Source organism: Bubalus kerabau, chromosome 7 (assembly GCF_029407905.1).
Source record: "Bubalus kerabau isolate K-KA32 ecotype Philippines breed swamp buffalo chromosome 7, PCC_UOA_SB_1v2, whole genome shotgun sequence".
Lineage (NCBI taxonomy): Eukaryota > Metazoa > Chordata > Mammalia > Artiodactyla > Bovidae > Bubalus > Bubalus kerabau.
Genome location: NC_073630.1, coordinates 100,215,090 through 100,359,268, shown reverse-complemented (window position 1 = coordinate 100,359,268; position 144,179 = coordinate 100,215,090). Strand labels below are relative to the sequence as shown.

At 41.2% G+C, this 144,179-nt stretch overlaps 2 long non-coding RNA genes across 3 annotated transcripts; one reads left to right on the top strand and one right to left on the bottom strand.

The window, feature by feature from the left end:
* Positions 1–34,232: 34,232 nt before the first annotated feature.
* LOC129657292 (uncharacterized) lies at positions 34,233–143,889 on the bottom strand. Its single transcript, XR_008716656.1, has 4 exons — positions 143,654–143,889; positions 47,457–47,564; positions 34,513–34,590; positions 34,233–34,421 (listed from the first exon to the last, which is right to left on the bottom strand). It is a non-coding gene; the product is annotated as an uncharacterized LOC129657292 (long non-coding RNA).
* Positions 39,302–70,102, top strand: LOC129657291 (uncharacterized). Of its 2 annotated transcripts, none has more exons than XR_008716655.1 (4): positions 39,302–39,381; positions 40,028–40,127; positions 56,729–57,064; positions 69,593–70,102. It is a non-coding gene; the product is annotated as an uncharacterized LOC129657291 (long non-coding RNA). The 2 variants fall into 2 exon arrangements; XR_008716654.1 differs by lacking the exon at positions 69,593–70,102 and adding an exon at positions 57,144–57,607.
* Positions 143,890–144,179: the final 290 nt, after the last annotated feature.

Genomic DNA, 144,179 nt, shown 5'->3' with positions numbered 1-144,179 from the left:
CAGAAGGCATCTTAGATTTTGTTCTAATTTAAGGCATTTACAGTTCAATTGTGGTTTTTTTTTTTTTTTGAGAAGATATACATTTGTTTATTATGTGTGTGTGTGCGTGCGCGTGCTCAGTTCCTTTAGTCTTGTCTGACTCTGTTCAACCCTATGAACTGTATCCCGCCAGGCTCCTCTGTCCGTGGGATCTCTAGGCAAGAATACTGGAGTGGGTTGCCATGCCCTCCTCCAGGGGATCTTTCCAACCCAAGGATCGAACTTGTGTCTCCTATGTGTCCTCCACTGGCAGGTGGGAGGCCCACATTTATTTATAACAAAGTCTATTTATGCAGTTTCATAAACATTGTTAGACAAACATTTCACCAAAATACATCTTCATAGATTACTACCTCAGTAACAGCGTGATATACATACCACTCTTGACCTACAAAGTTAATTCACCCTATACCCCAGTGCCAGTAATTTGTGGCACTCTGTAGATTTTTAACACTTGATATTCTGCTTTTTGATCAATATTTAAATTCCCATTAGGCAAACAACATTTAGGTGATTTCAAAATTGAGAAAGAAAGAGAAAAAAGAACCCTAGACACTTCTGGAGATCACTCGATATTATAAAATTTAATTCCCAAAGGATCAGTACAGAGAAGGTTGAGTGACTGAAAACTGTGGGGATCACATATGCTTCATAAGGAGATGTTTTTATTCACTGAAAACTTAATACTAAGAGAAACTCTGGGGCTTCCCTGATGGCTCAGTGGTAAAGAATTCACCTGCAAATACAGGAGACATGGATTTAATCCCGGATCCAGGACGGTCCCACAGGCCTTGGAGCAACTAACTCCATGCACCACAGCTATTGAGCCTGTGCTCTAGAGCCCGGGAGGTCAACTAGTCTGTGCTCTGCAACGGAGAAGCCACCGCAGTGAGAAGCCTGCACCACAACCAGAGAGTAGCTCCCGCTGGCCAGAACCAGAGAAAAGCCCAGGTGGCACCGAGGATCTGGCACAGCCGAAAATAAATAAAAAGTAAAAAATTGAGAAACTGACTTTGAAATGATTATCTGAATTGTTGTTCCAATTTTTCAGTGTGCTTTGTTAGAAAAAGAGGCTCATTTATAGAATAAGTGCATTTTAGAACTGAAAAGGACCTAAGATATTATTGCACTCAACTTTTTAAGAGTGAGTGAGAGCAAGTGACACATTATCTATAACACTTTCCCAATTCTCCAGTGAGAATTAATCTTAAAAATATCCCTTATTTATGATTATCAAAAGCCATGCCTGAAAGAAAATCTGATGAATACAAAGTCTTATTTAAATCTAATCCATTTCCTTCCAGAATCTTTTCGGTTTCTATTATACAATCTCTTGTCACAATATCCCTTAAAATATTTTTAAAATTGTTGGGTGATATGCCATCCTGTCGATTGCACGCATCTCACACGCTAGCAAAGTAATGCTCAATATTCTCCAAGCCAGGCTTCAACAGTACATGAACCATGAACTTCCAGATGTTCAAACTGGATTTAGAAAAGGCAGAGGAACCAGAGATCAGATTGCCAACATCTGCTGGATCATTGAAAAAGCAAGAGAGTTACAGAAAAACATCTACTTCTGCTTTATTGACTATATCAAAGCCTTTGGATGTGTGGATCACAACAAACTGTGGAAAATTCTTAAAGAGACGGGAATACCAGACCACCTGACCTGTCTCCTGAGAAATCTGTATACAGGTCAAGAAGCAACAGTTAGAACTGGACATGGAACAACAGACTGGTTCCAAATTGGAAAAGGAGTATGTCAAGGCTGTATATTGTCACCATGCTTATTTAACTTATAAGAAGAGTACATCATGAGAAACACTGGGCTGGGAGAAGTTGGAATCAAGATTCCCGGGAGAAATATCAATAACCTCAGATATGCAGATAACACCACCCTTATGGCATAAAGTGAAGAAGAACTAAAGAGCCTCTTGATGAAAGTGAAAGAAGAGATGGAAGAAGTTGGCTTAAAACTCAACATTCAAAAAGCTAAGATCATGGCATCTGGTCTCATCACTTTATGGCAAATAGATGGGGAAACAGTGAGAGACTTTATTTTGGGGGGCTCCCAAATCACTGCAGATGATTATTGCAGCCATGAGATTAAAAGACGCTTGCTCCTTTGAAGAAAAGCTATGACCAACCTAAACAGCATATTAAAAAGCAGAGACATTACTTTGCCGACAAAGGTCTGTCTAGTCAAAGCTATGGTTTTTCCTGTGGTCATGTATGGATGTGAGAGTTGGACCATAAAGAAAACTGAGCACTGAAGAACTTATGTTTTTGAACTGTAGTGTTGGAGAAGACTCTTGAGAGTCCTTGAACTGCAAGGAGATCAAGCCAGTCCATCCTAAAGGAAATCAGTCCTGAATAATCATTGGAAGGACTGATGCTGAAGGTGAAACTCAAAATACTTTGGCCACCTGATGCAAAGAACTGACTCATTGGAAAAGACCCTGACGCTGGGAAAGATTGAAGGCAGGAGAAGAAGGGGACGACAGAGGATGAGATGGTTGTATGGCTTCACCGACTCGACGGACATGAGTTTGAGTATGCTCTGGGAATTGGTGATGGACAGGGAAGCCTGGAGTGATGCAGTCTATGGGGTTGCAAAGAGTGAGACACAACTGAGCGACTGAACTAAACTGAACTGAACTGATGATTATATTTCAGGACTAATTTCTAGAGGTGGAGTTCTTGTTTAAAAATAGGGATTGTTAATCTGCTTTTCAGAAAATACACACAATAGCGGCATAGGAAGATACCTATTTATCTTTCTTGACTGCAGCACTTCATACTTACATAAATGCACAAATCATGTTATCTCTGGTGGTAAAATTAGTTGAATACGTGCCCACATCATTATAAAGATAAGAAAACCAAAATCCAGATTGTGTGGTTGCATTGCCCAAATTCTCATAATTAGTGGCAGAGCTAAAGGTAGAATGAGGCTTTTCTGCTATAATTCTTTACACAGTTCTTAACCAAATATATGTATTATCATTATGTGTGTTATGTGTGTTAGTCACTCAGTCTTGTCCAACTCTTTGCAACCCCACAGACTGTAGCTCGCCAGATTTCTCTGTCTGTGGAATTCTCCAGGAAAGAATACTGGAGTGGATTGCCATTCCCTTCTCCAGAGAACTTCCCAACCTAGAGATTGAAGCCTGGTCTCCTGCATTGCCGGCAGATTCTTTACCATTTAAGCTACAGGGAAGTCCTATTGTCATGGCTGTAACTATTTATTTTTCAAGATTTTTATAGATGGACACTAGGATGTCAAGGTGGTCAGTGTTTTATGCTGCGCCTTTTCCTTCATTTAGGAACTTTCCTTTTCTCCTCCTCGTCCATGTACCAGAGATTCTTAACTTGCAGTATTAGCATCATCTTGTCAGCTTGTTAGAAATGTAGACTCTCAGGCTCTATCCAAGTCAATGAGTCAGAATCTGCATTTTAAGAAGATCCCTGGGTAGTTTAGAGGCACATTAAAATATTTCCTGCAACTCAAGTAGCCAGTTTCTGATTTTTTTTAATTGTCATAATAGAAGAGAATAAAAGCACGTATTAACACTTTGACTTGAATTAATGGATTTTATCTTACCCCAAAATATGACTAAATAGTTCCTGGACAGTCATAAGGTGGACCATAATAAGAAAACCTTTATTTTCTATGCTATTGTTGTTTAGTCACTAAGCTGTGTCTGACTTTTTTGTGGCCCACTGGACTGTAGCCCATTGGGCTCCACTGTCCATGGGATTTCCCAGGCAAGAATATTGGAGTGGGTTGCCATTCCCTTCTCCAGGGGATCTTCCCGACCCGGGGATCGAACTTGCATCTCTTGCATTGGCAGGTGGATTCTTAACCACTGAACCACCAGGGAAGCCCTAGTACAATAATATATTTAAGGATTTTGTCTCTGGAAATAAATTTCTACCAAAAAAGCAGAAAACCTGATCACAGAATTTTAAAAAAAAATTATAAAACAGAAATAAAAAAGTTCAGACTATTAAAATATTTAGTTGGTAAAACCAAGTATCTTTTTCTTTCTGTTGAGGATGTTTCTAGAGGCTGGATTGATGATATATCTTAAAGCCACATCTAGTGAAGTTAGGAACATAATATAGATTCTTATCCCTGGCAAACTTTAGTATTACAAATAGAAGTATTCTTCATTACTCAGCCTGCTAAACTGTATTCAATTTATGGCAATCACCTTTAAAATGCTACTGCTGCTGCTGCTGCTAAGTCGCTTCAGTCGTGTCCAACTCTGTGCGACCCCATAGACGGCAGCCCACCAGGCTCCCGTGTCCCTGGGATTCTCCAGGCAAGAACACTGGAGTGGGTTGCCATTTCCTTCTCCAATTCATGAAAGTGAAAAGTGAAAAGTGAAGTTGTTCAGTCGTGTCCGACTCTTAGCGACCCCATGGACTGCAGCCTACCAGGCTTCTCTGTCCATAGGATTTTCCAGGCAAGAGTACTGGAGTGGGGTGCCATCGCCTTCTCCGACCCTTAAATTAGTTCTTGCTAATTTGATGCATATGAAAGGTGGAGAAAATCTTTGAATGAGAACAGTCAGGGAAAAGCTGGATCCTCTGTTTACTTGTGGTGGCCTTCTATGTTCTACCTTGGTTGCTCATTAAAATGAGTTTCATTTTTTCCTTAGATGGCTTGTGTGTGATAGGGAAACTTAAATGGTTCATAGAGTTCCTTTTTTGTTTGTTTGTTTAAGATTGAGATCTTTATTTTGATGCACCTCTAGGAAGGGTCCAGTGTTTTCTGGGAAGACTGATATGCTGGCTATAATGAAGGTAAAGGAGGCCACTGTAGAGGGTATACGCCCATTAACTAAAGTCTTCTCAGAACTTAAGGAGTCAGAAGAAAATGCTGAATTCAAAGCTTCTGACTTCCAAAGAGTTAGTGTGAAAGGAGCCTTGAAATTTCAATAATTAAAAATAAACCCTTGTAAAACAGAAATTATAAGAACTCCCAATATTTAAGACACTTTTTAAAAGTCACTTTGTAGAATTTAGTGCCAATTTGCTGTAGGATACAAAAAAGTTGAGAAAAGTTTTGCTTTCCAACTATGAGATCCGTTAATTTGGACTTTATGAAACCAAATAACTCTTTTTGATTATCATCCACTTATCTCCCTCCCATCCTCTGACCCTGACCCCATAAAAGATGTACCACTGGATATTGATTCAATATTCCTTTCCCTTGTAGAGAAAAACCAGTTAAACTGCTTACTCACAGAACTGTTTATTTTCCATTTCACTCCAAACTTCTTTAACTTATGGAATAACAGTTCCACTTTCAAAATGCTCTCAGAGAAAAAAAGACTAATTCTGGCTTAACTTCTTTTTTAAAAAAAAATAATAGCCAAAGGGGATTTTCTCCCTCAATTCCGCTCTTGGTAAAAATTGATTTCTTCTTTACAATGTTGATAATCAATAAAAGTCTTTACTCAAACTCCCCAAAGCACCCGTGGTAACCTAGTCCTTCGATAAATCTAGGGCCTCTCCCACGGGGTTTCCAGGCCAAGCCACCCCACCACGTTTATGGTGATATATGAGCATCAGATCCAGGGACTTACCCAACATCCTCTAAATTAAAAGTCATTGGAGCAGGTAGTTTAAGGAACAGATTTATAACAACTTTCAAATGAAACAAAGGTATTCCTCACAGCTGTGAGCCATCTGCAACCAATTTTCTCATACTCGGGGTATATTGAAGATAAATATTTTCCCCATACCCACCCCACCCCCTCAGCACACACAGAGACTCGTATAACATGCCACCCAGAGGAACCTTAACATTTCCGAAGTGAACAGCTGCTCAGCCTCTCTTTGGCCTTTCTCTTGTAGTTCATATCAATTTCAAATCATTGCTCCACTTTTTATGCAGACCCTTGCCTTATTGTTGAGCTTGAACACGCTGGTTGGAAAAGTAAGGATCATTTAATTGCCACAAGGTTCACAGCTATGACTGATTATTCGATGTGGTAGTGAGTAATCCTAGAATCACAGTTTGGAGAATGTCCCAAAAGAGTGCAGAGATAGAAAGGGATACAGAGCAATATATCCCAGTGGTCCAGAGCAGGACTGGGCTCTCACAGACCTAGGTTAAGGCTTTTTCCTAGCTGTGTAAACTTGGCTTCCATTTTTCTCAATTATAACTTGTGGTGGTGGTTTAGTTGCTAAGTTGTGTCCGACTCTTTCGACCCCATGGACTATAGCCTGCCAGGCTTCTCTGTCCATGGGATTCTCCAGGCAAGAATACTGGAGTGGGTTGCCATTTCCTTCTCCAGGGAATCTTCCAGACCCAGAGATCGAACCCAGGTCTCCTGCATTGCAGGCAGATTCTTTACCAACTGAGCTACAAGGGAAGCTTTTTAACTATAATCTGAAAATATGAATAGTACTTACCTCAGGGTTCTTGGGAAGATTAAATATGATAATGTACAGAAAATCTCCATAAGATATTTCATCTTCAATAAGGATTAGTTAGTATTATTATCTTCATGAATGATAGTATGTCCAATGCTACTTTTAATAATCATGATGTCATATAATAATCTCTTTGATCTATCATCTCATAGCACTACATCCTACGCTACACAACACAAATTTTGTTTATCCCAGCATTTACTTCTCAAAGTGTCCTTCATAGTACATCAGCACCCCTTAAGATGTAATATCTCCTTCTTTCTCTTTCTATTGAGAACAAGCGAAATGCTGGGTTGAAAACAATCTAATAGTCTTTTCTGCAGAAGTTCACAGAGCCTTGAATATACTGATTGTCACTGTCAATTTCAGCGTGGTGGTGGCAGCTGTGGGTAATTTTATGGTGGGGATTATAGTTTACATTGCTTCACAGTCTTATTTTACCAAAGAACACATTTTCATTTGTTCATTTTTCACATAATATCCATTCAGGTGGTTTACCAAATGGTTTGAAGTTGCTGTGAGTCTTAGTCCACTTGGGCTCCTATAACAAAAATACGGTGAACTGGAAAGCTTAAACACAGAAATTTATTTTCCAGAGTCTGGAGACTTGGGGGGTCCAAGACCAAGGGGCCTGCAGACCCTTGGTGAGATGAGAGCATATTTCATGTGTCGTCATCAGTTGTCTTCTTGCTGTGTCCTTACCTAGAAGAAGGGGCAAGAGAGCTCTCTATGGTGTCTTTTATTAGGGCACTAATCCCATTCAGAAATGGTATGGACCTAACAGAAGCAGAAGATATTAAGAAGAGATGGCAAGAATACACAGAAGAACTCTACAAAAAGATCTTCATGACCCAGATAATCACGATGATGTGATCACTGACCTAGAGCCAGACATCCTGGAATGTGAAGTCAAGTGGGCCTTAGAAAGCATCACTACGAATAAAGCTAGTGGAGGTGATGGAATTCCAGTTGAGCTCTTTCAAATCCTGAAAGATGATGCTGTCAAAGTGCTGCACTCAATATGCCAGCAAATATGGAAAACTCAGCAGTGGCCACAGGACTGGAAAAGGTCAGTTTTCATTCCAATCCCAAAGAAAGGCAATGCCAGAGAATGCTCAAACTACCACACAATTGCACTCTCTCACATGCTAGTAAAGTAATGCTCAAAATTCTCCAAGCCAGGCTTCAGCAATACGTGAACCGTGAACTTCCAGATGTTCAAGCTGGTTCTAGAAAAGGCAGAGGAACCAGAGATCAAATTGCCAACATCTGCTGGATCATGGAAAAAGCAAGAGAGTTCCAGAAAAACATCTATTTCTGCTTTATTGACTATGCCAAAGCCTTTGACTGGGTGGATCACAATAAACTGTGGAAAATTCTTCAAGAGATGGGAATACCAGACCACCTGATCTGCCTCTTGAGAAACCTGTATGCAGGTCAGGAAGCAACAGTTAGAACTGGACATGGAACAACAGGCTGGTTCCAAATAGGAAAAGGAGTATGTCAAGGCTGTATATTATCACCCTGCTTATTTAACTTCTATGCAGAGTACATCATGAGAAACGCTGGACAGGAAGAAACACAAGCTGGAATCAAGATTGCCAGGAGAAATATCAATAACCTCAGATATGCAGATGACACCACCCTTATGGCAGAAAGTGAAGAGGAACTAAAAAGCCTCTTGATGCAAGTGAAAGAGGAGAGTGAAAAACTTGGCTTAAAGCTCAACATTCAGAAAACAAAGATCATGGCATCCGGTCCCATCACTTCATGGGAAATAGATGAGGAAACAGTGGAAACAGTGTCAGACTTTATTTTTTGGGGCTCCAAAATCACTGCAGATGGTGACTGCAGCCATGAAATTAAAAGACAATTACTCCTTGGGAGGAAAGTTATGACCAACCTAGATAGCATATTCAAAAGCAGACATTACTTTGCCAACAAAGGTACATCTAGTCAAGGCTATGGTTTTTCCTGTCGTCATGTATGGATGTGAGAGTTGGACTGTGAAGAAGGCTGAGCGCTGAAGAATTGATGCTTTTGAACTGTGGTGTTGGAGAAGACTCTTGAGAGTCCCTTGGACTGCAAGGAGATCCAACCAGTCCATTCTGAAGGAGATCAGCCCTGGGATTTCTTTGGAGGGAATGATGCTGAAGCTGAAACTCCAGTACTTTGGCCACCTCATGTGAAGAGTTGACTCATTGAAAAAGACTCTGATGCTGGGAGGGATTGGAGGCATGAGGAGAAGGGGACGACAGAGGATGAGATGGCTGGATGGCATCACTGACTCGATGGACGTGGGTTTGGGTGAACTCTGGGAGTTGGTGATGGACAGGGAGGCCTGGCCTGCTGCGATTCATAGGGTCGCAAAGAGTCGGACATGACTGAGCGACTAAATTGAACTGAACTGAACTGAATCCCATTCATGAGGGATCCGTCCTCAAGAACTGATCATCTCCCCACCTCCACATGTCATTGCACTGGGGATTAAGTTTCAACACATGAATTTGGTGGGAGGTCCACAAAAATTCAGTCTACAATAGTGTTGGGGTGCATGTGTGCTTGTGGGTGCTGTCGCTAAGTCATGTCTGACTCTTTGCAACCCCATGGGCTATAGCCCTCCAGATTCATCTGTCCATGGGCTTTTCTAAGCAAGGATACTGGAGTGGGTTGCTGTTTCCTTCTCCAGGGGATCTTCCCAATCCTGGGATTGAACCCACGTCTCCTGGGTCTCTTGCATTAGCAGACAGATTCTTTACCACTGAGCCATGTGGAAAGCACATAACATTATGATATAAACATGAAAAAGTTAATTTTTTTCAGTTACCTCCTTCAGTTACACCCCTTATGCCATAATAATATGGCCAGATCCCATAGCTTTCTAATCATTCTATTCCAATCTAATTCAATTAAAAACTCAATCTCCTGTCCAGAGTGGTACTGTACATCATTCTGTTCCCCCTGCACAGGCATTCAAAATGGGGGCCGGGGATGTTGGTTTGTCCTATTGTTGAAGTGGAAAGGGAAAAAGAATGAGTTTTTCTCTTTCCCTTTCCTAAGAACAAAGAAGATAAAGAGAACAGTAAGTAGGCCTGAAATTCCTTGTTTTTTTTTTTGTTTGTTTGTTTGTTTGTTGTTTTTTTTTAACTTTAACTGGTTCTAACTCTGTAACTAAGTTTGGTTTTCTGACTCCTAACTCTGAAGGATGAGATGGTTGGATGGCATCAAAGACTCAATGGACATGAGTTTGAGGAAATTCTGGGAGACAGTGAAAGTCAGGTCAGCCTGCTGTGCTGCAGTTCATGGGGTTGCAAAGAGTTGGACATGATGTAGCGACTGAACAACAACTCTGTAGGAGCTACAATTCATATTTTCTCCTTTGACTGTATGCTAAATACATCCCCTATCTGTTATTTACCCTTAAAACACCCTTCCCCTTGTAGTTACACATCAGAAAAAAGGCCATAGGGCCCCCAAACTGCCGGACTCAATTACTGGGTCACTGATGCCAGTTTATTTGTCATTTAAACAATGTCATTGAAACACTGTCTTTGAAACAATGCAAGAGGAAGAAATCAAGATCCTATCACCTTTGTTCCTCATCACTGGCTCCTGACAACAAGTCCTTGTCTTATGTAAGCTCCTGGACTCCTCATGGCAGGGATGTGTGTGTGCACAGTTCTTGAGGCATGAGGGTACTGTGTTCCCCTTGCCACTGGCTGAGAATTAAAACCACCTTTCTATTTCCTCCAAAAGCTTTGATGGGCAGAGAAGGCCAAGATTTTCGTCAGCAACACCATCTCCTCTCCTTTCAAACTTCTTCTGGGTTCTATATTATCTGTGTTGGAATAGAAGAGAAAAACTAAAGGTTACAAAGAGCAAATGTTCTTTTTTTTTTTCTGTGAAAGTGGAAATGTAATTTAATACACTATTGTGAGTCACTTTACAGGAGACCTAGTTAACTGAAACCCTATGTGTGATCTGGCATGACAGACATTTAAATGCTGACTCTCTTATAGGGCCCTTGTTTACATTCTCTGAAATATGGATCTTCACTGCATAATGCATGGATGAACTCCTGGATCGATCTCTTCCAACATTTTTCAGTTCCCACCTGCATGGTGGACCTTACAGCCTCTTACTTCTAGGGATCCCTCATCAACTGACTGCCCTCCTAGGTGGGGAGTTGACTCAAATCCAGTGATCTTCATGAGCATACAGGTTGGTCCACCGCCACTCCTCTCAACACTGCCTCCTCTCTCAAGTTCTCTGCAACCTAGCTGAGACAGCTACAGATGGTAGACCAGCAAGCCCACTGCATAAGTAGACGTTTGACAAGGGAGTTATATGTCTAGCTCTCCTCCTGAAAGGAAGAGATGTCTATTCTCTCCTTCTGCCAATTTCTAAAGGAGTCTCAGGTAGCACCTTCTTTACTTGGTTTTTGGCATGAGGAGGCAATCTGTCTTTTCACAGTGGGGAGAGGGAAGTGCTGTGATACTGAAATGGATCAGGACCCTCTGGTCCTTGTCCTCCATGCCCTCTGCCTGCCTTTTGTCTGTGGAAAAAATTTTGTTGTTACTTTTCAGTCACTAAGACATGTCCAACTCTTTGTGATCCTGTGGAAAAACTTTAGCTAAAGAATAAGTTTAATCAGAGAAGTGAGAGGATACAAAAGCAAAGAAAAACAGTAGACAGGACAAAACAATAATAATTTAGTCAGTAAGCAAGTTCAATGACCTGAGTCAAGGACATTAGTCCTATATGGCTAATATTGAGCCATATATCCTGTGAACTATCTTCAGTTCAGTTCAGTTGCTCAGTCATATCTGACACTTTGCCACTCCATGGACTATAGCATGCCAGGCTTCCCTGTCTATCACCAACTCCTGGAGTTTGCTCAAACTCTTGTCCATCGAGTAGGTGATGCCATCCAACCATCTCATCCTCTGTCATCCCCTTCTCTTCCTGCCTTCAATCTTTCCCAGAATCAGGGTCTTTTCCAATGAGTCAGTTCTTCACAGCAGGTGGCCAAAGTATTGGAGTTTCAGCTTCAACATCAGTCCTTCCAATGAACATTCAGGACTGATTTCCTTTACCACCGACTGGTTTGATATCCTTCCAGGCCAAGGGATTCTAAAGAGTCTTGTCCACCACCACCGTTCAAAAGCATCAATTCTTTGGTACTCGGCCTTCTTTGTGGTCCAACTCTCACATCCATACATGACTACTGGAAAAACCATAGCTTTGACTGGACAAACCATAGCTTTGTCAGTAGTGAACTATCTTATAGATACTGAAACTCCCACCAGGTGGAAGACATTTAGTACATGATGACCAGATTATAGCCATGACATAAGCTGCCACAATTCCGAGAATTGGCCTCAAGGGAATGGGAACAAACAGACCCATGGAACTGATTAATTGTGCCTAAAACAATCAAGATGACGCTGGCTAGACCACTGATGACCAATTGCAAGATGACTGTCAAAACTGACTGTGCTGTTTCTGCATGTAGTCCCCTCTCTCTGTCTACAAAAGCTCTTGCTCCCTGACTGTCAAGGGTGGGTAGTCAGCCTTTGGACAGGTGTCTGCCCCCACCCTTATACCCTGCCCCAGTTGCTGGCATCCAAAATAAACAACTTTCCTTTCTACCAATCTGGCCTCTTTATTGACTTCTGAGTGTCGAGCTGCCAGACCTCACTTTTGGTTACAATACTATGGTGAGAGCTTTGGAACTTTATGCCCTTGAACTGATGCCTCCTCTTCCCCTCTTCTTTTTCTATGCATTCTTCATCCATAGAAAATGGGGTTTGTGGGACTTCCCTGGTGGTCCAGTGATTAAGACTCCACCTTGCAATGCAGAGGATGAGAGTTCAATCCCTGGTTGGAGAACTAAGATCCCACATGTCACAGGGCAACTAAGCCTGCACATTCTGGAGCCTGTGAGCCACAGCTAGAGAGTCTGTGTACCTCAGCCAAAAAAAAAAAAGATCCTGCATGATCCAACAAAGATCCTGCATGGCACAACTAAGACCCAGTGTAGCCAAATAAGTTAATTAAAAAAGAAAATTGGTTTGTGCTTGGGTGATGATGACAATTAGAGGTAGTTCAGCTGCCACTTACTAAGCCCTAAAGGTAGTAAGAATCTGGTTTCCGATTACTTACAATACTCTTTATTCTTTAGAACATGGGCTATTCTTGACTTGGGTCCTGTTCAGCAGAAAAGTTTGCAACAATTATTAAGTTCTTGTAGGATGCTGGGAGCCTATGAGATGCAGTTTAGCAGATGCCAGATTCTAGGTTTCCTGGAGATAGGGACTGTGATTGTCGTATTCATTTGCATCCTCCAGTACTTAATAGGAGCTCAGTAAATGTTTGTTAAATGAACACATGAATGAATAAATGATCCAGCCTAGACATTCTTTAAATTTTAGAAAAGATAAGAATCACTTGTGATTTCCCTGGTGGTCCAGTGGCTGAGACTCTGCGCTCCTCATGCAGGGGGCCCGGGTTTGAGCCCAAGTCAGGGAAACAGATCTCACATGCTACAACCTAAACCTGGTGCAGCTAAATAGATCAATAAGTATTTTGAAAAAGAATCACTTGGGGAGATTTTTTTTTTTTTTTTTTAGTACGGATGCTTTGGCCTCACTGGCAGAGGATCTCATTTAGTAGTTCTAGAGAGATGGGACACACTTTGAGATATACTGGCTAGTCCATAGGCAGATTAACCTTGTGTGGTTCTACACTTATTGGGTAATGATTGCTTAAACACATGTTTTTAATGCTGATTTCAGCAACTTTCTCCTGATTGCATGTGAAAAAAAATATATATGCAGACATGCAGGCACAAATGCATAAACATCACATATAGGTAAGGAGAGGAGAAGGAATAGGATTGATGTCTGAATCATTACTTTGGGCCTCATGAAAACGTCACCTCAAGGAAAGTATCCTTGGAAAACCCTCTAACCATTTTTGACTTTTACATATGGGTAAAAGCTCCATTCCTAATGATGATTAAGTCACTTGTCTATATGCTGCAAATCAAAATTCCTTAATTCCCAGGGTTCATGTCTGTGATGAAACCCAGGAAGGAGCCATGGGTGGGGCTGTGATGCTTCCACTTTGCAGGTGGTACCAGTTATAAGAATAAATTATGATTTTGACTTTCTGGAGTTTTCAGTACAATGTATTTTATAACCACAGAATAAAAATTGTAACCCCAATACTTTGAAAGAGTATAGATGTAGAAAATCAACTTATACACCGGGGATATGTGAATCCCAATGAATCTGATATAACTGAGAAAGATTTGAATAGGCAAAGCCAGTATTTTTAATAGAAATGAACTCAAACACCTACAACTTGTCTATTACAAGTATTTCTTGTAGAGACTTTTTTAATTGAAATAAATATACCTGTAGTAAAATGTACTTCATACGTTTGCTCTCATTTTAAAGCTGCATAACTGAAAGTCTGTTAGAAACAGTATAACTATTCTAAAATATATTTATTATTTGAAATAAAGTTTTAATCACAATCATGTAATACATAGTCATAGAAGTTAATTTCACCAGATTAGATTATTATTTTTCAAGTCATGTTATTTTTAGATGTTTTCTAGGAAGTTAGAGGACATTATATAACATTTTACAATCAGATAAAGCTGACATCTCAGAGACAATTAAGCAAGATAGAAATGAAGGTGGTCACAATTTCATGGGCTTAAAGTGATGAACTTGTCAAAGCAAAAGTCAGGAGGAACCTCCAGTCTTCGGATGCATGAGTTATGAAATAGACCCAAAAGCCCCTTTGCCTCAAAGATGCAGCTTAGCATGAGAGCTGTGATAATAAGAAGGAAACTCCAAGGGCTTGATACCAAAGATTTCTTAGCTACAAGCAGAGAGTCAAAGATTCATGAGATAATGTAAATCACGGAATTAAAAAATATGTCTTATCAAGAAATAAATCATCAAAATTCAAATCTTCCATCACGAAAAGCAAAATGTCACTTGCATATCTTGCTGTGCCCATCTCCTCTCCTCCCCTCCCCTTTTTCTCCCTCCTCTCCCTCCCTTTCTTCCTTCCTTCTTCCAATTTTGTGTTGTAACTTCAGGTTGTTAATGTCTATTTGGACAGGTAAGCCTGTCCAAATAGACATTAACGATCTAAAGTTAACCACTTACAGGGAAGCTCTGATTTTCTTAACAGTGAAGAATCCACCTGCAATGCAGGAGATGTGGGTTCAATCCCTGGTCTGGAAAGATCCCTTGGAAAAGAAAATGGCAATCCACTCCAGTATTCTTGACTGGGAAATCCCATGGACAGAGGAGACTGGCAGGCTACGGTCCATGAGGTTGCAAAAGAGTGACTAAACAAGAACAGCAGCAACAGTAACAACAAAACCACTTATAAAGGAGAGACTAGAGTCTGCATAATAAAAATGAACCACTACCCTGACACTAAGTTCTAGAAGAGAGGTCTTTCTTGAGTCCATGTTAATACTCTGGCCCTTTGGGGACATGTGTGGGAGGGGAGAGAAAGAACCTGGGGAAAGAAATGGGATCAGGCATTTGTAATCACTTACAATGTCTATTCAGGGTAGACTCACTTACTTGTGCAAAGCAGTCGTGAAGTTTTCATTCCTTTCAACACAGAGCTCTAAGTTCTTCTAGGATGGTCATGGAAGACCTAATTTGATCTAGACTCCAAGGACAGCCTTCAGACATCAACAGAAAATCTGGATCATCTTTGTAGTGTCTCAGAGAAGCTGGGACAAAGCAAAGCCTAGGAGTCCCTGGAGGGCAAGACATGGCTTGTGAGGTCACTTCAGTCTGACTGTAACCCTCAACAGTCCAGGTATTGCCCAAAGCTCAGCACTATTTATTGGCCGAAGACAGTGGCATTTGTACAACCTAAGTGGTACATTTTGATCTAAGTGAAGAGGAACTGAAAAGCCTCGTGATGAAAGAGAAAGTGGAGAGTGAAAAAGTTGGCTTAAAGCTCAACATTCAGAAAATGAAGATCATGGCATCCGGTCCCATCACTTCATGGGAAATAGATGGGGAAACAGTCTCAGACTTTATTTTTCTGGGCTCCAAAATCACTGCAGATGGTGACTGCAGCCATGAAATTAAAAGACACTTACTCTTTGGAAGGAAAGTTATGACCAACCTAGATAGCATATTCAAAAGCAGAGACATTACTTTGCCAACAAATGTTTGTCTAGTCAAGGCTATGGTTTTCCCTGTGGTCATGTATGGATGTGAGAGTTGGACTGTGAAGAAAGCTGAGCACCGAAGAATTAATGCTTTTGAACTGTGGTATTGGAGAAGACTCTTGAGAGTCCCTTGGACTGCAAGGAGATCCAACCAGTCCATTCTGAAGGAGATCAGTCCTGGGATTTCTTTGGAAGGAATGATGCTGAAGCTGAAACTCCAGTCCTTTGGCCACCTCATGCGAAGAGTTGACTCATTGGAAAAGACTCTGATGCTGGGAGGGATTGGGGGCAGGAGGAGAAGGGGACGACAGAGGATGAGATGGCTGGATAGCATCACTGACTCCATGGACGTGAGTCTGAGTGAACTCCGGGAGTTGGTGATGGACAGGGAGGCCTGGCGTGCTGCGATTCATGGGGTCGCAAAGAGTTGGACTGATCTGATCTGATAACCACATCCCAAATATGTTATGATTAAAATTGATCTTTTATCTTTTTTGAAAAAAGCAATGCATCTAAATGTGTTGTCAACCTCTCCCCTCAAACCTAAAAACCGATAAATAAATAAAAATAAACCCCAAACGAAAAAAACAAAACTCTCTGCCTGGGCGTAATTTCTAACACTGAAAGTGACATATTTGCCACTTCATTTCCTGACATTGTGTTTAAAGCCCTGCCAGGACCCTGGCTGGTACTACTGCAGGAAGCTGCTAGCTTACTGAGCAAGGGAAAGACAACAACAACCTCTTATGGGATATAAACCCATAGTTTGCAAATCTAGAAGATGCTTGTATCATGCTGACTGATTAATGGTTGTGAAAGGGAAATTTTAAAACATACTCTATCTTTAGGATTCTTTGCAACTGCTAGGAATGAAAAAAATTCAAGTCCAGTGAAATGTTTTAAAATTTTCTCATTGCTGTTTTTCTTTTATTTATTTTTTTGCTTTGATTCTTTAGTAGAGTACTCAACAGAAAACAAAACATAAAAATGCACAGCATGATTATGACCTAAAATTACAGTTGTGAATCACTATTAAGCATATGTTTATGCATCCCCCATGAGGCTAACAATGATACCCAGACACTTTGCTGCTGAACAAACACAGAGTCACCTTGTACTTTACTGTCAAATTTCTTTTTCAAGTGTACAACTCCAATCCATTTCTTTAGTCATGTTTATTAACTCACGGTTGTAGTGCAGTTCCTAGTGATCCACTGTGGATTGATGATTTTACAATTATTCATAGGCTGTGTTATTCTTCCTCATGATCTCTCAGAGGAGTCTCTCTCAATTAAAAGTAAAAAGAGAGATGCTAGAAACAGGCTTGGTACTGAAATGAGGATCCAAATTATATGTATGTCTACGTGTGTCTTTTTAAAATTGATAATGTGTCTCTAAAACTGATAGCCAAATGGAAATTATTTCTTTTGTTTGTTCACAATCTGAATCCAACAAATAAAGTGAAAATTTATGACTCAAGTAATTAAATGGGTATTTTTATTAAACTATTTTATATTTCTTAAGTGACTCCTCTGCCTTTTCTAAATCCAGCTTGTTCATCTGAAAGTTACTTGTTCACATACTGCTGAAGCTTAGCCTGAAGGACTTTGAGCACAGCCTTACTAACATGTGAAGTGAGCACAACTGTTTGGTAGTTTGAGCATCCTTGGGCATTGCCTTTCTTTGGGATTGGAGTGAAAACTGACCTTTTCCAGTCCTGTGGTCACTGCTGAGTTTTCCAAATTTGCTGGCATATTGAATGCAACACTTTAACAGCATCATCTTTTAGGATTTGAAATAGCTCAACTGGAATGCCATCACCTCCACTAGCTTTGTTCATAGTGATGCTTCCTAAGGCCCACTTGACTTCACATTCCAGGATGTCTGGCTCTAGGTGAGAGATCACACCATCGTGATTATCTGGGTTGTGAATATCTTTTTTGTACGGTTCTTCTGTGTATTCTTGCCACCTCTTCTTAATCTCTTTTGCTTCTGTTGGGGCCTTTATTGTGCCCATCTTTGCATGAAATGTTCCCCTTTGGTATCTCTGATTTTCTTGAAGAGATCTCTTGCCTTTCCCATTTTACTGTTTTCCTCTAGTTCATTGCTTTGTTCATGTTGCTTTCTCATCTCTCCTTGCTATTCTCTGGAGCTCTGTATTCAGTTGGGTATAGCTTTCCTTTTCTCCTTTGCCTTTTGCTTCTCTTTTCTAAGCTATTAATACGGCCTCCTCAGACAACCACTTTGCTTTCATGCATTTCTTTTTCTTGGCTGGCATAGGTTGAGGGCAGGAGGAGCAGAGGGCAATAGAGGATAAATGGACATGAGTTTGAGCAAACTCTGGGAGATATAGAAGGACAGGGGAGACTGGTAATGCTGCCACATATTGGGTCGCAAAGGGCATGACTTAGCGGCTGAACAGTAACAAAATAGAGACTAAGAGAAATCTCATTCTTTCTCCACTAGCAGGTACTGCGGAAAAGCCTGGTGAGGACACAAGAAAGTGGCTGTCTACAAGTCAGGAGAGGGCTCTTACCAGCTATCCGATCCTTGACACCTTGATCTTGGACTTCCAGCTTCCAGAACCATGAGAAATAAATTTCTTTTGTTTAAGCCACTCAGCCTATGGTATGTTGCTCTGGTGGCCTGAGGAGGCTGAGACAATCTGTTAGGAATGTACTATTTGGTTATAACCAACACAAAACTCTATGAGAATGGGGTAGTGTAGGTGCCTGACATTAAGCCTTTGATTGTGGAGAAATCCATTTCAAAAGACATCTATTTTGATTAGGCATGACCCTGGCTGTATGAACCTGCTCCTTAGCAGACCAACCAGGTAAGGAACTAGGCCACCCACACTCCTGAAGTTCCCCAGGCCACCTGGATAACTGACCCCTGTAGTGACCCTTCCTCCACTCCCCTGAGCCCTAAATCCCCCCATGTTTCAAATTACCCCATAATGAGTGACCCCACAAAACCCCAGACACCTCACCCTCAGACCCTAATAAAAGCAGAGTCCCAGGTCCATTCTCTCTGTCTCTCTCTGTCTCTGTCTCTGACTGTCACCTCGAGATCTTGCTCTGTGGCCCTCAGGCGTGTAGCATATTTTCCAGGCTCTCTGAGTAACAAATCTTGTCCCTTATAGTTTGCTGACTTTTTTTCCTGAAGTGTATCCTGTGATCATGATAAAAACCATAAGGATGGGCATTGGCACAAAGCCGGGCCCGGTGTGGGGTTGGGAACATCTGTGTGCCTTGTTAGGAGGGATGGGGCCTCCTATTTTCCTAGTCCAGAGCATGACCATCAGTAGGATGGGACCCACAGGACAGAACAAGGGACTTAAACTTTAGGAATTTTTTGGCATACAAAGAAATTCAGGGAAGGGAATCCAGTTCAAGGCATATGTGGTAGCTCACTCAGGACCATCAGTGACGCATTCCACCATCTTTAACATTTAAGCCCTCATTTTGATGCTCATCGCTTCATAGTTACAAAAGGGCTGCTGTACCTCCTAACCTCCCATTTGTGTTCCAGGTATGAACAAAAGGGTGAAAGAAATCTGAAAGTTGTCTTGTCCTCCCAAGGAGGCAGGTGGCACTAGTGGCAAAGAACCTGCCTGCCAATGCAGGAGACATAAGAGATGTGGGTTCGATCCCTGGGTCAGGAAGATCTCCTGGAAGAGAAAATGGCAACCCACTCCAGTGTTCTTGCCTGGAGAATCCCATGGACAGAGGAGCCTAGCGAGCTAAAGTCCGTGGGTCACAAAGATTCGGAAATGACTGAAGTTGACTTAGCACGTCTTCCCTGACGTGGAACTTCTATCTTTCCTTGGCTATGTCACATTGTTACCAACCAGGGTTCTTCTTGGCCTCCTTAATCAATAGAAATTGATCAGAGGCCAGACAAAAAGTTCAGACAAGGCTTTACTGGCGCCCCTACTGCAGCAGCGAAGGCGTCCCTGGTGGCTCAGATGGTAAAGAATCTGCCTGCAATGCAGGAGACCTGTGTTTGATCCCTGGATTGGGAAGATCCTCTGGAGAAGGAAACGGCAACCCACTCTAGTAGTCTTGCCTGGGAAATCCCATGGACAGACGAGCCTGGTGGGTTACAGTCCATGGGGTCATGAAGAGTCAGACACGACTAAGTGATTAAACATGCATGCATGCACTGCAGCGGGGGGAAGCAAGAACAAACAACAGGTTCCCTTGCTTACTTACTCTTGAGGTGGGGTAAGCGTGTTCTTTACATGGGGTGAGGGTAGGGGTGTGAAAAGCAGAGACATTACTCTGCCAACAAAGGTTCGCATAGTGAGAGCTGGACTGTAAAGGAGGCAGAATGCCAAAGAATTGATGCCTTTGAACCACGGAGCTGGAGAAGACTCCTGAAAGTCCCTTGGACAGCATGGAGATCAAACCAGTCAATCTTAAGGGAGATCAACCCTGAATATTCGTTGGAAGGACTAGCTGAAGCTCAAGTATTTTGGTCATCTGATGTGAACAGATGACTCACTGGAAAAGTCCCTAATGCTGGGAAAGATCAAGGGCAGCAGAAGAAGGCATCAGAGGATGAGATGGCTGGACTGCAGAGAGTCAGACACAACTGGGGGACTGGACAACAACAGGGTGTGTCCAGGGGTTGTGGCGGAGGGGTGGCTTAGGTGGTTTGCCCGCCTCTTAGGTGGTGTTGTGTGCAGGGGGGCATGTGCAGTACCCTGCTTTTGCTCCAGGCTCTTCAAAAGTGCCAGTTAGGTTTTTTGGTCTCTTTGTATCTTTTGTCCAGAATTTGCCCCACCTGCACATGTACATGGTTAGTTTTAGTCCCATATAGTTTCTTGGTATTTTTTTGCTTCAGGTGAGGTGTGTGTCCAGATGCAAGCATCGCAGCACTGCAGCAAAGGTCGCAGGTTCCAGGCCTGACTCAACTTTGACCCGCAGAGAATGCTGTATCTGTCTATAGATTCAGGGATTCTTCACTGGGGAAAAATATGTTACCACGTGTACTCCTTGGACAATCTGCCATCCATACATACCCTCCTTCACGTGAACACACTTCATATTGACACCTTCTCTAGGAGAATACGCCCAATTCTCCCCCTGCCACCGTATTCCTCTTTGAGCTCAGGATGTCTAGCCAATCCATAGGTCTCTCTGGCACATCTGCCTGGGACTCCCTTGTCCTGAGGGGCTCATCACCCCACCTGGGCTGCACTGGCCACTCTTGACCTTGGATGTGCCAACGGGACGAACATGGGCGGCATCAGTGAATCTTCCATTTGTATCTTTGATGTCATCTGTAACGTTTGCATATTTTTGCCGCTTGGGTAATGAGACCTAAATGAAAGCAACCTTGAACTGAATCCAAGTCAGAATTCTTGCAAACTGAGATCAGTCTTTGTGGTCTGGCCTAGCTCATTGGGCTGGTTTTGCTGGTTTATGAATCATCAAAAGGACTGGTGGGTTCAAGGAAGAAAATAATCAGTTAAACCCATCTGACTGAATCATGGGTTAATCCAGTCAGCCTGGTCAGTCTTGTATACTTGGAAACAGCTGCAGAGTCTTTGTTTTTTTGATCCACAGACTCTAAGAGGCCACAACAAACAAACTTGCAAATAATGTCTTGAGTATACTCACTGCTTTCACCTGTTCTTCCTTCTAACACGAGGCTTTTTAGAGAATTATTACTAGCCTTCTCTATTCTTCCTGCGAAGCCCCTGCTTCTTCCCTCAGAGTCAGAAGAAAATGCCAGAATTCCTAAGAAGTGGGCTGCATCCACATTTGTATTTCATTGTAAAACTGACGGTGCCATCTGACTTATGCGCCCTCCAGGACATGTACGAGAAAGGCTCTGCTTGTAGAGCACAGGTTAATTACCACCACTCTCTTCTCTGTGTACTTTATGGCTTTTACTTAGTTTCTGATCAACGGAGAGAGGAAGACTGAGAAAGTGCTTCTGCACTCGAAACTGATGAAATGACGCGTATTTTATTTGGAAGTGTCTCTCAATACTTCTGAACCGCTCTTCCAATTCTGGGTTACTGAGCAGAGAGAGCATATAGACGCCCATGTACCATTCAGCACTTGCTGCTGCTGCTGCTAAGTCGCTTCAGTCGTGTCCAACTCTGTGCGACCCCATAGTCGGAAGCTCACCAGGCTCCCCCGTCCTTGGGCACCTGCAGATGTTTGTTAATCTCTGGACGCCTTAAGAAGACATACAACTTATTCACTTTGCTGGACAGAAGAAAATAACACAACATTGTAAAGCAACTATACTCCAATTAAACAACCACAACTCAGTAATGTTTTAAAAAAAAAAAAAAAAACAACAACCCCCAAACCACGGCTTCTGAGCCCCAGTGAAAAGTTACTGCTTGAACAGAAGCTGCATTTACTTTAGCCACTAGAGGGCAGAACCAAACAGAAATTGAGGCGCAGGCAGAAGATACTTGTCTGATTTTAAAGGATGTGAAGGAGATTTCTAGGGCGCAGGGCAAGCCAGGAGGGAGTCCTCAGAAGGCAAACAATCAAAAAATGACTCCTACAATACCTCGTGTAAAAATTAAACAGATGCGCAAAGCTTGCCACATAGTTTTGGAATTCACGGTGGCAACCCACTCCAGTACTCTTGCCTGGAAAATCCCATGGACGGAGGAACCTGGTAGGCTGCAGTCCATGGGGTAGCACAGAGTCCGACACGACTGAAGCGACTTAGCAGCAGCTTAGCAGCAACTTGAGAAAAATAGACAAATATATTTAGATATTTATCCCTTCATACCGGTCATGGAAGAAGGAATGAGCTACTCATTTAAACTGAGGGCAGGGTACCAAAGTCAGAAAGAGAGTTTATAGTATACTTTTACTCATTTTGGGGACATGACCCTAAAAAGCATTTAGACCTAGGTTTATATGCCATTTCCATCATTACTGAGCTTTGGAATGCTGTAAATTTGTTTAATTCTCTAAGCTTCAGTTTGCTTATCTGGGAAGTGGGGATAATAATAATAATAACAACTCCCTCATTGTGGGATTGTGAGCTTAAACAGAATAATGCTTTTGAAGAGACTGACTCAGCTAGGTAGCCCTCAGAAATGTAGATTCTGGCTAGGATTAAAGTCATCCCCTAGTTCATTGTTTAGAATTAAGCTTTGCCCTTCCGAAGTCTTTTAAACCCTGAATCCAGGCTCCTAAGGAAGATACAGGAGCCAGGAATAATTGAAGCCAGTAGGAGAAGGAGGTAGAGATGACAAGGCCAGCACCACGGTCAACACCCTGGTCCTCCCAGGGGCCTGAGCAGGCTCTCTGGCTGCAGGCAGGATGTTGAGGCCACCAGTTGGCTGGCTGTGTCTTCCAGGCTCCTGGAAGGGGATGAGCAGGCTGGGAGCTCAGCACAAGTGTGGGCTCAAGGAAACAATAGCTGCTGATGCCTACTCCTCACACTTTTACCTTTAAAATGTTCTGTGAAGCTTAAAGTCACAATGACGGGAAAGGCAATAGAGTTGATAGTCAAACAGCTTTCCCAGCCCAGGGGAAAGCCCCTGCCTCCTGTTGCTATTCTTAGTTGTCATGAGACTGTTTTCCTAGCTTCTTCCTCTCTTGCTTCTTTCAGTCCTGCTTATAAGCTCATCAAACCCTCTATTCTGCCCACAATATCTCTTTTATTTATTTATTCATCAACCTAACATGTAGTTATTGAGGACTGACTGTGTGCCAGATATTGGGAATACAGTGCAGAATGGAGGTCGGAGACCTGTTCTAATGAAATCCAACCAGTCCCTCCTAAAGGAAATAAGTCCTGAATATTCATTGGAAGGACTGATGCTGAAGCTGAAACTCCAATCCTTTGGCCACTTGATGCGAAGAACTGATTCACTGGAAAAGACGCTGATACTGGGAAAGATTGAAGGCAGGAGGAGAAGGGGATGACAGAAGATGAGATGGTTGGATGGCATCACTGACTCGATGGACATGAGTTTGAGCAAGCTCCGGAAGTTGGTGATGGGCAGGAAGGCCTGGGTGCTGCAGACCATGGGGTCGCAAAGAGTCAGACATGACTGAACAACTGAACTGAGTGGGGAAAACAGACAATAAGCAAACAAATGAACAAATCAGATAATCTTGGAGAATGGTTAAGTTGCAGGTTAGGTAAAAGTTTATATGCGTAAGATGGTGTGGTCAGAGAGGGTTTCTCTGAAGAGATGACATTAAAGCCGAGGCCTAAATGATAAACACAAGCCACCTAGGCATGGGTCACAGGATTCCAAGCAAGGGCAAAGACCCCAGAGTGGGTTTGCTGTGTTGGAGGACAGAAGCAAGGCCCATGGGAGGAGAAGGGGAGTGGGGAGAGATGATGTTAGAGGTCAGGTCAGGTTAGAGTTTGAATTTTCCTCTAAAGCGAAAGAGAAGTGATTTTGAAGCCTTAAGAAAATGGTCTGGGGACTTCTCTGGTGGCCCAGTGGTCAGGAATTTGCCTGCCAATGCAGGGGCACATGCTCGATCACTGGTCTAGGAAGATCTCACATACCTCAGAGCAACTAAGCCTGTGGGTCACAACTATTGAGCTCAAGTGCTGTGTGCCCTAGAGTCTCTGCTCCCCAACAAGTGAAGCCATTGCCATGAGAAGCCCATTCACCCCAGTGGAGAGTAGCCCCTGACTCGCCACAACTAGAGAAAGCAGCAAGGAACATCTAGCGCAACCAAAAGTAAATAATTAATTAATTAAAACAAAATGGTTCTTCCTTCAATGTCATACATAATGTCTTACATTTTCTTTTATCTGTTTTTCAGCTTTGGTTTCTACTCAGTAGAAATGGCCAGGGAAGAAGATTGTCTCTTGTCGGGGAGAAAAATAATAGGCAAATAGAGTCACAAATCAAATAAACACAATCAAATTGGAATAATGGGAATCTCTTCTCAAGCACCCACCTCTTCTCTGCGGATGGTGACTTCAGCCATGAAATTAAAAGATGCTTGCTCCTTGGAAGAAAAGCTATGACAAACTTAGACAGCATATTAAAAAACAGAGATATCACTTTGCCAACCCTATAAAGGTCTGTCTAGTCAAGGCTATGGTTTTTTCAGTGTGTGCCAAGTTGCTTCAATTGTGTCTGACTCTGTGCGACACTATGGACTGTAGCCTGCCAGGCTCATCTGTCCATGGGATTCTCCAGGCAAGAATACTGGAGTGGATTACTGTGCCTTCTTCCAGGGGATCTTCCTGACCCAGGGATTGAACCCACACCTCTTAAGTCTACCTGCATTGGCAGGCGGGTTCTTGACCACTGGAACCACCTAGGAAGTCCATGGTTTTTCCAGTAGTCATGTACAGATGTGAGAGCTGGACTGTGAAGATGGCTGAGCACCAAAGAATTGATGTTTCTGAACTGTGGTGTTTGGGAAGACTCTTGAGAGTCCCTTGGACAGCAAGGAGATCAAACCAGTCCATCCTAAAGGAAATCAATTCTGACTATTCACTGGAAGGACTGATGCTAAAGCTGAAGCTCAAATACTTGAGCTACCTGATGCAAAGAGCCAACAAATTGGAAAAGACCCTGATGCAGGGAAAGATTGAGGGTGGGATGAGAAGTAGGTGACAGAGGATGAGATGGTTGGATGGCATCATTGACTCAGTGGACATGAGTTTGAGCAAACTCTGGGAGATAGCGAAGGACAGGGAAACCTGACATGCTGCAGTCCATGGGGTCACAAAGAGTCAGACACGACTGAGAGAATGAACAGTAACTCAAGCACCCTCCTGAGTGAGTAATTAGATCATTGTTTTCACTCTAGTCCAGAATGTTGTCATCAGAACTCACTCATTAGCTACCTTGCAATTTCTTTGCATTCTAAAGGGAATGCATGTGGAGACTAACATCTAAAGGGTTTTCTGGGCAGCTCTTATGGCTCAGATGTGAGGTGGAGCAACGTGAGAGAATGTTGGGAAGAACAAAGCCAGCACATATGTTATCACTGGCAATTTCCAGCATAGCCCTTTCCAAACAACGATCTCAAACACTACCCAAAAAAAGTGAAGCCAGTTGAAATAGCCCAGATGCTCCCCCTGCTTGTAAAGTAACATACACCACAATGAACCATGAAAGATGACATCAAAGTGGTCCACAAAGCCAGGATCTTCATGGAATCAGGGATATCCCTCAAACTTTCAGGCATCTGCTCCTGCACCATGGCCTGGGCTCTTCTATATCTGGCCAGTGTATATCTGGAAATCACACATCTGGAAACAATGTCATGAGCGTTCCAAAAGCTATTTCTTTCTTTGATAACAGGTTGCTTTAATCAGAAAAAGATGAAATAGTGCAGGTTTCTCAGTGGGGCAAATTCTTTACCTCCAAGAAAAGTAAGGTTTTTCCAGGAATAAGCTAAAACAACAGAACAGACAGAATAACCATACACTGCCCCAGTCTGACTTGTTTTGATTAAGCCTTGGTGAAGATGTGAGATCTTCTGACAGGCTCCTTATTTCTTCTTGGATCCTTTGCCATTTTCATGCACAATGTCAAATACCTACCCTTGGACTGCTAGAACCTGCTTTGCCTTTTGAAATGCCTGGAAATTAATGACTCTCTAGGGGTATCCTTACAAATTACTTGAGGGTGGGAATATAAATATCCCAGCCAAATTCCCTGTATTTAGCAGGATAACTGGGATGTGTGAGTGCTGTCTTTTCCCAGAACCTCTAAGTTGGATTAAAGTCTGGTTGCCCGCCTTGTGTCTCCTCCTCCAAGGTAGCTCTCTTTATTCTGGGCCCCTATTGGCTGCCTTACTTGCTCTGTCTCATTTGTCATGAACCTCCCAAATAAACCGTGTATTCAGTCTGCTTCTTGGGGCCTGCTTTTCAGAGGAATCCAACTAATCCACACACTTGATGAAATAATTTCCCTCTCCTTAACATTTATATAGAAAAGAAGCACATCTCCTACAAAACAAGGGGTGCTGCAATGTAAGTCAGCTGACGTTTCCTATCATCTGTGCAGTGAAAGCTGGCTGAGATCCATGAAGACCTATATATCAATGGAAGATTACCAGGCCTGCCCTTCACCTTCTCTTGTGCTCTGCTCTGCCTGTAATATGGGAGGAATTCAGGTTTAGAATAGACTCCTTAATGTGTCCCTTCCCATCACATGAAGCAAGGTGGTTGTAGATACCATGAAATATGCCTTGATCAAGAACCAGGGGACTTACTTCACCCTGTGTGACAGACTCTAGGTCCATCCACATCTCTACAAATGACCCAACTTCATTTCTTTTTAAGGTTGAGCAATATTCCAAAATCACTGCAGATGGTGATTGTAGCCATGAAATTAAAAGACTCCTTGGAATGAAAGTTATGACCAACCTAGATAGCATATTAAAAAGCAGAGACATTACTTTGCCGACAAAGGTCTGTCTAGTCAAGTCTATGATTTATGCAGTGGTGATGTATGGATGTGAGAGTTGGACTGTGAAGAAGGCTGAGCACCGAAGAATTGATGCTTTTGAACTGTGGTGTTGGAGAAGACTCTTGAGAGTCCCTTGGACTGCAAGGAGATCCAACCAGTCCATCCTAAAGGAGATCAGTCCTGGGTGTTTGTTGGAAGGAATGATGCTGAAGCTGAAACTCCAATACTCTGGCCACCTCCTGCGAAGAGTTGATTCATTGGAAAAGACTCTGATGCTGGGAGGGATTGGGGGCAGGAGGAGAAGGGGATGACAGAGGATGAGATGGCTGGATAGCATCACTGACTCGATGGACATGAGTCTGAGTGAATTCCAGGAGTTGGTGATGGACAGGGAGGCCTGGCATGCTGTGATTCATGGGGTCACAAAGAGTCGGACATGACTGAGTGACTGAACTGAACTGAACTGAATATTCCAATACTTTGGCCACCTGATGCAAAGAACTAACTCGTTGAAAAATATCCTGATGCTGGGAAAGATTGAAGGCAGGAGGAGAAGGGGACGACAGAAGATGAGATGGTTGGCTGGCATCATTGAGTCGATGGACATGAGTTTGAGCAAGCTCTGGTAGTTGGTGATGGACAGGGAGGCCTGGCGTTCTTGGGGTCACAAAGAGTCAAACACGACTGAGGGACTGAACTGAACTGAATATTCCATTGTATATATGTACCACATCTTCTTTATCCATTCATCTGTTGATGGACATTTAGGTTGCTTCCATGTCCTCGCTATTGTAAATGGTGCTGCAGTGAACATTGGGGTGCATGTGTCTTTTTGAATAATGGTTTTCTAAGCGTATATACCCATAGTGGGATTCACTTTATTGTACGGCAGAAACTAACACAACATTGTAAAGCAACCACACCCCAATTAAAAAAAAAAAGAGAGACAGGGGAGGCGCAACATTTATGTTAAAATAGAAAGTTCCAAGATGATTAGAAGTTGTATTTTTGTCTGCTTAAGGAAAGTTTGGGGTGTCTATTAAAACCATGTTTCCAATCTCAAGCCTCAGAAATACTGATTCAATGGGTCTAGGGTAAAATCCAATGATCCAATGATTTGCTTTTTAAATAAGTGTAGCAGCTGTTTCTTTGACTCTCCTAGTATTGAGAACTGAGTTCCATGTCCCCTCTCCTTGACTCTGGGCATGGTCATCACTTGACCAATACAGCACAGTAGATGGGATGCTGTGCATGTTTCTGGGCCCAAGACTTAAGAAGTAGGTAGCTTTCACTTCTGCCTCTTGGGGTGCTTATTGTTGGAACCTAGCCACCGTGCTGTAAGGAAGCCAAGCGGCTGTACACATGTGTGTGTGCTAAGTCACTTCAGTCATGTCTGACTTTGCAATCCTATGGGTTGTAGCCAGTCAGGCTCCTCTGTCCATGGGATCCTCGGCAAGAATACTGGAGTGGGTTACCATGCCCTCCTCCAGGGGATTTTCCCGACCCAAGGATCAAACCCGATTCTCTTCAGTCTCCTGCATTGGCAGGTGGGTTCTTTACCGCTAGCACCACCTGGGAAGCCCAAGCAGCTGTATAGCAAGGCCCTTTATGAATGTTCCAGATGATCCCCCAGCTGAGAACTGACACCCAACAACAACCCAAGTCATGTGACTGAGCCCTTGTTCTGAAGATGTGGGTCACCTTCAAGTAGCACCTATTGACATTTTATGGAGTAGGGACAAACCCGCCATGCTCTGCCAGAATCGAGGAACAACCATTGTTTGCTAAACAGGAATCCTAACCAGAGCGATAAATTCTCCAGGTGATGCTTAAGTGCATGGCTCATGCTCTTTGAAAAATGAACTTTCTGATTATCAAGTACATCAAGAGATTATGCTAAAGTGAATGGTGTTAAAAAAGCTATTAAAAAATGCAGAGGTCAGTAGGGAGATGCAGAGGAAAACTATTTTAATATGAAGTCTCCATCTATAATGTGAAGAGCATGAATCTTAGTCTGTAATTCAGATATAGAGGATAATTAACTTTGAACATTTAAAAAATATTTATTTATTTGTTTATTTATTCAGTTGTACCAGGTTTTAGTTGTGGCTTGTGGGACCTAGTTCCCTGACCAGAGATCAAGCTCGGGCCCCCTGCATTGGGGGCACGGACAAGCCTGGACCACCAGGGAAGTCCCAACTTTGACCATTTTTTAATGTATTTGTGGGGAGGCTGGTGATCTCCCCATCTTACTCTTCTGCCATCTTCTTCTGCCTTCTGAACATTAAAAAAAATTGTTTATTTATTAGCACTTTTGGCTGCACTGGGTCTTGGTTACTTTGTGAAGGCTTTCTCTAGTTGCAGAGAGCAGGGCCCACTCTCCAGTTGTGGTGCGTGGGCTTCTCACTGCAGTGGCTTTTCTTGTTGTGGACACCAGCTGTAGGCTCCCAGGCTTCAATAGTTGCAGCTCAGCAGTTGTTGTGTCCCGGCCCTAGAGTGCCAGTCGTTGTGGAACACAGGTTTAGTTGCTCTGAGGCATGTGGGATCCTCCCAGACCAGGGGTCAAACACGTCCCGTGCATTGGTAGGCAAATTCCCACCCACTGCTCCACCAAGGAAGCTCTAAATGTTTTTGATAGCCAACTTAATTCGTCACCTGATGCGAAGAGCTGATTCATTGGAAAAGACCCTGATGCTGGGAAAGATTGAGGGCAGGAGGAGAAGGGAGCAGCAGAGGATGAGATGGTTGGATGGCAGCATCAATTTAATGGACCTGAGTTTGAGCAAAATCTGGGAAATGGTGAAGGACAGGGAAGCCTGGTGTGCTGCAGTCCATGGGGTTGCAAAGAGTTGGACGCAACCGAGTGACAGAACAACGACAAAAATTGATGCCTTTCTTCATCCCATTCCTGGCAATGCTGAGACACTGGGTGCTGCTGATCTTGGCCACTATGTGGTCACTCTTCAGCTTCCACAGATGCCTACTTGGTCCTGTGTCCACCAACGGCATCCAGATTCCACACTGCATCTGTCTCTCCTTAGGACAGCACAGCAGCACAGTGCCTGAAGCCGTCAGGTCATTACTCTGCATCATGTTGCTGCCCTGGGGCTTCAAGGAGAGAATCAATCAGTGAAGTGGGCCAGTTGTTTGCTCTAGGTAATTGACGCCATGAGGGAAAATGGGAGCTAGACATCCTGATATGTTGAAAGAATCCTCAAGTGAGAATTTTTATGTAGAATCTCCTGATATTCTGTGTATATCAATAACAAAGACACAATTTTAAAATATATTGTAGGGATTTCCCTGGTGGCTCTGCACTCCCAATGCAGGGGGCTCAGGTTCCATCCCTGGTCAGGAAACTAGACCCTATGTGCCACAACTAACACCTAGTGTAGCCAAATAAGTAAATCAATTATATATATATATATATATATATATATATATATATGTAAACATATACTATATGTATACACACTCATATATAAGTAAATATATATAATATATAATGTTATATATATATATATAGAGAGAGAGAGAGAGAGAGAGATAGAGAGAGAGAGAGAGGGAGAGAGTAAAGGTTGAACAAAAGATATCTGTGGGCCAGCCTTGTAGCCTGACAGTTTGCATGTTCTGACATAGTGAATTTTACGTGTGTGGGGTTGGCAGGTACACTAACTACAAAGCAAAGAATAAAAAGAAGTACTTGAACCAAGGGCCTATCTGTGAGTTAAAACATTATTATACCAATAAAGAAGAGGAAATAAGGTACAATATAAAACGTGAAGAAAAAGAGATTTCAACTTAGTTTCAAATGGGGGCATTTCTTTTTTGTTGTTGTTGTTCAGTCACTAAGTTATGTCCGACTCTTTGCAACCCATGAACTGCAGCATGCCAGGCTTCCCCGTCCTTCACTATCTCCCAGAGTCTGCTCAAACTTGTGTCCATTGAGTCAGTAAAACCATCCAACCCTATTATCCTCTACCGTCCCCTTCTCCTTTTGCCTTCATTCTTTCCCAGCACCAGGGTCTTTTCCAATAACTCAGATCTTTACATCAAGTATTGGATCAAAGTATTGATCTTTGCATCAAAGTGTTTGAGCTTCAGCTCCAGCATCAGTCCTTCCAATGAATATTAAGGGTTGATTTCCTTTAGGACTGACTTCTTACTATGTGTGAAATAATCAGCCATGCAATGACCAATGCCCTGCCCAGACTTCAGAGCCCAGAGCCCAGGGTCTTGAGTATTCTATCTGAAAAGGAGAGGGGTGAGGGAAGAGAAGTCAGTAGATGGGAGCTGTGAAGCTCAGAAAAGTCATTTTGCAGAGATTTAAGCAAACAGGCTTTCTGATGACCATTTTCAGCTTTACGTTCATTCTCATATTCAAAAGCAGAAACAACTGAAATTTATGATCAGTTCTTCCTTTTGAATATGATCCCAATCCAAGAGTTATCATGCACCCTTCCACTCAGACATAATCCTAGCTAAGAGTTTAGTTCCTAAAATGTTAATTAAAACAATATATTAAACTTAGAGGTGCAAAAATGAACAAGGGGCAGAGGAATGCAAAGGTTTGCTGGATGAATATAGGTCACCTGAGATCCAAGGAGGAAGAAGAACTTAGTGTGAATGTCCTGTGGGCAACCAGGTTCCAAGAACAATGCTGTTGCTTTACTGGGAAAGGCCCAGAAGGAAGATTACATATTAGTTGGGGGATAGAAAATTGGTCTACAGATCTCCATAATAGGATATTTCCCCTTCCTTGTGGAAGGCATGGATGAGGGCATTTGGAGACTGCATAAGAGTGAAAGAGTATTTATAGTCAGAACTCTCATTGAAGGTGACAGAACAAAATTCTCACTAGTCTAAAGCAAGAAGGGAAATATTTGCTCATAGAACTGACTAGTCCAGTGATAGGACTGGTATAGCTTTCTCTCTAGGGCCTTAAGTGATGTTACCAGGACTCAGTTATTCTCCTCTCTTGACCCTGACTGTACACCAGCACAGAAGTTCCAAACTAACATCTAAGACCCAGGTTCAATTCTAGTGAAAAGGAGAATATTTCATTCTGGAGGCTCAAGCCCAAGCTCCAACATTAGATCTGATTGTACCAAGCTGAACCACATGGTGACTCTTGAGTCAGTCATGTGGTCAAGGGAATAGAACCCTATGACTAGTTGGGACAACTGCAGGTCACACCATCTAACATCAGAGCTTTTCTGATTTATCTTTTTCCTCCAGTCCTTTTTCTCTCTGTATTTCAGTTGGGATCCTTTGCTTTGATCTTTCAGTTAATGAATTTTATCTTCTGTATGTCCGGTCAGCTACTAAACCAATCTGTTTTCAGTTCTTACTTTCATATATTACATTTTTCAATTTTAGACTGTCCATTGGGTTTTTTTTTTAAATGGGTTCACCCAAAGACATGTACAAGTATGCTCTAAAAAGCATTATTTGTAACAACCAAAACTGAAACTAATTTCTATCAAAAGTGAACAGATAAATAAATGGCATTGTATTCTTAGAATGGGATAGCATTAACTAGTTAAATGAATGAATACAACTATATCCAACATCATATATGACAGTTGAAAACATAAAATTAAGATAAAGACATCAGATACAAAATATTGTGTAATCACATTTATATAAAGTAGTTGGGATTGATATTTAGGTAGTAAAAGTATAAAGGCAAGGAAATAATTACAAACAAAGCCGGTACATGTATTTTGGGTAGATGTGTTATGTTTTACAATAAGGAAAGACTTAAAGGAAAGGGGTGCCTGTAGGTTTTGAAAAGCCCATGAGAACATAAGCCTCTTACCTCTGTGGTCTTCTCTAGTTGCCTCCTTTAGATACCATCACAAACTTTCCAGAATTATGATGGCATTTTGTCCTAGAAAAGTGGTAAATAGCATCATCTCCAGAAGTCTTCTTTTAAAATTTAAGTTATCTAGTGAGGTAGAAAATAAGGCAGTGTGTACTCAAAAACAGTTATATCATCATCAAGTAATATTATCATGTGAGATCTTAAACCTGATGTGGATTTAGCTTTTAAAACTAAACTTCTATAAGCACACCAGCTCACTTTACCTGGTGAGTAATTTCCACACTGTAAGGCAGAATTAACCATGAAACCATTAAATTTCAGTGATGTGAAACAGTAGAGAGGCTTCCCAGATGGTGAAATGGTAAAGAATCCGCCTGCCAATGCAGGAGACATGGGTTCGATCCCTGGCTTGGGAAGATCCTCTGGAGTAGAAAATAGCAACCCACTCCAGTATTCTTATCTGGAAAATTCCATGGACAGAGGAGCCTGGCGGGCTATAGTTACTGGGGTCTCAAAGAGTCGGACAAGACTGAACACACACCAGCACAGATATGGTAGAAGGAGGTTTAGAAGGGTGCTCTGGACTAAATTATTCACCCTCCAAATTTGTGTATTGAGGTCCTAACAACCAATGATGGTATTTGGAGATGGGACTTTGGGGAAGTCGTTAGGTTTATTTGAGGTCATGAAGATAAGGCTTTCATGAGGAGATTAATGCCTTTATAAGAGACACTAGCAGCTTGCTTCCTCCTTCTCTCTCTCCTTTGCTCCACCCCACGCCCTCCCCACGCAAAAAGAATCATGTGAGCATATAGCAAAATGATAGCCATCTACAAGCCAGGAAGAGAGCTCTAACTTGGATCAGAACATCCTGGCAGCCTGATCATGAACTTCTAGACACCAGAACGTGAGAAAATGCATTTCCATTGTTTAAGCCACTCAGCCTATGGTATTCTGTTATGACACCCTGAGCAGACCAATACCCCTTTCCCAAAGATTCGCAGCTCTTCTTTGAGTGATGGAGAGATACAATGGTAGAGATAGCAAAGGCTCAAGAAATCTGAAGGACCATCCCAAGAAAATGAACAACCCAGACAGCATCATCTTAAAGAAATCAGAAAACCTACCTTGGGGCTTCCCTGGCGGTTCAGTTGTTAAGACTCTGTGCTCCCATTGCAGAGGGCACTGGTTTGATCCCTGGTTGGGGAACTAAGATTCTAAGTGACACATGGTGTGGCACTTCCTGCACCCACCACTCCCCCCCCTCCTTCCCGCCCCACCTAAAGACCTACCTTTGTTTTCTTTAGAGCTGTGTTACACCTGGCATTCTGTACCAGGCCTTTGTCTGAGGTATTTCTTTGTCTTATTCAACAGAAGCGTTGCCCTAGAGTCATCAATACTTAGAACATTTTTAGTGAAGCAAAACATTTGCTTCACTAAAAATGTTTCATTACATCGTATTCCTACTGCAGGTCATTTTTTCCTTTCTGGAAAAGAATCGGGTTATAAAACTTGGGTATGCAGTTAGCAGGACCTTTAAATGATGTTTGATTTTTTAAAAAAGCTTAGGAATCTGACCATAGTTTTTCCAACTCAAACTGGGAGGCTTTGAAGTCAGAGGCCTGTAATGCTGTGGGCTACTTCTCTGTCTCTCTCCTGAAATAGTAGGTGAGATCAGATGAGAAAATTAGTACAGATACTGTTTGTGTTTCTCTACATAGAAGACCATTTCTTAAGAGTTTGACCTGTAAACCTTACTTTGGTTCTATAATACACTGAGTCACTTTTTGGAAATATATAAGAAAAAAAATTCGGTATGCTGAAGAAACCTTATTTAACTACATTGCTATTACTTTTAAATATAAAAAGTGTCATTTGTTTCTTTACTTTTCATATAATGAACAGAAAGTCCCAGAGTTTCAGAAGACCACAAAGCAAGCCATGACTAACCCTGATTTTAAACTCATGATAATAGAGGCCTTTTTTATTTTGCTTTTTTAATTGAAGTATAGTTGATTTACAATGTTGTGTTAATTTTTGCTGTACAACAGAGTGATCCAGGTATATGTGTATTATTTTTTAATATTTTTTTCTGTTATGGTTTATCACAGAATATTGACTATAATTTCCTGTGTTATATAGTAAGACTTTGTTGTTTATCCATTCTATATACAAGAGTTTGCATCTGCTAACCCTAAACTTCTACTCCATCTTTCTCTCACCCCCTCCCCTTGGCAAATACAAGTCTGTTCCATAGAGGCCTTTTTAAAGATGCAAAGATCTGAAAAATGATAGTTAAATGTGGCGCTGGAGAAGACTCTTGAGAGTCCCTTGGACAGCAAAGAGATCAAATCAGTCAATCCTAAAGGAAGTCATCCTTGAATATTTTTTAGAAGGACTGATACCAAAGCTGAAGCTCCAATACTTCAGCCACCTGATGGGAAGAGCCAACTCATTGGAAAAGATCCTGATTCTGAGGAGAGTGGGGGAGGAGGAGAATGGGGTTACAAAGGATAAGATGGTTGGATGGCATCATCGACTCAATGGATATGAGTTTGAGCAAACTCCAGGAGATAGTGAAGGACAGGGAAGCCTGGGGTGCTTCAGTCCAGGGGGGTCTCAAAGAGTTGGGCACAACTGAGCAACTGAACAACCCTTTACATTGTACTTACAACATCCCAGTCACAATTCTTGTCATCTTGGATTATTTTTCATTGTTTTAGGACATCAGCAATGAAAATACTTATAATGGATTAATAAATTGAAATTCAGAGTGATTAAGTAATTTGTCTAAGATACATTATTGATAAGAAGCTGGATCACAACTTTCCAACTCTCTGCCTCCAAAGTCCATACTCTTTCTACTACTATGCCATGAGCATCCATAATGTTCTGCATTTCTGGAAAGGCCAGATCATCTATTAATAATTAATTTCTCATCCTGGAATAGTAGAAAGCTCTCAGTGAGAGAAACGTGAATATTGGTTGTCTGGTGACTTGAATGTTATTACACTTCTCTACTGTTGAAATTCTTCTAAAGCAAAGTTGTTTAAAAAAAAATAGTGGTAAGAGTGTGCATGGTGTACTGCAGCCCATGGTGTTGCAAACAGTTGGACATGACTTAGCGACTGAACAAGAACAATAAGAGTGTGCTGGGAAAATACTGTTGGTAGCTTGATAGGGATTGCATTGAATCTATAGACTGCTTTGAGTACTATACTCATTTTCACTATATTGATTCTTCTGATCCATGAACATGGTACATTTCTCCAACTATTTGTGTCATCTTTGATTTCTTTCATCAGTGTTTTCTAGTTTTCTATGTATAGGTCTTTTGTTTCTTTAGGTAAATTTGTTCCTAAGTATTTTATTCTTTTCATTGCAATGGTGAATGGAATTGTTCCTTATTTTCTCTTTCTGTTTTCTTATTGTTAGTGTATAGGAATTCAAGGGACTTCTGTGTATTAATTTTACATCCTGCAACTTCGCTATATTCATTGATTAGCTCTAGTAATTTTCTGGTGGTGTCATTAGGGTTTTCTATGTAGAGAATCATGTCATCTACAAACAGTGAGACTTTTACTTCTTCTTTTCCAGTCTGGATTTCTTTTATATCTTTTTCTTCTCTGATTGCTGTGGATAAAACTTCCAAAACTATATTGAATAGTAGTGGTGAGAGTGGGCACCCTTGTCTTGTTCTTGACTTTAGAGGAAATGCTTTCAGTTTTTCTCCATTGAGGATAAGGTTTGCTGTGGGCTTATCATATATAGCTTTTATTATGTTGAGGTATGTTCCTTCTATGTCTGCTTTCTGGAGAGTTTTTATCATAAATGGGTGTTGAATTTTGTCAAAGGCTGCATCTATTGAGATAATCATATGGTTTTTATCTTTCAATTTGTTAATGTGGTGTATCACATTGATTGATTTGTGAATACTTAATTCTTTCATCCCTGTGATAAAGCCCACTTGATCACAATGTATGATCTGTTTAATATGTTGTTGAATTTTGTTTGCTAGAATTTTGTTGAAGATTTTTGCATTTGTGTTCATCAGTGATATTGGCCTGCAGTTTTCTTTTTTTGTGTGTGGCATATTTGTCCGATTTTGGTATTAGGGTGATTGTGGCCTCATAGAGTGAGTTTGGGAGTTTACCTTCCTCTGCAATTTTCTGGAAGACTTTGAGTAGGATAGGTGTTAGCTCTTCTCTAAATTTTTGGTACAATTCACGTGTGAAGCCATCTGGTCCTGGGCTTTAGTTTGTTGGAATATTTTTGATTACAATTTTGATTTCCATGCTTGGGATGGGTCTGTTAAGATTTTCTATTTCTTCCTGGTTCAGTATGGAAACACAAAAAACCTCAAATAGCCAAAACAATCTTGAGAAAGGAGAATGAAACTGGAGGAATCAACCTGCCTGACTCCAGACTATACTACAAAGCTACTGTCAACAGTATGGTACTGGCACAAAGACAGAAATATAGATCAATGGAACAAAATAGAAAGCCCAGAGATAAATCCACGCACCTATGGACACCTTATCATTGTCAAAGGAGGCAAAAATATACAATGGAGAAAAAACAATCTCTAACAAGTGGTGCTGGGAAAATTGGTCAACCACCTGTAAAAGAATGAAACTAGAACACTTTCTAACACCATACACAAAAATAAATTCAAAATGGATTAAAGATCTAAATGTAAGATCAGAAACTATGAAACTCCTAGAGGAAAACATAGGCAGAACACTCTCTGACATAAATCACAGCAGGATCCTCTATGACCCACCTCCCAGCATATTGGAAATAAAAGCAAAAATAAACAAATGGGACCTAATTAAACTTAAAAGCTTTTGCACAATGAAGGAAACTATAAGCAAGGTGAAAAGACAGCATTCAAAATGGGAGAAAATAATAGCAAATGGAACAACTGACAAAAAATTAATCTCCAAAATATACAAGCAGCTCATGCAGCTCAATTCCAGAAAAATAAATGACTCAATCAAAAAATGGGCCAAAGAACTAAACAGACATTTCTCCAAAGAAGACATATAGATGGCTAACAAACACATGAAAAGATGCTCAACATCACTCATTATCAGAGAAATGCAAATCAAAACCACAATCAGGAACCCTCTTACACCAGTCAGAATGGCTGCCATCAAAGTCTACAAGCAATAAATGCTGGAGAGGGTGTGGAGAAATGGGAACCCTCTTACACTGTTGGTGGGAATGCAAACTAGTACAGCCACTATGGAGAACAGTGTGGAGATTCCTTAAAAAACTGGAAATAGAACTGCCATACTACCCAGCAATCCCACTGCTGGGCATACACACCGAGGAAACCAGAATTGAAAGAGACACATGTACCCCAATGTTCATTGCAGCGCTGTTTACGATAGCTAGGATATGGAAGCAACCTAGATGTCCATCGGCTAAAAAATGTATAAGAAAGTTGTGGTGCATATACACAATAGAATATTACTCAACTATAAATATTGGAGAAGGAAATGGCAACCCACTCCAGTGTTCTTGCCTGGAGAATCCCAGGGATGGCGGGCCCTGGTGGGCTTCCGTCTATGGGGTCGCATAGAGTTGGACACGACTTAGCAGCAGTAGCAGCAACTATAAATAAGAACACATTTGAGTCAGTGCTAATGAGGTAGATGAAACTGGAGACTATTATACAGAGTGAAGTAAGTCAGAAAGAAAACACCAATACCATATATTAACACATATATATGGAATTTAGAAAGGTGGTAATGATGACCCTATATGCAAGACAGCCAAAGAGACACACATGTAAAGAACAGACTTTTGGACTCTGTGGGAGAAGGAGAGGGTGGGATGATTTGAGGGAATAGCATTGAAACATGTATATTACCATACATGAAATAGATGGCCAGTCCAAGTTTGATGCATGAAATAGGGCACTCAAAGTCAGTGCACTGGGACAAGCCAGAGGGATGGGAAGGGGAGGGAGGTGGGAGGAGGGTTCAGGATGGGGGGACACATGTACACCCATGGCTGATTCACATCAGTGTATGGCAAAAACCACCACAATATTATAAAGTAATTAGCCTCCAATTAAAATGAATTAATTGAAAAAAAAAAAAAGAATGTGCTGGGAAGAAGGGCAAGATAGACTGAGGACTGAACTTTACCAGCAGGTTCTAATCATGCCGTGATGATAGACCATCAAGGTATTGATCTGCAGAGCTTACAGTGATCATAATAGCTCACATTTGTAGAGATTTTTAGAGCTGAAATACATCGTCTGGAAGAAGACAAGACAACTAACTGGATCAAAGAAGAAGCTGTGCCATGTAGATTAGATTAGCTTTCCAAGTGTGTTGGGGAGGGATCCTTGATTGGATCCCTGTTTCTGTGGGGAAAATGGAGAATTGGAAGTCAGAAAGAGTCACCAGGGAAGCTGTCTACCTGCAAAGTACAGTAAGTACAAAAGTTTGAAATTGGGAATTGGTTCATTATAATAAAGGGTTATAAAGAAGGGTGATGAAGTTGAGGTAGTTACAAATACCCTGAGTAGAAGGAGGGTTGCCTGAAAAATAGGGGTGACAGGGCATCTTTGTGAGCAGTTTCCTGCACTAAAGAAGGAAGGCTGTCTAGTCTGCCCGACAGATCTATTTCTGTAGAGAAGAATAGGAACTCATTAGCTTGCCTTATCTTCATGATAATGTTTCCAGGATCATCTAACTCCCCTGGCTCTGATTCTGTATTCTCCAAGAAACCTTCTGATGGTAATTGAGCTTCCCAAATAGATTTCTCTTCTGGGAAGGAAATGAGTGGACAGACTGACGTGACTGTCCAATCTTCTTAGCAGTGATTTCTCACCATAGAATTAAGCCCCTGGCTCCTGCCTGTGATGCAGTTGGGTGTTGTGAGTCAGGTCTGACTTCTGTGGCAAGCTAAAAATCAAGGCCCTAGGTACTGCTGTTAGAACTGCTAATAGCAGTTACTTACATTCGTATGGTAAATTGCAGTTAATAAAGACTTTGACTCATGTCATCTCATTTAGCTTTCATAATGTGCTTGTGAGGTAGTTACTATGATCTCTATTTTATTAAAATTTGAAAAGGTCGAGTGAATGTCTCAAGGTTACACAGCTAGAGGCAGACAGGATGCAAAACCCAGGAATTCTGATGATAAATACAGAAAACCTCCAATACCAGGAACAGGTGAGTACACAAGTGTGTGGAGACTCAGGAGATGGTGTTTCCAACAACTTGCAGCCTTACCAATCTTTTGTGACAGCAGAACCTAGTTGGTAGAGGATGAACCTTATTTTTATTAAGCTTATTTTAACCATCATCCCTGATCTCCCCAACACCTTTAGGCTTAGGAAACCACTATTTTCTGCCTCTTCAGATTTGCCTATTCTTGACATTCTGCATATATAGAATCACACAATTGTGTGGTACTTTGTGACTAGTTTCTTTCACTGAGCATAATGTTTTCAAAGTTCATCTGTATTGTGCCAATACTTCATTCTTTCATTTATTTATTTTTGGCTCTGCTGGGTCTTTGTTGTTGCTCACAGGCTTTCTCTAGCTGTGGTGAGTGGGGGCTGCTACTTTCTAGCTGTGGTGTGCAGGCTCCAGGTGCATGAGCTCAGAAGTTGCAGCACGTGGGCCTACTTGCCCCCGAGGCAGGTGGAATTTTCCCGGACCAGGGATCCAATCTCTGTACCCTGCATTGGCAGGTGAATTCCCAGCCACTAGACCACAAGGGAAGTACAGCACTTCATTCTTTTTTATTGACAAATAGCATTCCATTGTAAAGATGTACTGCTTCATCTTGGCTATCTATTTATCAGTGGATGGACATTTGGGTTGTTTCTACTTTGTGACTATCATGAATAGGGCTATGAATATCTGTGCAGAAGTTTTAGTGTTAACATAGGTTTCCATTTCTCTTGGGTATTTAACTAGAAGTAGAATTTCTGGATCATACGTTAACTGCATGTCTTTATAGTTGAAAAACTGCCAGATTCTTTTCAAAGCAGTTAGACCTGTTTATAGTCTTGCTAGCAGTTTATGAAGCTTCCAATTTTTCCCCATTCTCATAGACTCTTGTTACTATCTGACTTTTTGATTAGAGTTAACCTAGTCAGAGAAGGAAATGGCAACCCACTCCAGTATTCTTGCCTGGAGAATCCCAGGGATGGAGGAGCCTAGTGGGCTGCTGTCTATGGGGTCACACAGAGTCGGACATGACTGAAGAGACTTAGCAGCAGCAGCAGCAGTGGGTGGGGACTACCCTGGTAGCTCAGTGGAAAAGAATCCACCTGCCAATGCAGGAGATGCAGGTTCAATCCCTGGGTCAGAAAGATCCCCTGCAGAAGGAAATGACAATCCACTTCAGTGTTTTTTCCTGAGAACCCCATGGACAGAGGAGCTTGATGGGCAGGCTATAGTCCATGGGGTCTCAAAAGAGTAGGACACAGCTAAACAACGACAACAATGACCTAGTGGGTATGCAGTGGTTTTCACTGTGGTTTTGGTTTCCCCGGTTAATGGTTTTCTAACGGGTAATGATGCTAGACATCATATCATATGCTTATTGACCACTGTATATTTTATTTGGAGAAATGTCTTTTAAAATCCTTTGTCCATTTAAAAATTCTGCAATCATTTTAATCATTGACTTTTAGTAGTTCTTTAAATATTCTAGACACAATATCCTTAAGAGATATATGATTTTAAAAAACAATCTCTCATTTTGTGGGTTGCCTTTTCACTCTCTTGATGTTGTCTCCTGCAACACACAAGTTTTAAATTTTGATGATGTCGAGTTTATTTTTTTCTTTCATTTCTTATACTTTTGATGTCTAGATAAATCTTTTTGAATAATGAGAAAGCCTGATTCGACATTTAAATAATGTTAACTGTTATTGTGAGGTTAAAGGAAAAAGAACAATTTCAGAGGAGAGGTATCTGCTTTCATGGAGTCGACATAGTGATGAAAAGAAAAACTAAAGAAAGAAAGAAGGTAGAGAACAGTAAAAGAAGGATAGGAAAAATGTTGGTAAGGAATAAATATTGAAACTGAAATTTCAACAATAGCTTATTCTAGCAATGTTTATTTATTTATTTGGTACAAATACATTATATCAGCAAAGTACAACCCTTAAAATACATATTTTCCCTTAACTTTTTGGATGTTTTTCTAGAGATGGAAACAACTGTAGCTATATTGTGTATTTGCCTTCAAAACTAGTACAAGTCAAGCAGTTGCCCCTATAGATTTGTCCATGAATTTCATGGACATGAAAATTTCGGGAGATAGTGGAGGACAGAGGAGCCTGGCGTGCTGCAGTCCATGAAGCCACAAAGAGAAGGAAACACTTAGTGATTAAACAGCAACTACAATGTATCTATTAAGATTTAACAATTTAGTTTAGACTTATTTTCTTCTGTGTCTGTATCATTACTAAAACATCACCTTGGTTTATACAAAAGTCTTAAATTTCCTCTGAAACTGCCTTTTAACATAGTACTGTCTCTTTAAACAAACCAAGATATATGTAGCTTCTACCTATGACACAATTAGATTTCCTTCCTGGTCTGTTGACAGGTATTTTATGAGTAACATCTGTAATATCCAGTAATCTGCTGCAAGAAATAGTGCTGATTTCATTAGAAAATAATTTGCCTTTCAAAATACTTTTTTCATATACTCTAAGCACTCTCCTAATAATAGATCATCAAGGAAAATTCTGGGAAGAGTAAAGAAAAAATAAGTATATTCAGTTCAGTGTTGAAAGGAAAATGAGTGGAGAAACTTTCTTAATCTATTCTCTTACATGTGTGTCTCATTATGATGGTTATGGTTGCTCTGTACCTACATTTATTTCTAGGTTTAGGTTTATGGCTCAGACTGTAAAGAATCTGCCTGCAATGCTGGAGATCCAGATTTGATCCCTGGGTCGTGAAGATCCCCTGGAGAAGGCAATGGTTACCCACTCCAGTATTCTTGCCTGGAGAGTTCTGTGGACAGAGGTTACAGTCCATGGGGTCCCAAAGAGTCAGACAAAACTGAGCAACTAACAATTTAGGCTTATTTACTCATCAAAATTAAATTTTGAAGTGCTGATGAGCTGCAAACTCCAGGAATATTACTGTGGTCCTTGAATTCAAACAACAAGGTTTAAATGCTTAATCAAAGTTTTAACTAAACTGTTACTTTGGAAAGAACTATCTTCATTAAGCCATCTAAACCTCACCAAGAGTGAGCAAGCATTAAGAATGAAGTTTGAGGATAACTTTGAAAGAAACCAAGTGGAGGGTATGGCTTCTTAACTTCTTCCATTTATTTTCAGTTTTTCTCTTTGAATGAATTCTAACTGCATTATTATGCACAAATGTTTACCAAAAAGTTATTCTATGGTTGACTGTGTTTGTCCAATATGAAATTCAACTCTTCCCAGGTTTTGGGCCAGTTTCCCAGATTTGGGGATATTTTTGTAACAGAGTGACTTTAGGATTTTTTTTCCCTCTCTCACATCTCACTGATTGTTTTTTCAAATTTAACTCTCTGCTGCCAGAAACACACATGCACACTTATATAAAATATTATTTTCATTGTATTACATAATTTAATACTAATATTATATAATAATATATATGTACTCTACATAAGTATGCCTTTTAAAAATAAGTTTTAAAAACATACTAGTGACAACATATGTGTTCAGCAGTGAAGTTTCTTTATGATGCATTAAACATCTATTGCTCAGTCGCTCAGTTTTGTCTGACTCTTTGTGACCCTATGGACTGTAGCCCACCAGGCTCCTCTGCCCATGGAAATTTCTAGGCAAGAATACTGGAGTTGGTTGCAATCTCTTCCTATAGGGAATCTTCCTGACCCAGGGACTGAATCCATATCTCTTGCATTTCCTGCATTGGCAGGCAGATTCTTTACCACTAGGGCCACCTGAGAAGCCCAAAACATCTATCATGAGGATAATTAAATAAAAAATATCATACTTAAACAAAGGTGTGACTCCAGAAGAAAGTAAAGAAGAAATCCAGTTGTCATAGTTTACATTCTAGTTTCAAGTTCCAAGTGTTTGAACTAGTTTAGAGAGGCCTCTGATGTTAGGCTCTGATGGTAGGCTGATGTTACCTCTGATGGTAGGCTGCAGTCCATGGGGTCGCTAAGAGTCGGACATGACTGAGCGACTTCACTTCACCTTCGTGTTTCACCTGGCGGCAGCAGCGAGGTCCGAGGGCCTCTCCTGGAAGTGGGCTTGGGGCGGGACTCCCGGGGAGCACGTGGGTGGGGGGAGCGCACCGGGAGCGCGCCAGGGGCGGGGCGAACCCGGACGGCGTGCCTCGGGGCTCGGGTCGGGTCGGGTCGGGGTGAGGTGTCCCAGTTGTGCTCTCGGGGGTCACCATTGCGGCTGGGAAGTTGGAGAAGGCAATGGCAACCTACTCCAGTACTCTTGCCTGGAAGATCCCAGGGACGGAGGAGCCTGGTAGGCTGCAGTCCGTGGGGTCGCCAAGAGTCGGGCACATCTGAGCGACTTCACTTCACTTCACTTCTGATGTTTTCAGTTTCAGGTGACCTTTTAAAAATAATCTGAACCACGATGACCTTGCAGGACACTGTACCCTGACACAGCTGACAGCATTTTAGGATTTAGGAAGGCGTGTTGACTTCTGCAAAATAGATAAAATCTCCCATTGAGAGAAAGGGACTGCTAATCCTGCACATCAGTGTCCACCCCTTGGCTCACATGCCCTCCCCGTCCTGCTAAGGAATGGCATCAGCAAGAGGTCGAGGCCACCCACAGGGCAGGGCTGAGTCCAGAGCGGATTTGAGGCTCAGTGATGTTATGGAGGCCAATGGCCAGTCTTCTCACACTTGGTCTCTCAGGAGGGGACCTTGCATGTGCCCATGTCTACCCAGAGGTGTTTGAACTGAAACTCAGCCCTGTGATTCTGTGGTCCCAGACGATGTCTGTGAAACGACTGGTGCAAAATTGCTCTGAAAAGTCTGAAGTCCTATGCATTCTGATCCTTCTTGCGTTTAGTTAGGAGTAGGCAGATCAGAGACTTTCCCTTCTGCCCCTCCTCATCAGATTTCAGCATTCTATTTCTCATTTAACATTTTCCTCCATTCCTCAGATTCACTGGGGCTTTGATCAGTGGCCCTCTGCCTGCAGGGAAAACCACGCTAGCTCTGCAGGAAGCCCGTCCCTCACTCTGCACCTGGGTGCCCAGAGCTCAACTAGGACACCTGAACACTGCTTTGTATTATTTTGGGGGACCTAAAAATTTTTTTATTTAAAAATTTTTTGATTAATTTTTATTGGGGTATAGTTGCTTCACAATGTTGTATTAGTCTACCACACAGCAAAGTGAATCAGCTAGATGTGTATATATATATGTGTGTGTATATACATATATATATATCCCCTACTTTTTGAGTTTCCCACCCCTTTAGGTCACCACAGAGCCCTGGGTAGAGTTCCCTGTGCTTTACAGTAGGTTCTCACACACTGGTTTGTGATAACACTAATTAGTGGGTTTATTAACTAGTTCCATGACCTTTAAGTCTGTTTCTGAGAATTCTTCAGCCTTTTCTTCCTGAATGGCCCCCTTTCATCTTTCTTGGGGTTTTCAGTCTCCACCCTTGCCTGGAAACCGAAGCTGTTTTCCCATCACACTGTCGCCTTGGATTTGTTCCATGATCAGAGCTGCCTTCACGGGCATGTGACAATCACACACCACTGTGTGCTCAAAGAGCCCCTTTCTTGGTTTAAGGCCTTGCTGTCACTATCCTGAAATTCTTAATAATTTCTGAACAAGGATCCTGGGTTTTTGTTTTGCACAAGATTCCACAAACTGTGTAGTGTGTCTCATCCATGACACGTGGCTGTGAGCCTACCTGACTCATTCCCTTGGTTTCTTTCCCCTGATTCGCTAGCCCCGCTTGAGGCTGTGTGCAGAGAGAGGTCCAACCAATGGGGATGAGGCGCAGTAGTTCTCTCCTTGACTGAATGGGTCCAACTGTACCCCCAGCTAGAGGGACTCTGTGACACCAGCTGAGGTTGCCATGGGTAAGCCAGGATTTGAGAGCGTATTTAATAAGCTAATTTGAATGTGGATGTTGGAAGCTAGGACTGACTTAACCTTTCCTTCTCCCAGACAATATTTAATCTCACTTTCACTCTCACAAAGAGCAGAAAGAAGCAGCCAGTGCCCCTCCTTCACCTCCCAATCTTGCAAAACAGGTGGCTCAGTGGTAAAGAATCCTCCTGCTAATTCAGGAGACACAAGAGATATTGGTTTGATCCCTGGGTTGTGAAGGTCCCCTGGAGGAGGAAATGGAAATCCGTTCCAGTATCCTTGTCTGGAAAATCTCATGGGCAGAGGAGCCTGGTGGGCTACAGTCCATGAGGTCACAAAGGGTCAGACTGAGCATGCACCACCAAAGGAGACTTAGTATTGTGGAGATTTAAATTGAATGTGAGTTTGGAGTTATGTGGTTATTACGTAACATTAACATTTTACTTATTTAATTGTGACTTACTATTTACTAGTAACCAGGGAAGCTGTGAGACCAGGTCAGCATTTATTCATGGACAGAGAAAGAACAAGTTGAGGAAGTGGGTTCTAAGAGTGAGGGGGAAAAAGAAAAAAAAAATGCATTTTGCTTGTACTCTGTGGAATCCAGCTTATTTAATAAGCTAGACATAAGAGCCTTATTGCCTTAAGGCCAGTGGGAGAATGAGCAAGTGAATCATAAGGACATAACTTATATTAAACCACAAGTCCTGTTCTTTTTATTCACGAGTCTGGTCCCTCATTGCAGGTGGATTAATGCAGGACTCATCTAGTCCCTACTAAAATAATAACTACCAAATTTTTGGTGTTTACTATGTGCCAAGCAAAGTAATAAGCATATTTTATGTATTATATAATTTCTACCTCACAATGAGGTCTTTTAATAACCACATTACATAAATGAGGAAATTGTATGTTAGAAAGATGACAGTCCCTAAGTCATACAGTGGGTAAGTAAAGAAGCCAGCATTTGATGGCACCCCCATATGACTCCAAAGCTCATGCTTTAACCACTAATTTATTCTGTTCTTAATGGAGCTAAAAAACTGAGTTATTCAGATTTTTTTTTAGTATGCCTTTCTGGACAGTCTTTTCTCCAGAAACTCATATATAGCAGCCTTTGAAATAGCATGATTTTCAACCAAACAAAAGCAATGTAATTCCTTTCTCACCCCCTTTCCCTATTCTCTTGCTCTTTTATATTTGTACATATAAACCATAAAACAAGCAAGAATACCTAAGTTGTTTAATTACACTAGCATTACCATTCATCCATTTGTATAGCTTTTGTAAGTCCTGCTAAAATTAAAACCAGAACCAACCAAACCAACCCAGATCTTATCCTGATTTCTTGTCAATATCAAGCTTCAGATGATGAAGAAAACAATGAGAATCATTGTTCTAGATCAAAATCTGATCAACAAAATAGAGGACCTGAGTGCCCAAGAAGAGGAAGCTGAGCATGGTCAGCTGTATCCTCAGAGCTCAGCGAAACAGCATCAGGTGAGGGGCGTAGAGTTAGGATCTCGGATTTGCAAATGCCTGTGAAGATAAGAGGACAAATATAGCTGTACAGAATTCTTTCTAAAATCTTGGTTTACATAAAATCAGGAATAAAATGGAAGGGACTTCCCTGTTGGTCTAGTGGCTAAGAATTCCTCGCTCTTAATGCAGGAAGCCTGGATTTGATCCCTGGTCAGGGAACCTGTGAAAGTGTTAGTCGCTCAGTCGTGTCTGACTCTTCGTGACCCCATGATCTGTAGTCCACCAGTCTCCTCTGTCCATGGAATTCTCCAGGCAAGAATATTGGTGTGGATTGCTATTTCCTCCTCCAGGGAATCTTCCCCGCCCAGGGATCAAAGCCTCGTCTCTGGCATTGCAGGCAGATTCTTTACCATTTGAGGTACCAGGGAAGCGTCTCAAACGGTGCTGGTGGTAAAGAACCTTCTTGCCAATGCAGGAGACATAAGAAACATGAGTTTGATCCCAGGGTCAGGAAGACTCGCTGGAGGAGGAAATGGCAACCCAATCTAATAGTCTTGCCTGGAGAATCCCAAGGACGGAGGAGCCTGGTAGGTTACAGTCCATAGGATCAAAAAGGGTCAGACATAACTGAAGTCATCTAGTATGCATGCAGGGAACTAGGTCCTGCATGCCGCAACTGAGATCAAAACTCCTAGGTGCTGAGACTAAGACCAGACGGAGCCAAAGTACATAAATAGTTTAAAATAAATAAACATATATTTTTAAAAAGTAATAAGATTGAAAAGGAAGAATATGCTTGTACAAGGAGTTATATGAACCTGAAACAGCAGTAAGAAATAGGCCACTATTCAGAATAAACAAAGGTTTATGGAACCACAGTGTATTAAAAAGCAGAGACATTTCTTTGCCACCAAAGCTTTGTATAGTCAAAGCTATGGTTTTTCTATTAGCCATGTACGAATAAGAGAGTTAGATTGTAAAAAAGGCTGAGTGCAAAAGAACTGATGCTTTTGAACTGTGGTGCTAGAGAAGACTCTTGAGAGTCCCTTGGACTGCAAGGAGACCAAACCAGTCAATTTTAAAGAAAATCAACTCTGAATATTCATTGGAAGGACTGATGCTGAAGCTGAAGCTCCAATACTTTGGCTACCTGATGTGACGAGCTGACTCATTGAAAAAGACCCTGATGTTGAGAAAAATTGTAGGCAAAAGGATAAGGGGCCAGCAGAGGATGAGATGGTTAGATAGCATCACTGACTCAATGGACATGAGTTTAAGCCAACTCTGGGAGATAGTGAAGGACAGGGAAGCCTGGAGTGCTGCAGTCCATGGGGTCACAAAGAATCAGACATGACTGAGCCACTGAACAACAACAATGGAACCACTCCCTAATCCTGGTTCAAGTAACTTTCACATCTCAACAAAAATATTTAAAGGACTCTATCTCCATCCTGGGACTGGGGTTGGAGAAAAGGCTACAGACTTTTGGAGGAGGGAGAGACCTGACTTACCTTCCCTGAACTGTGAATGGCAAGGATAGCAGGGCACCGTTCCCCTGCTAGGAACCTTGACTGGGTCCTTTGATATTTCTCCTACAACCTTCAGGTCCTCTGGGCCAGAGAAGGCAACACTTTCTACACAGATAGGATTTTAATAGCTTTTTTTTAACTCTTAGAAAAAGAAGTCTATTTCCCTCCACCCACATCCTTTGTTCTACAGCATGTGGCAGAAAAAACTGTATTTATCAGAATTTCCTTCTAGCAGAGAATGTGATCCTCAGAGAAAATCTTTAATGAGCCCATTTCAAGAAGATGAGATCCCAGAGGACCTGCCAGTGGGGATCTGAGCCGTCCTTACCTAGAGGACTGCTGTGAAGCATGAGATGTTAAGTCTTATAAAGCACTGAAGGTGATGCCTGGCATATGGCAACTGTAATATCGTGATTTTTTAATTACTATCTTTTCTAGAATCTTGCTCCAGATGAATCTCAAGATAAACAGTCTTTTATTAGTATCTGCCATAACTAGCTTCTTTCTTTTTTAAAAAGAGGATGACATTGGCAGATGTCTCTTCTCTCTGTTTTTTCCCTAGAAGACCACCCACCGTCCTGTAGGTATTCCATGCTCTTTTCAAGCAGGAGGATACAATGTATGGGGGCCAAGGGGATTTGCACAGCCATTTACAATCTCCTCCCCTTTTTTGGATTTTGCTCCAATAATTAGCCCTTTCACTGATAGAGAAACATAAGGGGAATGGGCAATTGGTTGTTATTTAAAATTTTTTTTTTTTAATTGGGGTATAGTTGCTTTATAATGTTGTGTTAGTTTCTGCTGTACAATGAAGTGAATCAGCTATATGTATCAATATATCCCCTCCCTGTTGTACTCCCTCCCTTCCAATCCCATCCATCTAGGTCACCACAGAGCACAGAGCTGAGCTCCCAGCTGTATACAGTAGGTCCCACTAGCTATCTATTTTTACACATGGAAGTGCACATACATCAACCCCAATCCCCCAATTTATCTCATATTATCTATCTCCAGGGACTAGACCTATGTTTTCCTTACTCTTGTTCCTTCTCCGATATTTAACACTTTCACAGCTCTTAACGTCTTGTACAAAGCTGGCTAAGCTATACCTTTTCTGTCTGTCACTCCACTCCACCCCTTACCTCCCATGGTGGGGGCAGCATGGGCTTCTGCAAGTCTGAATTTGGGCAATGACACTGAATACTCATGCAGAAAGGTGTTTCCTTTGAGCAACAAGATAGGGAGGGAATAATACGAAGAGTTAAAGGAAGAGTCTCCCCTGGCTACGATTCCAAGACTAGTCCCTTCCTCAAACCCTACCTCTGTTTCTGTACTGCCTGAGCTTTCACCCCCTACTGGAAGTGAGAGACATCCTGTGATGATGTAACAGGTGAATCGTGGGTGAAAGACTGAAATACACAGAGGAAAGGAGATTTGTGAAAATCAAATGTAGAATGTGTGAAGGTATAAGCTATAGGAATACCAAACACACTGTTGTTGTTCAGTCACTCGGCTGTGTCCAACTCTTTGCGACCCCATAGACTGCAGCACCCTGCTTATTTAACTTATATTCAGAGTACATCATGAGAAATGCTGGGTTGGATGAAGCACAAGCTGGAATCAAGATTGCCGGGAGAAATATCAACAACCTCAGATATGCAGATGACACCACCCTTATGGCAGAAAGTGAAGAGGAACTAAAAAGCCTCTTGATGAAGGTGAAAGAGGAGAGTGAAAAAGTTGGCTTAAAACTCAACATTTAGAAAACTAAGATCATGGCATCTGATCCCATCAGTTCAGGGCAAATAGATGGGGAAACAGTGGGAACAGTGACAGACTTTATTTTTTGGGGCTCCAAAATCACTGCAGATGGTGACTGCAGCCATGAAATTAAAAGATGCTTGCTCCTTGGAAGAAAAGCTATGACCAACCTCAACATCATATTGAAAGTAGAGACATTACTTTGCCAACAAAGGTCCATCCAGTCAAAGCTATGGTTTTTCCAGTAGTCATATATGGATGTGAGAGTTGGACCATAAAGAAAGCTGAGCGCTGAAGAATTGATGATTTTGAACTTGGTGTTGGAGAAGACTCTTGAGAGTCCCTTGGACTGCAAGGAGATCCAACCAGTCTATCCTAAAGGAAATCAATCCTGAAAAATCATTGAAAGGACTGATGCTGAAGCTGAAGCTCCAATATTTTGGCCACCTGACGTGAAGAACTGACTCATTGGAAAAGATCCTGATGCTGGGAAAGATTGAAGGGGGCAGGAGAAGGGGAAGACAGAGGATGAGATGGTTGGATGACATCACTGAGACTCAATGGGTATGAGTTTGAGTAAACTCCGGGAGTTGGTGATGGAGAGGGAGGCCTGGTGTGCTGTGGTTCATGGGGTTGCAAAGAGTAGGACACAACTGAGTGACTGAACTGAACCGACTGCAGCACACCTGGCTTCTCTGTCCTTCACCATCTCCCTGAGTTTGCTCAATTCATGTCCATTGAATAGGTGATCCCATCCAACCATCTCATCCTCTGTCGTTCTCTTCTCCTCCTGCCTGCAATCTTTCTCAGCATCAGAGTCTTTTCCAGTGAGTGGGCTCTTTGCATCAGGTGGCCAAAGTATTAGAGCTTCAGCTTCAGCATCAGCCCTTCCAATGAATATTCAGGGTTGATATCCTTTAGGATTGACTGGTTTGATCTTGCTATCCAAGGGACTCTCAAGAGTCTTTGCCAATACCACAGTTTGAAAGCATTTGTTCTTCAGTGCTTAGCCTTGTTTATGGTCCAACTTTCACATCTGTATACGATTGCTGGAAAGACCATAGCTTTGACTCTTTGTTGGCAAAGTAATGTCTCTGCTTTTTAAAGTTCTGTCTAGGTTTGTCAAACACATACACATTAAAACTTATTGAACATAAAGGAAATTCCCTAAGATCTTATTGGATAATGCAAATTTAGCCTACCAGCCAACTGAAAGTGACCACTTTTCCTGGGCTTGTCCTGTTCTCATCTCATTAACCTTGTCATAAGAACATTCATGTTTCACATGTTGAAAAAAGTTTCTGGAGCTCATTTCTTAATATCATTAGTGGGGTTGGAAGGTATTTGTTGATTTATGGATTATTTAATTTTGTGGCCATGCAGTAATATTCCTACATCAGTACTGCACTTTCCCTAATGTAATACCTTCTAAGTAATATGTTTACATTTACAGATTGTCTTTCCCAAGGACCTCAGAATATACATAGTGGGATGAAGTGAAGGGGGAAAGCATGTTGCTATGAATTTGGCACCTGGGTTCTGTAGTATGATTGGTTCATAGACAGTTGTATGATCATGGAAAAGAAATGCAAAAAAAGCAAAATGGCTGTCTGGGGAGACCTTACAAACAGCTGTGAAAAGAAGAGAAACAAAAAGCAAAGGAAAAAAGTAAAGATATAAGCATCTGAATGCAGAGTTCCAAAGAATAGCAAGAAGAGATAAGAAAGCCTTCCTCAGCGATCAATGCAAAGATAGAGGAAAACAACAGAATGGGAAAGACTAACGATCTCTTCAAGAAAATTAGAGATACCAAGGGAACATTTCATGCAAATATGGGCTCGATAAAGGACAGAAATGGTATGGACCTAACAGAAGCAGAAGATATTAAGAAGAGGTGGCAAGAATACACAGAAGAACTGTACAAAAAAGATCTTCATGAACAAGAAAACCACGATGATGTGATCTCTCACCTAGAGCCACACATCTTGGAATGTGAAGTCAAGTGGGCCTTAGAAAGCATCACTACGAACAAAGCTAGTGGAGGTGATGGAATTCCAGTTCAGCTATTTCAAATCCTGAAAGATGATGCTGTGAAAGTGCTGCACTCAATATGCCAGCAAATTTGGAAAACTCAGCAGTGGCCACAGGACTGGAAAAGGTCAGTTTTCATTCCAATCCCAAAGAAAGGCAATGCCAAAGAATGCTCAAACTACCACACAATTGCACTCATCTCACACACTAGTAAAGTAATACTCAAAATTCTCCAAGCCAGGCTTCAGCAACACGTGAACCGTGAACTTCCAGAAGTTCAAGCTGGTTTTAGGAAAGGCAGAGGAACCAGAGATCAAATTGCCAACATCCGCTGGATCAATGAAAAAACAAGAGAGTTCCAGAAAAGCATCTACATCTGCTTTATTGACTATGCCAAAGCCTTTGACTGTGTGGATCACAATAAACTGTGGAAAGTTCTGAAAGAGATGGGAATACCAGACCACCTGATCTGCCTCTTGAGAAATCTGTATGCAGATCAGGAAGCAACAGTTAGAACTGGACATGTAAACTCCAGGAGCTGATGTGATGGACAGGGAGGCCTGGCATGCTGCAGTCCATGGGGTCGCAAAGAGTCAGACATGACTGAATGACTGAACTGAACTCCTTGGGAGAAAAGTCATGACCAACCTGGACAGACAGCATATTAAAAAGCAGAGAAATTACTTTGCCAACAAAGGTCCGTCTTGTCAAGGCTATGGTTTTTCCAGTAGTCATGTATAGATGTGAGAGTTGGACTATAAAGAAAGCTGAGCACTGAAGAACTGATGCTCTTGAACTGTGGTGTTGGAGAAGACTCTTGAGAGTCCCTTGGACTGCAAGGAGATACAACCAGTCCATAATAAAGGGAATCAATCCTGAATATTCATTGGAAAGACTGATGCTGAAGCTGAAACTCCAATCCTTTGTCCACCTGATGCCAAGAACTGATTTATTTGAAAAGACCCTGATGCTGGGAAAGAGAAGGCGGGAGGAGAAGGGGACGACAGAGGATGAGATGGTTGGATGGCATCACTGACTCAATGGACATGAGTTTGAGCAAACTCCGGGGATTGATGATGGACAGGGAGGCCTGGTGTGCTGTGGTCCATGGGGTCACAAAGAGTTGGACATGACTGAATGACTGAACTGACTGACTATGCACAGAAAGAGTTAACACTGCAGGCCCAATTCCTGGCTTAGCTGGCATTAGAGAACTTATATTTTGGGAGGGATCAAGTTATTCTAACTAGTAAGGATGGCTTTCTGTTTCTCAACTGTATAAACAATTTGATTTATGTTGAACACCTGCTTACTTCTTGAAGTCTAGAATTTTGGTGTTAGGCATGCATGTGTGCTCAGTCACTCAGTTGTGTGTGACTCTGTGGCCCAATGGACTGTAGCCCATATGCCCCTCTGTCCATGGGTTTTCCCAGGCAAGAACAAGAGTGGACTGACATTTCCTCCTCCATGGGGTCTTCCTGACCCAGGGATAGAACCAGTATTTCTTGCATTGACAGGCAAATTCTTTACCACTGAGCCACCTGGAAAGCCCAAGTGCTAGGCTGAGGATGTCTGTTTGCCCATCTGCCAACAAATCCGCTGGACACTGAGTTTCTAATGAGCTTTCTTAATAGAGAACATTTCACATATGCTGTCACAGCCTATAGCTGTGTGAGTCCTTTAGGAATGGACACTATTTTAAAATTTTGTTTTATTTTTTGGCTTCACCACATAGTATGTGGGATCTTAGTTCCTTGACCAGGGGTTGAACCTTTGCTCCCTGCATTGGAATTTCAGAGTCTTAATGGCTGGACTGGCAGGGGAGTCCTGGAAGAGGACTCTTAAAAGCCTGCTCCTGGTTTCCTCCAAGCTCTAATACATGGGCCTTTATCCTTCATTGATTTTGCCTTGTATCTTTTAGCTGTAATCATTATAACCATAAGTATTTCTATGTGCAGATCCTGTGAGTCCTCATAGGGAATCATCAATCCTGAGGATGGTCTTGAGAACCTCCAACCCAGTGTCCTTGAAATGTTTCCATTTCTCTGTGTCATTTCAGGGACTAGTTCATTTCAGAGACATTTCTGGTAGGAGAAGTCCTAAGTTATATACCAGTTTCCAACCCTGCATAGACAAAATGAATGTGGTAGCCATGTTAAGTGACTTGGGATGTAAAAATCCTGTTGCCTTTTTATTCAAGTGTTCTCATGAACTTAAGTATTCCAGAAAAGATTTTAAAACTTAACTTTTCAGTCGTAAAGTCCTTTGTGTATGGAAATATCTTATGGGGAAACCAGCATGTGCAACATTTGAAAATAAGGGTGTTATGACTGGGAAAGTTCTCAAAGCCTTGACTGCTTGCTCTTGTCCCCCCTTCCTGACATCAAGCTAGGAAATGTGACTTGGAGGTTACTTTTTAATTTTTATAGCCTACATCATGCATGCGTATGTGTTCAGTCACTTAAGTCATGTCTGACTCTTTGTAACCCTATGGACTGCAACCTGCCAGGCTTCTCTGTCTATGGGATTCTCCAGGCAAGAATACTGGAGTGGGTTGCTGTGCCCTCCTCCACGGGATCTTCCCGACCCAGGGATCAAACCTGAGTCTCCTGTGTTACAGGCGAATTCTTTACCGCTGAGCCACCGGGAAAGTCCGATACATACCATAAGTGTAAGTATTCCAAAAGTTTACTTCCTCGCAGAGGGAAGTAACTTGATGATAAAGCAGGTGCATATTTACCAGTGAAATCACTAAGTGGAATGACAAAATTAGGTTATGACAGCATCATGTTTATCTCTCCAATCCAAAAACAGTACCTGAGCACTGGGGGAGTCAGAGATGTCATAACTAAAGGCACAGCTGAAGTCCCACTTCTGTACTTGACTGTTTTCCCTCAGTATATCAAAGAGTAGAAAAGTGTAACTATTTTTTAAACCATCTATTATGAACATGTGTTTGTGGGAAGTCACTTCAGTCGTGTCTGATACATTGCAACCCTGTCAATCGGAGCCCATCAGGCTCCTCTGTCCATGGGATTCTCCAGGCAAGAATGCTGGAGTGCATTGCCATGCTCTCCTCCATGGGATCTTCCTGACCCAGGGGTTGAACCCATGTCTCTTAAGTCTCCTGCATTGGTGGACGGGTTCTTTACCACTCGTGCCACCTGGAAAGCATCATGAACATGCTACATATTATTCCATTTCATTTTTATAAAACCATTAGAGGTACTTTCTGTCCTTTTTACCAGCTAGAAAGCAAAGTCTCACACTGGTGGAGGGCTGGGATTTGAATCTACCACTGACTCTTTTGGGGTTCTCAGGTGGGACAGTAGTAAAGACTCTGCTTCCCATTACAAGAGATGCAGGAGACACAGATTCAATCCCTGGGTGGGGAAGATCCCCTGGCAGAGGAAATGGCTACCCACTCCAGTATTTTTGCCTGGAAAATCTTGTGGACAGAGGAGCCTTGGGGGCTACAATCCACAGGGTTGTAAAGAATCAGACACGACTGAGTGACTGAGCTGACTCTTCTTGCGGAAGCACATTGCATTCCTAGGTGTCAGCCTGTTAGGTTGTCTACCCTCTGGCCCAATGCCACAGCTCACTAGCCTCATGTGCTGTGTTCTTTTCTCTTGTGACTGCTAAAGTCCTTTTACCTGAATGAGGGGTAGCTGCAAGGACCTCATTCTGTATGCCCTGTGAAATAGACAGGAAGATTAGGGGACAGCCATGTGGTCATCCTGCTCAGAGAGGCTATGTTGAAATCTGCATGAGCATGTACCAAAAATACCCTCAATGGTCCAGCAGTCCTTGCTAAACTGAGCACACAGGAAATATCCTTTAATTACCACTGGCCACAGTGTTCTGAAAGATATTTTGCTGTTTGTGATATTTTGCCAGCCTGATGCCGTGTTCCTGATAGCCACCTGTCAGCCTGAATGTCCTATTTGTCTCCAGTCTTTCTGTTTCTTGAAGCTGCGCTTCAGTGAATCTGGAAAGTGTTTCCTCTTCCTTCCCGGCTCGTGATTATCCCTCTTCAGCTTGCCATACGACAGCTGTCTAGAATCCAGCTGTCACCCTCCAATGCATGTGAGCAGTCCAGCAGAACATTACTCTGTATCCTGGCTTCACCCCAAGACTGTGGGAGGACATCGCTCCCCACAGAGGATGGAGAATTGAAGAACCAAGGAAGTTACAACAAAACACAAGGTTGGCAACACTCCATCAGTCAGCAAGGTATGGTTCCAGCAGGTGATACAGATTTAATCCTGAGAGATAACATGCATCCTTATTTTTATTCCATCTCTGCCCCAAGGTTTAAAGACAACATTGAAGTAAGGTATGCTTCTCAACACTGCCTAAGAAGCTGAAGGGAATAATGGGATCCAGCTCTAGGTAGCAAGTGGGGCACTAGAAAACCAACCTGTACGGCACAAAGGACGGGATTATAGGCAGCAGAAAGAAGTTCACCACTCACTGGCAAAGGATGAAATAATGCCATTTGCAGCAACATGGATGGATCTGGAGATTCTCACACTGAATAAAGAAAGTCAGACAGAGAAAGGCAAATATCAGATGGTATACTTACATGTGGAATCTACACAAATGATACAAATGAGCTTATTTACAAAACAGAAATAGGCTCACAGACATAGAAAACAAACTTAATGGTTACCAAAAGGAAAAGGGCGGGGGGATGAATTAAAATTTGGTAATTAACAGATATACACTACTGTACATAAAAGAGCTAAACAATGAGGGTTCACTGTATAGCGTGAAGAACCCTATTCGATATTTTGTAATAATCTATAAAGGAAAAAAATCTGAAAAGAATACTTGAGTATGTATTAATATATGTATAACTTAATCAATATATACCTCAAACATCAAAAATCAGTTATACTTCAACAACAACATCAACAAAACCACAGAGAAAAAAACACACATTAACTAAATTTAAAAAAAGACCAAGCAGGAGCAAAACAGATTCGGTTTGGGTTCAGATTGGACTTAGGGAGGTCTGTGGAAAGATTGCTAAAAGCGTTATGAATTTAGTTACTATGGTACATTTTAATCCTTACAATTTAAGATGTATGTATGTAAGTATGTATATATGTATCATCAACTCTGTTTTGTAAATGAGACAGTCACAGCTTTGTGGGTTTAAGAAATGTGCCCAAGGTTAGTATCATTAGTTCATGGCAGAGCCAGGATATGAACCTGCTTCAGCTGAAGTGAAGCCCAGTGCCTATCAACTATGCCACAGTGGATTCAAACCAAGGCAGCAGTCTTATTACAGTGAAATGCCAAAGGTAAGCTCTTCATCTTCTCCCAGAGATGGGTCCTCCTTTGTTCATCCTCAACCTTGGTTAATGGCACCAAGATTCATGAACTTCCCGGGTCCGAAACTCCAGATTGATTTTAGTACCTGTGCATCTCTCACTCTTCAAGACTCAGTTCATAGGTCTTCTCCTGTACAGAAGAAGGTTTTCTCCTTCTTCCTTGACCTCTTCCAGGATCAACACTCCCTCTGCTCCATGCGCACCCCAGCCCTAGCATCCTGTAACATAATATGTGCCTGTCTTCTTCCTCCACTATAAATGAGCATCTATAGAGGGAAGGGACTGTGTTCCACTCATCTTTATATGCCCAGTGCACAGCAAATGCCTGTCACATAGTTAGTACTTTGAATGAATAATAGAATGAATGAAGACCAGAATATCAAGAAAAGTATTTTTCTCTTTATCAGTCACATTTCTCCCTAACTGGTAGAGAATTTTCCACCCAGGAGTGTTGAATATCACAGCTGACCTTGTCTTTGGTGGCACTTTTACAAGATATGCAGGAGGGAAATGGCCAGTGTGCAATATGTTTGTGGTTTTAATGATCACTAATTAAGCACTTTGGATGGACACCAAATCTTATTAAAGAAAATGGCTTCTCCAAGTTAATTCATCAAGCATTCAGTTACAGAAGGCTATTTGGGCATTAAAACAGGATGAGAAGATTTACACTGATCATCTTTTAGAGGTAGTGTTCATTCATCTATCTTTATCTATCTATCCGCCTGACACTGGATACATGTTCATCCAGGCTCCTTTCCCTTCATTCGTACATAGCTTAGCAGAAGTCACCTGGCAAGTCGAGAGCTAACTGTGAGGTTGATCAGCTCCCCCATTAGAGCACTGTCTTATACCCAAGTCCCATGTAGTTGTTACTACTTGTCTCACAAGCCTGGGGAATAAATATGGTCAAATCTTACATTTTTCCCCAATAGTCATCTGAGAAGACCATTTTTCTTACTCATAAGAAGTCCAGCATCACTCTTTTAATTCTTTCCATATCTTACTAAATTGTCCAGCAACCTTGAGGGTTTAATGAATTTGGGACAGGATTCTGGGATTAACCCTGCTTCCAAATGTGAGCCACCAGGACAATTGGAGAAGTGGATCAGTCCGTGGCTGCCATTACTTCTGGCCGCTACAATTGTAGTGTCTGATGGTTGTGGAGTGACTTGCTCTCTGTTCATGGGCTCATTGGAGCCCTCTACTTAGAATGCTAGGCTAAGGCTCTTTTCCACTCATACCCACACAATCAGTCGTTGTTATTGTTGTTGTTCGGTCACTCAGTCGTGTACCCCATGAACTGCTGCAAGCTAGGCTTCCCTGTCCTTCCCTATCTCCCGGAGTTTGATCAAACTCATGTTCATTGAGTCAGTGATGCCATCCAACCATCTCATCCTGTCGCCCCCTTCTCCTCCTTCTCTCAGTCTTTTCCAGCAGCAGGGTCTTTCCCCATGAGTCGGCTCATTGCTTCAGGTGGCCAAAGCACTGGGGCTTCAGCTTCAGCATCAGTCCTTCCAATGAATATTCAGGGTTGATTTCCTTTAGGACTGACTGGTTTGATCTCCCCACAGTCCAACAGACTCTCGAGAAGTCTTCTCTAGCACCACAATACAAAAGCATCAGTTCTTCAGTGCTCAGCCTTCTGTATGGTCCGACTCTCACATCCCTACATGACTACTGGAAAAACCATAACTTTGACTCTATGGCCCTTTGTCAGCAAGTGATGTCTCTGCTTTTTAATATGCTGTCTAGGTTTGTCATACTTTTTTTCCAAGGAGCAAGCAACTTTTAATTTCATGGCTGTAGTCACCATCTGCAGTGATTTTGGCATCCAAGAAAATAAAATCTGTTACTGGTCAGAGAATGAGTGGCACCAAGGCCTGAGGATAGAATGAATCATGATTTTGTAATTGCTGCTGTTGCTGCTGCTAAGTCGTTCAGTCGTCCAACTCTATGTGATCCTATGGACAGCAGCCCACCAGGCTCCTCTGTCCACAGGATTCTCTAGGCAAGAATACTGGAGTGGGTTGCCATTTCCTTCTCCATTTGTAATTGCTAGAGAAGCCTATTAAGCTGATTAAACTACAGGTCTACTGTGGATGAGCTGAGTATTCATGAGCAGAATATTTGTATGTGGTACAAACTTACTTTTCTTCAACTAGTTAGTGTTTATCTTACGAACACTATGAATGGAACATTTAATTGTATTCTTCTGGGCTTGAAAATTCAGAACTAAACAGATAGGACCTTGGGTATGCACATATTTATTCTAATACTCCCCTGATTTATCAAAAATAGTTTACCTATGCTTCCATATTAACTCTGCTTTCTTTATTCTGAGTGAATACATTTCCATAGTGTACCTTTCAACTTCTAAACATAATTGGATAGAGATTATGTTTAAAAACTGAGGAAGGATTTGTGGTATCTTCTTTTTTTTCAAGGGTAATTGTTAGTATTATCTAGATCAGATGCTATTTAGAAAAATTGTTATTGTTGTTCAGTTTCTAAGTCATCTCTGATTTAAATAATCAGTGTGATTTACACCCTGTGCCAGTTCTTAGTATATAATGTAATAATAAATCCTAATGGACAAAATCCCATTGACAAGATAATAACCCTATTTACATCTCTGAGGAATGCAGACAAGGCCATTTGAATTTAAATATAGAAATATCTTTTGCATTCACTAAAGAATATATTTTTAGGCTATTTAAAATATGCATTCATCAGAAGATGACAACTGATATGTAATGAAGTTCATTTGCTTAAGCACTTCCTAGAACTGGTCATGAAGTCATCTCTGTGTAGACAAAATTAAGAACCATTTAACTTTTAGAATTCTTCTCTCACATGCCCTATTAGGGACCTGTCTTGGACTATTAATTGAGATGTTAATTAACTAGTTAAAGGAATAAAAAGACCCTTGGTATTCTATCTGCTACTATTCAAGCATTGTTAAATAAAGAATTGAGAAGTTGCCAAAAAATTCAGTACAAATTTCCCTCCTAGTTCAAATGCTAAACACTGGTTGGGCTTGTCTCATAGCTCAGTCGGTAAAGAATCTGCCTGCAATGCAGGAGACCCAGGTTCGATTCCTGGGTTGGGAAGATCCTCTGGAGAAGGAAATGGGAACCCACTCTGATATTCACGCCTGGAGAATCCCGTGGACAGAGGAGCCTGGCAGGCTACAGTCCATGGGATTGCGAGAGTTGGACATGACTTAGTGACTAAACTAAACACTGGTTAATTCACTTCCTTAGAATATGGTGCATTTAATATCAAAACCAAACTCAGTAACTTCCAGGGCCAGATGACTGTATGGAAAGAAACAGCCACAGGCTGTGTGCACAGAGCCAGTAAATGTCCAGGGCTGGAAGAGACAAAGTACAAGTAAGGCAGACTCAGAGCTCATGGTGTAGGCCTGTGTTTGCGGGGTCATATTGTTACTGAGTCCAAGCTTGTTCTGGTTGCCACATGATAGGCCAATGAATCCAAGAGACAAGGTATTGAGGCAAGGAAGAGACTTTAATTGGGGAGCCAGCAGACCGAGAAGATGGAAGGCTAGTGCCTCAAAATAACCTTCTTATTAGGGTCTGGATCATCTTTTATTGATCAGAGATAAAGAAGCAATGAGGAACTAAAGTCAAAAGGCAAAATAGAGAGGGAGATGCAGTGGGGAAGTAAAGTGAAAGGGCCTTCAGCCTTCAGCAAAACATCTCCAAGGGAATGTCCAGTCTTTAAAAAGGGTATGTTAATGTCTTCTATTCATGAGCAGGCAGGGACAAACTCTCTCTCCATGAGCTGAGCAAAGGCACTTTAGTTTACCATCAGGCAGAGGGGCAGGGTCCTCCAGGTAAGCCACGGAGTATGATTATAATAATAAAACCAAATCAAAGAAACAGTTTCCAACATGGAGCCAGAATTGGCTTCCTCCCTGCAACAATATTTCAAAGACAGAATGGTTGTTCACTGGCCTCTTCACTTAAGTGCACAACCAAGAACCAGAGGCCCTATCCTATATGTGAACTGCTGTACCGCAGACTTTACGTACATTGTCTTATTCATTTATGAACTCAGAGCTGAACTAGGAAGAAGACTAGAGGCCAGGGTATAAAGAACAGTGCAAACTATAGGAACTACTGCAACTTCTTCTTGTGCTTATCAGAGTTCTTGTTACCTTTGCAATAGCTTCAGTTTCCTAAAAATGACAAGATCCTGTTTCTTTTTAGGGGCACAAGAAACTTTTGGAAGATTTGTGTGGAACAGAGTTCAGGGTTAGGGAGGATGGTGGAAGCAATAAGGGACTCCCTGAGGCAGTGGTGAGATACTAAATGTTTTAAAGCTGACTGGGCAGCCCTGAGTTGCAACATTTGCTGGTTTGTTGGTTCCCCTGGTGTAAATTTTCTCACCACTGTCAATCAATAAATGTCATGGTGCCACTGAACATAGAATTGGGGAGAGAAACATACACCTTGCTTTGTGAGCTGGTTGAGAGCCAGTTCCAGCATTCTCCCAAAAAGAGAAGTGCTGGGAGTTCCCCTGGGCCCAGAGATTGGAGCCACCTGAGGCCCATTTTATGTTCCTGTCTTAGCTTCATGCTTCTTAAAGCTAAGACTGTGACTTATGATCTTTATGTCCTTAAGTTCTAGCACAGCATCTGACACATAGCGTACTCATGCAGGGTCTGAAAAGCAAGAGCCCAGATCCCAAATTTGACCTCTATTACTGTTAGAGTTTGTTTGTCCTAGAGGATGTCACTTAAACCTCATTTTCCTTATGTGAAATATTGGAATTTTAAATAATTCTGTTCCCATGTCATTTCTGGCTCTGAGATAGTATGAAAAAGTTATTAGTTTTATTCAATTAAGATTCATGTAAAATCACTACTGGGCTTCCCTGGTGGCTCAGCTGGTAAAGAATCCTCCACCTGCAATGTGGGAGACCTGGGTTCAATCCCTGGGTTGGGAAGATCCCCTGGAGAAGGGACCAGCTACCCACTCCAGTATTCTGGCCTGGAGAATTCCATGGACTGTATAGTCCACAGGGTTGCAAAGGGTCAGACACGACTGAGTGATTTTCACTTGCACTTTCAAACTCACTACTGTATATATATATATATATATAATAGGAAACCAAAAAGGGTCTACTGTATAGCACAGGGAACTATGCTCAATATTGTATAATAATCTATAAAGAAAAAGAATCTGAAAAAGTATGCATACATATAAAGAATAATATATAAGAATATATTATATTCTGAATACATATATATCTCTCTATCTATCTATCTATATATATCTGAATCACTTTGTTGTACACCTGCAACTAACACAACATTATAAATCAACTATACTTCAGTTTTTTTTTTAAGTTGCATGTGTACAGTGTTTCCCTGATTACTCAGATTTTTTTTTCGAATTGAGAACAGTGGTTAGTTTGATAGAAATTATAATTTGTAGACTCATGTGGGCTCTGGAATGATGAATGCTTCCTTTTCTAGTGCTTAAAGGACACTGGATGTTTTTTCAGGTAGGGATTTTATCAGCCACATCTTTGTTGTACAAAAACAGCACATTTGTCTTTAAAAACTAAGCTGCACTTCATTCTTAAACTCCCATTCTTAAACTCTCTCTAAAAACAGATGTAACTGTACAAAATCAAAGAAAACTCCACTGAATTCTGCAATTTCCCAAGCAATTCAGGGCATTTCTCTCATTTTGGCTCATCCAGGTTTGTGAACTCTCATTTTCACTTCTGCAAGTGGAGGATTCAGAATTCATAGGAGCAGCATCAATTTGCTCTGAAGGCTGTTTGCAAACACATATGGGAATGGAACAGATTATCCTGAAATGACTAAGTTAGCAACTCCTGTCATCTCTCTGAGAAGAGACCCTGGGCCTTGGTCACATGTCAGGCTGAAACTGATGGGGGCTTCCTAGACTCCAGTTAGCAGCCTGTGTCTCTCCACATGGATGAGGTTGCTCTTGGAGAGGGCAGTGTCCCTTGTCTGCCCCGAGGACCTTCTGCAAGGATTTATATTTGGAGCAGGAGCCTCACACAGGATGTAGTCAGACAGAGCGGACTCAAATAGAACCAGCTCCTCCTGACTAGGAGAAGAGACAACATGGAAATTTCTAAAGTGCTCCCTAGGGCTTAGGATCAACCTCAAGGAGGAAAGAAAGAGAAAGAAAGCTTGAGAGAGTCTTTCTGAATCATTATAAACCTGGATGAGAAAAGGGCTGAGTTTCATACAGCTTAACTTAGGAACAAGTAGATTTTCTTTTCTTTTTTTGGCCGCACAGTGTGGCATATGCGATCTTAGTTTCCTCAACCAAGAATCAGTGGTGAGAACACAGAGCCCTAACCACTGGACAGCCAGAGAATCCCCTTACATTGTTTTCCTTATCGTCTAGAATTGTGGCCGATTGCCAGGAATCAACCTGGATTACTGAGTTGGTAATTCTTACTTGATGAAATAATCATTTATTTTAGCATTTTGTTAGAAATTTTCACTGAATATGTCTAATTCCTCTTTTTTTGAAGTGGCCAACTTTTCCACGTCTAGATTCTCAATATTGCCTCTGTTTCCTGCAATTATGCAATGGTTACAAAAATGAGCAATAGTCACATTTGCAGTTCTCAGTTCTTTGGGAAGGAATTCATCTCTCTGGAGATTTGTGTTTATTTAAAGCCACTAAGAGCTTTATTGCCAAGGGCTTTCTATGTATCCTGAGTTTCCATTCCTTTGCCCTCATGTTGTCAAGCCTTTCCAGCTTGAAGATGACTGCTCCTTGTGGATTACGATGCCCTTTATACTGAATGAGCTTCTCTGGTGGCTCAGATGGTAAAGAATCTGCCTTCAATGCAAGAAACTTGGGCTTAGTCGCTGAGCCAGGAAGATCCTCTGGAGAAGGAATGGTCACCCACTCCTGTATTCTTGCCTGGAGTATTCCATGGACAAAGGAGCCTGGTGAGCAATAATAGTCCATGGGGCCCCAAAGAGTCAGACATGACGAGCCACTAACACTTTCACACTTTATACTGAATAAATAGATAACATTAACACAGTTAGCATGAGCTGTGATTGATAAATAAAGAGTTATAATTAAATGAAGCCCTGTAGATCATACAACCCAAGCGAAGTGGGAAATTAATATAAATATGCAAATGAACTTGACCAAGAACACTTAAGTTGGTCTGGGTTTCATAATTTTGCAGCTTCAATTATTTGGATACACTAAGTGCTCTGGTTTGTCCCTTTACAGTTCAATGTAGATGTTTGTCTGCAAAGAAAAGACAGTGTGGTCAGATCCTTAGACAGAATTTTGATTCCCTGCTAACTGGCCAAAAAAGTCCAAATCAAAGAATTACAGGAAGCTTTTATTTTTTTTTCTATTTGGATTTTTATATATTAAGGACAAACTTCATAGGTTCTAATGTTTAAAAATGTACAGAGTGAATTCTAAAATTTTTTTCTATTATAAAAGTAATACATGCTCATTATAAAAAATTGATACAAGTATAAAGTGTTAAGAAAAGCAGTTTCCCAACAAGGTCCTCCTGTATAGCACAGGTAACTCTGCTCAATGTTATGTGGCAGCCTGGATGGGAAGGGAGCTGAGGGGAGGATGGACACATGTATATGTATGGCTGAATCCCTTCTTTGTTCACCTGAAACTATTCCAACATTGTTTGTTAATCTGCTATATCCCAATAAAAAATAAAAATTAAAAAAAAACATTTAATTAAACATTTGCTGCACTGATACTTCCAGAAACAAATAAATGAAATATTAATTTAAAATAAAGAAAGAAGATAGTCCCCCTACTAACCCTTAGTGGATAAAAATGGCTCTGACAGTCTGTACTGCCTTCTCTAAAGTTTGTCAGAGGGTTTCAGTTAGGTTTTTTAGCATCAAATCTCCAGCTAGAAACCAATATGATCATCCTTACAGAATATAAATACAAATTGTTGTCAATTGTCAATGGACAATACTGCAGCCATTTTAAATAATTTTGCCTTTATTTTCTAGTCACAAATACTTTCCACAAAGAATTACAGAAACTTTTGAAGTCCTAATAAATTTTCAATCTTCCTGCACACTCCTCCCTACAACCCTTTTCATGAGGACAGAAGTAGTTCACCAGGATGCTGGGAAAGCTTAAACTTCAAGGTCTTAGAGGAGTCCAAGCAATGTCTTCCTACAGCCACGTGTTTTTGTAAATTTCACAAAAGGATAGCATTTAACTGTAATCTTCCCAGACCATTGAGTCTTTTCTCTCTGACCTTCTCTGTTTATATTTATTCTCCTGTCAGGAGGCCTTGGAGTGTCTGTGAACATTTTGGGGATCTTGAGATGAGAGCAGATGTAGGTTGGTACTGTTGTCCATGAGCTTTCAGTTCAGTTCAGTTCAGTCGCTCAGTCGTGTCTGACTCTTTGCGACCCCATGAATCGCAGCACGCCAGGCCTCCCTGTCTATCAACAACTCCCGGAGTTCACCCAGACTCACGTCCATCGAGCCAGTGATGCCATCCAGCCATCTCATCCTCTGTCATTCCCTTCTCCTCCTGCCCCCAGTCCCTCATGAGCCTTACAATCAGTTCAATGATAGCTGGCTTTGCTAAGTGTGTGACAGGCACGGTGTGTGACACGAAGGTGCAGTTTTGCAGGTGTGTTGTGACACACCAGCACTTAGCACAGGAAGCAGGTGGGTCCTAAGGAGAAACATGGCTTGAAATTACAGACTCACAAACTAATTTGTGGAAGATTATTTCCATCATTGAATGTGTACAGTTTTAAGCAGAGAATTTCATTCTTGTTGATTCCTCGGTCAAAGTAGAAGTTCTTATAGGTCCAGAATAGACTCAATAAAACAACATATACAATTATCAACCTACCATACATTTGATAGGAGCTACTGAAGTAGAATTTGTCAGAATTAATCTGCATTTACTGGACAAAAAGCTGCAGTCATTTTACAAACAGGAAGAAAGCCTGTGGCGGGGGCACAGGGGTGGTGATGGTTTATTCCTCTCAGTCATTAATTAAAGAAAACATTTCAACAGGTCTTATTAGAAGCATGAATTATCTCTTTTTTTCCTATGGATTGCTATTTTTAAAAATTATCAACATATAAAAAGCTGATAAAGGAACATGCAACCAAAAAATGTAGAGAAAAACTATTACAGAACTATGTTAGTAGTTATTTCCAAAAATCTTTTTGCTATTTTCTGGATTTTTGCAACCTCCTAGGTATTTTTCAGGTTCTGATAATTTGCAATTTATGGTGATTTATTTTCTCATTCTGAACAAATATTCACTTTGTTACCTAACTTTGGTATTGCGATCTTTTATTCTTTTTCTTAAAAACATCTCCCACAAACCCAAATCTCTCTTCAAAACCCACTGTATTTCTCACTGGGGCATTCTTTATTATTTTCACAGAAGAATGCATATCAAGTATTATTTTTTGAGAAGTTATGATGTACAAAAGTGTTTCATAGCTCTGGTTTGACTTGGGGAAATTTGCTCAGATTCCCAGAGCTGAAGATTATCTACAAAAGAAAGCACAGTTTGGCTCATAGCACTGCTTTCCAGATTCAGTGAGGTTAACTGATGCACATGGGAATATGTTCTAATCAACTGCTGTTTAAATAGTTGACCTGGCATATAGGCCACCATGAGAATGGACCACCCTCTGTTATGTTCTGGCTCTGTCTTAGTAATGACAATTTCTTGGATCTACTCATTTCTTCACTTGTAAAAAGGGAGAAAATGTATCCAATTCATAGGACTCTTTGTTATCAGCATTAAGTGGGTAATTGACATTGCTATTATTATTAATATTATTGAATTGGCGCTCTTACTAATTATCAAAATCAATGCCAAATAATGCCTCTAAAGAACTTCAGGGAATTATAGAGCCCTTTCAAAATCAGTGTGTTGCTTTTTATTAAAATGTATTAATTATCATTTCTGTACTTTTCATTTGTATGAGATTCACTTATTTTTTCAGCCATGAATATTCTACCAGCTTTTAGTTTTGTAATTGATGGTGTTCTGACTTTTTAGCTTCAGCAATATGAATAAGAAATATAGTAATACAGCATGTAGCAAAGTCGTAAATATTTTGTCACATCACTTATATTGTGAAGACATATCAGGTCAAAGAGACAATAGCAGGCGCTATTAAGTATCCAGGGCCTTGTAGGCATCAAAAATTTTTGTGCATGATTTGGCAAGTCAAATTAATAAAGCATCTTTCTTTTCTACCAAAATTTTTTAAATGTTTTTTCTTATTTTTTCATACTTATTTCAAAATAATAGAATTCAAAAGTAACCTTTATAAAGAGAGGTTTCCAAACTTAGGCTCTTTTTCTTCCTTACCCTGTAGGAGAGATTTCTCCAACTGTCAATTAAAATTCTCCCCACTGATAGATATATTTCATATATAGTTAACCAGGGAAATTGTCTGAGAGCTATCTTTGGGGTGTCTAGTGTAGCATCAGCGATCAGACAACAAGATAGAGGCAGAGGATTAGGAGAAGATGAAAACATTTGCTAGTACTAAAAAAAATAAGGATAGGAGATGCTGTGTGTTTGTACACTAAGCACTTGAGTCTGGTTTCCTGGTAACAGCATCCCTCCATGCTTCTCCTTCGTACAGTATGTTTCTTTTTTGCAGTGAATTTCCACTTCTATGGTTTCATGTTAAATGTTCCAGTTACTACTACTGGAAAGCAAAGCACGTCTAATTCAGTGGTATAGAACTACTGTTTTATGCCTACAGGTTCTGGAGGCCAGGAGAGATACTTTTATCTGCTCCATAGATTTAAGGCCTTCATTGGGAAGAGTGGAACAGCTAGTGATGATCTGCATGGTTGAGAGGAGGAGTCATCTGGAAGCTTGTTCACTCACATGTCAACTTCTGGGCTGGAGGAATTCAAGTTTGGCTTCACCTGGAACCACTGACCAGAAAGTGTTTCTGGCCTCTGCATATGGCAGGAGGGGTCTCCTCTTAACAAGGGTGCCACGAGAATTCAGGACCCCAAAAAGTGTTCTCTGGGGAGTAAGGTGAAAGATGTGAGGACTTTTATGACCAAACTCAGAAGTGACATGGTGTCACTTCTGTCATACTCGATTGGTCAAAGCAGTTATAAGCCCACCCAGATGCCAAGAAAGAAACATAGACCCCATTTCTCAATTGAAAATGTGTCAAAATTTTTTCAGCTATTTTTTTAAAAACTGCCTCAGGGTACAGCTTCACTTTAACAACCAAGGATCAGGGGTAAATGCACACAATTGGCTTTCCTGGGCCACACATCTCAAGAGAGAAATCTTGGTGAGATATGTAAGATGTGATCTCTTAAATTATTTACTTATTTTTATTTTTTATTTTTTGGTTGGGCTGTGCAGCATGTGAGATTTTAGCTATCTGACCAAGGATTGAACCTGTATCCTCCGCATTGGAAGCATGGAGTCTTAAACGCTGGACCGCCAGGGATCTGATGCAATCTAAGAGAGGCAATACTCTGTACTAGAAAGGGCTTTGTGTGGAAGGGACTGAGGAGTCAAAATCTTGTATTTTATGCTTGATGTTTTGCCTTGAAGGATCTTTTCTCTGGTCGGGGTTAATAAAACGTGTTAATATCCATGGTTGGCATGAAGGTCCACTGAGACAATGTGAAAACCAATGTGTGGCTTTTATTAGCATGCCTGATCTCCAAGGCAAATCTAAGGCAGAAAAAAATCAAAATTCAATAGTCCCTGAATATCCAGTCTGAGTTTAGGTTAATTAATCATAGATTACACCCAGAAGGGAAATGATGACAATCTGATGGACATTAAAAATTCAGCTTTAGGGGAAGATTTGTTTCTGGCAGCTGGGGGTATGATCTAAGATCTAAGTTACCCTTTAGGCCTGCCATGCATTATGACCACATACCAGATTGATCAGTGACATAAAGGCATAATAATACAAAAAAAAAAAATTTTATTAAGAGCTTTCGTGTTCCAAGTATCATGCTAAATACTTAACAACAGATTTAATCCTAATAACTGTATTATTAATATCTATGTGTTAGAATGGAGAAACAGATTTATGGGAATTATGTATTTGATGAAGTTCTGGAAGCATGTAAGATATGGAGATAGAATTTGAACCCAAATAGCATATATTGCACTGGCCAATGATTGGCTTCCCTAAAGAATCCACCTGCAAAGCAGGAGTCCTGGATTCAATCCCTGGTTCGATCCCAGAAGATGTGCTGGAGAAGGAAATGGCAACTTACTCCAGTATTCTTGTCTGGAGAATCCCATGGACAGAGGAGCCTGGCAGACTACAGTCCATGGGGTCGCAAGCGTCAGACACGACTGAGCGACTAAACCACCAACATACTGACTAAAGTGAAAGTAAAAGTCTCTCAGTCGTGTTGGACTCTGCAATCCCACTGACTGTAGCCCTCCTTTGTCCCAGGGATCTTCCTGACTCAGGGATTGAAGCCAGGTCTCTTTTATTGGCAGGCAGATTCTTTACCATCTGAGCCACCAGGGAAGCCCAATGATACAAAGTCTTATTTATTTGATAGCCCTTTTTGAAATATCCCAATATGATATTCAATTAGGTTCTGATTCAATCTAATTAACTTAATTCAATAAATATTTATTGGTAAAATATCTTTTTTAAAGTTTAAGATGTGTAACAGAATGATTTTTAAGACAGATATAATTGAACTATAAAATTTTACAACTTGTTGATCTGATACCTATATGCTACAATATAATTACCATTTTTGTGTTAGCTAACTCTCCATTATCACATAATTATCATTTTTATTTGGGGAGGACATTTTGTGATACAGTCTCTTAGCAACTTTGAATATACAACATAGTCTTGCTAACTCTAACCTCCATGCTGTGCCCTAGATATCCAGAACTTAGGCATCTTGTCAGTTTTCACCCCTGGACCAACAAACAATATAAGAAACAATATTCTTAAATGCTTCCTGTAAAAATGACTTCAGACACCAAGATACCCATCTTGTATTTTGACTGCTCCAAAATGATTAACTTTTAATTTTTTTCAAATAGAAAATAATTTACATTAACTTCCTTGATAGCTCAGTTGGTAAAGAATTCGCCTGCAATGCAGGAGACCCTGGTTCAATTCCTGGGTAGGGAAGATCCACTGGAGAAGGGATAGGCTACCCACTCCAGTATTCTTGGTCTTTTCTTGTGGCTCAGCCGGTAAAGAGTCTGCCTGCAGTGCAGGAGACCTGGGCCCAATCTCTGGGTTGGGAAAATCCCCTGGAGAAGGGGAAGGCTACCCAATACAGTATTCTGGTCTGGAGAATTCCATGGACTGTATAGTCCATGGGGTCACAAAGAGTCAGACACAACTGAGCGACTTTCACTTTCATTTTACTTTATGTTTGTAGCTAATGATGATTTAAAAAAATTACTTGTAAATGTATGTCCCTTAAAATTTACAGGCAAATGTTTACTATGGTGAGTACTTACAATTCCACAAGCCATCTTCATCTGCATTTGATTCTAGAATTTGATGTTGAAAGTATTTTCTCGGAATTTTGAAGGCACTTGGCCTTTGTCATCAAGAAGTTCATGTTGCTATTGGGGTGTTTGCTTTCTTTCTTTTTTAAAAAATAATTAATTGATTAATTTGTTTTGGTTGCATTAGTCTCCTTCCTGCCTGCGCTTTTTCTAGTTTGTGGTGAGTGGGGGCGCCTCTCTAGTTGTGCTCAGGCTTCTCTTGTTGTGGAACTTGGGCTCTAGGTGCGTGGGTTTCAGTAATTGTGGCACGTGGGCTCTAGAACGCAGCCTCAATGTTTGTGGTGCATGGGCTTAGTTGCTCCACAGCATACGGAATCTTTCCAGACCAGGGATTGAACCTGTGTCTCCTGCATTCGAAGATGGATTCTTATCCACTGTACCATCAGGGAAGTCCTTGGGATGTCTGCTTTCTTATCTTTGTTTTTGATCTCCTTTTCCTCTCTGGAAATGTTTTGAATTTCCTTTTTATTCCTGATGTTCTAAAATTTCAAAATAATTTTGCTTTGTGTGTTTATTTTCAACTCAACGTGCTGGGCATTCACTAAATCTTTCATTTTCCTTTAGCTTTGTTACAAGAGTTTCTTGACTTTATCAGCCAACCATGTTATTTACTGTTATTAAATTTCAAGAACCATATTTTTAAGTTTCTGAAATGTGTTTCCAAACCACTTTGTTTTAAATGTACCATATCAGCACTGAGTGGATTTTAGTTAATATCCAGAATGATACTTTTTTTGTTATTAGAGTTGACTTTGAACCATTTGTTCATTGATGAGACATATATATTCTGGTCCTAAATTTACCCTTTTATTTAATGTTACTCTCTTTGCTTTTCATTTATTTTGCTAGGTATTTGATGGGATTCTTTAAGCTGAAAATCAGAGTGTCATGGGCAAAACAGCATGACATTGGAGTTTGTTAATTTCATAACCTAAGGACTAAATCATCCTTTATTTCTCTACACATTTCCCATCAATCCTACAGTTGTAGAATAATGCTGAGTTTATGTTATGTATTAATAGATATTGTTTATTTGACATTTCACAGTTGGTTATTATATAGAGCCTGTCAGGGACCAAATTTATTTAATTCTCTCCAGTGCTTAGTGTTATTAGGCTTTATAAAATATTTTATTGAATGAATAAGTGGTAAGAGTAACCCATTCAGAGAATAGTTTTTTAAAAAATAACATGTTTTCTCCAAATTAATTTTTATTTGTGCACTATATGGTGCAAATACAGTAGAAAACTCAAATATAATCTACAGAATAGGAGAAAGACAGCTGCAAGCACTTCTTGGGTTATAGACCTTTTACATATTACACTACTATTTTTCTCTGGGAGTCCTCCAATTTGTGATAGAAATCAGTAAGGGAAATTTTCCTTATAGAATCTTACTCTATGATCTCAATTGAGCCCATCTGTTCCATAAATAACAAAATGCCTATAAAAAAATAACATAAATGTCTGTTACACAATTCTCATACTTATCACATTATTAGATCTCTTTTAAACACTTGGGACTTCCCAGGTGGTGGTTCTGGAAAGAATCCACCTGCCAATGCAGTGATGCAAGAGACGCGAGTTTGATCCCTGGGTCAGGAAGATCTCCTGGAGGAAGAAATGGCAACCCAATCCAGTATTCTTGCCCAGAAAAATTCCATGGACAAAGGAGCCTGGCGGATTATAGTCCATGGGGTCACATGACTGAGCACATTCGTATCATATCTATTACACGATTTTCATACTTACCACATTATTAAATCTCTTTTAAACAAGACAGGTATTTAAATAGTTAAATGACACAGCTTAGAGTATAACCTAAGATTTTCCCAACTTAACCCCACTTCTTTTTTTTTTCTGTCTTCCTTTAATTAGCCTGGTGGAGTGAGTTGAAGATCTTAAGTCCCCTGTGAGCCTTGACCAAGCTCCTGGCTCATTAATGTTGAAGTCTATCCAAGTTTCTCACAATTTATCCTTAAATGTAATGCATATCAAACTCTTTAGAAAGGAGAGATCTAAGATTATTCAGATCTGGCTTTTCATGAATCCAAAATAATATGCTCTATAGAGTTTATTAACACTTCTTATGTGAAAGTTGATTAGCGCTTGTCACTAGACAGTTTCTGGGCAAAGTCCCACTCCATTGGCTCAGGTTCACTCTAGAGAGTTCTCTCTCTCCCCACTCCCTCTCCTTAATCTCTTGTTTCCTTCTTTCACATTTTATTCCTTCATGTTTAGATGAGAAGGAACAAATTCACCCCTGTGTTAGTCCTTGACAATACTTCCATTAGCCTTTCCTGGGTCTCCTGGGTATCTGATGAGCAGTAGAGAGGCAGGGAAGTTGGCTAGGAGGTAAGAGTGAAGAGAGTGGGGTACGTGTGTGCCAGTCCTTAAAAGACATCAATAGCCTGTGCCAAGCCTGGCATAATGTATTAGTCATTTAAGTGGACATTTCAGTCATGGGATCACCATTTGGCTCTAACAATAGACTAAAAGAGCTCTGAGAAGATCACATAGCTGGTTGCCCTGTCTGCTTCCTTCTTTCTCTTGCACCACCACTCTGTGCCAGACACCACTCTGGTGAACAAAACACACGGGAGGAGACTGTCAAAGAAACAATATACACACTAGATAATTTACTTATCTCAGATCCCTGGTGGCTCAGACTGTAAATAACTTACCTGCAATGCAGGAAACCCAAGTTCAACCCCTGGATCAGGAAGATCCCCTGGAGAAGGGAATGGCCACCTACTCCAGTAGTCTTCCCTGGGAAATCCCACTGACAGAGAAGCCTGGTGGGCTACAGTCCATGGGGTCGTAAAGAGTCAAACATAACTAAGCGACTAACACTTTCACTTTCCGGATCTTAAAAGGGGCTAAGTGCCAGGAAGAAAAGTTAAAGCAGGGAAGGCGACAAGGAGTGCTAAAAAAAAGAGGAGAAAAATTATAGACTTTACCCAAACCTACTGAATCAGAATATCCAAGGGTGGGAGGAGCAGGTATCTGAATTATGAACAAGCTCCCTACAGGTTCATGCTGCATTCCAAACTTTGAGCATCACTAATCTAAATAAAACCATTCCATTCTAAAGGAGATCAGTCCTGGGTGTTCATTGGAAGGACTGATACGGAAGCTGAAACTCCAATACGTTGGCCACCTCATGCAAAAAGTTGACTTATTGGAAAAGACTCTGATGCTGAGAAGGATTAGGGGCAGGAGGAGAAGGGGATGACAGAGGATGAGATGGCTGGATGGCATCACTGACTCGATGGACATGAGTTTGAGTGAACTCTGGGAGTTGGTGATGGACACGGAGGCCTGGTGTGCTGCGATTCATGGGGTTGCAAAGAGTTGGACACGACTGAGTGACTGAACTGAACTGAACTGATCTAAACAAAATTCTTTGTGTTGCATGATATGTTGTAAGAAAGAATAAATATAAACATTCTTCTCCAAAGGTTTCATAGATTTTGTAGTTTTTTGGAACTTTTTTTTGGTTTTGGCTGCTCTGGGTCTTTGTTGCAGTGCATGGGCTTAGTTGCCCCCTCTGAATGTGGGATCATAGTTCCCTGACCAAGGATTGAACCCACATCCCTGTACTGGGAGGTGGATTGTTAGCCACCAGGGAAGTCCCCACTGAAGCTTTCTTCATTTGCTTTTCTGCTGAACAATTTTTGAAAATTACAGCATCCTCATGATCTTTTCCATGGGTCTCCTGAAGGTTGGTTTTCAGAGGAAATGGTGAAGGCAAGAATACTAGAAATCTGTATCAATAAGTAAGATATCCGGTCCCATTACTTCATGGCAAGTAGATTGGGAAAAGTGGGGAAAAAGTGGAAACAGTGACAGATTTTCTTGGGCTACAAAAAACTGCAGGTGGTGAATGCAGACATGAAATTAAAATATGCTTGCTCCTTGGAAGGAAAGCTATGACAAACCTAGACAATGTATTAAAAAGCAGAGACATCACTTAGCTGACAAAGGCCATATAGTCAAAGCTATGGTTTTTCCAGTAGTGACATATGGATTTAAGAGTTGAACCATAAAGAAGGCTGAGGGTGAAGAATTAAAGCTTTTGAACTGTGATGCTAGAGAAGATTCTGAAGAGTCCCTTGAACAGCAAAGAGATCAAACCAGTCAATCCTAAAGGAAATCAATCCTGAATATTCATTGGAAGGAGTGATGCTGAAGCTGAAACTCCAGTACTTTGGCCACCTGATGGGAAGAGCCCAGTCATTGGAAAAGACCCTGATGATGGGAAAGATTGAGCCCAGGAGGAGAAGAGAGTGACAGAGGATTAGATGATTGTATGGCATCATGGACTCAATGGACATGAGTTTGAACAATCTCCGGGAAATGGTGAAGGACAGGGAAGCCTGTCATGCTGCATTCCATGAGGTTGCAAAGAGTTGGACACAACCTAATTACTGAACAACAATGTAAGACACACTGATTGGTTTTGATAAAATAACCCAGATAAGATGATACTTAGACAACAATGAGTTATCATAACAAAATAATTAACTGTCATATTACTTTATTCAATTACATAGAAGTGCTTTTCTTTGGACTCGAGGATGCAATTCAATTTCCTTTTGCTAAAAGCACGGGTGGTCATAAATTTTTATTATCTTTATCTATGGAAACAGACTACTCTGGATAATTCTAACATCATATGACCCATTGACTAAACATTTGGACAGCCCAGTAAATCTTGATGAACTTTGTCCAGTGTTCTTATTAGTGAAAGATTAAAAACTGAGATATACAGCGAATGATTTAATAAGTAACCCCTGCTCTTTGGAGACAGTGGGGTTAGGGCTTGCTGTAGGGAAACACAGAGGAAACATAATTCTTTTCTTTCAGCTGCCCTTAGCAACCTCGGGTTTCTGTCTTAGTGGAGCCTAGCATCTTCATATGAGCTGGATGTTTGTGCAGGACACGAGGAAGCATTTTCTACTGACCTCTATCTGAGCCATGGGAAATAAGATAAAATGAAGACAGGAAATGAGTAGGACATTTTCCACTAGTTTTACAGTAAGAGTGGGTTGTCAGTTTAACTCTTTGCTTAAAAAATTACTGAACACCAACAATATTTTTAGATTTTAAGCATACAACTTGAATACACTCTGTTTTAACTTTGGTTCCAAGCAAAGAGGGCAGACTGGGATTTTAACTGATGAAATAAATATATTCTCTTTTCTGTCTAGAGAATCTGGCCCTTTAGTGAATGATTCTTAACTTTGAATTTGCTGGTATTTTGTTATAGAACTTGGGACACTAAATAAGTGAGAGGTATTTTGATAGTTGAAAAAAATCCAGATTAGAAAACCTGAGTTTGAAGTGATATTACTACCAATTACTTCTGTAGCGTTCATTTTTCATTGGCAAAACCTGGAGTAATATCTAAGTCCTAGAACTATTGGGAGGATTAAATAAAATAATATGCAAAGGCAGTTGGCATAGTAGCTAGCATATAGAAGAAGCTCAGCTGATGCTAGTTCATAAAATATGATATGACATGGCATGAAGTTTCATCCAATAACCAATGCATATTATTCAGTTGGTGAAGCTTTCTATACCTACCTGTAGGAGGACTTTCATATGGGAAATAAGGGGAATTTATTACCAACGATTTTAACAGAGATTTTATATTTACCTGTAACTTTTGAAAGTTGCAATTGCTGGACATAACCATACGAACTAAATACAAAGACCTCTGGGGCAACATGTCACAAAATGGCATCCATGCATTTTAATAATGCTCTTCGTAAAGGGAAAATCTGCTTCAAAAGACAAACCCAACACTCTGGATGCTTGATTCTACTAGTTCCCAAGAGAAAAGAAAATGCTGGTCAGCGTGTGCACGTAGGTAGCAGATGAGGCTGGTGTGTATGTGTGTGTGTGTAGGGGTGGAGTGTTAATCAAGACTCTGGGTTTAAAGGTTTATAAATGTGTGGATAACAAGAGCAAGGTCACAATGTTGACCATTAGAACGTAATTGCTTCGTGTTAACTCACCTTTTCAAGTCTGGGAGACTGTTAGCAACTCAGGGCCCTGCCCTAGAGAATGGGAGGATTGCTGCCATTAGATCTTTTTAGTTTCTGGCTGCCAGGGTACACATGCCAGCAGCAATGAAGTTTATCCCTTCCAGACAACGTAGAATAGACATGCGCCCTGGCTTTTCCTCATTATTTGGTAATATACTTGATCCTGTGATAGAACATTTGTTTGCCTGTGAGGCAGAAAAATGAAATGCTCACCTTCCAGACCAACAGGACCTTCGTGTCACTGTGACTATCCAGCTGTGATGCGTGCCCTTCCAGGCTACAGATTGCTAAGCTTGGCACCTCACATTAGACTAAGAAGACAGAGTTTGGAGGATGAGATCAATTTTCAGACTGTCTCCTTGTAAAAAAAAAAAACAATCTTGGAGGGTCTTTTATAAAACACAATTTCTTTTTTAAAAGTCTTATGTTGATATAGAATTGAGCCTGCAAACCTCTTTTAAAATCAGCCTTTACGTTGATGTATGGCAAAACCAATACAATATTGTAAAGTAATTAGCCTCCAATTAAAATAAATAAATTTATATTAAAAATCAGCCTTTACTTATTAAATATTTCATAGCTCTTTCCAATGTGAGGATATAAACTTTAAAAGATTAGAAGTGGAAAATGAAGGAGTTCAGTTCTAACACAGTAACATTATTTCCAAATCAGATCATTTTTAAGACATCACTATTGTCTTTAGCCCATTAGTAAGACTGTTTTGTCCATTCCAATTTGGTTTTTAATTGCTCTTCAGGAGAAAAGTTTGTTAGATTTGGACTGTTTTATGAAAAATTTACCCTTGTCTACAGTATAGACTCCTAGTGTCAAAGAATCAGTTTGTCTTAAGGCATTTTTCCCTATAAAGGAATATGGATCTATTCAGTGAAGTGATTTAATTCAAGGCAATTCACTCAAATTGTACACAGGATAAGACACTGTGGGAGGGATGATGATGAAGAGGGGTAGACAAAATAATCCAAGGTCTTCTCCATAATTGACAGGCTCTCAGACTTATTGAAGAAGGTAATGGGTAAACAGCATAGAGTTAAATGGCTAAATCTCCACACTGCCAAAGCAGGGGCCCGGGTTCCATCTCTGGTCACGGAAGTAGATTCCACATGCTGCAACTAAGAGTTTGCATGCTGCAAATATTAATAAAAAGATCCTGCATGCCGAATGAGGATCAACGATCCAGAGTGCTGCACTAAGACCCAGTGTAGCCAAATAAATAAATAAATAAAAATTGTAAAATGGTAAAGCAATGCAACACTGTAGGATTCTGTGCCAGATGAGTTGTGCAGGCAGAAAGCATTCTAGGAATGGAAGTCCAGCCAGCCAGATCAGGTTCCTGGGATAAGCAAAGTTTATATTACTCTCCCTGAGGCCTTTGGACATTGCTTAAAAGGAAAGAAGGATGGACTGAAGCAGGTGGAAAGTGGTGTGAGTTTTATAGACTTGAACTTGGCATAGCAACAGCTCTAGGGCTTGTAGATCCAAAATGCCATGGTGGAAGTTTTTCTTCTGTTGGGCTTAACAGTCCTGAGTCTCCCAGTTATCTGATACAATCCCTCCATCTACCTAAGTGGGGATCTTTTTTCTTTAGGAAAAGTCAAATTGGTATCAGTGATGAACAGAATAGCCCAGTGATTGTTTCTCTGCCCCATATTATTAATGTTTGCATGCTTAGTCGCTTCAGTCCTGTCCGCATCTTTGAGCTCTCATGGACTGTAGCCTGCCAGGCTCCTCTGTCCGTGGGATTTCCAAGGCAAGAATACTGGTGTGGGTTGCCATTTCCTTCTTTACATATTATTAATAGGGTGAAATTTAGTCTGAGTTGTCATAAAGATAAGCCATTTCAGGTCAGACAGGCTTTATTTACTGTCCCAGTAAGGATTTTGGATGTAATGTAGGCTCTGTCACTGATGACCATCCATATTCTCTCTTTCCACAGATGATGCTTATTGCTGGGACCAAAGCACATACTGGAGACTTGTGTCTGGCCCTCATTAGAACAAAGTATTACAGGGTTTGGGGTGGATGTGGGCTTACAGCTAAGGATGGCTTGAGTTAAAAGGGATTCTCAGAGCAAGCAGGGCAAACAAAATCTTCAGTCTCAACCCTTTTCACTAATGTTCTCTTCACCTGTAAGATTTCTCTTTCAGAAACAACGTGTAATTAAAAAATATGAAAATGATTCTTCGGCATGTTCCTCCTGTGCCAGCCATCTGGCAATGCTATATTCTTGGTAACAGAAGCATGTTTTTGCTATTATTTGTTAATGTTGTGGCCACATGTCACTATCTTCCAGCATTTTGGGGGGATTCAAGAGTGAAACAGGACTGAGTTTCTTTTCCTCCCATCTCAGGCCTAAAAGCAAGTATGTGAAACCATGAAGGGCAGGAGGATGCAAACGTGGCAAAGTCAGGCTCTGGGAGAGTCCTTTAAAATAAATCAATCAACCCAAAAGACTCTCAAGGTAAAAAGGAAACTTCTCTCACTTCTTCTTTTGTTCAAAGAAGTTTCTGCAACCAAATCTGGAAGAAATGTGTCATTTCTTCAACTCCACATCAGAAAAAACAAAGATCTTTGGTTAGATCCATTTCATTATTAGAAGTTAAAACAAATGGATAAGGCATGTAGGATCTAAACAAAGTCAAGAATCCGAGGTTGGAACACCTGTGGTTCTTAGAAGACGCTTCTGCACACGCACTTTCAGCAGGGGAGCATCTGCTGTTTATGCTGTTGAAACTTCATTCCTTTTGGTATCTGCACCTCAGGGCACAGCGAGAAAGCCAGAGGCCCCAAGTGCTCGGTCAGCTGGAGTCAGGTGGTTATGTATAGGGTTCCCTGACACCAGGTGCCAGAGTATTGCTTTCCCCTGTGATTCAGTCATGCACAACACAGTGGTTGGGGATCTGAAGAGGTATCACTTCTATTTTGGCCCTCCTGACTCTTCCTTATCACCAGCTCTGTGCATAGCCTGGCGCTCCACCACTTGGCTGGCCATCTTGCCTGGTGTTGTTGATAATATTACTAGAATTTATTATTTAAATGCCATCTAATACAAAACATTTTCTGAGATGATTTTGTGACTCTAGATCCTTATAAAGATGGCTTCTGCTGAAAGGAATGGGCAAGAGTCCTTTTTTCCTAACCTTAGAGTGCTTGCCTTCACCTCAACTCAGGAAAAGGCCACAGGTTTTGTTTTGTTTTTTTTTTTTTTAATAATGTAGGGGAATGTGCTGCAAATGTCATTATGGAATGACAAAACAAGGTGACAATGCTCCTAGTCACTCAATAGCAACTGAAATGAAGGAAGAGTCACTTTAAATAGCTACTTGCTGCGTGAATGTGAGCTCAGTCGCTTCAGTCATGTTCAACTCTTTATGACTCCATGGACTGTAGCCCACCAGGCTCCTCTGTCCATGGGATTCCCCAGGAAAGACTACTGGAGTGGGTTGCCAAGCCCTCCTCCAGAGGATCTTCCTGACCCGGGGATCGAACCTGCATATCCTGTGTCTCCGGCATTGCCGACAGATTCTTTAAGCACTGAGCCACCTGGGAAGCCCAAGCTACCTTCTACAGTAGAGTAAAACTTTTAAACAGAGAAGTCACTATCCCCCTAACAGAGTCTGAAATGCTCTGCAGTAGTTTTGCATTCAGAACTTTTATTTAAATTCTTCTTTTGTTAGACATGGCTTCTTTAAAAAAAAATTAATTTACTTATTTTTATCCTTGGATGCACTGAGTCTTCATTGCTGCACTTGGGCTTTCTCTAGTTGTGTCAAGCAGAGGCCGCTCTAGTTGTGGTGTGCAGACTTCTCATTGTGATGCCTTCTCTTGTTGCAGAGCACAGGCTCTAGGTATGTGGGCTTCTGTAGCTACAGTGCAGGAGCTTAATTGCCCCATGACATCTGGGATCTTCTTGGACCGAGGATTGAACTTGTGTATCTTGCATTGGCAGGCAGATTCTTAACCATTGGATCACCAGGGAAGTCCCTAGACATGATTTCTATTAGAACACAGGCCACTCTGATTTACATTCATATAAAACTTAGTCTAGAGTTTAGTAAAGAAAATACTTTACTTTCTTATGTTTAAATGAAGAGATTTTCCCCCAAAGAAAACTGAATAGAATTCAGCGTTCTGTCTGATAGAAATTTAAACATACATATATGTATTTTATACATATGTGTAGAAATTTTTAATATATATATATGTATTAGAATTTAGAAAGTGGTTTCCTGCAACTACATTCCAGGCCAAGTTCTAAATATTTTATTTTGCTCACAAGATTTTTGGATTCTTTCACCTTAAGATATTTGAAAAAAGCAAAAACAAAGAAGGGAGAGAGAGAGAGAAATGTCATTCAGTAAACTGTTGAAAGAAAAATCCGTATTTCACATCTAGTTATGTGAAGAAAACACCGAATTTCCCCCGTGGCCCATTGAAACAAATGGTTGGGAACAGGACCTTGCTTTTGTATGCAGAAAATATATATTTCACACTTGAGGTAGAAGCTGAACATGATAAACAACGTGTCTGGGGAAGAAGTGGGAAAGATTTTGCTGCTTCAGTAAGAAAGGCATGCATGCCCACAGAACAGATTGGGAGTGGGAGGAGGGAAGTATTGATACAAAAAGAAAGGAATTCCCTTAATAGGAGGAGTGAGACAGGCCCACAGGGTCAGAGGCATTCCCTGGATTTCTCTCTAAAGACATTTACTAACACATATAGTGATGAGGACATGCTGACTCTGAGATATGCTTCCTAGTGAGCTCAGTGAATGAACCTTTTTTTAGTGTGCATTTGCCTGTAAACTTCTGGAAAGTTTACATCCAGACTTTGATGATATGTCACATAATCTGTCAGACCAATGCATTTGTCTTTTAGAGACCTGCTAGATATCCTGATTGAAGTCATTTGTCTAAAAATCCTATTCAAAGCCCCAGGCTGACAACAAAGACTACCACTGCACCCCCAAATGGCTTCATTGGTAGCCTCCAAAGAGAAGCCCGGTAAGACCCCTTTCTCTGTCTTTGCTTTCCTCCACTGGTATCTCTAAGTGCTCTTTCCAGGCCTTCCAAGGACTGATTCTCTCTCACACTAATACACAGTCCAACAGACGGTGGATATCCAAGGCGGTGTGATATCTCAAACACTTACCTGTCATTTTATATTAATAACATTAGAATTACTGGTAATTCTATATTATTAGCAATGTTAGTCATTACTAATATTATTAATAACTTTAGTATGTTAAAATTAAAGGGAGCAGCCATGTTAGTGTTAGTAGCTCAGTCGTGTCCAGCTCTTTGCGACCCCATGGACAGTAGCCAGGCTCCTGTGGCATGTTAGATTTATTAGTAATATATTATCAATATAAAAATATATAATATAAAATATTTATTTTAGTGAATATATTATATTTACTGAATGAATGACTAATCTATTACTAATAAGTCATGTCCAACTCTTTGAGACTCCATGCCCACCAGGCTCCTCTGTTCATGGGATTTCCCAGGCAAGAATACTGGAGTGGGTGGGCATTCCCTTCTCCAGGATATCTTCTTGACTTAGGGATTGAACCCAGGTCTCCTGCATTGCAGGCAGATTCTTCACAGTCTGAGCCATTAGGGAAGCCCAATATAACCAACCAAGATAGCATATTGAAAAGCAGAGACATTACTTTGCCAACAAAGGTCTGTCTAGTCAAGGCTATGGTTTTTCCAGTAGTCATACATGGATGTGAGAGTTGGACTGTGAGGAAGGCTGAGCGCCGAAGAATTGATGCTTTTGAACCGTGGTGTTGGAGAAGACTCTTGAGAGTCCCTTGGACTGCAAGGAGATCCAACCAGTCCATTCTGAAGGAGATCAGCCCTGGGATTTCTTTGGAAGGAATGATGCTAAAGCTGAAACTCCAGGACTTTGGCCACCTCATGCGAAGAGTTGACTCATTGGAAAAGACTCTGATGCTGGGAAGGATTAGGGGCAGGAGGAGAAGGGGACAACAGAGTATGAGATGGCTGGATAACATTACTGACTCGATGGACCTGAGTTTGAGTGAACTCCGGGAGTTGGTGATGGACAGGGAGGCTTGGCGTGCTGCAATTCATGGGGTTGCAAAGAGTTGGACACGACTGAGGGACTGAACTGAACTGAACTAAACTAAACTGAATATATAAAATAAAAATATTAGTAATGGATTTGTTTTTTGTTCAGTAAACAATTTTTGAATATTCATTTGGCAGACATTCTTTTAGATCTGTGAACAAACTGTTAATAAAACAGTCACACACTATGGATGCAGAAGGTTTCATTTTACTGCAGGAAAACGAAATGAACAATAACCATAATACATAAGTATATTAAGTGTCGATGACTGTGATGGAAAAATAAAAATTGCAGCAGGACAAGAGAAATCAGTAGCCCTGGGGGGATGAGGGGCAGGGTGCAATTTTAAATGAAGCAAGCATCATTGCAAAGTTGATGCTGAGCAAGGCTTGAAGGAGAAGAGGAAATAACTGGCAGACAATAGATCCAGGAGGTGGAAGCATCCGGTGCAAAAGGGCAGAAGGCAAAGAGCTAGCTAGCGTCTTCACCAAACAGCAAAGAGGCTACTGCAGCTGGCACAGAGGAACCAGGGAAGAGGAAAAGAAGATGAGGTCAGGACTTCCCTGGTGGTTCAGTGGTTAAGACTCCAAGCTCCCCAGGTAAGTGGCTCAGGTTCAATCCCTGGTCAGGGAACCAGATCCCATGTGCTGCAACTAAGACCCAGCCCAGCTAAATGAAAAAAATATATATATTAAAAAAAGAGGAAGAAGATGAGATTAAGAACCAGCAAACAAGGGGTGCAGAGTAGTCAAGCTGATCATAGTGCCCCATAGGATGTTACAAGCATTGGGGGTCTTATTGTGAGTGAAATTGGAAGCTACAATAGGGTTTTAGTAAAGGGAGTCATGGTCTCATTTATGTTTTAAAAGAATTGCTCTGGCTAATGGTGACAGGGTATAACAGGGAGAGTAGAGAGACTGAAAAAGCAGTCAGGAGGCTGCTCCCATCATCGGGTACAGGATGAGGTGGCCTGAACTTGGTGGCAGCAGTGATGGTGAGAGCAATTCTGAAGTGACTGCTAACAGGATCTCCGCATGAATTTGATTACATCAAATCCTGTAGGACTCCTGAATGGCCTCCTTTGGGGACCACTCCTCTAGTGCTATTTGGTTTGGGGAATGTCTGTCTGTGGACTTCCTCGGTGGCTCAATGGTAAAGAATCCACCTGCAGTGCAGGAGTCGCAGGAGATGTAGGTTTGATACCTGGGTCAGGAAGATCCCCCTGGAGGAGGAAGTGGCAACCCACTCCCATGGACCGAGGAGCCGGGCAGGCTACGGTCCACGGGGCAACAAAAGAGTCAGACAGGACTTAGCAACTGAACACCAACAATTGAGTGCTTACTAAATGCCAGGCATTGTGTTAAACACTTTTATACAGATCATCCTATTAGACCCTCTCAACAACCATGTGAAGCTACTATTATTATCCCTTCTTACCAGATAAGGATATTGAGGCTTAATAAAAGGGGAATTACCTACCTAAGGTTATCTCATAAGCAGCAGAGCAGGGAGTCAAGCCCAAGTTTGTCTGGAGCTCTGAAGTACTTTGCTTTCCATTTAATCCTCACTCCCCATCCCCCAGTTGTGGTGTTGGAGAAGACTCTTGAGAGTGCACTGGACAGCAAGGAAATCAAGCCAGTCAATCCTAAAGGAAATCCACCTTGAAGATTCATTAGAAGGACTAGTGCTGAAGCTCCAATACTTTTGGCCACTTGGTGCAAAGGGTTGGAAAAAACCATCATTGGAAAAAACCCTGATGCTGAGAAAGATTGAAGACAGGAGAAGAAGAAGGCGGCAGAGAATGAGATGGTTAGATACCATCCCTGACTCAAGGGACATGAACTTGAGCAAAGTGGGAGATAGTGAAGGATAGGGGAACCTGGCGTGCTGCAGTTTATGGGGGCCCAAAGAGTCAGACAGCTTAGAGGCTGAACAACAACAACCCCATCCCCAAATGGCTGTGAGGAAAGAATTATTGTCTCCATGTAAGTTTAACAGCTTTCCATTCAATTTGCTGTTATTTTTTATCGCTAGTATGTGTGTGTGTGTGTACTTGCATGTAGAAAAATTGAGTGTATGCCATAGCATCAAGTATGATGCCATGAGCATAGCTGGGGTTGAATAAATACAAGTTGATTGATTTTGTGCTGTGCTGCTTCATGATGTCATCTTACACCATATTCAGGGTCAGATTCTACTGCTCGATGCCCGCAGAGTGCCCATTGTATAGTGTGTGCTCCAGAAATCTTAACGTTTTGTTAATCTATTTCTATCTTTGTGATTCTGCTATGACTCTTTAAGTTCTCACCCAGACCCAGCTATTTTGTCTGCTGTGACTCTTAGGAGAAGAAGCAAACATTATTTTTTGTCTAGAACATTTTTATTGTATTCCTAGCTGGGAGGATAAAAATGAATCTGACATCAGGGTTCAAACAACAGCAGTGTTCACATGGACTTACTTTCCCTATCTTCAGCAATCCCATGAGATTTGTAAATGTATAGTACCCTCAGCAGCTTCAAGAGGTCCTGCATGGGAATTGCAAAGAGCAATTTGAGCTAGATCAAGGAAACAAGGCCAGGGGTTAGTGGGTAATGTAAATAAGAGACATAAGCATAGCTGCTAATCTAGGGGTCAGAAGCACAGGTTGGACTTCTCAAGAACATAGGAGATCTTGTAAAGAGTTATATGTCAATTACACACTGCTGCTGCTGCTGCTAAGTCACTTCAGTCATGTCTGACTCTGTGCGACCCCATAGACGGCAGCCCACCAGGCTCCCCCGTCCCTGGGATTCTCCAGGCAAGAACACTGGAGTGGGTTGCCATTTCCTTCTCCAATGCATGAAAGTGAAAAGTGAAAGTGAAGTCGCTCAGTCGTGTCCAACTCTTAGCGACCCCATGGACTGCAGCCTACTAGGCTCCTCCATCCATGGGAGTTTCCAGGCAAGAGTACTAGAGTGGGGTGCCATTGCCTTCTCCTCAATTACAAACTAGCTTCTTGCTTTTTATTGAATAATCTACTCTTGGACCATACAGAGAGCTCTACTTCTGAAAAACAAACAAGTAAGCAATAAGAGCAAGAAGACACTGAAAAGCACATTCACCTACTATTAGTATTCTTCCCTTATCCTAATTTAAAAATGTTGATTTTCTTCACCCATGATAGGGTCTGTATTAGTCAACTCAGGCTGCCATAACAAATGCCATTGACTGGGTGGTTTAAACAGTAGAAATGTTTCTCTTACATTTCTGGAGGCTGGAAGTCAAGATGAAGGTGCTGGCTGATTCAGTTCTTAATGAGGACTCTCTTCCTAGTTTACAGTCTTGCTATGTCTTCACAGGCAGAGAGAGAGAGAGAGAGAGAGAGAGAGAGAAAGAAAGAAAGAGAGAATCTGAACCTGAATTTCTCTCTTCCTCTTCTTATAAGGACACCAGTCCTATTTAATCAGGGCCCTAACCATATAAGATCATTTAATCTTACTTATTTCAGTGAAGGTTCTATCTCCAAATACAGTATCATTGAGACCTTGAACCTCAACATATGAATTTTGGATGGCCAGAATTCAGTCCATAGTAGTCTATCTTTGTTATTTATCTTAAGACTGGGGTCTGTTTAATGAATAGTTAAATATAAATTTTCTTTATCTATAGAATAGTGCTCTCACTAGTGATTGTTTAGGAGCAATAGATCTATTTCTGAAATGGCAGAGAATTGTATTATTCCTATTTTAAGATGATACGAACAATAATTTTAACAGTGAAAGCAAATGTTTAAAACCGGCCTTGGGAGCTTGAATGCTACTGTTATTATTGAGTCGTCCCTAAAATGATGAGAGATCGTGAAGGATAGGGAAACCTGGTGTGCTGCAGTTCATGGAGTCGCAAAAAGTCAGACACAACTTAGCAACTGAACAATGACAAAAATGATGAGACACATCTATTCTCCTATTAGCTCTGGGATACAGACCATCTTTTTCAGGTATACTAATTTCCTTCATTGATCACTGATCATAAAGTAATAATATTCCACGCTAGCTTTTAATATCCATATTATTAAAAAACCACTATATCCTTGGCTTTATACTGTAGTCAAAATAAAATCATGTCATTAAACCAGCAATGACAGGAGGAAAAAGAATTCTCTTGATCCTTGTTTAGGCACTAACTTACTAAAGCCATCTTCATCTTACTAAAGCCATTCTCACCCCAAAGATGTCTTCACTTAATCCTATGTCTAAATGACTTTCTAAACATCAGACAGGTTTAGGGAAATAGCTGGTCAATATAATCAGAGAGAAAATGAGAGCAGTCAAATTCATTTTTTGGATCACATATATGTAGTCACGATTGTACTATATATTATCCCACTTGAGTCAAACATACAAATTGTGATTTTTAAAGGCACTTTTGGAATACAGGCTGCCAAGTTTGGATTCTTTTGAAACAACTTTGAAAAAAAAAAAAAAGAAGAAGCTTTTTAAAAGAGGTTTTTCCAGCTCAGCCTCTTTTTGGTGTCTGAAACAATTATTGCAGAAGGAAGGTAAAAATAAGAAAGAACCCACATTCTGCAGGATCTGGACTAGAATGAGATGCTAAGTTTTATCGTGTTATTTCAAGCTTCTCACCAATATCACCCCACTCTAGGTTTAGATTATTTTTGAAATATACTTCATATTCTTTCTCTACCCAATAAAACATTCCTCCACCAGTGATACTGGAAACTTTTGCTGATGAGAGTTTGAGATTCATAAATAGAGTAAGTCCCCTACATATTAAGCTTCAAGATGTGAACTTTCAAAGATGTGAACAGGGATGCCAGCCCCTGTGTGCCAGCTATTGTACTGAACTTTTCAAGGTACTGTACTGTAAGATTAAAAATGATTTTTTTGTTTCTTTGTTTTTATGTGTGTATTATTAGTCTGAAAATACAGTATAGTACTATTACACTACAGTACAATGTAGCCAATGGTGTTAGTTGGGTACCTAGGTTAACTTTGTTGGATTTTCAAACAAATTGGACTTAAGAACAAGCTTTTGGAAATGGAACCTTCCATAGGTAGGGGGACTTACTGTATTCTAAAAAGAGTATGAGAATTTGCTTTTACTTGATTTACTAAGAACTGTGTGGGCATAATGTTTGAAATTGCTACATTCAGTTTTTTTCTCTTATAAACTTACAGCTTTTTTTAAAATTTATAATTTGTTGGGGAGGGGGGTTAAAGAATGTTCCTAAGCATCTTAAGTTTTTAGGTATTAGTTCCATTCCTCCATCACAACTATTTTGCTTTATGTTCCTTTCTTTAAATTGTGAAGCTGCATTTCCCTCACTCACTAGCCCAGAAGAATCTGTCTCTAACTAGATTTAGTGATTGCTGTCGGTCAGAAAATCACACGTGCCTCTGTGTGTACCTTCAGAAAGGAATTGCTGAGCTGTCACTGTTTGTTCTGAAGGCACTAGAAACCCGAAAATATATCTGCATGCTGCTGCTGCTGCTGCTAAATCGCTTCAGTCGTGTCCGACTCTGTGCGACCCCATAGATGGCAGCCCACCAGGCTCCCCCATCCCTGGGATTCTCCAGGCAAGAACACTGAAGTGGGTTGCCATTTCCTTCTCCAATGCATGAAAGTGAAAAGTGAAAGTGAAGTCGCTCAGTCGTGTCCGACTCTTAGCGACCCCATGGACTGCAGCCCACCAGGCTCCTCCGTCCATGGGATTTTCCAGGCAAGAGTACTGGAGTGGGGTGCCATTGCCTTCTCTGATATCATATTTTAAAAAACATATTGCAATCATTTCCTATTTCTAAGTGGCATGTGATGTAAAACAGCTCAGATGTTTCAAAGATGGGGCAGATGTATTAGAAAACATGTGTATGTGAAAGACTTAAATTTAGTATTGAGTTTTGATAAATAGCATGAGATCTTCAGAGAGTCTGAATATTTTTCCAATGTGTGATAAACTGAGGGTGCTGTCATATTTATGTGGCTGTTTGGTCAAACTCAAGCATGAGAAATAGCTTGGTTTTCTCATGCAAAGTGAGCACAGTCAGATCATTGTATTGTTGAACTGAATTAAGATATGGTAGATACTATATATATATACATACACACACATGTATATACATGGGTTTCCCAGGTGGCTCAGTGGTAAAGAATCCCCCTGTCAATGCAGGAGACCTGGCTTTGATCCCTGGGTTGGGAAGATCCCTGGGAGAAGGGATCAAGCTTGCGATTTCAGCACTAATAGGCCCAAGAAACACGAGTGTGGCAGTCACAGGCACATCACAGAGGCTCCAAGCTGACTTTACTGAGGATGAAAATTCACTTTCCAAATCAAATTGCAGAGGAACAGATGAGTTAACATTGTTTTATGGGCATTTGACGTTCTGACATTTGAGTCAGAAAGGAGAAAACAGCCAGCCTCTACTTTATATGTTATTTTCTCCCTTTTATCTGAGAACCACAATATTCCTTCTTCAGTCAGTAGGGATTTCAGAATGTGCAAACTGCTCCCTGGGCTATTGGGTACTTTTCGAAACAGCATTTAGGTTATTATAGTAAAACACAATGAGACTTAAAAAACAACAACAACAAATGGATGTGCTTTATAAGTAACTGTCAAAAAATTACTTTCTTTTTAAGATGTAAATTAGACATCTTGGACTGTTTTCAAGATTTTTTCTATAGAGTACTTTGAAAGATACAACAAAAACAACTCAAAACCCTTTCAGTAATTTCCAGATAAATGCCTCCAATAAAGTGTGTGTTTAGGTCTTTCAGGCTATGTTATTAAACTGGCAACTCGGGTTTTATTTCTCTGTCTCTCTCTCCGACTCTCCCTGATCTCTTCCTCCCACCCCTTACCTTAACATTTCAGAGTGAAGCAAGAGATACCTTTATGCCTTTTAGGTATTCAAAAGGCATATATTGTTTCTTTCCCTAGGAAGATACATTTTGTTTTTACTGATTAACATTTCCCTGGAAGAAGTTGTTGGGAAGGAGAAAATTTACCTCTTGAGTAATGATAAAATCGACCCAAGACAGACTAATAGGAGAAAAAGAAACAAATTTTATTTCATGGGAGTATAAATCTCAAAAAAAAAAATGGCACCTAAAAATTGGCAGGGGCTTCCCTAGTGGCTCAGAGGTAAAGAATCTGCCTGAAGTGCGAGAGACCTTCTGCAACAAATGGAACTCCATTTCGATGCCTGGGTCAGGAAGATCCCCTGAAGAAGGAAAAGGCAACCCACCCCAGTATCCTTGCCTGAGAAATATGGACAGAGGAGCCTGGTGGGCTACAGTCCATGGGGTTGTAAAGAGTCTGACATGACTTAGTGACTAAACAACCATCACCAAGGAGTGGCCAAAGTAAGCAGCTTTTATATTTTTTTGACAAAAAAATAAAAAAAAAATTTGTCAGAAACTGACAAGACAAAGAATTGCAGGGTTTGAGTGCTCAATTAATGAAAAATCTAAACAGAGTTTGTGCTTGAGGTAATAAATCTTAAAAGTAACAATGCTTATATAAACATTTATGTATAGCCTTTAATGTGGATATATGTTTTATATCGGGATCGCAAGAGTCAGACACTACTTAGCCACTAATCAATAACAACAAAGGTTTTTAATACACATGTACACATGAAGTAAAAGTAGGTCCTTGAATTGTTGGTCATATGGTAAGGTTATGTTTAAATTTAGGGGGAACTGACAGATTGTTTTCAAAAGTCACTGCCACTGCCACTATTTTAAAATACTACCAATTAAACTGACTTCAGTAGTTGATGTTCTGCTGTGTCTGACTCTGCGACCCAAGAGACTGCAGCATGCCAGGCTTCTCTGTCCTTTACTATCTCCTGGAATTTGCTCAAATTCATGTTCATTGAGTCGATGATGTCATCCAACCACCTCATCCACTGTCACCCCCTTCTCCTCCGGCTCTCAATCTTTCCCAGCATCAGGGTCTTTTCCAATGAGTCAGCTCTTTGCACTAGGTGGCCAAAGTATTGGAGCTTCAACTTCAGCATCAGCCCTTCCAATGAACATTCTGGGTTAATTTCCTTTAGGATTGACTGGTTTGATCTCCCTGTTGTCCAAGGGACTCTCAAGAGTCTTGACCGGCACCACAGTTTGAAAGCATCAGTTCTTTGGTGCTAGCCTTCTTTATGGTCCAACTCTTATATCGGTACATGTCTACTGGAAAAACCATGGCTTTGACTGGATGGATATTTGTCAGCAAAGTGATGTCTCTGTTTTTGAATATGCTGCCTAGGTTTGTCATAGCTTTTCTTCCAAGGAACAAGCGTCTTTTAATTTCATGATTACAAAGTCACCTTCTACAGTGATTTTGGAGCCCAAGAAAAATAAAAAGTCTGTTACTGCTTCCATTTGTTCCCCATCTATTTGCCATGAAGTGATAGGACCAGATGCCATGATTTTAGTTTTTTGAATTAGATAAGCAGCCTTGATGAAATATACAATGTACAGCCTTGATGAAAATAGAAAATGAATTCATATAATTTCAGTCAGTTCAGTTCAGTCGCTCAGTTGTGTCTTTGCAACCCCATGAACTGCAGCACTCCAGGCCTCCCTGTTCATCACCAACTCCCAGAGTTGACCCAACTCATGTCCATTGTGTCGGTGATGCCATCCACCATTTCATCCTCTGTCATCCCTTCTCCTCCTGCCTTCAATCTTTCCCAGCATCAGGGTCTTTTCAAATGTGTCAGCCCTTCACATTAGGTGGCCAAAGTATCGAGTTTCAGCTTCAACATCAGTCCTTCCAAAATACAAAAGTAAATTAGAATAGTACCAACTATGAATGAGGCTTTATAATTTCTCTAAATTCATTCCAAATTTTGTTTTTTAAATATTTTAGCCTTTGTACTGGATGTGATGTGTGTAAAATTTTAGTCTTGATTGTGTTCCTTGAACAACTAATGACATTGGTCTTTTGTATACTTTCTTTGCAAGAAATGTCTTCTTACATGCTATGTCCATTTTCAATTGTATTATTTGTCTTTGTATTGTTTTTTTTTTACTGAAATATAATGCTTTATGCATTATCTGTAATATCTAGAGAGTAAAAAAACCAAAATATTCATCAATCAATGAATAGATAAGCAATTATTCATTGAAATATTACTCAAAAATAAAAAGGAATGAGTAATGATACATGCTAAATATGGATAACTTTTTTTTAAATTTTATTTTATTTTAAACTTTACATAATTGTATTAGTTTTGACAAATATCAAAATGAATCCGCCACAGGTATACATGTGTTCCCCATCCTGAACCCTCCTCCCTCCTCCCTCCCCATTCCATCCCTCTGGGTCATCCCAGTGCACCAGCCCCAAGCATCCAGTATCGTGCATCGAACCTGGACTGGCAACTCATTTCATACACGATATTTTACATGTTTCAATGCCTTTCTCCCAAATCTTTCCACCCTCTCCCTCTCTCACAAAGTCCATAAGACTGTTCTATACATCAGTGTCTCTTTTGCTGTCTCGTACACAGGGTTATTGTTACCATCTTTCTAAATTCCATATATATGCGTTAGTATACTGTATTGGTGTTTTTCTTTCTGGCTTACTTCACTCTGTATGATAGGCTCCAGTTTCATCCACCTCATTAGAACTGATTCAAATGTATTCTTTTTAATGGCTGAGTAATACTCCATTGTGTATATGTACCATAGCTTTCTTATCCATTCATCTGCTGATGGACATCTATAAATATGGATAACTCTTGAAAGCAGTATGCTATGCGAAAGAAGCCAGTCACAAAATACCAGATATTGTATGACACCATTCATATTAAATGTTAACATGAATGTTAACGGGCAAATTCATTGAGACAGAAAACAGATTAGTAGTCACCAGAGGCTTAGAAGAAGGGAGAAAGGAGGAGCTGTTAATGGGTACAGTGCTTATTTTGGGGGTGGTAGAAATGTTTCAAAATAATGGTGATGGCTGCACACGTTGGTAAGTACAGTTGACCCTAGAACAACATGGATTCCAATTTCACGGGTTCTGAGTTGGGAAGATGCCCTGGAGGAGAGCATGGCAACCCACTCCAGTTTTCTTGCCTGGAGAATCCCATGGACAGAGAAGCCTGACGGGCTACAGTCCATAGGATTTCAAAGAGTTCTACCCGACTGAAGTGACTTAGCACACACGCAGTTATACTTGGATGTTTTTTGGTGGTACGAAAGAACTACATGATCCGTAATTAGTTGAATCCACAGGTGCAGGGCTGTGGACACAAAGGATAACTGTGAAGTTATATCTGTATTTTCAGTGGCAGTGGGTCGACTTCCCTAACCATTGCATTGTTTAAGGACCAACTGGATATGAAAAGTCACTGAACTATACAATTTTAAAAGGTGAACTTTGTGGTATGTGAATTACATCTCAATGAAGCTATTATTTAAAAAGTTAAAAAAGTAACAATGTTTATTTATCTAGACTTCTTAGACCTAACTCCCTATCTCTGGCAATTAAGGGTGACCTTCAAGACTTCCCTGGCAGCCCAGTGGTTGAGACTCCGTGTCTCTACTGCAAGGGGCACAAGTTCGATCTCCACATGCCACGCAGTGTGGCAAAAAAATAAAAGTGTCCTTCTACCTCCAGATGTGGAGGATGCCCCTTTCATTTGGGAGATTTACTTCCTGTTTCAGGAAAACAGAAAGGAAGGTTAAAGTGTGCCTTTTGCTTTGGCCATTTCTTAACCTACTTTAATTTAAAATAATCAATATGCCATTGTGGCACATTTTGGGGTGACCTGCCCAAAGCGCCAATAAAGTCTTGGAGGGAGGCAAGGTTAGGTGGACATTTGTACTTTAACTATTGGCCGAAATGTAATAGTTGATGTGAATCAACGGTGCTATCTTTCTAAAGTCATAGGACACATAAAATCATTTATCCCATCAGCATAAAAAAAAAATGTGAAACAACAGTCTTAGTTATGAAGAAATAGGAATTCAGAGGTTTTGCATATCAGACTTAGAAAATCCGATTACTTGATGTTTAAGAGCACTAAAGTGCTTTGTGATTAAAATCGATAGGAAGAGAAAAATACTTGTATGTACTTAAGTGGTTCAAATACTTTGCCTCTTTGATTGATTACCAAATGGTTACTGCAACTGAGTGAGTTAAATTGAATAACTTTTCAGGGAAACAGCAACAGTCAATGTTCAAAGTGGTTGTGTGGATGTGTGCTCAGTCAGTAAGTCATGTCCAGCTCTTTGTGACCACATAGACTGTAGCCTGCCAGATTCCTCAGTCCATGGGATTTTTCTGGCAAGAATACTGGAAGTGAGTTGCCATTTCCTCCTCCACCGTATCTTCCTGACCCAGGGATCAAACACATGTCTCCTGCATTGCAGGTGGGTTGTCTACCACCAAGCCACCAGCGGGGCCCTTCAAAGTGGTTGAAAGTGAAAGCGAAGTTGCTCAGTTGTGTCCAACTCTTTGTGACCCCATGGACTGTTCACGGAATTCTCCAGGCCAGAATACTGGAGTGGGTAGCCTTTCCCTTCTCCAGGGGATCTTTCCAACCCAGGAATTGAACCCAGGTCTCCCACATTGCAGGCAGATTCTTTACCAGGAGCCACAAGGGAGGTCCCTCAAAGTGGTTTATTGCTGCCAAAATTTATTAAAATATATATGCTTATGAAGAAACTACATTTCTATTAGCTGACCTCCATGTGATATCTAACTGCATCCCAAACTCCTAACGGCATCCAACAGGGGTAGAAAAGAGACTCACCAGACCTATGCAACAATGCAGGTAAGTTTGCCTGAACGATCAGGTAGACAAGTGAGCCCGGCTCTTCTAGAAAGAGATACTCAGTGAACTAGAAGAACTAGAGGGATCTGGAAAAGAGCCCACATACAAAAGGAAGGTGAAAAAGGAAGCTGTCAGGAAAGACAAATTGACTTTTATAGTAAACAACTTACCATTTCCACACGCCCAGTCCTAATTTCTAACTGTTGGCAACAGCCTCCTGTGTGGGGTTTCTGACTGACAGGTGAGGCTGGAAGTCAAGGGGAATTAATTGTCCCTAAGAAAGGGGAGTTATTGCCCTCAACCAATCACTGATGGGAGTTTGTGGACAAAACACCCAGCTCCCTACAAGGATAACTCTGAGGATCACCCTGCACTAAGTCCTAGACCTCCCAGTGGGGTAAGAGCCTTTTGCTTGCAGTGGTAATGGGCTACATCTTTTCCTCTTCACTGACTTCCTTCTCCTGGTTCTCTTCTCTGCACTCTGCAGGGTTTCCTGGCACCATCTCCTAGCTAAACTACTTACACTGGACTCTTGTTTCAGGGATTGCCTCAGGAAGAACCCAAACAAAGACAACTCAGCCCAGCAAAGGACTTGGAGAAGAGGAGGATGCTTCTTGTCAGAAGGAAAATGGCAATGTTTATACATTTCCTTCTTTCTCTCCATAAAGGATGCCTATGGATACAGATTGTTGTTTTTCAGCCACTAAGTAGTGTCCAACTCTTTGCGACCCCATGGACTGCAGCACACCAGGCTTCCCCATCCTTCACTGTCTCCCGGAGTTTGCTCAAACTCATGTCCATTGAGTCAGTGATGCCATCCAACCATCTCATCCTCTGTCATCCCCTTCTCTTCCTGTCCTCAATCTTTCCCAGCATCAGGGTCTTTTCCAAAGAGTCGGCTCTTTGCATCAGGTGGCCAAAATATTGGAGCTTCAGCTTCAGCATCAGTCCTTCCAATGAATATTCAGGGTTGATTTCCTTTAGGATTGACTGGTTGGATCTCCTTGCTGTCCAAGGGACTCTCAGGGTCTCTTCAAATATTGCAGTCACAAGGTTGCTGTCATCTGAAGGCTTGACTGGGGCTATTGGATCCCTTCTAAGCCTAGTCATATGACTCTTGGCTGGAGGTCTCAGTTTCTTGCCACCTGGACCTTTCCATAGGATGGCTCATAACTGCTTATGGCTTCCTCCACAAGCAGTCATCCAAGAGGGACAAAGAAAAAGCAGAGAGCTGTGTGGTAGCTTTTATGTTGTTTCCATTTTCAACAGTTATAAAATAGGCTGCGATGAACATCTATACAATTATGTATTTTATACTTTCATAGTTTCTTTAACATATAGTTTTAGAAGTAAAATTGTGTTCACATTGTCATCATGAGCCAAATTTCATCTCCTCTGAGGGGCCTACAGCAACCAGTCTCAAGTGGACCACTCTGCTGTCACTCTTCATCCGATTGTTCTATTTTATGTTCTATAAGATTATTTTTGTCTCAAAGTACTTTAATCATTTATAAATTTCTTCTGATGAAATGTAAGCTCCATGAGGATAAAGACTTTGCTTGATTCAATGGTTACTTTACTGTATTTCTGGCATTCGGAATAGTACTTGGCATATGTAATCTGTTCAATAAATTTCTGATACTTAAATCAACGCATGTGTTTCTTGTTTTCCTGCCATCTGTTTATTATATTGTTAAGAAAAAATCTTCAAAAAAGTAGAAACTGATATCTTCCTGATAGTAGCTTTTATGTCTTTGATCAATGTTTAGGTTGAAGGTTTTTTTAAAAAAATATGTTGACTCATGACTGTAGTTCTAATTTTAAAAATTGTTCTTTCATATTCTTTTCCTAGCTCAAAACATGGAGGCATTGTTTCATTTTCTATTGATCTTTTCCAACTGATTCTTTTCCATTTCTTTATATTTTGACTCTTTGCCTGCCATTCATTTTGCCAGGGAAAATTGTTCCAAATTAATTTCTCTAGGCAGGTCAGATCACTTGCAGGCATTGACTTTTCAATTCCAAGATGCCAGTGACAGAGACTGATAGTTCAAATCAGAATGGCTGAAAGAGCGCATCCTGTTTTTGGAAGGGCGGTTACAGCTGCTATTTGCAGAATCAGAGCCTTTTGCTCACTTGGAGTTTCGTGCGTGAGCCTGAGGTCTTTAAAATTACTTCCCCATCTGACCAACGTGATAACGCTGGGCCTCATCATTTGAAGCTGTGCTTCAGGGAATCCTTAAAATAGTCCTCCTGCCCCAACCTGCTGGTGGCTGTCCTACTTTAACTCACAATTATGAAAGTTCCTTGAGTGTCTGGTGGTCATCTGTTTCCCAAACGGGGTCAGTTCCATAAAGCTGTGCCAAGATGCACGTCACTGTACCGCTGGAGTCCCTGGCAGGCCATTTCCTGTTCAATAGGCTCACAGGGAATTCCACTGGAAATGCTCATGCAAGAAGAGACTTCTGAAGTCAGTATACCTCCCAACAAGTTCAGAGTTGGGCTCTAAGTCTTGAAGTCACACTCTGTCTGCTGGCATCTCAAAGGACTTAGCCTTCTTTGTTCAGGCTTCTTCTTCATCAATCTGTGCAATATTGGACTGACAACTTGCTGACACATCCTGGAGATTGATTTTCCCTCTGCATGGCTGAAGAAACTCTTTAAAATATGAGTATATTCTTCTGAGGCAGTTTCAGTTCAGTTCAGTTGCTCAGTCATGTTTGACTCTTTGCGACCCCATGGACTATAGCATGCCAGCCCTCCCTGTCCATCGCCAACTCCCAGAGTTTACTCAAACTCATGTCCATGGAGTCGGTGGTGCCATCCAACAATTTCATCCTCTGTCGTCCCTTCTCCTGCCTTCAGTCTTTCCCAGCATCAGGGTCTTTTCAAATGAGTCAGTTCTTCATATTAGGTAGCCAAAGTATTGGAGTTTCAGCTTCAGCATCAGTCCTTCCAATGAATACTCAGGACTGATTTCTTTTAGGATGGACTGGTTGGATCTCCTTGCAGTCCAACAGTTCTTGCAGTCTGAGGCAATTTAGCCTATCTTGATCTGCTCTATTTATCTCTTCCTCTCCCTTCCCTCTTTCTTTCTCTGAAGAAAAGGAGAATGGATGATGACAAGTGGAAAAATGCAAGTAAATATGGTCCAGTAACTCTGACCTATTCTTTAGGTGATGAGGAGTTATGGATAAGGAAATGGCAACCCACTACAGTATTCTTGCCTGGAAAATCCCAGGAATAGAAGAGCCTGGCAGGCTACAGTCCATGGTGTTGCAGAGTCGGACTGAAGCATATTAGCAGCAGCAGAATGGATTTGAAATAAAACCATCACAACAGTTCTTCTTTGAATGAAAAAAAAAAAGCAGGAAAGTAGTAAGACGTTTAAACTTCAGCTCCATGCTAATCTTCCAGTTATTATAAAATGGGATAATTGGAGTTGGGCAAGGATGGACCAGGAAGTAAACAAAGATCTTCATGTTGCTGTTTAGTTGGGCTGACCTCATGATGCTCACTGAACTTTATAAGGGCATAAGTGGAATGTGTAAATGCAGCATTTCAAAATCAAAGTGAGTCTTCTATAAAAGTTCTGTGTAAAACTTCAAAAACTCTTCACTATGCTTTTATTTTTATTGACTTGGCCTTGGTTTAACTATAATTGAATCAGGCCAGTGATAGGCTCTTCTACTTATAGAAGATTGCCAAATTGTTCTCCTTGAATTGTGAATGCAGGTGTGAAATTGAGGTCAAGCCATTAATTCTCTTTTTGTTTTTGATTGAAAACAATATGGTTTTTGGTGTTTCTAAGAAAAAGCAGTATGAGCCATAATCCTTTGGTTTCCTTTTCTCAGAGAGTACCTTAACTGGGGCCATGGTCATGGTTATTTTCAACTCCACTTGGGCTACAGCTGAGAACCTGAATGGATGTAGAGCATAACTTCACCACATCAGACTCTTTTGGGACCCCATGGACCATAGCCCACCAGCCTCCTCTGTTCCTGGGATTCTCCAGGCAAGAATACTGAATGGGTTGCCATTTCCTCCTGCAGGGGATCTTCCTGACCCAGGGATCAAACCTGTGTCTCTTGCATCTCCTGCATTGGCAGCCAGATTCTTTACCACTAGCACCACCTGGGAAGCCCATAACTTCAGAGGTCCTGGTAGAAATCTTGTGTGGGAAACTGGCTATAAAGGATGCCTGGGCTTCTGTGGTTTACTGCTAGTATACCCCTTCATCAGCCTGAGGGAAACAACTTCTGTTTTCGAAAATGAACTGTACTAACTTTTTGACTCTGATCTTTTCTCCTTTGCAGAGAGCAAAGAGCTGTGCCTCCAAGTGTAGCTGAGGAGCTGATACCCCACAGCGATAAGCTACCCCACTGTAGCTTATCTATCAAAAGACCTATGCTTTAAGACGTCCTGCAGTAGGGGCCATTACGGCAAGAATCTAAAACCAGTGGGGCTATGGTACTGTCTTCTTAAAAATGGGATTGTTGTGACTTTCCTGGTGGTTCAGTGGTTAAGCCTCTCAGCACTCCCAGGGCAGGGGACTTGGGTTCTATCCCTGGTCATGGAATGAAGATCCCACATGACACTGGGAACGGCTAGAGGAAATAATGAAAGAAATGGGATTGTTACCTACCATGCCACAGACAATTAGCTCCTTCATCTAGGAAGACTTCTTTGAAAAGCTGATAGTTTTCATGTCATTCTTGGTTGTACTTGAGTACTACAGTTATTCTTTCTATGCGATTTGGAATTTTTGCAGGAAGGGCATTTAATATAAAGTGGAATGTAACAGCACAGCAGCATTTTAATTGGACCAGTGGTGCAGATTGCATGGCTCTTACCATCATACCACTTCAGCAGTGACCTGGAGATGACTTACACTGCCTTCTGAGAGCTAATTTGCTCTTCCCAACCCTACATTCAGTGGTGTTATGTTGGTAGCTTGAAATTAACCACAGTGGTGAGTCAGGTGTGATCGTGGTAGTGCTCAGTTGCTGAGTCATGTCTGACTCGTGTCGAACCCATGGACTATAGCCCACCAGTTCCCTCTGTCCATGGGGTTCTCCAGGCAAGAATACTGGAGTAGGGGGGATCGTCCTGACCCAGGGATCAAACCCACAACTCTTGTGTCTCCTGCATTGGCAGGAGGGTTCTTAAGCACTGAGTCACCTGGGAAGAAGTAATACTCTCCCCTTCCCCCACCACAAGAGACCCAGTGGTTAAACATTTCTCAGCATATCTCCATTTCTGGTTCACAGATGAAAGCAGGAGGACAAAGGTAAATCGTGGAAATCCACCACCGGAAGCCTTCATGATGGGGAAAAGGATGCAACTTTTTGCATTTGATGCAACATGATGCAACAGCTGCTTCAGTGATGCCACAGCTGCTTCAGAGATGGCCACAACCCATGGAAGCTGAGATATAAGGGCTGAGCACTGCTGTTGAACAAGCACAACAAAACAGGCAGATCTAACTGGGTTTCTTTGCAAAATTACTACAGTGAAAAATGACGCATTTGTGCGCCTAGTTGTTACCACTCATATTAGTCCTGAAGCCTCTTGAAATCAGTTCTAGATAAATGTTTATGAAGCACATACACATTTTATTATTTCATAGTCTGAGACATACGTAAGATGCAAAATGCTAAAATATCTCAGTCCTCACCACACTCTGACATGTGGCTGGTGACATCAGCTGGCATTCCTCCATGAACTCCTGGGTTCCTATGCTGCTGGAGTTCCCAGCCAGACTGCCAACGTTCCACTATCCTCGCTTGAGTGGCATTGAGAAGATGAGCCAGCTCGGTTCCCAATCATATACGTAACCAAAAAATGAATCATCCGTCTCCACTTGCAGCAGTCTCCCAAAACCTCATCAGAATTCCTGTGGGGCTGCCCTTCACGGGATCCAGGGAGGAGAAGTCCTCTCTGCCCAGTAGGGGGCGCTGAAGGGAACACATGGTTTCTTTTCTTAACACTCGGTGCTCCCCTAAGAGATGAAGTCTTTCTGGTTCCTATTTCTCCTATTCCACAGTTGAGGGGTGAGTAGAGGGTGAGCAGAAATGCCTTGTCTTAACACCTCAGGCCTTGGAGAGGTAATTGGATCTGGCTTCTCACAGTTCTCTAAGGAACTTAGCACTTCTTTTCTCAGCCAGGGCCAGAACTGTTTTAAAAAAACCAGTCTCTTCAAGCACCTAATACCAAGAATCCTGTTGCAAAAATAGTTTGTTTTTTTCTTTCTTTCTTTTTTTTTTTTTACAGCTTTTATGCTTGGAAATCCAGTGTGTGAAAGGAATGGAAGCAATGCAACACATTAGATTTTTAAATGCTACAACAGGAGAGTAAGTGGTGAGGTAGGGGGGGTGGGGGTGTATGTACAAGCTTGCACATAGAGGCATCAGGACTTTTTTCAGCAGCTCTCAGAAGTCTCCTCAGGGCTGCTTGTGTTACTGTTCATTCATTGTTTGATCTATGATTTTATCATCTACTCCCTAATCTTTTGAGGGAGATCTATGATTTTGTCTACTATGTTTCATCGAATATGTTTAATCTATGATTTGATCTATTCCCTAATCTCTATCATATTTTACACCCTTCTCTCTTAACAGTCTTCTGGCACTTGGGAAGTAAATGTGGAAGTTCAAGAAGAGAAGAAAAGCTTTGAGAAACTGTGTGGTAAAGAACATCGGCTCATTTTTATCCTGTTGGGAGAATCACATTCATATAATGGCTGCCACTGATCCAAAACAGATGGACACAGTTTTAGAAAAATGGCAGGAATGTTAGAAATTTGGTTCTTATCACAATTTCCCTCTCTCTGTGGGGTCAGTGTCGGCATCTGAGGTGCCAGAAGCATTTCACTAAGAACTGGCTTGAACTGAGGGATGAGATCAGAGTTTCACTCTAGTAGAAAGACTAGAGTCAGGAAAGACTGGGAAAGAAGGGAGACAGAACTCCAGAGGATGGCAGTGGTGAAAGCAAGGGCAGGAGAGATGGACTTCAGGCTGACCTGGATTAAAAGGCAGGATGAGTGGAAAAAAGGGCACTGTTGGGAGGAAGATATCTAATTAAACCGAGTTCTACCGTAGCCAGCCCCTGGGAAGGGCTGACCCAGACTCCAAAATGATTGGCTTGGGGATGCAAACCACTGCATAAATTATATTCAATGAATAACACATGGGAAAGGTCTTAGATGCATACCTGATGCATAATGGAAATTCAACTGGTATTAGTTTTCCTTCCCTTCCTGCTCTTGATGATGCTACCAGGTGGCATAGAAAACACATTATGTGAGTCTGGGTCAAGGCATCACTGTGACAATATTGTCTCAGCAGCATTTCTAATGCAGGTAAAAGTTGAGCTCAACGTGTGAAATGCCGTGTGAGAAAAATAGCAGTCGTGTGTCAGGAGAGAAATAAAACCACAGCCTCAGCTGGAGCTGAGAAAGAAGTAATAGGGGTCTAGTTTCCCCTGGGGGAAGTGGGACGATCTAATATCCCTAAGGGCTCATCCATGCCCTCATGATCATGACTCTGAGTGGCAAGCCAAGCCTGGGGAAGAATGTTGGGAAGCCATAAAAAAAATCAGGTGATGTGGGAGTCCACAGATAAGGAATCTTAGCATTTGGAGACAATCAGAAATTAAATCCAGTTTCTTGCTAAGGAGGCAAGGATTCACAGGGCAATGAAAGGGGCAGAGATAGGAAGCTGCCTGCTTCTAGGTGCCCTCTGAGTAGGGTTTAGAAGTACTGAGGTTAGGCTCTTGGAATCTTCTGCTACCTCATGGGGTCTAGAGTGTCTCAATTGTTTGTGTTGCCTTTTTAGGGTTCTTTCCAATAAGGAAATTTACACTTACCTGAGAAAAAAAGCTTAAAATGAAACTTTCCTTTTTACTATTTAACCACCCACTCAATCTATATTTAGATATTTAGATACACCCCCCCCCCCAAATCCTGATGCTGGGAAAGACTGAAGTAAAAGGAGAAGAGGGTGGTGGAGGATGAGATGGTTAGATAGCACCATGGACTCAATGGACATGAACTTGAGCAAACTCCAGGAGATAGTAGAGACAGGGAAGCCTGGTGTGCTGCAGTCCATGGGGTCGTAAAGAGCCAGACACGACTGAGCAACTGAACAACAAATTAAGTTCTTAATTTCCCACTACCTTGAAAACCCTTCATACCTACTTGATCAGATGTCACTTTATGAAGCCTTCTCTGACTCTTGCCCATAGGATAGTTAAGCTTTCATCATGCACTGAAACATTTTAACATTTAGACTTCAGAAAACTGGTTTGCATAATGGACCTGCAACACACTTTTGAAATAATGTTGAATCAATTTTCTTTGTATTCATTTGCAGAATAGTTTTTGTTATTTTCTGCCACTCACAATCCACTCTTTTTTTTATAACGATGCCTTATTTAATTTGGAGACAATTCTCTCTTCCTTTGTGTATGCTATCATTTAGGGATGCCAGTCAACATGTCCTGCCACCTTCTAGTCGCGAGGTGGGTGTGTGAACCATGATGGCCAAGTAGACACTAATGGAATGCTCTCTAGCTATTGAAGCAGAAGATTTATTACAGAGAACCAGCCTTCCAGGAAGTACTGCCAGTATAAGACTGGAGTGAAGAAAGAACGTCTCCCACCAGGAAGCTGAGGAATTAGGAAGCCGCCGTGCCAACTTCTGGTGCCCACTGCCACTGTGAGCTCCAGGAATACGCCTCCTTAGCTGTGACTTGCCAGAATAGAAGCCACTGCCAGAGTTGTTGGTTCCAGAGCCATGACACCTGCTGGGATTGCACCAGCAATCCAGAGGGACCATGCCTCTCAACACTTAATAAGCTGTGGTTGGATATTGGGACCCTGGCCAGGGCTATTGCAGAAAAATCAAACCCCTTGATATTCACTCTCTGGAGTAGAAATTGCAGAAGCTGCACAATTGTGGGCTCCACCTCACTTCCGCCTTTCCAGGCACACACAAGTGTATGTGACTGGCTGAGTAATAATTATCCTCTGGAACACTGGCTGCAAGAGAGACTGCAGAATAGAGTTTTTAGCATTCTAGCCTCTACTATGAATAAAGGGACCTTGAAATGGGGCAGAATGAATAGCGAACATCGATCCATCATGTGAGCAATGTTCCCCCCTTCACGCTTGGACTCTGGAGCCTAGTGACTAAAGGACAGAAGAAAAATGCTTGGAGCCAATTACAGCCAGTACAGGATCCTGGAGATCTGCCACTTAGATCCCCCCAAGACTCAGGTTCTTGTCTTTCCAGGCTTCTGCTTCTTTAGGTTTCCCCTTGGGAGCCCCACCCTGACCTCAGTATCATTTCCCTTTTATCTACAGTGACCCAAACATGAGTTCTGGTATTTATATTTTCAAGGCTGGGCCCCAAAGAATTTGATGCTTTCGAACTGTGGTGCTGGACAAGACTCTCTAGATTCCCCTGGACAGCAAAGAGTCCAAACCAGTCAATCCTAAAGGAAATTGACCCTGGATATTCATTGGAAGGATTGATGCTGAAGGTGAAGCTCCAATACCTTGGTTACCTGATCAAAGAGCCGACTCATTGGAAAAGACCCTGATGCTGAGAAAGATTGAAGGCAAAAGGAGAAGAAGGTGGCAGAGGATGAGAAGGTTGGATGGCACTATTGATTCAGTGCATATGAGTTTGAGCAAACTCTGGGAGATAGTGAAGGACAGGGAAGCCTGGTGTGCTGTAGTCCATGGGGTTGCAAAGAGTCGGACACAATTGAACAACTGAACAACAAAACATTTATAATCAAAGACCTTAACTGATACATGATTGGACATTGTTTTGCAGCATCTGCTGCTGCTGCTGCTAAGTCGCTTCAGTCATGTCCGACTCTGTGCAGCCCTATAGACGGCAGCCCACCAGGCTCCCCTGTCCCTGGGATTCTCCAGGCAAGAACACTGGATTGGGTTGCCATTTCCTTTTCCAATGCATGAAAGTGAAAAGTGAAAGTGAAGACGCTAGTCGTGTCTGACTCTTAGTGACCCCATGGACTGCAGCCTACCAGGCTCCTCCATTCATGGGATTTTCCAGGCAAGAGTCAACAATCCCCAAATTCTTGCTGAATGCATGTGTTAAACTCTGCATTTAGATCTGGCTCTTGGAATTCTAGTGTCCTAGAACTCAAAAGCCAAAGAAGTCCTCAGTGATAAGCTTATTCAAACTTTTTTGTTAAGAGATGAATTTGAAGTACACAGAGCAGCTTAGCATACACAGTCCTTTATTATTAACATTATAAGGATTCTTCCCAAAATATTTTATCTCTATAACAACACAGCCTTAATTTTAATAACATAGAAATATCCTTGGAAGAAAAAGGTAGATAAACAACACTTTTAACAAAATTTAAAGTAACATAGGCTTTGGTTTGTTCTTGTCATTAGCTAATAATTTTATTATAAGATTTGTAGCCAGACTTGTGAAAATCTATAAACATCTTACAGAAGTTTCTTTGATAAAGAAAACCATGCTCAGTGGAAAGCTTTTGGGGTTTTTAATCCTCAGTGGGAAGGCTTTTGGGGTTTTTAATGCAGCCATTGATCTCCTATTCTTAAATTTGAAAACTACAAGGAGTCCATGTGTCAAAACCTACTGTAATATAAACTTTGCAAATGGTCCAGCCACAATCTTACATCCCATGAAGATTGCAAAACAGGCTCCATGTCCTCCCTGCAAAAATACTTTTGGATGAAAAATGTTTAACCAGGTTTTTTATAGTAGTGGCCCAAAGACTTTGAAAAACATCCTCAAGAAGCTACTACAGGAACTTCCAATTTAATGAATTTTAACAGCTGTTCTGCCACCAGACTTCCAAGTGGAATTTGATTTCCCTCGAGGAAATTCTATTAATTTGTTTTTATTATTTTAGGATAGCTAATACGGGTTAGCTGGCTGGGTTCTGACACTAGGTACGGTGTGGGTGGCAAGGCAATTCTGGTACTAATCAGTATTCCTCTGAGTCCTTCCCCACAAGACCACCCAGATGGTGGACTGTGCTAGGCTGCAGCATGAGCAGTGCCAAGTTGCCCTGTCTGGTACCAAGGAGTGTAGCAGTTCTGCCAAGCACTCTGGAGAGGTACTCAGGAAGATGGGATACTCAGCAGTGTCAGGAGATGATGGTGCCGCTGCTGCTGCTGCTGCTAAGTCGCTTCAGTCGTGTCCGACTCTGTGCGACCCCATAGACAGCAGCCCACCAGGCCCCACCGTGCCTGGGATTCTCCAGGAAAGAACACTGGAGTGGGTTGCCATTTCCTCCTCCATTGCATGAAAGTGAAAAGTGAAAGTGAAGTCGCCCAGTCATGCCTGACTCTTAGTGACCCCATGGACTGCAGTCTACCAGGCTCCTCCATCCATGGGATTTTCCAGGCAAGAGTACTGGAGTGGGTTGCCATTGCCTTCTCTGAGATGATGGTGGAGGAATATTATTTCCTCTCTGCTTCTAAGGTGCTTGCCATCCCTCAAGCGTTCAAGCTTGACCTGTTGCAGTGTGCTTGTAACACAAGGTCCATAGAGCTGTGCTTGAATCCAACTCGGCTTGAGAGGACTGAACTGTGGCTTCCGAGTCTGTATCAGAAAATTAAGGATAATGATAATTGCCCTTCTGATTCTCAGTGCTATTGTATATGTAAGAAATAAAGGTGAACACATTTTTATCTTTTAAATTCATTCATTCAGTTTTTTGAGGGCCAACATTTTATTTATATATTTTTATGAGCTTTCCTCAATGCTCAGTCGGTTAAGAATCTCCCTGCAATGCAAGAGACCTGGGTTCGATTCCTGAGTCTGGAAGATTCCCTGGAGAGGGAAATGGCAACCCACTCCAGTATTATTGCCTGGAGAATCCCATGGGCAGAGAAGCCTGGCAGGCTACAGTCCATGGGGTCGCAAGAGTCAGACACGACTCAGTGACTAAACCAACCTACCATTTTTAATTGGAGGATAATTGCTTTATAATGTTGTGTTGGTTTCTGCAGTACAACAACGTGAATCAGCCATAAGTATATTTATATATCCCCTGCCTCTTGAGCCACCCTTCCTCCCACTGCCCCACCCCTACCCCATCCAACCCCACTAAGTCATCACAGAGTGTGGGGCTGGGCTCCCTGTCTTATATAGCAGCTTCCCACTAGCTATCTATTTTACACATGGCACTGTATATACATCAGTGCTACTCTCTCAGTTCATCCCAGCCACTCATTCCCCCACTGTGTCCGCAAGTCCTTTCTTTTTGTCTGCATCTCTATTCTTGCTCTGCAAATATGGTGAATACATTTTTAAAAGAAATGCTTCTAAAGTCTACAAGTAATAAATGCTGGAGAGGGTGTGGAGAAAAGGGAACCCTCTTACACTGTTGGTGGGAATGCAAACTAGTACAGCCACTATGGAGAACAGTGTGGAGATTCCTTAAAAAACTGGAAATAGAACTGCCTTATGATCCAGCAATCCCACTGCTGGGCATACACACTGAGGAAACCAGGACGGAAAGAGACACGTGTACCCCAATGTTCATCGCAGCACTGTTTATAATAGCCAGGACATGGAAGCAACCTAGATGTCCATCAGCAGATGAATGGATCAGAAAGCTGTGGTACATATACACAATGGAGTATTACTCAGCCATTAAAAAGAATACATTTGAATCAGTTCTAATGAGGTGGATGAAACTGGAGCCTATTATACAGAGTGAAGTAAGCCAGAAAGAAAAACACCAATACAGTATACTAAAGCATATATATGGAATTTAGAAAGATGGTAACAATAACCCTGTGTACGAGACAGCAAAAGAGACACTGATGTATAGAACAGTCTTATGGACTCTGTGGGAGAGGGAGAGGGTGGGAAGATTTGGGAGAATGGCATTGAAACATGTAAAATATCATGTATGAAACGAGTTGCCAGTCCAGGTTCGATGCACGATCCTGGATGCTTGGGGCTGGTGCACTGGGATGACCCAGAGGGAGGGAATGGCGAGGGAGGAGGGAGGAGGGTTCAGGATGGGGAACACATGTATACCTGTGGCGGATTCATTTTGATATTTGGCAAAACTAATACAATTATGTAAAGTTTAAAAATAAAATAAAATTAAAAAAAATAAAATAAAAAAAATAAAAAAATAAAAAGAAATGCTTCTATACACTTCACAAAAGTTTTCCTTAAGCAGGGATCTAATTTGAAGATTACCTAAGAACTTTGTGTCTTAAAGATCACTTCCTTTTCCATACAATAAGGTTGAGATCTAGTTTCTTAATTTTTTTTTTCTTTTTTAACAATGTCATCGCCAAAGGTGAAAGGGAAAGAAGTTAGGATATTTGGATATTTTCTCCTTTTTTTCTTTCTCTGCTGCATCACAAGGTTTGCAGAATCTTAGTTCCCTGACCAGGGATAGAACCCATGACCCCCTGCAGTGGAAGCAAAGAGTCCTAGCCACTGGACTACCAGGGAAGTCCCAGAATATTTCCTTGCAGAATCTGAACAGTTTGGTCAATAGGAATTCTCAGGGTGACTAATTTAATACTCTTAGTTCATTAAAAAAGTTTTTACATGATGGTATAAAGCATAGTTTAGTTTTCTTAGCCAAATTTACCTGTTAGCTTCTAACACAATCAAAGTAAGAATGATGAATGTGAATTGTTAACTAAATGTTCAAATGGTTGAAATAATGCATTTTGGCATAATAACATGGGCTTTGTGTGTAAAATACATGCATACATGAGAGTATGTAAAGAAAGAATCATATTGTGCAATTGAACTGGCTCCTTGAGTTCGTGTTGGGTTACATCTCTATCACAACAAGTCATCTCTTAGGTTTGTCAGACTCAGCATCAAGCTTTACTCTACAATTAATTGAATCGTAAATGATTTCTCGGTGAGTAAGACAACTCTGATATTTTTGTTTTTATCGCCCTCTTTGTAAACCCAACGAAGAAGGCAATGGCACCCCACTCCAGTACTCTTGCCTGGGAAATCCCATGGATGGAGGAGCCTCGTAGGCTACAGTCCATGGGGTCGCTAAGAGTCTTATTTGATTATTGTTGCTTATTTTTGGAGTAGAGAGTTCTGAAAAGATATGGATGTAGCTGGAGATTTTTAAAAACATATTTTTTTAACTTTTTAATAAAAAGTGTGTTTTTTAATTTTAATTTCAAAAAGTGTGTATATTTACTATAAAAAAATTTCAAAAAATGTGTATATTTAATTTCAAAAAGTGTGTATATTTGCTATACACATTTTTTAATTTCAAAAAGTGTGTATATTTACTATAAAAAAAAAAGTAAAAAATTCAGCAAAGCATCATCAAGGAAGTAGAAATCAGCCAAAATAGTACTATTCAGAGCCAGCCATTTCTAACATTCTGGTATAATTTTTTTTCTTTTTATTTCCTTGTATAAATACATTTTTCGTTTTTAAAATATGTACTTCTTTGTGACACGTCATCATTAAACTATATTTACCAGTCAATCCTAAAGGAAATCAACCCTGAATATTCATTAGAAGGACTGACGCTGAAGCTGAAGCTCCAATATTCTGGCCACCTGACACGAAGAGCCAACTCACTGGAAAAGACCCTGATGCTGGGAAAGACTGAAAGCAAAAGGAGAAAAGGGCTGCAGAAGATGAGATAGTTAAACATCACTGACTCAGTGGACATGAGTTTAGGCAAACTCCCGGATATAGTGAAGGAAAGGGAAGCCTGGCATACTGCAGTCTATGGGGTTGCAAAGAGTTGGACACAACTGAGTGGCTGAACAACAAATAAGGATCAAGGGGAACAAGACAAGGAAGAGAAAGAAGCCAAGCAGGAATTCGGGCAAAATCTGACAAAAGGTAGCTTCAGCTTGCTACTTCAGGGGACTCAGGAGTGTGTTTGACCTCAGAGATGGCCTGAGTTGAAGAGTTGGGTTTTCATGCTCATACACTGGTCAGTGAGAGTCAGAGTGATGCCCTGAGGATGGGGTTGGGAGCTGAGGCAGGGCATAAACTCCCAAGCTCTCTGACCTCTTCCCCTTTATGCACAATGGCTCCAGTAGTTTCAGGAAAGTCCTCTGAAGTCATGGGTCAGGTCAGTTCAGTTCAGTCGCTCAGTCGTGTCCAACTCTTTGCGACCTCATGAATCGCAGCCCGCCAGGCCTCCCTGTCCATCACCAACTCCCGGAGTTCACTGAGACTCACGTCCACCGAGTAGGTGATACCATCCAGCCATCTCATCCTCTGTCGTCCCCTTCTCCTCCTGCCCCCAATCCCTCCCAGCATCAGAGCCTTTTCCAATGAGTCAACTCTTCACATGAGGTGGTCACAGTATTGGAGTTTCAGCTTTAGCATCAGTCCTTCCAAAGAACACCCAAGACTGATCTCCTTTAGAATGGACTGGTTGGATCTCCTTGCAGTCCAAGGGACTCTAAGGAGTCTTCTCCAACACCACAGTTCAAAAGCAGCAATTCTTCAGTGCTCAGCTTTCTTCACAGTCCAACTCTCACATCCATACATAACCACTGGATAAACCATAGCCTTGACTAGATGGATCTTTGTTGGCGAAGTAATGTCTCTGCTTTTGAATATGCTATCTAGGTTGGTCATAACTTTCATTCCAAGGAGTAAGCATCTTTTAATTTCATGGCTGCAATCACCATCTGCAATGATTTTGGAGCCCCCCAAAATAAAGTCTGACACTGGTTCCCCATCTATTTCCCATGAAGTGATGGGACCAGATGCCATGATCTTAGGGTACAGGCTATTAATTAGAAGCAAAAGCTGAGAGGCACACAGAAGCAGTAAAAGGGGCCTGAGAGGCTCTGGGTGGAATATTGATGGTATTCACTATAGTGTTAGACATCCAAAAGAAAGATGTAAAGTTTCAACAGATTTGGAAATAAGGAAGAACATTCTAGACCTGTGCTGTTCTATGTATCAGCCTTTAGTCACAGGTGGCTAGTGGCTACTGTACTGGTTCATGTACATACAGAATATTTTTACCAACAGAAAAAGTTCTATTGGACTGTACTGTATCTAGAATGAGAATAGTATGAATGAAATCATGGAAACATACATAAGCAACTAGTTTAACAGGGTCATAATGAAGACAGATGACTGCAATACAGGCTGTGGTCAAATTTTAAAAAGCTTTGGAAGTATTGATCCTATATCACCTCCATACCTGGCATTATGCTAGATCTCTTTGTGCCCCTAGCTGAAAATTTGGTCTCTAATTTGGTTTCTCTTTTCCTTTGGCTCCTTCTCCAACCATTTATCCATCATCACTTGTGCTACTGCCTCCTTTCAGCTCCAGGCTTGAATCTTAAATCATGATTCAATGGTTTAGACTTTTTATCTAGCATTTTAAATTTCCTTCCCTCTCATATCAACTACTTCCTAATTAGCTCCAATTTATATATAAAGCCAGACAATTTGTATATAAAACTATATATATATATGTGTATATATATATAAAACTAGGAAAGATAGGAGGTATGTGTGTATGCTCAGTCACTCAGTCATCCATGTGGTCACAAAAATAGGAGGTAGAATGAATCAAATCAGGTGAAAGGATTCAGGAATCCCAAGCATGTTGGATAGACTGTGTGAAAGACGCTCTTGAATTGGAAGAATTAGTAGTGTTAAAGTGGCCATACTCCCTAAAGCAATCTACAGATTTAATGCAAAGATTTAATGCAATACTTTTCAAAATCCCCATGACATTTTTTCACAGAAATAGAACAAATAATCCTAAAATTTATATGAAGCTAATAAATGACCCAGAATTGCCAAAGCAATCCTGAGGGAAAGGAACAGAGCAGGTTTACCCTCCTAGACTCCAGACAATACTATAAAGCTACAGGAGTCAAAACAGCATAGTATTGGCATGAAAACTGGCATATGAATCAATGGACAGAATAGAAAACTCAGAAATAAACTCACACACCTATGGACAATTAATCTTTGATAAATGAGGAGAGAATGTATACAGTTGGGAAAAGACAGTCTCTTTAGCAAGTGGTGTTGGGAAGGTTGGACCTCTGCATGGAAATCAATGAAGCTAGAACACATCCTCACACCATATAAAAAAATTAACCCAAAATGGCTTAAAAACTGAAGTATAAGACATGACAGAAGACACAATTCTCTGACATAAATCATACCAACATTTTCTGAGGTCAGTCTCCCAAGGCAACATAAAGAAAATGAAAAGACAATATATGGAATAGGAGAAAATATTTGCAAATAATGTGACTGGCAAGGGCTTTATTTTCAAAGTATACAAACAGCTCCTACAGCTCAATAACAAAGCAAGACAGAACAAAAACAACTGAACTGAAGAATGGGTAGCAGTCCTAAGTACACATTTTCCAAAGGAGACACACAGAAGGTCAATAGGCACATGAAAAGATGCTCATCATTGCCAACCATTAGAGCAATGCAAATCAAAACAACAATGAAGTACTACCTCATACCTGTCAGAATGATCGTCATTAAAAAGTCTACAAATAGTAAGTGCTGGAGAGGATGCGGAGGAAAGAGAACACTCTTACACTGTTGATGGGAATGTAAACTGGTGCAGCCACTATGGAAAACAGTGTGGAGGTTTCTCAAAAACTAAAAAAAGAGCTTCCATATGATCCAGCAATCCCACTCCTTAACATATACCCAGATAAAACTAACTTGAAAAGATACATGTACCCCAACGTTCACAACAGCACTATTTACAATAACCAAGACATGGAAACAACCTATGCTCAGTTGTTCAATCGTGTCTGACTCTTCACGACCACATGGACTGCAGACCACCAGGCTCCTCCGTCCATGAGATTTTTCAGGCAAGAATACTGGAGTGGGTTGCATTTCCTTTTCCAGGGCATCTTCCCGACACAGGGATCAATCTGCCATCTCCTGTATATCCTGCATTGCAGGTGGATTCTTTACCACTGAGCCACCAGGGAAGTCAATAAGTAAGACATGGAAACAACCGAAATGTCTATCAATAGATGGCACAGTAGTAAAGAATCTGCCTCTAATGCAGGAAACACACAAGAGATGCACTTTCAATCTCTGGGTCTGGAAGATCCCCTGAGCAGGAATGGCAACCCACTCCAGTATTCTTGCCTGGAAAATTCAATGGACAGAGAAGCCTGGAAATCTTCAGTCCATAAGGGCGCGAAGAGTCAGAGATGACTGAGCACAGCACAGTAGATGAATGGATGAAAATTTGGTATATGCATACACACACACACAAGATGGAATATTACTCAGCCACAAAAAGAAAGAAATAATGTCTTTTGCAGCAGCATGGATGAACCTAGAGATTATCATACTAAGTTAAGTGAGGAGGAAAAAGATAAATATCATAAGATATCACTTAAATGTGAAATCTAAAATATGACACAAATGAACTTATCTATGAAACATAAACAATCTCATGGACAAAGGGAACAGATTTATAATTGCCAAGAGTAGGTAGGGGAGTGAGGGAGGGATGGATTGGGATTTTAGAATTAGTAAATGCAAACCATTATATATATAATGGATAAACAACGAGCTTCTACTATATAGCATAGGCAACTAATTTCAATATCCTGTGACAAATGAAAATGAAAAAGAATACAAAAAAGAATATATATGTATAACTGAGTCACTTGGCTGTACAGCAGAAATTAAACACAGTATTGTAAATTAACTATATCTCAACAAAATTTAAAAAATGAATCAGTGGGGATGGAGAAATGAAAGAAACAAATCAGACAGGATATAATTAATGGAAAAAGAAAACTTTAGGGAAAACAATCTCTTCCTTAATTTCTAGTAGATTTATTTCCTCTCAACACTATCCACATTAAAGGAGACCAAGGCTACTGTATTACTAAGTTCTTGTTGTTCCATATGCTTCCTGTAGAGTAAAATCTTAACTCCATGTGTTCCTCAACCTACATTTTTTTCTACATGTGAATTTATAAGAGAGAAAATGACAAGACAACAAGCTTCAATCATGGAATATTCTATCTTTAAAGATTTGATTGTGATAATATGCATGTAGCAAAATGTACAGTCCTGACCATTTTTAAGTGTAACTATGGTTCAATATGTCATTTACATTGTTGTGCATAATTTTTCATCTGGCAAAATGGAAACTCTGTACCAAGTAAACAGCAATTTCCAATCAAACCCCGCCCCTACTCCTGGAAATCACTCTCCTTTTAGTAAAATTGACTGTGTACTCTCAGTATCTCATGTAAATAGAAGCACATAGTATTTGTCTTTTTGTGACTGGCTTATTTCACTTAGATTAGTGTCTTCACAGTTCATCCATATTGTAGCCTATGACAGAATTTCCTTCCTTTTTAAGGCTAGATAAAGTTCCACTGGATGAATAAGCTGAGTAATATTTCATTGTATGTATATATCACATTTTGTTTATCCAATTATCTGTCAATAGATATTAATACATGGTTTGCATCCATATTCCAGCTATTATGAATTAAACTGCTATATTCCTAAATCATGGATTTTTTTACAAATAGATCTTTGAGAATATAGCCTTAGCTTGGTACCAGTGGGGCTTCCCTGAGAGCTCAGTTGGTAAAGAATCCGCCTGCAGTGCAGGAGATCTGGGTTCAATCCCTCTGTTGGGAAGATCCCCTGGAGAAGGGAAAAGCTACCCACTCCAGTATTCTGGCCTGGAGAATTCCATGAACTGTATAGTCCATGGGGTCACAAAGAGTAGGACACAACTGAGAGACTTTCACTTTCACTTTTTCACTTGATACCAGTAACCATCTTCTTTAACATCACTCAAAATATATATACTAATAATCATAATGGTTGGGCTTCCCTGATCGCTCAGTGGGTAAAGAATCCACCTGCAATGCAGGAGACTCAGGAGATTCAGGTTCGATCTCTGGATCAGGAAGATACCATGGAGGAGGAAAATGGCAACCCACTCCAGTATTCTTGCCTGAAATATCCCAGGGATGGAGGAGCCTGGTGGGTTACAGTCCATGGGGTTGCAGAGTCAGACATGACTGAGTGACTAAGCATACAGTCATTATGGTAACCTAAAAGCTGGCCAAGATATTTAAAGCTTTTAACAGCATTGTCTTGAAGGTCAGATTCCTTATTCAGATATTTCTGTTTTTGTGTTAAATTTCCAAGGCCCTACATTCATAGTGATTACAAACTCAAAGGGCTATTTTAAAGATATTTAATAGCTTACTCTCTTTTAGGTTACCAATTTTAAAGAAATAATGAAATTATGTTCAGTACACTATGAGTTCCAAAGCAGAGAACACTAGTTTAACATGCTATGTGATTCTCAGGAAATAAGCATTTAAATAAAAATTGATTATGGGTAACATTTTATCTTACCAGAACATAGTAAGTATGCCAATGCTTATTGACAATACTGCAACCGTGAAGACTTGTGCTTCAAAGGATGTGAACCCTTGTTTTAATCAAATGTTGAAAGACTAAAAATGGCATTTGAGTGCGGTTAATTATGTCCTCAGCCACATGCAAGAGCAACATAATTTCAAATAGGTCCTTTCAGGACTGAACTTAATACAGGGGAAGAATCTTTTTAGAAAGATGAAGCGTTCCTCAGCCAATTCAGCCAAGTTTCACCAACCGTAATTTTTACTGTTATGAATGCCTTCTCTCAGGATTTTTGTTCCTTTTTTTGGACTCTGTGAAATTGCATGGCAAGGTCTTTTTTGCACCACACACTCACTTGTGGTCCCAAGCCAACCAAAGGCCTTGCAGTGAATCTGTGTGGCTGATAAACAAGCTCACGGCACAGTCACAGGGGACAACAGAAAGCCCTGACTTTCTAAATGACAGTGTTCTCTTCAGCTTGGATGAAGGAATGTTTGATAGTGAATGAAACAGAAAATATCCAGGCATGTAAATGCATCATTTGGGGGGAAAAAAATTTAGTCCATCCGTTAGTTTCATTGAACAAAAGTGAATCACAGTACAGCTTGATTCACAATCTTGTTTTTTCAGTCCTTTTTGGCTTGTCAAGGTATTTATATTCGACCTGTAAATCCCCCATAAATTTTTATCCATCAAGGAGTAAGTGCTTATTATCATATCCTGATCTTCTACCTCTCTGCTTAAACTTCTCAGTGTGAGAATCAGCAGGGCTGCCTTCCTGGATAAAAAAGACTTGATTTTATATTTTCTGTTTCTCAACATTCTTTAAAAAGAGGCATGACAGATATAAGGGACCAAGATGCAAAAATTGGAGCCTGCTGGCGAAGCTTGTGCTCCTGGCCAGCAAGCGTCCATGATTTCCTACTAAACCCATCTCTGAGTGGGTAATATCTGTTCTCTTTCATTCCAGTTCCTTTCCAAGGCATATAATTTTGTCACATGGGCACTGTCCACTAAACCAGCCTGAACAGACGGTGAGTTGTACAGCTGTGTACCTGGGCAAGGGCCTTGGGAGGAATTTGAGGCTGTGGTACACAGTGACCCCAAATCGGGAGGGATTTCCTGGAAACTGAACTTTAGCTGAAACCCAGGAGTTTAAAAAAGGTAAGAAAGTAAATGTCAGCTTATACCACTGGAATAAGTTATTGACAGTGGATTAGGGGGGAAAAATCATAGTAATTATCTACATATCCCTATCAACTATGTCTTTTTTGTAATTTAATAATATTTCCACTGGGTTTTTAAATGGTTTCTCAATGTTCACATTTGTGTGTGTATGAAAACAGAATGTATTTTAAAAAATAAGTGAAAACATAAAATATAAAATGTTTAGTTGTCTGTCCAGTTTATTTTCCTGCTTACTTTTTTTGGGTTCACAAATCTCAATGGGAACTCTGTAGACTAATTAGTCACATGATTCTTACTGACTTGAAAACTGCAAAGGAAAGATATTTGCAAAAGATGAAGCATGTCATTGTGTTCCTTTTTTCTTTTCTCTACTCTGAAGCCATCTACGTGCTTTTAGGAAAGACTTTCTTTCCTTCACTTTGGCCAGTGTAACATATAGGGTAGGTGTGTGTATAACTCTGGGTCTACAACGTCTTAAATTTTTTTCCCTGAGAACATTCAGAAGAAAGTAGGGGAAATATGAAAAACTATCATAGATGCCTGTACTCAGAAGATCTGGATTCTAGTTCTGGCTCAATTACTCAGCAGCCCTGTGATCTTGAGTCCATATTCTAAGAATAAAACTACCTGCCTCACAAAGTTATTTTCTGGATTAAGTGAGATGGTAGATGTGAAGCACTGAGTAAGCTGAAAAATACCACACAAATGTCAGACATTATCAATAAAAGTTCTGGGCTCTTTTTGTGTGTGTTAGTCACTCAGTTGAGTACAACTCTTTGTGACCCCATGGGCTGTAGCCCACTAGGCTTCTCCGTCCATGGAATTCTCCAGGCAAGAATAGTGGAGTGGGTTGCCATTTCCTTCTCCAAGATCTGGATAGGCAGGCTCAAAGGACACCAAGCCAAAGAATTCATATTCTGGACTTAAAAGTACTGCACTGAAATGATGAAAACACACACACATATATACAAATATACACACACATATAAATAATTTCTTGAATAGATACTATTCAAATCATGACTTGATTAATCTCATCTATAATCCTGCAAGGTAGTCACTATTATCCTATTATAAAGATATGGAAAAATGCTTGATTGGGTTCAGTTCAGTTCAGTTCAGTCGCTCCTTCATGTCTGACTCTTTGCGACCCCATGAATAGCAGCACACCAGGCCTCCCTGTCCATCACCAGCTCCCGGAGTTCACCCAAACTCATGTCCATCGAGTCGGTGATAGCATTCAGCCATCTCATCCTCTGTCATCCCCTTCTCCTCCTGCCCCCAATCCCTCCCAGCATCAGGGTCTTTTCCAATGAGTCAACTCTTCGCATGAGGTGGCCAAAGGACTGGAGTTTCAGCATCAGTCCTTCCAATGAACACCCAGGACTGGTCTCCTTTAGGATGGACTGGTTGGATCTCCTTGCAGTCCAAGGGACTCTCAAGAGTCTTCTCCAACACCACAGTTCAAAAGCATCAATTCTTCGGTGCTCAGATTTCTTCATAGTCCAACTCTCACATCCATACATGACCACTGGAAAAACCATAGCCTTGACTAGATGGACCTTTGTTGGCAAAGTAATATCTCTGCTTTTCAATATGCTATCTAGATTGGTCATAACTTTCCTTCCAAGGAGTAAGCGTCTTTTAATTTCATGGCTGTAGTCACCATCTGTAGTGATTTTGGAGCCCAAAAAAATGAAGTCTGACACTGTTTCCACTGTTTTCCCATCTATTTCCCAGGAAGGGATGGGACCAGATGCCATGATCTTACTTTTCTGAATGTTGAGCTTTAAGCCAACTTTTTCACTCTCCTCTTTCACTTTCATCAAGAGGCTTTTTAGTTCCTCTTCATTTTCGGTAATAAGGGTGGTGTCATCTGCATATCTGAGGTTATTGATATTTCTCCCGGCAATCTTGATTCCAGCTTGTGCTTCTTCCAGCCAAAGATGGAGAAGCTCTATACAGTCAGCAAAGACAAGACCAGGATCTGACTGTGGCTCAGATCATGAAGTCCTTATTGCCAAATTTAGACTTAAATTGAAGAAAGTAGGGAAAACCACTAGACCATTCAGGTATGACCTGAATCACTGATTTAATATTGATTTAATATAATCAACCTTATGATTATACAGTGGAAATGAGAAATCGCTTTAAGGGACTAGATCTGATAGAGTGCTTGATGAACTATGGACGGAGGTTCGTGACATTGTACAGGAAACAGGGATCAAGATCATCCCCATGGAAAAGAAATGCAAAAAAGCAAACTGGCTGTCTGAGGAGGCCTTACAAATAGCAGTGAAAAGAAGAGAAGCAAAAAGCAAAGGAGAAAAGGAAAGATATTCCCATTTGAATGCAGAGTTCCAAAGAATAGCAAGGAGAGATAAGAAAGCCTTCCTCAGCAATCAACGCAAAGAAATAGAGGAAAACAACAAAATGGGAAAGACTAGAGATCTCTTCAAGAAAATTAGAGATATCAAGGGAACATTTCATGCAAAGATGGGCTTGATAAAGGACAGAACTGGTATGGACCTAACAGAAGCAGAAGATATTAAGAAGAGGTGGCAAGTATACACAGAAGACCTGTACAAAAAAGATCTTCACGACGAGATAATCACGATGGTGTGATCACTCACCTAGAGCCAGACATCCTGGAATGTGAAGTCAAGTGGGCCTTAGAAAGCATCACTATGAACAAAGCTAGTGGAGGTGATGGAATTCCAGTTTTGCTCTTTCAAATCCTGAAAGATGATGCTGTGAAAGTGTTGCACTCAATATGCCAGCAAATTTGGAAAACTCAGCAGTGGCCACAGGACTGGAAAAGGTCAGTGTTCATTCCAATCCCAAAGAAAGGCTATGCCAAAGAATGTTCAAACTACTGCACAATTGCACTCATCTCACACGCTAGTTAAGTAATGCTCAAAATTCTCCAAGCCAGGCTTCAGCAATACATGAACTGTGAACTTCCAGATGTTCAAGCTGGTTTTAGAAAAGGCAGAGGAACCAGAGATCAAATTGCCAGCACCCACTGGATCATGGAAAAAGCAAGAGAATTCCAGAAAAACATCTATTTCTGCTTTATTGACTATGCCAAAGCCTTTGACTGTATGGATCACAATAAACTGGAAAATTCTTCAAGAGATGGGAATACCAGACCACCTGACCTGCTTCTTGAGAAACGTGTATGCAGGTCAGGAAGCAACAGTTAGAACTGGACATGGAACAACAGACTGGTTCCAGAAAGGAAAAGGAATATGTCAAGGCTGTATATTTTCACCCTGCTTATTTAACTTATATTGACTGGGTTAACTTGGTTGGGTTACCTTCCTTTTCTTTTATGTTTTTGGCCACACAGCACAGCAGGCAAGATGGATCCCCGACCAGGGATTGAATCCGAGCCTCCACCACAGGGGCGGAAGCACAGATTATTATTATTTTTTTAACTTTTTATTTTGCATTGGAATATAGCCAATTAACAATGTGATGATTTCAGGTGGACAGCAAAGGGACTCAGCCTTACATACACATGTATCTGTTCTCCCCACAAATTCACCTCCTCTTCAGGCTGCAAATAACATCGAGCAGAATTCCATGTGTTATACAGTATGTCTTTTCTGGTTATCCATTTTAACTATGGCAGTGTGTACATGTCTATCTCAAACTCCCCAACTATCCCTTCTACTCTGGAAACCATAGCTTTTTTCTCTTAAGTCTGTGAGTCTGTTTCTGTTCTGTAAATAAGTTCATTTGTATCATTTCTTTTTAAATTTCCCATATAAAGGATGTCATATGATATTTCTCCTTCTCTGACTTACTATGCTCAGAATAACAATCTCTAGGTCCAGCCATGTTGCTCACCACAGGAACAAGGGCACTGGCAGTGTTGATTCTTAACCACTAGACCACCATGGAAGTTCCTGTATTTCTAATCAGTGGTAGAAGGAGGATTCAACCACTGGTCTTGATGGCCTGCTGCCTAGGGCTTTCTACCAGCTATGTTATGATACTGACTGTGTTCCCAAGAACTCTATGAAATATTTTAAGAAAACTCCAGAAACAGTCTAATGATACTACCATAGATTCTGATGGCTCATGTTTGTGACAGATGTTCATAGGATTTTTGAGATTCGGAGCAGAAGATAATCAGGGGGCATTTGAGTACTTACTGTAAGCCAGATACAGCTCTAAATAACATTTACATATTGCTCATTTAATTCTTTTAACCCAACAAGGTAAGCTGTTTTTTAAGTCTATTCGCACTGTACTAAGGGCTGAGCTTCCCAGGTGGCTCAATGGTAAAGAATCTGCCTCTCAATGCCAGGTGACGCCAGAGACGTGGATTCTATCCCTGGGTCGGGAAGACCCCTGGAGAAGGAAATGGCAACCCACTCCAGTATTCTTGCCTGGAGAATCCCATGGACAGAGAGCAGATTCTGAGGGTGAAAGCATTTTTTTACCTTATACTTAAAACACATAGACACACCAAATTTATGTGAATTTCTGAGGATATCTGAAGCCTAAACAGATTTTCAAGCCATTTTCAAATATAAGTGATCTTCAAGTTTCTAGTGATACAGGCAGTCACAAGATGGCATTTGATGCCCCAAAGAGTGGCCTCAGGACAAAACCTACCGTAAGATTATTCTGACCCTCACAATGACTGATTAGTTTAGCTGACATAAGTTACATTTATCATTATAACTGTCAAAATCATGCATTTGAATTAATGTTCTATGTCTCAGCCCCTGGAATCCTAGTGTTCACAGACTGATAAAGCTATTTTCCAAATAACAAACCAGGGAAAGGTAAAAGTACAATTCTGGCTGCTGTTACTGAATGTACATTTTATTTGTTTTTAGACAAACTGATATTTCTAGACAGAGAAACATTTCTCTCCAAATTTCTGGAAAATCTGTTGAGTGGGAAAGAAGTATTTTCTGAACAGGAAAGACTGCTAGGACTCTTTAAAGAGGGGGCGATTTTTTTTAAGAATATAGACATCAAAGTCTCTTCAACCTAGAACGCTCTGGAGAAAAAAATTGTCTAATATGGTCTGGCACCTAGACTTTCTGCTCAGGAAGGATGGCATCAAGCAATGCTTCCTTGTTGGTTCTGGCAAAAATCAAGGAAATTAGATAAGAAAGAGACCCCTGAGGGAGCAAGAGCATTTCCAGAATAAGGATGAAAGTAAAATGAAACTGGAGAAACTCTCAAGTCCTCTAATGCACAAAGATAAAAAGAAACTTCAGAAAAAGAAGAAGAAAAAGATAGAGCAGTTATTACACTACCAGGGATGAAAGACAGAAACGGTCCCAGTCAAAGTGATGGTTATATGCCAAAGCAACATTCCTCAGCTACAGACTGTTAAGACTAAAGGTCAAAGCACAAGAGAATTTCTGGGCAGCCTGATGCTGAAGGTAAGGCTCTTATCTGATATAGTCAATTGGTGAGCATAGATGAAATTATCTAAGGTTACTCTACGTCCATAAACCAGATAAACATTGTATATTAACAAACTGAATTAGAGTCAGGTAGAAAGCAGCGGGCTTCCTGGAACATAGGAAATAGCAGACACCCAGTGAAAGCCAATCAAGGAAGGAAAGCCATGTAACCCTCAAGGAGTGGCAAAACCTAGCCAAGTCCCCAGACAGCTGCAATGGGAAAATGTTGATCCTTTGAATCTGAACGGGCTTCCCTGGTGGCTCAGACAGTAAAGAATCAACCTACAATTCAGAAGACCGGGGTTTGATTCCTAGGTTGGGAAGATCCCCTGGAGAAGGGCATGGCTACCCACTCCAGTATTCTTGCCTTGAGAATTCCATGGACAGAGGAGCCTGGCGGGCTACAGGCCATGGGGTTGCAAAGAGTTGGACACGACTCAGCAGCTATTACTTTCATTTTCTTGAAGCTGAACAGTTACTAGCCCTCAACAGAGTGAGAAACTGTGGTGGTGGGAACACAATAGTACCTTTGAGAGCAGGAGTGTCTATGATTTTTCGGTAGAGAATCCCCAAGAAACTAAATTTTTGCAAAAATACTTTCAAAATAAAAATTAAGTGGCATATATCATTGACTCAGTTTAAATTGCATGTTAGGGCATGAGTAATGCTCCTTTGACAGCAAAAACATCTCAAGTCTCAACATTTCCCACATATGTGAGTGAGACTAATCCAGTTTAAATCAGAATCACAAAGGATCAGTTTCCAGCATGAGAGTAGTAAGGTTTCTTAACCAAGTACAACTTTAAAAACTTTTCTTGGTCACATTTTTAGCTATGCTTAAATATGTAGGAAATATTAAAACAGGAAAATACAGAACTCTAAGTAAGGGCAAATTAACTAGAAAAACTTCCTCCTGGGTGAAGAAACTGCCCTTCAAAGCAACAGTTGGCTGGGAGATTCACAAGAGCTTTGAGATATTGCCAAAAACATTAGGATACCCTGGAGAATACTAGGTCAAATTTGATGCCCAAACACATTTAACACTCTCTGTCAAAAAGTAGAATTGCTCATTTCAATATTTACTCAGTTGGGGAAACATTTCTGACATGCATGAAATTTAATTTCAGAAGACTGAGTTTCCTCTGGCGAAAATATTGGTATTTAGAGATGAACATAACACATAAAATTAAATAAAACATGCTTTCCACCTATGTAAGGTTGCTGTGAGGTGTGCTTGATGTGATTTTAAAGAAAATAAGCCCCGTCTTATCCCGTGTGGATAAGAACACACCTTGAAGAACATACTTTTGGCAGAGATATTGATTGGAAACTACTAAATCTGGGTTTTAAGTGATCACTGATATTGGAGCTCCCAAAGGAAAAACCTGAAAGAAAAACTTAAATAGTTGTGGTAGTTGTATCACGCTTGCCATATTCTATTGAGCAAAACAGAGCCAGTGCAGATTCAACAGTTAAGAAAACAGACTCTACTTCTTCGTGCGAGGAGATACAGGGTATTGTGGTCATGTTTGCCATCTATCATCATAGCCATCTGACATTATGGCACCAAAGCTTCCCACAGATCAGATGTGTGGGTCAACATTATGTTCCAATATCAATTCTGGAAACGTCTTGCACAGAACTGTCCATCAAAATTATATTGAGGCCAATGTCCAAAAAATAAGGACTAGGTCGTTAAACATCATAGATGCTTTTCAGTACATTCTATCCCTATAAACAAAGTTTGTTTCAAGTAGATGCTAATGTACAAGGCTGGATTCCATGATTGAAAAAACAAAGAAAATGAAATCTCTATTCAACAGTCTAGTTATATCTTAATTTTTACATATAGAATTAAGCAATTAGAGTAGCACTGACAATATATGCACTACCTTGTGTAAACTAGATAGCTATTGGGAGCTGCTGGAGAGCACAGGGAGCTCATATCTGTGCTCTGTGGTGACCCAGATGGGGGGATGGAGGGGTTGGAGGGAAGCTCAAGAGGGCAGTGAATATATGCATGCTGCTGCTGCTGCTAAGTCGCTTCAGTTGTGTCTGACTGTGTGACCCCATAGACGGCAGCTCACCAGGCTCCCCCGTCCCTGGGATTCTCCAGGCAAGAACACTGGAGTGGGTTGCCATTTCCTTCTCCAATGCATGAAAGTGAAAAGTGAAAGTGAAGTTGCTCAGTCGTGTCCGACTCTTAGTGACCCCATGGACTGCAGCCCACCAGGCTCCTCCATCCATGGGATTTTCCAGGCAAGAGTATTGGAGTGGGGTGCCATTGCCTTCTCCTGAATATATGCATACATAAGGCTAATTCATGCTGTTGAAGCAGAAACTAACACAATACTGTAAAACAATTATATTCCAATAAAAATAAAAGAAGCAATTAAAGAGTTATAGTAAGTCATTGGATTTCCCACGTGGTACTAGTGGTAAAGAATCTGCCTGCCAATGCAGGAGACACAAGAAATGTAGGTTTGATCCCTGGGATGGGAAGCTCTCCTAGAGGAGGGTATGGTGACCCACTCCAGTACTCTTGACTGAAGGATCCCATGGACAGAGGAGCTTGGCGGGCTATAGTCCCTGGGGTCTCAAAGAGTTGGACATGTCTGAAGTGACTTAGCGTGCATGTGGTAAGTCATTACTTGTTGAAACTTGCCTTTCCCAAGTTCAGATTATTGAAAGCAGAGTTTATCTGCCTTTTTTTTTTTAACACAACAGACTGTCTGGACCCCTTAATATTGCCTTCTTAAAGTGTCCTCCATTGATTGCTGATTCTTTAATGCATTTACTTATTATATAAAAAACAGTAAGGGTCTTATTACTTGCAGGCTCCCAGTAACACATCAGTGAACAAAATGACCTTGATCTTTGCTCTTGTAGAACTTTAGTAAAGAAGAACAAAGTAAGTCAATAAAAGAACACATACAAATATAATTAAACTTGTAAAATTTTATATGAATATTACATAAAGTGTGTAATAAAGGATTACTCATTCAATAAATATATGTCTAGTGGCTTATTAGCCAGTTAATGTGCCAGGCACAGGGAATACCAAAGTGAATGAGTCAGAGATGCCTCTTTAAAAAAAAAAAATTTATTTTTTTAATTGGTGGAAAATTGCTTTATAATTTTGTGTTGGTTTCTGCTGTACAACTATGCAAATCAGTCAATTATGCATCTTTGCTCAGTTGCCCAGTTGTGTCCAACTCTTTGACACCCCATGGACTGTAGCCCAGCAGACTTCTCTATCCAAGTTCATTCTTAACTAGGTTTTACCATTTTTCTAGATTCCATATACATACATTAATACATGATACTTGATTTTCTCTTTCTGACTTACTTCACTTTGTGTAAGAGGCTCTAGGTTCATCCAACTCACTATAACTGACTCAAATTCATTCCTTTTTATGGCTGAGTAATATTCCATTGTATAAATGTATCACGACGTCTTTATCCATTCATCTATCAATGGACATCTAGGTTGCTTCCATGCCCTGGCTGTTGTAAATATTGCTTCAGTGAATATTGAGGTACCTGTGTATTTTAATAGTTACGGTTTTCTCAGGGTATGTACTCAGTAGTGGGATTGCTAGTTCCTATGGTAGATTTATTCCTAGCTTTTTAAGGAAAGAGATGCATCTTTTTTAAATGGAGCTCACTTTCTAGTATGAGAGATAGCCCCAAAGACCAATTATTTAATTAATTACGAATGAACAAAGACTTAACAGTAACTTGTGATGCATGTTGTAGGAAATCAAAGAAGGGGAAAAAAGTGAGGACATCTTTAGAGGCTGTGAGCTGATAAGATTTCCAAGAGAAGGTGATATTTAAGCTGAGATCTGAGAAGCTGTCATTTTAGGAAGAGGTAGAAAATGTTCAAGCAGAGAAAACAGGAAGTGCAAAGTCCCCAGGGTGAAAGATCATGACAGGATGAAGCAGGAGTCTTAGTGGAAATCTAATGACCAATACTGTTGAGGGCAGGGCAGGAGCCGGGTCATGGTGCTTTCATGGGACAGCGAGAGAAGTGTGGATTTTATTCTGAAGAAGTGGAAAGCCACTGAGGATTTTTAAGTAGAGACTGATCTGACCTATTCTGAGAATCGTCTGCTGCTGTGTGGAGGACGGACTGAAAAGACTCGAAGTAGGAGGAGTGATACCAGTGATGAAGCTGCTGCAGTAGTCTAGGTAAAGGATGATGGAGCCCAGAACTGGGCCACGGAATGCAGGAATAGAGGAGCAAGTGGGACACTAACAGGAAGGAGTGATATAGAGTACGAGAGTCAAGAAGTCATTCCTAAGGAAGGTAAACGGAAGAGGAAACACACAGGTGAAAGGTTAGGATACACCTCCCTTCACACAGTGAAGGCAAGATTAAATTAAGACCTAAGGAAGACTTAAATTCTAAAAAGGCTACTGTTATCCTCTTCCCTAAGAAATATGTAATGCTGATATAATTCAAGAGCAAAACAGAAGTAAACCACAAAATAGGTGGAAGTAATTCTACCAGACTCAAAGATTTCCCACCATGACTATGGGCTTTCCAGGTGTGCCAGTGGTAAAGAACCCACCTGCCAATACCGGAGACATAAGAGATGTGGCTTTGATCCCTGGGTCTGGAAGATCCCTTGGAGGATAGCATGGCAACTCACCCCAGTATTCTTGCCTGGAGATTCCCAAGAACAGAAGAATCTGGCAGGCTACAATCCATAGGATCTCAAAGAGTCAGACACAACTGAAGTGACTTAGCACACCCATGATTATGTTGGTGCTTTCACTTTTAAAATTTTAAGTGTCAACTAATTTCAAGGTAGCTTTGTTGATTGAGATCTGCTGTGTCTTTTTGTTTAATCTATCCTTTAACAAAGACCTTGGGAAGAACAGTTTTTTGGACTCTGTGGGAGAAGGCAAGGGTGGGATGATTTGAGAGAATAGCATTGAAATATGTATATTATCATATGTGAAACAGATCGGCAGTCCAGGTTTGATACATGAGACAGGGTGCTCAGGGCTGGTGCACTGGGATGACCCTGAGGGATGGGATGGGGAGGAAGGTAGGAGGGGGGTTCAGTATGGGGAACACATGTACACCCATGGCTGATTCATGTCAATGTATGGCAAAAAACACTACAATATTGTAATTAGCCTTCAATTAAAATTAATTAATTAATTAAATTTTTAAAAAAGACCTTGGGAAGGGTAAGTGCTTGGAGTGATTTTGACTGAAAGTAGGCTGCCTCCAGAGAAAGGCAATGCCAAAGAATGCTAAAAAATACCACAAAATTGCACTCATCTCACATGCTAGCAGAATAATGCTCAAAATTCTCCAAGCCAAGCTTTAACAGTATGTGAACTGTGACATCCAGATCTTCAAGCTGGATTTAGAAAAGGCAGAGGAACCAGAGATCAAATGGCCAACATCCATTGGATCACTGAAAAAGTGAGAGAGTTCCAGAAAAACATCTATTTCTGCTTTATTGACTATGCCAAAGCCTTTGACTGTGTGGATCACAACAAACTGTGGAAAATTCTTAAAGAGATGGGAATGCCAGACCACCTGACCTCCCTCCTGACAAAGCTGTATGCAGGTCAAGAAGCAACAGTTAGAACTGGATGTGGAACAACAGGCTGGTTCCAAATCTGGAAAGGAGTATGTCAAGGCTGTATATTGTCACCCTGCTTATTTAACTTATAGGCAGAGTACATCATGAGAAATGCTGGACTGGATGAGGCACAAGCTGGAATCAAGATTGTAGGGAGAAATATCAATAACCTCAGATAAAAAAATGAAACCAAGCTTATGGCAGAAAGCGAAGAAGAACATTCAGAAAACTAAGATCATGGCATCTGGTCCCATCACTTCATGGCCAATAGATGGGGAAACAGTGGAAACAGTGGCAGACTTTATTTTGGGAGGCTCCAAAATCACTGCAGATGGTGATTGCAGCCATGAAATTAAAAGACACTTACTCCTTGGAAGAAAAGCTATGACCAACCTAGACAGCATATTAAAAAGCAGAGACGTTACTTTGCCAACAAAGGTCCGTCTAGTCAAGGCTATGGTTTTTCCAATAGTCATGTATGGATGTGAGAGTTGGACTATAAAGAAAGCTGAGCACCAAAGAATTGATGCTTTTGATCTATGGTGTTGGAAAAGACTCTTGAGAGTCCCTTGGACTACAAGGAGATCCAACTAGTCCATTCTAAAGGAGATCAGTCCTGGGTGTTCTTTGGAAGGAATGATGCCGAAGCTGAAACTCCAGTACTTTGGCCACCTGATGCAAAGGGTTGACTCATTGGAAAAGACTCTGATGCTGGGAGGGATTGAGGGCAGGAGGAAAAGGGGAAGACAGAGGATGAGATGGCTGGATGGCGTCACTGACTTGATGGACATGAGTTTGAGTGAACTCTGGGAGTTGGTGATGGACACGGAGGCCTGGCGTGCTGTGATTCATGGGGTCACAAAAAGTCAGTCATGACTGAGCGACTGAACTGAACTGAACTGAACTGTGGTGTTAGAGAAGACTCTTGAGAGTCCCTTGGACTGCAAGGAGGTGCAAGCAGTCCATCCTAAAGGAGATCAGTCCTGGGTGTTCATTGGAAGGACTGATGCTGAAGCTGAAACGCCAATACTTTGGCCGCCTCATGAGAAGAGTTGCCTCATTGGAAAAGACCCTGATGCTGGGAGGGATTGGGGGCAGGAAGAGAAGGGGACAACAGAGGATGAGATGGCTGGATGGCATCACCGACTCGATGCACATTAGTTTGGGTAAACTCCGGGAGTTGGTGATGGACAGGGAGGCCTGACGTGCTGCAGTCCATGGGGTTGCAAAGAGTTGGACATGACTGAGCGACTGAACTGAACTGAACTGAGGCTGTCTCCTCCTGAAGGAGGGATAACAGCCTAGGTAGACCATGCAGTGACCTGCAGGTTAAATTGGATACTAGAATTTAAGAACAAAAAAGGAGGAGGTGATTCACTGTGGGGTTCTGAACCAGGCTAACAGCAGGATGGAGATGACCTTGGAGCAGCACCCAGAGAATGCAATGAAGGAGCCATCAACTGCTGAAGTCCTGTGAACAGGCTCACAGGGATTCAGTTTGGGCTGCCTGGGACCCTGTAAGATGAGCATGCCACGTGATACCTGTTCTAGCCCAGCCAGCGGCTAAACTAACCTCAGATTTCAATGGTATTCCGGTGGTATGTGAGAATTAGGGAACATTGTGATGCAGAACACAATGGCCATATGGTGACAGAGCACAAAATGCCCTCTTGATGTCTCTCATCCCTTCCCCAGCAGCCTGTCATAGGGACCCAATCATACCTTGTGTTAATTATCTTATAGAACTATTAAGAGTTTCAGCAGTTTGGCCAATCATGGAATATGCATTCGATACTTTTCCATTAATTTTAGAGTAACCTGCTTTTTGACTATGGATTGACTTATCAAAATATTAGTTAAGAAAAGATCATGTTTTGAAGGTTCAGGTCATGTTGTAAAGAGAATTTTGTTACATTTAATAAATTTGGTTAGCGACCCCATGGACTATAGCCCACCAGGCTCCTCTGTTCATGGGAATTTCCAGGCAAGAACATTGGAGTGGGTTGCCATTTCCCTCTCCAGGGGATCTTCCTGACCCAGAGATTGAGCCCATGTCTCTTGCATTGGCAGGCAGATTCTTTACCACTATACTACCTGGGAAGCCCCCAACACACAAGAGGAGGGGCCATAAGAACATAGAAGGCTTCTAGACAGCAAGAGAGAAGCAGGAGTTCAGCCTGGACATGACTGCTCTGATCTCTAATCCCTGGTTGGGGGGCAAGGGTGTGGCTGGATTACAGGGGCTGATGGTAGTGGAACAAAGTTTTCCATCAGTTGGAAGGCAGGTCAGAGGATTCTGAAGGCCAGTTCTAATAAGAAAATGAATACCCTACCTACTCTACTATTTTTGAAAATGCATTTGTTTTTCTACCATTTCTTTATTTCGTCTGGAGCAAAGCAGGGTTGTGAGTTACTTTAGTTGGTGTGAATAAAATGTCAGAGGCAATGTATCGGTCTAGTGACTTCTTCAAAAGAACTGGAAAATGTCATTTTTATATTTGGAAATTCTTTCCTCACTTTGTTCAGTTTTTATCTGTATGGTTTGCTTTAAAGATAATACCGTAGCTACCCTGGCTTGTATGGCTTGCCATGGCTTTTAACCAAACCTGTTAAAAATTCCTACCTGTAATGATTCTGTTTTGATCATACCAGCTTTTTTTTTTTTTTTTTTTTTTACATTTTTATTTTCCTTTACTCTCCTATGAGGCTATAAGCTCCTTTTCAATATTTGAACTATCCAATTCTTTGGCCCACAGGTTTCAGAAACTTGGAGTGAGGAACCCGTTTGTCTTTGTAGCTTGAGCTAAAGCACAATGCATGTAACAAAACAGATGCCCAGTCTGCTAATGGAATGTAATTTGGACAGTCCTGCCCACAGGGAGATTTGGGGTGACTTGGGGAGTCAGCTGCATTGAAAATGACATACATGGGACTCCCTTGTTGGTCCAGTGGTTAAGACGCCAAGCTTCCAATGAAAGGGGCTCAGGTTCGATCCCTGATGGGGCAATTAAGAAACTACATGCTAGGAGGCCAAAACAAACAAACAAACAACACACAGTGTTGTTGTAAGTGGAACAGGGGAAGTATGTGATGATACAGAAGTAGGAGAGAGAAAGAGAGGAAGATGATTTATGTTTGAAAGTGTCAGGGAGAGTATGAAAAAGGAGGTGATTCCAGGGGAGCCAGTGGGGAAGGACTCCCGGGTGGAGGAAACACCATCCAAAGAAGAAGCAAGAAGTGTTCAGAGATTTTAATTCCACAATTCTTGAATAGGCTAAAAAATACTGAGAAGGAGCTATAAGAGGAGACAAAGTTGATATGCAGGAGCAAAAACATCCAACACTTTGTAGGTCATGTGACAGAGTTTGGACTTTGTCTGGCAGGCTGTGAGGCAAGGGGCAGGGAAAGCTCTTAGTGTGGATAAGCTAAGTCTCAGTAATATGAGCCTGCTAAGTCTCAGAGCGATACGATCAGACTTGCATTCTGCCAAGAGCACTTTGGCAGTTATGGCTGGAGTGAGTTCAAGTGCACTGGTGGATTGACTTAGGAAGGTGCGATGATAATAAAGTAGATGGGAGAAGTCTACGACTTTCAGCAAAGCAGAGGCCATAGAAATGAAGAGGCCAGGTTGATTCAAGAGATTTATAAGATGGAGTGGGCAAGATCTGATGACTAGATATGAGGATCTGGAGAGAAGGACTCATGGAAAAAGGGAAAGATTCATGGCTTAAAAGACAGGTGAAGATGGTCCTGCCCACCCAGGTAGGGAATACAGGACTGGTTGTGGGAGGATGAGCAAGCTGATAGTAGAGGGGACCAGCTGATCCTTTGGGCCTTTTAGAAAAAATAGGAATATTTTTCCATTCAGAATCGTCTCATTTCTTCTTTTTTGTTAATTTATGTTTATTTACTAAATTTATTTGTTTTTGGCCACACCTTGCAGCAGCACTTGGGATCTTAGTTCCCCGGCCAGGAATCAAACTTGTGCCCCTTGCATTGGAAACACAGAGTCTTAACCACTGGACCTATAGGGAAGTCCCTCTTTGGGACATTTTGAGCGTGCAGTAAGTAGAAGACAGTGCACCTCAGTGTCTGTGTATAACTGTCCAGACCAAGGGCAGTTTTTCATAAATATATTTCATAACATTCATGCCTTTGTTATCCCTGTATAGCATCCTCTATGCTGCTGCTGCTGCTGCTAAGTCACTTCAGTCGTGTCCGACTCTGTGAGACCCCATGGACAGCAGCCCACCAGTCTCCCCCGTCCCTGGGATTCTCCAGGCAAGAACACTGGAGTGGGTTGCCATTTCCTTCTCCAATGCATGAAAGTGAAAAGTGAAAGTGAAGTCGCTCAGTCGTGTCCAACTCTTATCGACCCCATGGACTGGAGCCTACCAGGCTCCTCCGTCCATGAGATTTTCCAGGCAAGAGTACTGGAGTGGGTTGCCATTTCCTTCTCCAAGCATCCTGTATAGTGCATTGTTATTCACATCACCTCTGAGAAAATCTACATTTTTTCCTGTGCTTTCCACACCCATTAATGGTGACTTGGTCTCCCCACTTAGCCAAGCTCATCCCCTCAGAGTCAACCTCAAGTCTTCTTTCTCACTAGTCACATCCAACAGGTCACTCAGAATGTCCTGATCACTCCCGCCTCTCCTCTTTCTGGCCACTTCTTGGTCCAGCATATCCGTCCACTGCCATAGACACCATATCCCCAGGCAGCCTCTTTCTCTAGACTCTTACAGTGATTTTCTAATTACTATTTCTGCCTTTAATTTTTGCCCTGGACCATTCACTACTCATACTATCACCAGAGCAACCTTTTTATAACACAAATCTTATCACTTTGTTACTTAGAAACATCAGTAACTGCTCAATTCCTAAATGGTTATGTGCAAATACCTTGATAGCTCAGAGTTGGGCTCAAATTTGTTTTCTAGACAGAGAAAATTAGTTCTCACTTCACAAATGATACCTAAATTGACTTTAAACATTGTGAGTAAAAAGCACTCTGATATATGGGTTTTATGACTCTGCATTATTTTAGGTAGGTATTGGCTGGGTGAAAGAGGGACTCTGCACTTATACGACATACCTAGAATAGTCAAATTCGTAGAGTCAGAAGGTACCTTGGAAGATGCCAGGGACCAGGGGTAGGGAGAGGGCTTGGAGAGTTAGTGTGTAATGGGGACATAGTTTCAGTTTAGGAAGGTGACAAATTTGGGAGATGGATGATGGTGAGGTTGCACAGCAGTGTGAATGTACTTAGTGCCATTGAGATATATGGTTAAATGTAGTTAAAATAGTATGTTTTATATTATCTAACTTTTACCACAATAAAAAGTATTTAAAGAAGAAAAAAAAAAAAAGAGGGACTCTGTCTCACTCCTCCCACCACCACCACCAACACACACTGTTAGATTTGGTTCCCCAATTAATTCATAATTAATTATGGGTTGAATTGTATCCCACCAAAAATATATATTGAAGTCCTAATCCCTGGTACCTGGGAATGTGACTGTACCTGGAAATTGGTCTTTGCCAATGGGATCAAGTTAAGATGAGGCCATTAGGGTGGGTTCTAGTCCAATATAACTTAAGTCCTTTTCAAAAGGGAAAATTTGGACAAGAGTCACAAAGGGAGAATGCTACCTCTTGATGGAGACACTGTAGCTACAAGACAAGGAATGCCAAGGATCAACGGCAACCCAAGAGGTAAAGAAGGATGGGACAAGTCAGTTCAGTCACTCAGTCGTGTCCGACTCTTTGCAACCCTATGGACTGCAGCATGTCAGGCTTCCCTGTCCATCACCAACTCCCGGAGCCTGTTCCAACTCATGTCCTTCGAGTTGGTGATGCCATCCAACCATCTCATCCTCTGTCATCCCCTTCTCCTCCTGCCTTCAATCTTTCCCAGCATCAGGGTCTTTTCCAATGAGTCAGTTCTTTGCATCAGGCGGCCACAGTACTGTAGCTTCAACTTTGGCATCCGTCCTTCCAGTGAATATTCAGGACTGATTTTGTGGGATAATAGAGTTCTCTTCTTTTAACCACCTGGTCTGTGGAGTTTTTAAAGGCAGCCCTGGGGAGCTAATACAGATACCAGATTTCATGGGAAGCAAAGTGGCCACAGAGTCCAGCTTCTCCCAGCCACTAGCATTTCTGGTGGGGACAGCCGCTCTCGTGGCTCTGTCCCTGCTTGGCAAAGGTGCCTTGGATCTAGAAAAATGCCACCACTGCACTTTCATGTGTAAACTGACAGCACCAACCCTGAAGAATTTACAATCTCTGTCTTCTGTTTAAGAGAATGTTTACAAATGTGACGTTCAGGCTTTTTTCTGTTTCCCTCCCCCCTCCCCCCAGCTGCAAGGCTTGTGCAATCTTAGTTCCCAGTACAGGGATGGGACCCATGTTCCCTGCACTGGAAGTGCAGAGTTTTCACCACTGGATCTCCAGGGAAGCCCTCTTCTGGTTCTTGATCCAAACTCAACATTGACAAAGCCACGGCCTCCTTCATGGGGAGAAATGACAGTAAGTGTCAGGAATCTCTGAGTCACATCTTTACCCCCAGCTCACTGGAAAGCCCACTTCCATGCAGACTCACTTTTTGATTAAAAACTGTGAAATGTTACCCAGACTTATTCTCAGAAAGCTGCTCCTGTCTTTTTTCATCATCTTGATTTACTTCACCAAAGGCTTTTATATTTTTATTTGTGGTTGGTGCAAGGGATGATATTTATGAACGAATGCAAGAAATGAAAATCCTGCTCTTACCTCAATAAGGACCTGTGGTCCTTTTACTTGACCAACTTTATCAATTTTATTTCATTTGTTTCCAGGACACACTAGCTTTTGCATGTGTATTTTTCCTTATCCAGAATGTGTTTCTGATTCATTTCCACCTAAACAAAGTCTTCATTTCCCTAACTATGATGATCAACACTGTCCTGGGTATTACACAGACATGATCCCCTTAGTTTCACAACCTTGGGATTTAGGCTGAGAGAGGTTAGAATGACATGGAAGTAGCACTGGAACCTGGTTCTTTCAGATCACAGAATCAATGTTCCTGTTTCTTGGCCTTTTGTCAAGTCAGAAATCTTCCTTAACTTCCCTAGCCAAATATTCACTTTCTCCTCCAAGTTCCTATGGAGTCTTACACTGATTTTTATTATGATAAGTCACAATATTTTACATTTTAATTACTTATGTGGGTTTGCAGTCCCAGTTGATTGAATTTCCAAGACAGGAAATGACTCTTTTTCCCACCTGCTTCAATTATGGCATCTAGTAAGTGCCCCCCAAATAGTTGTTGAATGGATTAGAGCATGCTGAATAAAAACACACATGAATTATAAAGTCACAGCATTTTCTATTTGACCGTGAACTTCTAGACGATAGAGACCTGGCCTTTTTAAAATTTTGAGTCTCTGGAGTTGAATGAAAGTCTGTTGGCTGAATGATTTAGTCAGGGAATGATTTGGCTGAATGAATGATTAGAGCTGCCTGGAAGCCCAGCATGTGGCAGTTTTCCCTCCATATTTTATAAGATTTAGGAGCAAGTGATAAAAGAGCATACAAAAAGGCAAAAATCTGTCTAATCTCTATTAAACTCAGATTGATTGCAGCTAATCCAGCTTTGGGCTTCTCCAATGGCTCCAAGGTAAAGAATCTGCCTGACACTGCAGGAGATGTGGGTTTGATCCCTGGGTTGAGAACATCCCTTGGAGAAGGAAATGGCAACCCACTCCAGTATTCTTGCCTGGGAAATTCCATGGACAGAGGAGCCTGGTGGGCTACAGTTCATGGGGTCACAAAGAGTTGGACACGACTTAGTGACTAAACAATAACAACAAAATCCAGCTTCATGATGGGGACTGCAATCTAATGTCAAGATCAAGAAAATGAAAGTACTAAAATTGAGGAAGAGTTTCATTATTTCATTCGTGTATTCATTCATTCACTTACTTATACTTGGACATTGAGATAGCACCCCAGAGCTGAGTAATTCACAGGTCTGGTTTTTTTTTTCCCCACCCAGTTATTTTAAGCCTGTGCTTGGGAAGTCAAAGGCAACCACTGTGGTAAGATGCCTTTAAAACTATCCATGACATATAAAAGAGCATGGGGATTAGGAATTAGAATTGTGGTTCTCAAAGTGTGGCCTGGAGACCAATGGGAGTTCCCAAGAGCTTTTCAAGGAGTCACAGATCAGAAATGTTATTATGAAAATATGGAGCCATTATTTGCCTTTCTCATTCCCATCCAGTGCACTTTCCTAGGCACTACACAGTATGCTGTGGAATAACAGGTTGAATGCAGAAGTGGATATGCAAATCCAGCTATCTTCTATTAAGCCAAATATAAAGAAGATTAACAAAACCATAAAACAATGCTTCTCTTCACTATTTCTTTTATAAGTAGTTATTTCTCAAAAAATGATGTAATTTGTGTTAATATTTAATGACTGCATAGTAGTTATTTTAAGACAAATGCTTATAACCATTTCTCAGTTTTAATTTTGAATATGATAAATATTGATAGATATAACCCACATAAACAAAAATATGCTGGGAGCCTCAATAATTTTAAGACTGTTAAAGTCTTCTGAGACCAAAAATGTAAGAACCACTGACTTAGATAAAACATGGACTCAGAAGAAGTTTCAGACCCACTGCCCTCTCACTGCTAGAGAACTACCCTCTGGCTAGTGTGTAGGCTGGGTGCAGAGGCAGAAGGTGAACCATTTATATGGATCTGGACATCAGCCCCCTTCTCTACTTCATTCCTCTAAACCTCTTTTCTCAACAAGGGCAACGCTACTTCTGCTTTGCCAGGAATCTGCAACTGGAACTGGATATTGACTTTCTGGCCTGAGGCCAAACTCTGACGTCCATTCTTCCTCCTGTGAGTCCCTCAAAGCCTTCTTCTCCCAGCACCAGGGAGCCTCAACTCCTACGGAAAATCTGTTCAAGGGCGAGTCATTACAATCATCTCCTGGAGAGTGTGCTAATTATGTACTTTCTGAAATGTTCCCTCAATAAAGGAGCCATTCAGTGATGGAGAAAAAGAAAATAACTCTTCATCACAGTTGCAGAATTTCTAATAAAAATCTATAGTTAAAAAAGAAATTGATCCCCAAACATTTTCACTTTTATTAAATTGCCAAAAACAAAGTTGCATTCACCTCTGGTCTTACGTGTAAGTAGCCTAGCAACATGTATACATCCACTCAAGAACTAATTATCAGGACTTCCCTGCTGGTCCACTGGTTAAGACTTCGCCTTCCAATGCAGTGGGGTGTGGGTTTGATTTTTAGTTGGGAAACTAACATCCCACATGCCTTGGGGCCAAAAAACAAAAACAAAAAACAGAAGCAATGTTGTAGCAAATTCAATAAAGGCTTTAAAATGGTCCACATCAACATTAAAAAAAAAAAAAGAAGAAGAACTTATTATTGACCACCCACTCTGTGTTAGAGACTCTAGGAATGTTTGTGAGTACCTGGCTTAGAAGATACTGTGCATCCTCTGGTGAGCCTCTGATAAATAGTTAACAGACTCTTGGCCTTTATAAAATGAAGCAGAAATAAGAACAAATATAAGACCTGTGGCGGATTCATTTTGATATTTGGCAAAACTAAAACAGTTATGTAAAGTTTAAAAAAAAAAAAAAAATTAAATTAAAAAAAAAAAAGATTGTAATAACATAAAAAAAAAATAAAAAAAAATAAATGGACCACAGTGACCATTAAATTGGTGGTTTACTCCCAATTCGAGCCTCTAAAGGTAAACTACACATGTAAATTGCCAAGTCAGTAACAAATAGCGTGGGCAGAGACAAGGAGAGGGTGACATAGCTTAGGTTTATCTGTGGTGATCCCCATCGGCCAGATCATAATAAACAGTGACATCTGACAATGTGCTAAGACAGAAGACTATGTAGTCTTATTTTACTGGCTTCTTCATGCAACATGCTGGCTTAATACAGGCCTGAAGATGATTTATTATTTGCTGTCTTTGAGCAGATGGTTCTACCTGGCCTGATGGCGTCAAATGAGCTCACTTATTGGTAACTGTTTACACAGATCTGAAAAACAGTTTGACCCATTGAAGTACTGAAACAGGATTCTCAATTCCCCTTATTTCAGGGAAATATTATTGCTGACAGATTAAATGAAACCTTTCATGTCTGGAGGACTTTCTGAGAGGAAGTATCAGTTACAGACAGTCTGAGTTTGGGAAAAAGGACAACTTTATATCTCTACTGAAGTCCTAATGGATTTGGTTCCTCTTGAATGGTTATGTGGAAAGATAAATATAGTTCAAGCCGGGTTTCTGCTGTTTAAATGACAGGGTGAGCAAATAATAGCCCATATCCAATGGCACAATACTCTAAAAGAGCCAAGTGAAAAGCAATAATAACATTCAAGTTATCTTCATCTATCTTTAATTACGTTGGAAGCAAAGTAGTCACCACTTCTAAAACAGTTAGTGTATAACAGCATAGTAAAGAACAAATGAAAGAAACCAAAACAAAACTTGGATGTTATTAACAAACAGCTTATGCTATCCTGGCTATTGCTAGATAAGCATGGGTGTTCTTTTTTTAATTTATAGCTAGGACTGCCATTTATAGAATTGTTGCTATGTGTTATTTCCATTTGTTGGGTGTATGGCATCTGAGTCCAAAACAGCTAGCCCATCTCTAGTTACTGTACCCAAGGTTGTCCTATGGGATTGAATTATTTCCCAACAATCCAGAACAGTGTCGCCTTCTGGCTAGAAGTAATGCCTAAAAGGGTATTTAATGTTACTCTTTTATGAGTGGACTTCCACCCAATGGTTACATGAAGAGCTCATCTGGGCCACATAGAAGTTTACAGTTTAATCTTAAAACAGGTTTATAAACATAAGATGACACAGGCAAAGCCTCAACAAGATTCTAATGTTAGGGAAACAGGCTTAGGGGCAAACCCAGGGCTGTGTGGGTGTCCAGAGGACAAGCACAGACCAAGGTAAGTGTATTTGCTCCTCCTGTATTCCTTCCCTCGCACTCAGCTCCAACACAGCATATAGGAAAGCATCATGGTCTCTCATCTTTGAATCTTTAAAATCATCTTCTTCCACAAAAGTTTTCCATCAGGCTATAAGCATGTCTTAGCCCTTGAATCTCCAAACCAATTACCCTTCAGAGGTCTGAGTAAGAGAAATAATAGTATTACTAGAGTGGCCACCAAAGGAGGGCAGGGCTGCGCCCAGGAGTCTTGCCACTCTAAGTGGGGTTCACGGACCAACAGCTGTGCTATCACCTAGGAGTTTATGAAAAATGCCATGCAGCATCTCAGGCCCCTCCCACACCTGCTGAGTCAGAACCTGCATTAATAAGCTCCTCAGGTGATCAGATGCTGTGGTCTAGGGCTGCCTAAGAAGCCAGTGTATTCCTCCAATATGGATATCTCCCAAGGCAAGCTACAAAATACAGCCTGACCTGCTGCAAAGCCATGTTAAAGATTTGGGACTTTAAGGTAAGAGCAGGGGGAAGGACTTGGGGATAATGTTTTGGGATTTTTATAGGCCCTATTCACTCTGACTTTTAGATGCTCCACGTTCAGAGCATATTAAGTCAATATATTGGCATCTGATTCAAAAGGCAGATATTTTTGGAAAAAAAATATTAAAAATTTAGTGATTTTTAAAGTTGAGTTTTGGGGCTTGTTCAGTGGTAAAGAATCTGCCTGCCAATGCAGGAGATGTGAGTTTGATCCCTGATCCGAGAAGATCCCTCATGACACAGAACATCTAAGCCTGTGGGCCACAACTATTGAACCTGTGCTCTGGAGCCTGAGAGCCACCACCCCTGAAGCCCACGTACCCTAGAACCCGTGCTCCGCAATAGGAGAAGCCACTGCAATGAGAAACCCTCACCACGCAACTAGAGAGTGAGCCCCTGCCTGCAGCAACTAGAGAGAAGCCTGAGAACAGCAGCAAAGACCCAGCTCAGCCAAAAATAAATAAATATTTTTTCCTTTTTTTAAAGAATCTATCTGCCATCGCAGAGTTACAGGTTCAATCCCTGGTCTGGGAAGATTACACACACGTTGGGGCAACTAAGTTCATGGGCCACAAGTACTAAAGGCTGTGCTCCCTAGAGCAACATAATGAAGAGTAGCCTCTGCTCTTCACAACTAGAGAAAAGCCCACACAGTCAGGAAGACCCAGCACAGTCAAAAATAAATAATTAAACAAACAAATAGATAAATATAATTATATATTAAAAATTAAGTTGAGCTTTTATATGGCTAAATTACTCCTTTTGTTTTCTAACTTAAAATTGATTATACATTTATATGCATATACATATAAATATACACGTATATTCACACATACTCTTGAGTTGCTAGTTAGCATAATGTCATGTTTTGTAGATATTTAATTCAACATTCTGTATTTTCCTCTTTTGTAGCATGTCAGGGCGGGGCGGGGGGGGCAATGATTTTTTTTTTTTCAGGTCCCATACAATTCCACAGGTCCTTGCTCACGTATGGCCCTAAGCACTGTGGCTGTATGCTTATTAGATTAATGGGCTTTGAGCAGAGAAGTGACAAAATCTGCTTTATGTTCTAAAAAGATCACTTCAACAGCAGTGCAGGGGATGGGCTGGGGGCTGGTGTGGGAGCAGGAATGGCCACTCGGAGATGATGAGGTGCCTTCCACGGCAACTTAGGCAAGAGAAGATGCTGATGGTGTTAAAGGAGGGAGCCTCCTAACCTCAGAGAGCGGTGTGTGGCAGAACTGTCAGGACCTCATGATAAATCTTTTATGAAGAGTGAGAGAGAGACAGAGACAGGGATGACTCCCTGAATTTCAAACTAAGAAATCTAACTGGAAAATGGCTTATTCATAAAAGAGACACTAAAGGAGTCATTAGTTCTTGGGGATGAGATATTCCTTTACTTTTGGGCATGTTGATATTGGGTGACTAGTATCTGGGTGGAAGTATCATAAAGGCAGCTAAACAATCTGTTCTGGCTCACAGAAGAGAAGTGGGAACTGAAAATGTGGATTCGGGAGTCATCAGCAGGCAGAAGGGGATGGAAATGAGGGGCTCTCTTCACTTCTCTCCATCTTCACTGCAGAACTGAAAGGGGGCACTATTTTTAAGAAGTCAGTCACCCACAAAGAGGAAAGACAACCTTGCTAAGGGCAGCAAGTACTTTCAATATTTATGGTTAGAGACCGAGTTGTTGGCAAGGGAGACTAGGAAGGAGAGTCTTCTCTTGTGAAGAAGGAGAGAAACTCCAGAGAAAATGTCTTCCTGGAGGCCACTGCTGTGAGAAGTACCTGCACCCAATGCCGCTGAGACATCAACTAAGACACACACATTTCTAAGGAAAATAGAAACTGGTGACTTCAGGAAAAGTACATTCGGAAGGGTTGTGGGAAGCAAGATTACTGAGTGTGGTACACAAAAGAACAGCTCTCCCAAAAGTTCATATTCTAGAACCTGGGAAGGACTTTGCAGATGTGACTAAGGTAAGGATCTCAAGATGAGGAGGTTATCTGGATTACCTGGGTGAGTTGCATGTAATGACAAGGGCCCTTATAAGTGAAAGAGGGAGTCAGGAGAGTCAGAGTCAGAGACAGCTTTAAAGATGCTAAGCTACTGGCTTTGAAGATGGAGGGGACCATGAGCCAAGAACTGTGGAAACTTCCAAAAGCCTCAAGAGGGAAGGGCAACAGTTTCTCCCCCACAACCTCCAGAAAGAACACAATCGTGATAATACCTGATTTTGGCCTAGTGAGACCTATTTCAGAGTTCTGACTTCAAGAACTGTAAGAAAATAAGTGTGTGTTGTTACTTGGTTTAAACCACTAACTTTGTGATAATTTGTTTAAGAAACGGATACACTGAGGGTCAAAGAAATAACTGAGGGAATTTAAGGAGGAGCTGTATGTAATATAGGGCTTCCCTGGTGGCTCAGACTGTAAAGAATCTGCCTGCAATTCAGGAGACTGGGGTTTGATCCCTGGGTGGGGAAGATCCCCTGGAAAATAGAATGGCTACCCACTCTAGTATTCTGGCCTGGAGAACTCCATTGAAAGAGGAGTCTGACAGGCTACAGTCCATGGAGTTGCAAAGAGTCGGACACAGCATATGATATAATGGAAGAAGTCCTTGCTTAAGGTGAGAGAAATTACTAGCCATAAGGTGAGAGAGACTTTAGTTCCAAGCACCAAAGAAATGATGCTTTCGAATTGTGGTGCTGGAGAAGACTCTTGAGAGTCCCTTGGACTGCAAGGAGATTAAACCAGTCAATCCTAAATGAAATCAACCCTGAATATTCATTGGAAGGACAGATGCTGAAGCTGAGGCTCTGATACTTTGACCACTTGATTAGAAGAAACAACTGGAAAAGACCCTGATGCGGGGAAAGACTGAAGGCAAAAGGAGGAAAGGGTGGCAGAGAATGAAATGGTTAGATAGAATCACCAACTCAATGAACACGAGTTTGTGTAAACTTCGGGAGACAGGGAAGCCTGGCGTCTTCAGTCCATGGGGTTGCAAAGAGCTGGACGTGACTTAGCGACTGAACAACAACAGAAGTAGAATTGCAGGTGGGCTGTACATAATCATAATTTGAAGAAATTGTGAAAGACAGCCCTCTGGAATGGTTTTACCAGTCTAATATCCTACCATTGCCCCAGAATTTAAGTTCCATGAGAGCAGGGCTTGCTCCACGGTGGGTGTTCACTGTCCAAGTACAAGAAAGAGGAGGTGAGAAGAGGGCTTCCTCCAGAAGGGGGCTTCATCTGGCCATTTTAGGGTACCACCTTGGGGAGAAGTACCAAGAGTGTGAAATAACGGACTGCACGCTAAACTGAGTAAGAAGCAGGGTAAAGACAGGGCGAAAGGAAATTGAGAGTCAGAGAACTAGAGGTCACTTTAAGGTTAAATGCACATGAAGAGAAAATAACTGAGCAAATAAGCTTGAAGGGTGGAAAGTTGGGGTCACAGAGTATAAGAGCTTATCTTAGCCTGGGTTCTCTAGGAAACAGAGCCTGAGGTGATGCTCACATGCTAATTCGTAATAATGGGGTGTAATCCTAAGGGCACAGGAGTGAGAAAGAGAAATCAGGGAGAGAAGGAGAAAAAGCAGATTTAAGGTGATGTATTACCAGTCTGTTCACAGCCTCTCTAGAAAATGAAGCTGGTTGCTGAGTCATGCTTGGGAAGCCAGAAGTACAGAATCACAGTATCTCTGAACAGCTCCTGGGTGGGCAGGAAGGGTCAGCAATTACCTGTGGGCTTCTTCCTGGCTCCTGTCTCTCAGTGGTCAGAATCGGCTCCACGGGACATTCATCCTAGGGTGTGTTTGGGGCCCCTCCAGGCAGCTGCCAGGGCAGCCAGAACTTCTGTGGGTCCAGTTGTTAGGGGAAGCACACTGAGGGAAACTGCCCACCCTGGCCAGGCACCACACTAACCATTCGCATGAGATATTTTATGACAGGAGATCCTGATAAGGAACACGAAACTAATAAACCACCCCGCAACTGGAAGACTTCAGAAAAGGTCAAAAGGAGATGCCAGGTGTGCGACCACCTCCCAGAATCCTTCTCGCTGGCATCCATCTTGGCTGAGCACAGGGAAGGACCCTGAGTCAGAACGACTGGCCAAAGACAACCTGGAAATTAATCCTATCGCCATTAAACCTGAGACTTCAAGCTGTGTGGCAGAGCAGTTCTCCTGGGTTCCCCTACCCTCCTGTTCTCCGCCCGGCGCCCCTTCCCAATAAAGTCTCTTGCTTTGTCTGCATGTGTGTCTCTT